We start from the raw sequence: 101,913 nt of genomic DNA on the forward strand, positions 1-101,913 counted from the left end.
TAGATTACATAAAGGTAACTGTTTTCTTCAACTCCAGGATTTCTCAGAGCCTTTCACATGCTGGTAGACCTTGTGAACTGTGACGTTCCCAGCATTATTTGACCACAGAATCCTCTTCCTGAGAAGAATCTCTCAGAGATAGTGTTCTGAGGAAGATGCTTTGAAAACATGAGCATCTGCAGGATGGTCTTAGCTGAAGAGCGCGACCGCAGGCACTGGCCGTGAGGCCCGTGCTTGCCGTTCGCTGATGGCGTCCGTCTCGCGTAGGGTTCCAGAGGTTTGGAAGGAGTTGTGCTCTGGTGACCGGGAAGCTGACTTTGGTGGTGCTCAGACATTTTCCGTCCCACACTAGATGGACGGACAGGAATCCTGGGAGGCACAATGGCTCTAGCTTTTTCCCCAGGTGCTCCCAGAGCCTGGAAGCAGTTACATCCAGTTAGCAGTTAGCACACCTAAAGCCCAGGTACTGATTCCGAAAAACAAATCTCCACTAAAAGGAACATGGCTCCTTGGGAAAATGGCCATTTCCAAGACTGGGGCAGGCAAAGTCCAAGAGGAGCCTAGAATATTTTGTGCCAGAAAGGAAAAAAGTGTTCAAAGGGTGATGGGTACATATCAAGTGGTTTCTGAATCCAGCATGAAGAGACCCTCCATTGTCAAATGGGGAGCATTTTGAGTGTCAAAATAAATGATCCTTATAAAAGATTATAATCCATTAAAGAAAACAGGAAATCTACTGAATCTGAAACTCTGAGAGTGGGGCCCAGCAATCTGTGTTTTTACTAGTCCTCCAACTTGATGTTCACTGATGTTGGGTAACCACCGTTTAGGGTAATTCTCCCAAAGGGAGTGAGTCAAGTTTGCAGTTGGCCAGCAAATGGCAGGAGATTACAGGGCTTCCTCATGTAACAGGACAAGATTTGTTAATGCTTATGGGAGATCTCATGGCTTTAAAGATCGCCACATAGTCAGATAAGTGTGCTAAAATTCCCAAGGAGCCTCTATTTTTGTCATCTGTGAAACTACCATTCTGTTGTATCTTGATTCATTTATTTAACCAGATTTTCAATGAGTTTATCCCCAGGAGCATCCAAACGTTCTAAAATCCCTTTCATTTCCCTACCATCTGGGCTGTGACCACCAACAGAGAGTTAAGTACACAGAAGCCTGCTTACCTTACCTCCCGTGTCATCTGTGACAAAGGCCAATCTCAACTCCCCCACCTGTTATACCTTAGAGATGAGTTTCCGAGTTTCTCCATTGGAAAACCTCCCAGCGGCATTTGCTACCCCTTAATTAGGGAAAACTCTGAGCTGCTGCTAATGGAGAAACCCTTGAATCACCTATTCGTGTATCTGTATAACCCTACCACCCTCTGTTTCTACCTGGTGGTCATTGGAGGGCAGGGAGAAAGTTATCAATTAAAAACCAAAGCAAAAAAAAAAAAAAAAAAAAAAAAAAAAAAAAAAGCTTTTCTGGGCCAAGAGAAATTCACCAGCTTACTCACCTTTCTTTGTTCTGCATGCCTTTGCTCTTCAGGTGGCTCCTATGCTCCCCAGAGCAAGATGTTCCAAATAAGATCTCAAGGACTGATTGCTTCATGTAGAGAGGTGACTCAATACTGGTAGAAGTTTGTTGCCTATAAACTAAAATATGCTGAACTCTGATGCTGAACCCTAGAAGATGAGCCCTCAAATTCTTTTATAGTTTTAAATTTACCTCTGCATCTTGCTCCTGAGAACCTCACCTCCTCTCTTCATCTCTTCTGACTTGTTGCTTTTAAATTTCCTTACCCATTTTTCTCCCCTTTTAATTTTTCTCTTTTATATCCCCCAAATCTGAGCAGATGGGCACAGGTATGTGGTCAAGATTGAAAGAGAGATAGGTTCAATGATGCTTAGGGTAGGAACCATACTGTGGGAAATAGTTTAATTTTCCTTCTAGAAACCCCAGTTTAAGGGAGAGACAAATCCAAAATTTATAGCAACTAGACAAGAGCTTCAGCCAAGAACCACCAGTCTCATGTAAACACCAGCCCTCCTGAAAATAGTAGTATGAAATCTTAAGCTTATCTGAGGCAAGATGAGTTGATATCGTCAATGTCCTGTATAAAATAGCACTATGATTTACACCTTCAGATACTATTCTAGATCCCAACTCTCTCCATTTAGTGTAATTGTTTTACAGAAATCATGGCACACTAGTGTTGCATAAGAGGCCACTCCAAAACTTAGCGATTTAAGACACAACCACCATTTATTTGCTCGTAATCAGGTAATTTGGGCAGGACTCAGCAGTGATGGCTTCACTTCACATGATCAATGAGCCAAGTCATCCGGAAACTTGACAGGAGCTTCAAGGATCCAGGATGGCCTTCTCACATATCTGGGATCTCAGCTAAGGTTGACTAGAAAGGCCAAGTTGGCTGGACTTCTCTCTCCCTCATGCTCTTTTCTCCATCAGGATCTCCTCCTTCTTGAAGATTTCCCCACAGAATAGCCTTCCCTTTGCATTCAGGCTGGGTTCCAAGACAGAAACAGGGTAAGTTTGCAAGACCTCTTAAAGTCTAAGATCATAATTTGCTCAGTGTCACATTTACCACATTCTATTGGTCAAATATTATCACAAGGTCCATCCAGTTTCAATGATGGATGGAACTATGAGAAGGATGGAATTCAAGGAGACCGAATTCACTGGGAGCTATGATGTGGAATTTTATGTGTCAACTAAGCTAGGCCATGGTACCAGTTATTGGTCAAACATTATTCTGGATGTTTCTGTGAAGGTTTTTTTTTTAGATAAGATTAATGTTTCAATCTGCAGACTTTGAGTAAAGTGATGACCCTCATCCAAGCAGTTGAGGGCCTTAATAGAAAAAGACTGACCTCCACTGAAGAGGAAATTCTGCCAGCAGACTGCTTTCATACTCAAACTGTGGTATTGACTCTTCCCAGCCTGCCTTCCCAGGCAGCCTAATTGTTAAAAGCTTAGTAGTCTATCTTGCAGATTTTGGACTTGCCAACTTCCACAATGAGTCAGTTCTTTAAAATCTATCATATATATTGACTCTGCTTCTGGGGAACCTTGGCTCATACAGGGGGTATTTTGCAACAAGCACCATGCATTTTCCAGATAAGACCCATAATCCCCAGAAAGCTTAATAGGAGTATATGATACTCGAGGAGTTTGTGACCTAGTTAGAGAGCAGGCACATAAAATGTTAGAGCACACCAAAGATAATGCAGGAGTCACTAGTTGATAGATGATTCACTCTCCAATGTCACTCTACCTGCCTGAGGAAGGCTGGACAAAAAGACCAGTGAAGGAAACACGCCAACCTGAGTGGAACCATAAAAGAGCATAAATGTATAACCAAGCCAAATTGTCAGCAGTTTTCTTAATAAGGATAACACATTTAATGGTCGGTAATAAACTTAGGAGCGATAATATTGTCCTCCCTGGCATTTGCCGTATAACCTCTGGCTTACTATTTTTCAGCTCAAATGCATGCCTTATTTTGAAGTCTAAAAGATTAAACTTTAAACTTAGGTTAGAGTAACAGATGTATTAGTTTTCCATGGTGGCTGTAAGAAAGTTCCTCAAACTGAATGACTTAACAGAAAGTTATTGTCTCACAGTGCTGGAGGCTTGGGAGCCCGAGATCAAGTTGTTAGCAGGGTCACGCTCCCTCCCTCTCAAGGTGCTAGGGAGGAGTCTGTTCCAGTCCTCTCTCCCAGCTTCTGGGGGTTCACCGGCATCTTTGGCTTTCCTTGACTTGTACACACATCACCCCAGTCTATGCCTTCCTGTTCACATGGCCTTCTCCCTACATTTATGTCTTTCTCCAAATTTCCTCCTTTTATAAGAACACCAGTCATATTGGAGTGGGGCCCACCCCACTCCAGTATGACCTCATCTCAACTAAAATAATTATACCTACAGCAACCTGATTCCAAATAAGGTCACATTCTGAGGTGCTGGAGGTGAAGGACTTTAACATATGAATTTGGGCAGACACAACCCAACCCGTAACAATGGATTAGAATACTAATAAATTAAAGTCTAAGATTAAAAAAATAATAACCCAAACTCTACCTCTAACAATGCTTGTGGTCTGACTAGTTATTTGCGTTAAGGAAACTTCTTTTAGGATGTGAAACTGGTACTTTGGCTTATGAGTTGTGTTTCCATGCTCTGCCACTAGAGGGTAGCAGCACTGCTGTTGTTTTTCCTGCTGTTAAGCCTATTTTGCTGCAGTATCTTCAGTACTCAGCCGTTCACCCACAATGTAAGCACATTGGATATGAGGTAAATTTCCACACATTTCTTGGGGGAAGGGGAATGGGGAAGGTATCCTACACTGGCAAGAATGGAGTGTCCCGGTCATCCCTGTCCTGGTGATTCCTCTTCTGGGTCTCTGCTCTGGACTGAATGTTTGTGTCCCCTCTAAATTCATGTGTTGAAGCTCTAATCTTTAGTGTGATGGTATTTGGAAGTGAGGCCTTTGGGAGGCAATCAGGTCATCAGGGCGGAGCCCTCGTGATGAGATTAATGCCCTTATAAAAAAGAAGCTGGAGGGAGACAACCTGTCCCTCCCACCAGGAAGTGGGCCTTTACCAGACACCAGAGCTGCTGGCACCTTAAGCTTGGACTTCCCAGACTCCAGAACTGTGAGAATAAGCATTTGTTGTTTAAGTCACCTATTATATCTATTATACCTGAATCTATCTATATATCATATCACAAATATATCTATTATTATATCTATCTAAAACGTCCATTGTGCTCTATTATAGTAGCCCAAACTGACTAAGATAGTTTCTGATCAGACTCAAATCACCAGAGATATTCCAACAGAAGCCAAAGTCTCTTCCTCTGAATGGGACTTCTGTGTGGGGAGCAGGGCTGGGGGACAGATGGTCTTAGGAATAAGGCGGGTGCCTCTAGGAAGGAACAGAGCCATTCACTGTGCAGTCATGTAGCCTCTGAAGTGGAAAGAGCCCTCTCTTCTGGCATCAGGAGATTTATATCCCATCATGGGCTTGGCCACTAACTGGCAGCATGATTGGACAAGTCACTAACTCTCTGGTCTCAGAAAGCTTACCTAGAGATAATCTTTTGGACCTATTTTTCTCTGAATAATATCTTCCCTTGATTTTTCTCTCTTATTTCTACTCCTATAGCTCCCCTTTCAATGCTAAAGATTGAGAAAGATTCCTTAGGTGCTATAATAGAGATAAAAGTAGTATGGTTGTCTTTCGGGGATTATAATATGGTAAGAAGGGAGAGTTTATGAGGAGACACAATTAGAGGACTGAACAGCATATGATCCAATGTTGCTCTGGGCTCCGTGCTATAAGAATTTATAGACAGATGAGAGTGGGTTGAGCACAGTGGGAAAAGAACACTTTGAACTGGGCCTTAAAGAATCTCCAGAAGTTAAGCTGCAAGGAGGAGGAGGAAAGGGAGGGTGATTAATAAGATGAAGCTATGGAAATTAAAAGAAACAAGTTTTAGGGAACAGAGAACAAGTCAGCCTGATTCGCACAAGAGCTGAATTGGATAATATGAGACACACTGAATTACACTCAGAGCGACTTTACTGTATTCAAGTATGATGCTAATCAATGTAAACTTTCATAGTGAGACCAAGTAAACCTGAGTCGGTTTCCGAGCAGACAAGACAGTTGCCCCATCCTCGGTCGCTAAGCCCTCTGATTACTTGGCCGAGCTTATTCCTGCGTTTTACAGCCTGTGTGTGTTTTGGCTTCAGACACAAATCTATTATATTGGGCACCATGCCCAGCTTCTAAAAAGCTTTAATCCTCCCTTTAGGACATTTGAAAACAGGCAGAACAGCTCAAGTTCATGAGAGGAACCAGATGAGAGGAACTTTCTCGCCTCCTTTTTAACATTTCACATTAGTCATAGTGATTCCTCCCACGGCCCGTACCAGCACTGAACGAGGATGTGCTGCCCCTGCTTCAAGGGGCTAAAGGCTGAGAGACACTGATAGCCAGTCTCAGAGCTACTGAATTAGCTTTAAAAGAGAGTGACCTAGAATGTAGTAGGATTATCACCTTGATATCTGTAAAAATTGGATAGTCTCACCAGATAGGAAATACATGGAGGGGGATAAGTGCAGGATTACATCAAGTTCAGAAGTCTGTACACTTAGAAGGAAATATATTCAGTATCTTCAGAGCTAAAGAATAATGAAATCCCATTAAATGACATGACAGCCTGGGTGGGGGTTGCAGATTTTCAGGAGTAGGCAGAAAAGACAGATAATTTTAAGTATGACTTCAGCTGGGAAAGGCACTTTCTCTGTGCTATGGAAGACTGAGAGTCAGCCTGTGTGGAGTGTCTGATGTAGTGACTATAACAGGATTCAGCAGGTGCCATGAGGTTCACTGTCAAGAATCCTGTCCCAAATTTTATTTACAAACCAGAAATAGACTCACAGACATAGAAAACAAACTGTGGCTACTGGTGGGTGGGGGGAGGGGTGGGAAGAGGGAAGGAGGGATAGATTGGGAGTTTGGGATTGACAGATACACATTACTGTACATAAAATAGATAAACAACAAGGACCTACTGTATAGCACAGGGAACTGTATTCAATTTCTTGTAATGAGCTGTAATGGAAAAGAAACTGAATATATATATATGTATGTATAACTGAATTGCTGTGCCACACACCTGAAACTAGCATTGTAAATCAACTACATTTCAATAAAAAAATAAGAATTAAAAAAAGAATCCTGTCCCATTCAATATCAGATTCCAATATTTCAACAAGCAAGCTGGATGTTCCCTGACATTGCCTGTCATAAATGAATCATTTCCTTAATTAACAGTAAGCCTATTTTACCATGGAAAGACTTTGAAGTTAAGAACAGAAATGTTTAAGAGCATCAAAATCATAACACACAAATCAAATTTGTGTGTTAAGGAATTGTGCATGTGTAGCATTTTAGGTATTTATAATTTTAAAAATAATTTATCTATGCAGATTAGTCTTATAAGTTCAATTTCTAAATGTGCAATAGCCTAACAAATTTACACTTGTGAGTTTAGGTTGAACTATAAGTTTACACAGTATTGGAACATTTAAGGAAACTTAAGTTTCACCACATTTGTAAGTTTAATAAATTCAATTTTGTTAATAATAACTTAATAAGTTGAGATGATTTCTCAGTTAATTCAAGTTCTTAAGAAGGATATAAAAATTCATAAATACAGTTTCAGATGTTTAAAGGGAAATCTAGATATCTAAGTGTAAAACTGTATGCAAACATTAAAGTCTCCTTAAAATTGAGTGCTAAAATTGGCCAGACTTAAAAATAGAGTGATAATTTCATACACTGAACTTACAAGTATAAAAATGGCTTACTTTTTTCATTTTTACTGGCTTAGATCAGAAACCCAGTCACTCTCTTCACTGCACATCTCTTGAAGCACTCCTCCAAGCTTAAGGCAAAAATCTTCCTTAATCGCCATTTATTTAGGGTCAATTCTTTTCTACTATTTCATGTATGCCCTGCAGGCTCTCAGTTTTCTCCATCCAGAGTTCACATTAGACAGCATATAGAATTTCCGGATCTCTTCCCCATGTGCACAAACTTCTCCTTCATACTTTTTTATCTATTGATTCCTTGTATTGGGGAGGATTCTCACTTCTCAGCTTTTCAAAATGTTCCTGTAGTCCCCAGGGACTCCTGCACCACCTTATTAATCCACATCCAAGATACAATCAATACAACTCTATAAATGACCCCTCACCCCACCCTGATGACTTAATGATGAGGAGGACACCAAGATGGTCATAACCTGATCTCCCCTTTCAACAGTGAGCTGGAAGTCAGTGCAATTAGAGGCTGCAGTTTCTCAAGCAAAGGGTTTGAGAGATTACAGAAATCACCGAGGAGCTAGAACCACAGCAACAGCCAATGTTTATATCACGCTGAGTTATTTAAAGAGTTTCTTTACTTTGGTATGAGAAATAAAGCATGGGATATCCATGAAGTGGTCTGGCAAAAGCTCAGGATTTGAGACCCTAGGTTGTTAGAAGAGTTGAGATAAAATACGAACGAAAGTAAGGGAGGGTGCCCTCCTCCTGCCCCTTCCTTGGTGAAGGCTACTATAAAGTTCTAATAATGGTGTTCAACATATTGCTTACTGCAGGGACTAGAGGCAGCCAGCCCCAAACTGTAGACTTGGACCTGAACCAAAGTTCCTCCTCTGAGAACTTACAAGGGTGCCTCTCACTTGTATTCTCTCTGTGGAGAGACTGGAGGAATGGATGTTTCTGCTCTGTCATAAAGGCTGCCAGAATATTTGCATTTACACAGTTTTCAAAATTCTGTCCTTAATCTGGTTCAAACTAATTATTCTTAGAGTTCCTGCTCAGGCCGAGATATCTGCAATGCCATTTTCATGTACCTGCCGCTGACAGCTCTCCCTTTTGAAATACAAACATGTCAAAATCACAGAAACTTGCTAGACTAGGAAAAAACCCTAAGACATAGCACACACATGAGCAGACTGCCATGATCACCTGGGGACCGTGGCATGTGAGCATCTCACAGTTCAGAAACACACTAAGAAAGACACTAAGGTCTACTGCATGGTTCAAGATTAACCTTTCTATCAGTTCTTTCCAATCCTGACACCAAAACAGGAATGGGCCCAGTTCTTTGGTCTAAAGAATCCACTCACCCTCCTTTTCAATGGCACGTGATAAGACCACACTCCTGGATTTGTCAGTGCTTCTGGAATGCCAGGGAGCTTCAGGTTTTAATTGCCCATGCATCACCTCCAGCTACCTACTACCCTCTAGACTGCCTCTTTTCCTCCATGTGCAAGTCAACCATCACAAGCTCCCACAGCCCTCCTTATCTCTTCCATCACAGCAAGGACTGGCCTTTCTGACTAACATCCTACTAAATTAGCTTCAGTTTCATCTCAGAGATTCTAGATTCCTAAAACGTAACAGCCAGAGAGGGCCCCATGATTCCTCCAACTCAATCCCCTAACTTCAGAAAGAGGGACAGGGTAAATGGTGAATCCCCAGAGGCTGGTTAATGAGAGAGCCAGAATTAGAAACAAGACTTGACTCTTCAACTGGGACTACTTAGTCCACAGCAGACGAGGTAAGGTAAAGGCTCTGAATTTTCACCCAGAAATTCCCTAAAGGGTGTTTCCTTATTTTAACCCTTCCATTATTTCAGCAGAGGGGATGGCATGGTGGCCATACTATGCTGTGTGATGACTTTTTACTCCATGGATAACATCCTTACTCTCCTTTCCCAAATTCTCAGGGCTCTGCCACCGTGTGTCCTTTTGCAGCCATGGATCAGCCCACACATCTCTGAATGAGTGCACGACTCAGGATGACAACCGGTTCACTTTTCCCAGGAGAGAAAGCAGTGCCACAGAAAGAGACGGCTCACAAACAGGGACTTCAGTATCACAAAGCTTCTTTCTGACGCAAAGGCAGAGCACAGTTGAATAACAAAATAGATATCTGAGGTGTTTGAACCAAGACCTGTACATTCATTAATTTCTCATTGCGGCAACAATACAGACGAGTGTAAATCCATTTTTAAGAGTTACAAATAGTAGCAAGCCCAGGAAACTTGAGCAGATACATCTATAAGGCAAATAAAACAAGTATTTTTCGTAATGAGGGCATCCAACTTGAGATGACCTGGGAAGAGCCACTGCACCAGGGCTGATGCACAAAGTGAATTTATCATCCAAAGTATTTTCAACCCTAAAAATAAAACATTTAAATTCAAATACTTCAACAACATTGGAAATACAAACAGTACACCAAGAATTATTTGTAATCAGTTGTCCTCCAAACAAAAGGTGAAATAACAAAAATCATGATTAAAAGTGATTGGAAAAAAGAAAAATTCCATCCAGAAAGACTAGACAACCATCAAAATCACATCTCTTCTTCTGACTCTTGTTCTTGTTCTGCATTTTTCAGGAGTCCAATTTCTGAGGGGCAGGACCTCTTAAGTCGAGATTTAACCAACCTGAGGAGAATGAAAGGCATCTCGTATTATGCTGTTGCAAAGACCCAAAACAATATGTATCTATAATACAACAAACTCTAAATTACCTGTGCAAATGGAAGAGACACCTCCCCAAAATAAAATCACTTTTATTTGGCTTTGGAGTTACCTGGAAATGTTTTGTGGATTACAGCAGTGTATAAGCAAAAAGATACAATATAGCTCTTACGTGTATAACATGACTGTCTACATCATATTCATAATGTATAACTTTAATCATTTCTAAAACAAATAAGAGAATCTCTGGGCTTCAGCAAGCCCAGAGGAAACCAAGCTCAGCTGTATATTACAAAAAGGAGCCCTCTCCTGTAAGGGATGTGCATGAAGGCATCTGTCCATGTAAGCCTGCTGTCCAGTCTGGGCTGGGCTGCAGCCCCCACTCCAGAGGGGTGCTTTTTGTGCTGGCCACAGGCTGCTCAGCTGTGTGCGATGGTCCATGATGAATTAAGAAGTTGAGAGAAATGACCTCCACTCTTGTGACTGTTTTCATAGATTAAGAGAATCTGTAGGTTTGGAGGCTGGGGGGAGGGTCTATCTCAGTGGTAGAGCACATGCTTAGCCTTCACAAGGTCCTGAGTTCAATCCCCAGTACGTCCATTATAAATAAATAAATAAACAAACCTAAAAAAAGAGAATTTGTAGGTTTGGGAGAAATGGCAATGATAATTTTCGACATTAGAAGATATGAAGCTTCTTAGCAGCCAAAACTTAGCAGGCTCTCCACATCTCTGATGTAATAAGAATTAGGCAAAGATTTCCTGTGCATGATTATTTGTAACGACATCGTGCTGTGACCATATTGATAAGACACAGTTGACTTCAAGAAATACATAGAAATATGCAAGCAAACGGATAAACCAAATCATCAAAAGCATTCTCGTTGTATGAAAAAATGTCACCAGCCAATCTGCATCTTTACACTTAGTTTCTGACTCTCTTCTTCCAGTGAAGGTCTGGCCTGCCCCTCTCAATATGCAAAGCTTTTACTTGTGCTTTGAATCCCACTAGGGTATAGGCTTCATGAGAGCAGAGACTTCATCCTACTGCCCTCACCATAGCCAGAATCTAGGACAATGTCTGGAACATAGTCATGGCTCACCACACATTTGATGAGTTAAGGGCCTAAGGCGTAATCGGCCAGGAGTTCAGATCACTCATCTATTCAGAGGTAATTCTTCAATCACTTCAAACTCAGCACTAATTCCTCCCACAGACAACAACAGCTAAGCAGGATCCATATCATCCATTGACTCATCAAGAGCCAAGAAAAGCCGCTCATTGGACCACTAATGTTGCTCTCAATGTCCTCAACTCTTCAAGGCACCATTCTCACCAAAGGCTAATAGTCCTAAATACACTGATAACTAGGACAGCATGTCATTTTTTAAATACACACAGTTAATTCCACATTGCACAGCCTGAATATGTGCTAAATGAAAGGGATTAACTAGTTAATTCATCCATTAGATTCATTCCTGATGACCTTGTGGAATATAACACAAAGGATTGGCTACTTAATCGCAAATTAATCACCAACACAGACCCTACTGGCTCCTCCTGTTTCCCACTCCCCCTTGCTGGGTTGTATCTGCTGTTGCTACGAGCCATGGAGCTACGGCATATGCAGGCTCTGTCCGCACCCTGAAGCCCTCGATATTGACACACGCAGAAATGGCAACTGGGGACAGACTGAGGGATGGAGTAATAAAGAGGAAGTGCAAACAATTGCTAGTTCCCAGAATGACGCAAGTCCAGGGAACTAAGGTCAGGATGTATCTGGTCTTTTGCTCCTAGGTGTTCTCTTCGATTAATATGAGAGCTGAGCTGAGAGGCTGGGTCTCCTTCCAGAGTCTATCTGGAAATCAAACTGTTTTGTTCTTCAGAACGGCTCACATGAATCATTGCTTGGAAAACCAACCTGAAAATGGGCACTATTTCTCTATCTATAGAGTGGGGCTTTTAGAACAGTTCTACACAACAGTGGTGTTTAAATATGAAATACACTAAGACACATAATAAGATTTCCAAACAGCTAGGTCTGTCCTATGAGCTGTCATAATGAGAACTGCAGGCATGGAACTAGATGAAGCAATCTTGGAACCATTATTCTGGAAAGCTGGGAGGCGTAGTTTCATTTGTCAGAGATTTCAGGGGCAGTAGTTCCATAACCCAGTTTTGTTGCCATAGTGATCTCTGTGCCCTGTCAAACAAGTTCTGATATAATGTCCTCAAAACCCATCACCTGTGACTGAGTTAGAAACCACTTCACATTCAAACCCTGGCAAACAGGGTTTCAGAGCTCTTCATGATTACAGGATTGAATTATCCTGCCTGTGACCTCACTGAAAGTCAGTACCAAATCTTCATTTTTTTAAGGTATTGCTTAAGTTTCTATCAAAATATATCACCAACATGAGCTCTTGCATCTTATATTTTGAAAGCAAAATGAGAGCAAGCCCGAAAAGCATACAAAACATGATTTCTAAACAAATAAAGCCTATATCTGAGTAGCTCTGTAACAGATCTATCAAAACAGCAAATAAATGTTTATTGGGTACCTAATATATGTTTGACAGTATGCCAAGGACCGTGAGGAATGTGAAAAAGGTCTTTTCCTCCAAGTGACACAATCTAGTTAGCAGATAAGCATAACCTGAGCTAACTGTAAACATCACAAGATAGATCACGACTGTTAAAATGTGTGGTGGAGACTGCAAAAACTCATGAAGGGAGCTAAGCAAAGGCTAGAATAATCACAGAAGTGTTCAGAGAAGAGATGATCACGTAATTCGGATACGTCAGGTACAGGCAACGACATGGTCAAAACGTTAAAGGTGCTGAGGAAGGATGGGGGTTTGGCAGAACTAAACATGGAGTGTCTGGTTTCTAGAAAACTGGAAGTGGGCAGGAGATTCATTAAGGGTCTGAAGGTTTTTGAAACAGGAAGAGACAGTAGTCTTCTTCTGGCTCTGGAAGGGAGCTGACAGGAGGTAGCGAGGTTCCTTGAATGCTGCCATTGTTCTTGGAGGCTGCCCAGCCCCTAAAGAGATGAGGCCCAGAAGTCAGCCTAGAACAAAAGAGGAAGAAGCCAAGTTTCACTCAATGGCAGAGCCAGCCCTGACAACCAGCTCACGCTCATGCTTCAGGGGAAGGGACTAATAGAAACCAGTGAGTGAGAAGGTAGAATTTCCCAGCACCTGTAGCACTTAGACCTCTAGAGGGAGGTAACTACAGATCAAAGTGGGCCGCCCCGAGGCCTACCAGAGACACTTGGGAGCTAGACGAGGAAATGGCTTCCTCACTCAGAGACATGGCACCAAAGCTACTTCAGCCGTGAAGCTCAAAGAAGCACAAAGCGGGAGAGGTGTCCTGGGGCAAACGTCTAGAGAGAGCAGTAGAAAGCAAATCTGGGCAGAGGCTGAGACCCCACTGAGCCTAGAAGGAGCTCCTGCAATTTAGAGATCTAGAGAAACTGCTAGATGTGTACTGTCCAATATGGTAGTCACTATGCATATATGGATATTAAAATTAACTAAAATTAATGTGCTCAGTAACCACACATAGCTCACGGACACCAACATGAAGACTGAAGATAGAGAACATTTCAATCAATGCCAAACCCTGAAGGATTAGGTGCTGGAGCCTGCATGACTAGTAGTTGGGACCAGCCAGGCTAACTGTACTTCGCCATTAACTACCATGCTGATGGAAATAATAAGGAACCATGCGCACTCTTTTCTATTCCTATTCATCCTTCAAGCTGCAGCTTAATTCTCAACTGTGAGGAGGTGGTCTGGGCTGTGACAGTGTTCTCTTCTTATAATATTTCCATTTAGCGTATTGTATTTAAATTGTCTCTCCACATAGGGTCTATACTTTATGCATTTTTTGATACAAAAGGAGGAGGAGAACAAGAAGAAGAAGAATAAAATGAACAAAGATGGGTGGGGGAGGTGGTTCAGACAGCAGCACAGGAAGATCCTGAATTCGCCTCCCCCCATGGACACAACAAATCTACAGCTACATATGGAACCATTCCCTATGAAAAAGACCTAAGAACTAGCTAAACAGCTCCTCCAAAACAAAGGACAAAAGGTCTACATCAAGATAGGTAAAAGAGGAAGAGACAGTCTTGCCAAAAACCCTACCCCTGGTGTGGAGCCCCACAATCAGAAGGGATCTTGTAGATGAAGAGCTTCTCCCAGAGGAGCAAGAATTTTGTGCCCTACATCTGGCACCCTGACCCTTGGGACCTGCACTGGTAAGCCCCCCCAAACATCTGGCTTTGAAAACCAACAGGGCTTACATCCAGATTCATAAAAATCCTATAAGAAAACATAGGTGGTAAGCTCCTTGACATGGCTCTTAGTGATATTTTTGGATCTGAGTCCAAAGGCAATGTCAACAAAAGGAAACAAATGGGACTACATCAAACTAGAAAGCTACTGCACAGTGAAGGAAACCATCAAAAAAATAAAAAGGAAACTTAGTGAATGGGAGAAGATATTCCTAACTCATATCTGATAAAAGATTAATATCCAAAACATATAAAGAACTCTTACAGCCCAACAACAACAACAACAAAAACATTCCAGTTTAAAAATAGGCAGAGAATTTGAATAGACATTTTTCCAAAGAAAATATACCAATAACTAAAAGGCACATAAAAAGATGCTTGATATCACTAATCATTAGGGAAATGCAAACCAAAACCCTAATAAGATATCACTTTACACCTACAGAATGGCTACTGTTGAAAGGACAAGAAATAACAAGTACTGGTGAGGATATGAAGAAAAGAGAACCCTCACGCACTGTTGTTGGAAATGTGAATTTCCAACACTATGGAAAACATCATGGAGGTTCCTCAAAAAATTAAAAATAGAACTATCAAAAATCCAGTAATTCCACTTCTGGGTATTTATCTGAAGAAAATGAACACACATTCAAAAAGATATAGACACCCCTAGGTTCATTGCAGCATGTTTATAATAACCAAGATATGGAAACAATCTAAATGTCTAACAATGGATAAATGAATAAAAGAGATGTTTTGCTTATATTTATATATATGTAATGGAATACTACTCAGCCATAAAAAACATTTGTGTTTAAATATATGTAATGGAATACTACTCGGCCATAAAAAATGAAATAGGTATTTGTCTTTCTCTGTCTAACATATCACTTTGCGTAATACCCTCAAGTATTATGCAAAGTGATATAAGTTAGACAGAGAAAGACAAATACCATATGATTTCACTCATATGCAGAATCTAAAAAACAAATGAACAGACAAAATGAAAACGAAATAAAACACATAGATACAGGGAAGAGACTGGTGGTCACCAGAGTCAGGGGAAGTAGGCAAAATGGGTGAAGAGGATCAAGAAGTTACACACTTCCAGTTATAAAATAAGTAAGTCATGGGGATGTTATATACAGCATGGTGACAATAATCAGTAATATTGTATTACAAATTTGTAAGTTGCTAAGAAAGTAAATCTTGAAAGTTCTCATTACAAGAAAAATTATTTGTTACTTTGTGTGGTAACTAGACTTACTATGGTGGTCATTTGGCAATGTATACAAAATTGAATCATTATGTTGTACACCTAAAATTAGTATAATGTTGTATGTCAGTTGTACTTCAAAAAGAAATCTATCACAGGAACCAAAAAGAAAAAGAAAAGAAAAGTACAAGAAGAAGAAGAATCTTCACTGAGCTCTTATTAAGTCCTAGGCAGTTTAAACATTAAGGTACTATTATTATCTCCATTTTGCTAACAACAAAACTGATACTTAATGTGGTTAAATAATTTGCCCAAAGTCATATAGCTGACAAGCAGCAGACCTAGGAATATGGGTTCTTATCAATCTGTTATATTGCTCCTCACCCAACGTGAAACACATGTATCATTCAACGGAATCTCACTTTTATAAATATTAGAGTAAATGCCAAATTAATCAGGTATTCAAATTTAATATGAGATATACATGTTGGTCAAAAATGACACCACACCTAGGAAGTGCTATACATGATGTACACAGGAGCAAACAGAGAGCTCGCTGCGGGTGTGGTGAAAACCATCTGGAAAAGAAAACAGCAAATGCAAAGACTTGGAGGCACAGAAGAGTGTGTTGAAGGGTGATACATAGGTTAGAAGCATAGTAGAGACACTGTTTAAATACTCTAACAATAAATCAGTATGTATTCTTTTTATTGGGAATGTTTGTGTTTGCAGATAATTTTCTGCCACATTACCCTGTTTTGTGGAATGCTAAGGAATGAAATACCCCTTTGAGTTTAAAGTTCAGTACTATCAAGTCTTGATGATTATATACTGAAAAATAGAACTTTCATGAACAAAAATCACTAACTTACCAGGTGACAAAGGCATAAATTGCTCCAATGATGATAATGGTGAATGCATAATGCCAACAGACGCATATGGTGAGAAACATAATATTGTCATGATCCACTAAATCCCATGCAGGACCTCCATTGAGGGGATAAAGGACAAAACCAATCTGTAATTTAAAACAAAAAGCACACATTAAAAAGTACCAGTCATATTCCTGAAGATGGTGCATTTCAAAATGCTTTGTTCCAAGATTAATGGTAACTAAGCTAACTCCCATTATCTGAGATGCTACAGATAAGATATCTGCTGCTTGTTTTAGAAATATAGACAGTATCTACCAGATTGCATTTTTGAAAAAAAATATTAAGGACGTTTAAAAATCAATTTCAAAATATGAATAGTAATCATCTCTGGGGATTGGTGAACTTTCAGAGAATGTGTTAGGTTTCTAAGTGGTATAGTTTCACTCAGTTATTTCAAATTAGAGTTTAAAAAAAGATTTTAAAATAAATAAATGTGAATGGGTAACATTATGTTCAATGATAAAAGACTGAATGTTTCTCTTAAGATCAGGAACAAGACAAGGGTGTCTTATTTTACCAATTCTATTCAACATTGTACTAGAAACTCTAGCCAGAGCAATTAGTCAAGAAATATATATATAAAATAGATAAACAACAAGTTCATACTGTATAGCACAGGAAACTATATTCAATATCTTGTAGTAACTTATGGTGAAAAAGAATATGAAAACAAATATATGTATGTTCATGCATGACTGAAGCATTATGCTGTATACCAGAAATTGATACAACATTGTAAACTGACTATACAATAATATATATATGTATATATACCAAAAATAAAAAAGAAAAATAAAGTTTATCCAGATTGCAAAGGAAGAAGTAAAACTATCTATATTCACAAATGACATGCTTATATGTATATATATATATACACACACATATATATACATATATACACATATATATACATATATACATATATATGTATATAAAATCCTAAAGAATCCACAAAAAACTGTTAGAGCTAATAAATGAATTTAGCATACTTGCAGAATACAAAAACAACACACAAAAGTCAGCTGTATTTCTATAAACATGTAATGAACAATCCAAAAACATTAAGTTAGCAAAACAATTCCACTTAAAATAGCATTTAAAAGAACAAAATACTTAGGAATAAATTTAATCAAGGAGGTTCAAGGCTTATACTTTGAAAACTACAGAACACCGTTGAAAGAGATTGAAGAAGATCTAAATAAACAGAAGTATATTTCATGTTCATGGATGGGAATATTTAATATTGTTAAGATGGCAATAACACATAAAACAATCTACAGATTCAATGTGATCCTTATCAAAATACCAATAACCGTTTTTGCAGAAATGGAAGGCTGATCCTAAAATTTATATGGAATTGCAAGATATCCAGAGTAGCCAAAACAATCTTGAAAAAGAAAAGTTGGAAGACTCACACTTACTGATTTCAAAACTCACTACAAAAAATTCAGTAATCAAAACATTTTAGTATTAACACAATGATAGAACTACAGATCAATGAAATTGAATTGAGATAAATACCCTCTAGTAAATTGGCTTTTGACAAGAATGCCAAGGCATTTGATGGGAGAAATCAGTCTCTTCAACAAATGGTGCTCGAACAACTGGAAATCCACATGAAAAACATGAATTTGGACCCTTACATTACACCACATATAAAAATTAGCTGAAAATGGATCAAAGGCCTAAACATGAGAACTAAAACCATAACTCTTAGAAGAAAATGTAAGGGAAAAGCTTCATGGCCTGGGATTGATGCTGATTTCTTTTACATGACACCAAAAGCACATCAAAATTAAAACCTTCTGTGCATTAAAGAACACTATCAAGAAAAGGGGAAAACCCACAGCATGGGAGGAAATCCTTGCAAATCATATATCTGATAAGGAATTGATATCTAGAATACATAAAGAACTCCTAAAACACAGCAAAAAGACAAAAAAAATTTTAATGGGCAAAGGACTAGAAGACTCATTTCCCAAAAGAAGGTAAACAAACAGTCGATAAGCTCAAGAAAAGATTATGAATATCATTAATTATTAGAGAAATGCAGATCAAAACCCTATGAAATACCACTTCATACCCACTAGGGTAATAATAATAATAATAAGTAACAAGTGTTGGTAAGGATATAGAGAAACTGGAACTCTTACACATTGCTTGTGGGGATGTAAGATGGTACAGCCATGTGGAAAACAATCTGATAGTTTTTCAAAAAGTTCAATGTAGAATTATCACATGACCTGACGATTTCATTATAGGTACTATATATACCCCAAATAACTGAAAACTGGTATTCAAACAAAAACTTGTACACAAATGTTCATAGCAGCATTATTCACAATAGCCAAAAGCTGAAAACAAATCCAAATGTCTGTCAACTGATGATGAGTAAGCAAAATGTGGTATATCCGTACAACAGAATATTACTCAGCCATAAAAAATGACATACAAATAAATAATGCAACACAGATGAATCTTGAAAACACTATGTTAGGAAAAGATGCCAGACATAAAAGGTAACATATTATATGATTCTGTTAACATGAAACATCTAGAATAGGTAAATCCATAGGGCCAGAAAGCAGATTAGTGGCTACCAGGGGCTGGGAAGAGAGGGAGAGGGAGGGACTGTTTAATGGGTCCAGGGTTTCCTTCTGGGGTGATGAAAATATCTTAGAACTAAGCAGAGGTAATAGTTGCACAATACTGTGAATGTACTAAATGCCTCTGAGCTATATACTTTTTATTTTATTTTTTATTGAATATAGTCAGTTTACAATATTGTGTCAATTTCTGGCATACAGGGTATTAGTTCAGTCATACATATACATATATATATATATTTGTTTTCATATTCTTTTTCATTATAGGTTACTATAAGATATTGAATATAGTTCCCTGTGCTATACAGAAGAAACCTGCTGTTTATCTATTTTATATATAGTATTTAGTATCTGCAAATTAATGTTACCAGAAAGGAAAGGGGTTGGGAGATCAGAGAGAGAGGTGAGGGAGATTAAGAGGTACAAACTTCCAGTTACAAAATAAATGAGTCTTTGGTATGAAATGTACAGAGTGGGGATTATAGTCAATAATTATGTAATATCTTTGTATGGTGAATGATGACAACTAGTTTATCATGAAGATGATTTTGAAATGTACAGAAATATCAAATCATTATGTTGTACACCAGGAACTAATATAGTGTCATAGGTCAGTTATAGTTCAAAAACAAACAAACAAGTAAACCCACATAAAAAGAGATCAGACTGGTAGTGACCAGAGGTGGGAGGTGGGAGGAGGAGGAACTGGATGAAGGCAGTCAAAAGGTACAAACTTCCAGTTGTAAGATAAATAAGTAATATAATGTGCAATACAATTGATAAAATTAACACTGCTGTATGTTATATATGAAAGTTGTTAAGAAAGTAAATCCTAAGAGTTTTTACCACAAGGAAAAAAATTTTTTTATTTCTTTAATTATGTTTCTACATGAGATGATGGATGTTCGTTAAACACTGCGTTGTATGTAAGTCGTGATGTATGTAAGTCAGATCATTATGCTGCACACCTTAAATCTATACAGTGCTGTATGTCAATTATTTCTCAATAAAACTGGAAGAAAAATAAATGGTTAATTCTATGTGAATTTTATTCTAATAAAAAATTAAGATAGATGGATGACAGACAGACAGACGGATGAACAGATGTCAGGTCTCGAGATCTAATGAAATACAAGACCGAGATAATTACATGGATAATTGTACAAATGTCTACCATACATTAGCAAACTACGTGCAGTTACAGTGCTTAGGAAGTTTCCTTACACTAGCCCTTCAATAATGTATTATTATCCCAATTTAATATATTATTATCCTTATTAACCAGATAAGAAAATTGGGTGGTTTAGTGATTTGCCCCTGATCATACATCTAACAAATGAAATCTTAACAGAAAAAAAAAGCGCTTAGTCTATACTATTGAGTGAAACCTTAATTCCATTCTGTTGGAAATTTCAAGTAATTTAAATAAATCAGGGAAAACTAAGATTTGTACCTTAATCACTTGTTCCCATTTCCCATTTTAAAGGATTCCCTTTAGTTGGAAGGAGAACTACCATTTGTACCAACTGGTAGATATACCACTGTATATCTTTAACCTCACTGACGAACATTAACTTCACAATAATTCTCATCCTCACAATAACCCCAAGGAGAAGATATCATTATCCTCATGTTACAGAGGGTAAAACTGGAACTCAGAGACCTCAGTAACTTCCCCAAAATTACAAAATGGATGAATGACAGACAGGGTTCCAAACTACAAGTGTCCAGCACTAAAACCTCTCTGTGTTCCTTCTTCTACCCCACACTCTCCTTCATCAGTTAGCCTTTCTCCGTGGGACAATATGAAGGACAGCAGCTTGGATAACAGGGTCAGCTTGAGCCATTTTGATACAATTTGAACAATCAGTAATGAGACGGAAGTTGGTCCCAGGAAAACACGGTACTGTTTTGCCCTTAAAACACAGATTACAGACTGGCGGCCCTTGAGCCACATCTAAATCACAGACATGCTTTGCTTGGCCTGTGCATTTTTTTAAGTAATTTAAATTTGTTTCCAACATTTAAAAAATTAGGGAACATCACACAAAAGTCTGCAGCCTCAGCTTTTTTGTAAAAATAGAAATATCCAGCAACACCAGACCTGTGTTCCTCAGTGGCAAATGTGACCAGGAACACGCACTCTCTATCGATTCATCATTCAGATTAGTCCTCGTCTGGCCAAGTGGAGCAAGCCAGACAGAGGTTCTTATTTTTGTGCTGGTGCTGTACATTTTATTTATCAACCAATGTCACATTCATAAATGTTTCCAAAATATCACATGAGTTGAAATTAGCAAGGTATTCCATAATAACTTCTTTCTGCCCTCGTCCACATCCCAGGAGACAGAGTACCTTTGTTGTCTCTGTTTTGGAAATAAGAAAACTATTAACGCACCAGCCTGCCTCTCCATTCTCAAACAATTGCAAAGATACCTGCATCATTGCTGCTGTACCTCACCTGCCAAGGGCTGGGTACTCCATATTAGGACACGGATATGTTCTAAAGGGCTGAGGCATTAACACCACTTGAAAACATACGTCACTCATCAAATTAGAGATCTGAGCCTACAATATTCATGTGGAAAATGTCACCCAGCCAGTTTGCTGGGTGTTTGGACATATCAGTGTTTTGCAATATCCCTTTATGTTCTGTGAGGAAAGCTCACTGTGGGGACCAGAGTGACTAGAGCCCAGGTCCCTGAAGGCCCTGGAAGAAAGCAAGAATTTTTAGATCCTCTGAGCTCATTGTTTGGAAATGACAAGAAGGAAACTCAAGGCATATGCTCAACTCTCAGTTTCAGCTGGGATGTCAGGACCACTCTCACAGCAACGCATGGAGGGTAAGAGAAATTCTGTGTAAAGAAAAAATCTTTCTGGGAGATGGAGTTTAATCAACTGTGGACTAGCTCCCCAGTTCCCACCTATGTCCCATGCTTGCTCCTTCAATGCCATCCACACAACCCGTCTACCCCTGCTTGGAGAGTGATTTCCTCCAGCTCCCAGAGGGAAGGGTCAGCAGTCGCTGCAGGCTAAATTGTGCCCTCCAAAAGGGCACATTGAAGTCCTAACCCCTGATACCTGTGAATGTGGCCTTAATGGGAATCAGGGTCTTTGCAAATGTCATCAAGTTAAGATGAGGTCAGACATCAGAACTGGCCCTAAATCCAAAGACTGGTGCCTTTATAAGAAGGCCATGTGATGACACAGATACAAAGAAACACACAGGTGTGACTATGGAGGCAGGAGATTGGGGTTATGCTGCCAACAAGGCAAGAAAGTCAACGATTGCTGGCAACCAGCTAGGAGAGCAGCACGGAACAAATTCTCCCTTTGGGGTCCCAAGAAAAAACCAACATGCTGACACCTTGACTTTTAAACTTCTAGCCTCCATAACAGTGAAAGCATAAATTTCCATTGTTTGAAGTCTTCTTGTTTGTGGGAATTTGTCGTCGCAGCCCTAGGACACTAACACAGGTATCACCTGTCCTAAAGCTCAAGCCTGGACACACTGGTGACTCTCAATCAGCTTTCAAATCCCAACTCAAGTCTACCTTCTCCTGGGAGCTTTCTTAACCCTCTTCCTATGGAATTAACAATATCTCCTTGGGGCATGATGTACTTTCAGGTTGTAATGTTTCATCCTAGCAACAATCTCATGAGACGTTATTTTTCAGTTGAGGAACCCTAAACGCACAGAATAGCTAGTCTAGGGGCACGTGATTAATATGGTAGAACTAGAATTCAGATCCGGGTCTGCCGGACCTGGAGGCTCAGAGGCTTTTCCCTCCATGCCATAGTCACAATGGTTTTTTGGAGCTTCTAAAATAAACATCTGTCCTAAGTCACCTCCATCAGTCATCAACAGTTCTACCAGTCCAAATGTTTACTGTCTTACTCCAGGAAAAGAGAAATTTGAGCACCCCTCCTTGTGCCCCTGCTAATCGCATTAAGACCCTCAGAACCTGGTATTTTATAAAAGCTAAAGATTTGACCAAAGGCCGCTGTGAAGCCTGTGAACAGAGTTAACGGATGTGCTTATACGGAAAGCCATAGAAACGTTCCAAAGTCATTTCAGGCTAAAACCAAGTAAATTAGGAAAGCTGAAAAATAAGGCCAGATAATGCCACCATCCATTAAATCCTCCTGTCAATATAAAAATCAGTCACTACTCTTTCATCTGCTATTCTAATTTGCTTCCTCATGTAAAATTCCAAGAAAAAATAAAAGGCCTGAAAAAGAACTTTTTTTGTTGTTGTATCTCATACGCCACTTCTGAACATCTGTTTTTGACTCGTTTAAGCTTCACTAGTATCCCATTTAAAATGTAAATAATTATCTTCTCTAACAGGTAACACGTCAGGGGCCCACTACAGGTTAGTCTGCATTTCCTAGTGTTTTATATCTTCCTCTCTCATCACTTATGTCAACACCATAAGCCTAAGCAAGTGTTTGATCTACCATATCAGACCTCAGACCACTGCTGCTTACTTGGGTCTTCAGACCACTGCTGCATAGTTGGGTCTTTTTGTCATTTTTGAATGAACGTTTATCTTTCTTAAAGGTAAGGCAAGGTTGAGTTTCAGTTCGGGCCCGGGGATCTGGGGGTTCTGGGAGCTGCTGGGGCAATGAGTGGAGCTGGGAGATGCTACAGAAGCAATTGCCCAAAATTATGAGATGCAGCAGCAAGGGAGTCTTCCTTGTTCTCTGACTGTGCCTTGCAGCTCTGACAACAAAGGGCAGGAACTTGGGAACGACAGAGTGCAAAGGTGAGCTTCAGAAATATTCTCCCATGCAAAGCCTCAGAGAAAACACGATTCATGGAATCAGTGGGCTTAAGGGATTTTTTTTTTCTTTTTTAAATTGCATGATGTGGTTAGGCTTTTGAGAAAACATATTTGGCTATAATGTGGTTCAGGAAAGAAATCACTGATACAGGTTGGGATGGGAATTAATTCCCTCTAGGTTTGTCTATTACCTAATCATTCATATATGAGTTGTAAAAAATGTGTCCAATGTGAGCATTTGCCTCATTTGGTTCACGTCTCCATACTTATGGTTCCAAGAATCTAACTACGCTCTTTCTCTAATCTGTTTATATACTGTTTATGCACTAGTATTAACAGTGTATGGAGAAATAGCAAGAGAAGAAATATGGTGAAAAGCAAATCACAATGTAATATTATTTGCCTAACATAGAGTTTTGGGCATAAACATTCAGACACTACACATAGCAAAAAAAAAACGTGGAAGCATAATAAATCCGCCTAAGTCCCCAGACATGGTTGTTTCAGAGGAATCGAAGGGGTCACGGGGAGAGGCACTATGGCTAAACCTTCATTTCCTGCCAGTGTGTGTGTTTGCATTGGTATTAAACGTTCATTTTTCTTTAAGTCTCCAAACGTTATTTATCCTGGTCACCAGATGGAAAAAAGATATTAGTCTAGACATACGGACAATTGGAAAATTTTTAAAATAATCTCACTGATGCCCAAGGACTTTAATCTCATAGCTCTCCCTTAGAAGAACTCTTGGGGAAATATGAAAACATTATTTCTCTGCCTAAAGGGACAACATCAAGCCAGCCTGTTCTTAGTTATGATAACCCACCGCTTCCTCCCTTGGATATTTAATTAATCACTAATTATTAATGGAACACTGATTCGCTATTCTGCTCTTATCTTTATTACCCCTTTCTTCAACTCTCTTCGGGTTTCCTCCCTTTTGTTCTTACTTTCTAATCTCTTCACTTGAATATTTAACTCTTTAACAAATTTGATTTGGTGGATATATACAGAGAATCCTGAACCCAACAAAGACAGAATACACTTTCTTTCCAAACACATGGAACATTTACTCTCACTGACATTGGGCTCCATTCCACAGAAAGTCTCAACACATTTCAAAGAGAACACATTCTCTGGCTACAAAGCAATGCAATTGAAAACAGACAATAAAAAGAAAAAGAATATTTTTGGAAACTTAAAAGCACAGTCCTAAATAACTCATAAATTAAAGAGGAAAGCACATGGAGAATGTAACATTCATAACTGCCCAAGAGTGAAACCTATAGCACATCAAGTCTCGTGGGAGGAATCTGCAGTAATGTGTGGAGGGAAATCTATAACCTTATGTGTACTTATTTAAACACAAGAAGATTGAGAAGAAAAAAATGAAACTTCAACTCAAAAACCTAGAAAAAGATAAGTAGAATACAGTCTCATAACATTAAAGCAAAAACCAAAAATAAGGAGAAACTGACAAATCCACAACAACAATATAAAATTTTAGCAGACTTCTAATAGAAAGTGAAAGATCAACTGGATGACAAGCAATTAGGAATCGAGGTTATATAAACAACATAATTAAAGAGTTCCAAGAGCCTGGCTTCATCCCCCACATCAAGAGGAACCTTTAATTTCCTTTTAGTTCTGGAGCCAAACACCCAATCATCACAGTCTGCTCTGGACCTGCAGCCCAGCTCTACCCTGGCTGTGCATTTCTACTCTGTATCTGGTCCTCAGCGTGGCTTGCCCTGTTTTTGTCTGTGTTGTTTAATTGCAGCTAGGTTTTTTTTTTTACTTTATTTTTTATTTACATTTCTCTTTTATTTCCTAGGTATTTTTGATGCTTTATCTGTCATTGTTATCTGTCTGGAGCAGAGAAGATATACTGAAGCATAAACTCACCGTGTCATCCTGACCAGAAGTTACCTCTTTTAAATTTTTAAAATTTTATTTTCATTTTTGAATAGGCAATACATACACATAGTAAAATATTCCAATCAGGACATATGGAATGCACAATTGTGTTTTACATCCCTTTCTACTTAGCTTCCCAAGCAGATGATAATCTCACAAAATAACTTCTGCGTACAAGCTGGTTAAATTTACTAGTGATCAATTTTATCACATTATAAGATACTCGTTATTTTTTTCTGTATCATTTTTCCTTCACAATAACTAAATCTAGCCACTCTTTACTAGCCTCTGCTGCAAAAGCCTTCCTCCTCCCCTACACGCTTGAATATGACATCTTTCCTATTCCGTTTTGACCATGACGTTTCTCTCCTGCACCTACCAATGCATTCTTACCACGCTTAACTAAAATCCCTGAAATAACCTCGTCACCCCAAACCCCTACTCTCTGGGGACTAAAATCTCCTCTAAGAAAACTCCCCTGATTAAACTACATTCACCTTTCATCCAGGACTTTCTTAATATATACATATGAATGTCGGATTATAATTTATCAGCCTATAAAATATATATTCACTGATTGAGATACAAGATTCTTTTCCATTATAAGTTACTATAAGATACTGAATACAGTTCCCTGTGTAATACAGTAGGTCTCATGGTTTATTTATTTCATATATAGTAGTATATGTCTGTTAATCCCAAATTCCAAATTTATCCTCTTCCTCCTTTCCCCTTTGGCAACCATAAGTTTGTTTTCTATATCTATGAGTCTATCTGTTTTGTAAATAAGTTCCTTTGTATCTTTTTTTTTTTTTTTTTAGATTCCACATATAAATGATATCACACAATATTTGTCTTTCTTTGCCTGACTTACTTCACTCAGTGTGATGATCTCTAGGTCCATCCATGTTGCTGCACCCATTAGGCTTTAAGCTGCTTGGGCATCAGGAACTGCTTCCAGCTAAAAGCACCAGCTCCGAGTTCCTACATAATGGATACTCGGGTGTGTGACGAAGACAGGCACACCTACCCCCCACCTTCCCTGCTGCTCTGTCAACGCTCCCACTGGGCTGCTGAGCCACTCAAAGAAACATCACCTCTCAAAGGCCCACATTCTCACTGTAATAAGCAGCACATCAAAAGGAAGTTTTTGGGGTCTAGAGAAAAATGCCCACCAATTAAAGAGAGAAGCTTACAGGTGGAATCACCAAGAACATTAACTGGAGCCCTCAAACTCACCTGAAAGAACCAGCTGCCCTGGAGGAGGATCAGACTAATCCGCAGAAGCTCTATGGTTATATTAGCATGTATGAAGAGCTCTATGAAGGCAACCAGGCCTGCCAAAAAGACGATCAAGACCAGAAGCTGGTGCACAAAGATGTCCAGAATTTCCCGGCCATGAGTGTGGTTGTACAAGACAAAAGCTGATAGAGGGAGAAAAAAAAAATGGCTTTTTCAGTGAAACCAAGGCATATCTACTGTTTCTCTCTCTTCCTCCCTCCATCTCTCTCTCCCTCTCTCTCTCTCTCCCTCTCTCTCTCTCCCTCTGTCTCTCTCTCTCTCTCCCTCTCTCTCTCTCCCTCTCTCTCTCTCCCTCTCTCTGCAGGCGCATGCACCACAGAACTTTACAGACACAAGTTTGTCCCGAATATCAGGTGCTCACTGCTTCCCACAATAATGGAAACCTCTTGCAATCACCATCTCTTTAGGTTGGAATCTGAAATCTCTTTTTCCCTTCCCCAACTTTTATTCTCTCCTCCAACACATTATGACATTCCCAACTAATCATATTTCAAGGCATCTTCTATGCAAGAGGATGAATTATTATTCATCATGATGGAGGCAGGGGAGTGAGAATTAGGGTCAATACACAGAAGAATGAGACCAAGTCTGGCCTCTGGAATTCAGTCCCCTGTAGGCAGTAAATAAATGCACAAATCATAAAAGTGGACTTTGATGGGTATGGTAAGTTACTCTGGAAGCTCCCAAGAAGTAGTAACTAACTACATTTTTTAATCCCATGGAGAGATTCCAGCTTCATCTCCACCCTTTCCATTTAGATGAGATGGGAAAGATGTTCATTCAAAATAGAGTAACACCCTGAGATAATGAGTCATGCTATTGGTTGTTGGTGCCCAATGTTTATCCAGCTCTTGTTCTCAAAGAGTGTTTCGCAAAAGCTCTTATCTTTAGATGTGAGAGGCAAGGTGAACATCAGGAAATAACTGCCTCCTGGCAATTTGGGGCTTTTTTAGTCCTAGCATCAATCTATTCCTTATATATGAAATACATAAAAACAAATCATTGAATACTTGTTTTCATGATTTCCCTATACAGTAACAGAGAGGCCAACTGAACAAAAAATGGTATGACCTCATTTTCATGTGACTGAATTTTTTGGACCCTACTTATCATGTCATGTTGGAGTTTTACTATATTAATATTAGTAAAGGATAGTTTGTAGGTGTGGAAGCTACTCTGCTGTGAGTGGTCTCCTCGTTTGAGGGTGTTCATGCTTCACTACTCTGAGCTCAGTTTTACTTGTTAAAAATGGAATAATGATAATCTCCAGGATAAACCAGAGATAAATAACCATGGTAGGTGGTTATTTAAGAAGGATATGAAATGTGAATAAAGCACACTGAATGATTGTGCTTGTCTAGTTGTACTAAATGAGTCAGTAGGGAGGGAAAATCTTTGGCATCCTGTCTAGGACATCTCAATAGCTCACTATGGTCCAAACAGATGGCCCTTTGGATCAAGGCTGCCCCAGGACACTAAGGGAATATTATTATAAAGGGCTAGACAAATGTCCAATAATAGTGAAAGGTGTATGAAAAATACTCACTCATACTTACCCTCCACAAGTAAGGCAATTGAAAGCATTAACTTGGTTAAGGAGACAGGAAGTGACCTGATGGTGGAACATAGGATCTTTGACACACCCATTAGCCCAAAGAAGAAGTACATGGTACAATGATGCCAGCCCATGAGTTGGACCCACTGGCCCTCTTTATAGTCATATAAGGTCAGATAGGGTCCTCCAGGAATAAACTGTTCTCCAAGCATGCCTGCAGAGGAACATATCACAGTGTTAGCAGCCTTCTCCATAACTTTACTGAGAAAACAGGGAGATGCAGAAGGACCAGCCTCCTGCTTAGTCCAATAGAGTGTCCTTTCATGACATTGAGTCTTCTTTCTGGGCTGCTCCCTAACAGCTGAGCACCGATTCTTTAGGCTTGTTCTGGAGCTTCAAATAATGGTTCGGATAATCACTTTTAGTCAAAGATAACCAATTTAGTCCAACAGCTATTTCAGATCTTCAAAGCTAATGAACTTAGTTCTACTTAGTTCCATGATCAGTTCCACTGATGATATTAGTTACTGTTTTAATCTAATCACTAGATAAATCCTGAATAATTTGGGATTCAGATTTGTGAGATTAGTCCTTTAGAGGCTGATTACTTCCCTCTTGCACACTACATCTTTGGGTTGAGAGTTGTGCACGATTCAGGATAAAAATGCTAGAGTTCAGCTTCTTCCCAATGAAGGATAACTGAGAAAGCACAGACAGATAAAGCATATAGTCTAGTCAGTTACACAAACAGTTAAGCTTTCTTAAAGATGCTTTATTTGTAAATCTGTAGAATTTGGCAAGGAAATTCCTCTCTTTGGAAATGGTTGGTCTGTAATTTGATGGTTGTGCGTGGCAAAGACCTATCACCGTGAACAAAGCATGAAGAAATCCAAAGGGAAATTAGGAAGTTTTGCCTTTCATAAAGGAGAGGCTGAAAAGGAACTCTAAAAACACAGAACATTTTTACAGAATCTTACAGCCAATGGAAAGGCCTTAGAAGTCATCTGGTCAAATCTCTCTAAGCTAGTACTCACACAAAAAGGATGAGTGCAGAAGATAAGGGTTCACTCTGAACCCTCTGTTCAGCCCATCAGCAATTTATCATTGCAACAATTTATTTTTGAAGCCCTCCCATAATCACTTGATTATTTTGGTGTCGTTTTAATAAATGGTTTCTGATACAGTTTACTCTTTCAGGCATCAGAATAATCGACAAAATTGTTTCAAAAGCTCCACCTAATTCTATAAAGAAAATTCACCTTGAGTGGGCAGGCAAGTTAGTTGCTGTGACTAATTCATTAAGGAATAGGCCTTTGTATAAATACGAAGCATTGCCTTCTAATAAATTACATTAGATAGAAATTATAATTAGAATATGTATTCAGAGATATTTTTGAATAAAAAATTCATTTTGGCAATTTCTGGTTTTGAGATTGAATCTTCTTTTTGCATGTGAAAATACCCAAGAAAGAAAACAGAACACAGAAATGGTTCACTTACCAGTTAGAGCCATTCCAACTATTATGATCCCCTCCAAAATTTCTATTCGATGGAATAATGCTTTGGAATCCAGGAAGGAAGTCCTCTTGTGCTTTTTGAAAGTGTATTTCAGAATGCATCGTACAGTCCACCAAATACCAATGAGACAGAAGAAGGTGCCAGGGACAGCATGGCCTTTGAAACTCCCCATGACTACCAAAACAAGAACACATAGAAGATAAAGACATTCCATTTCTAGCACTTTGCCAAAACATTGTTTATTCCTATAAAGCACGTTGTCTTCTGGTGATTATGGATACACCACTGATTCAGAGGACCCCATATCGACAGCAGGAGGTCCACTACAATATCAGCAGTGCCAACAAGAAGAAAAATTCACATCTGTCCAGCTCTGACTTTTGTCTAGGCATTGTGGCAAATGTTTTACATGCGATCTCTAACCTAATTTTCACAACATAGCCATGAATGAGAGGTTAAATCACACTTTCAATAGGGATATAGGTTTAGAGAAGGTAAATGACTTGCCTGAATCTCACAACTATTAAGAAAAAAAGTTTCATTCTTTTAACAGGGATCTCAAAAGATTTCTTAAAATCACAGTATGTACTCAACCAACAGTTACACTTTAAGCATGTTTGAAAGTACTAGAAAAGTTCTACCTTTATGTTTAAAACTTGAAATGATAGAAAATTGCCTACAATTTTTTAAAGTAGGTAATCTCTTAATAAAAAATGTTAAAAAAATTTTTTTAAATAAAAAAATAAAGTAAAGTAGGTAACCTCAAAGTATCAAGCATCATGTGTGTGGAAGAGACCATTAGTGCACATCAAATACCTGTGTATTCGTCCACACACTTTCCCCAGCCTCTTCTCCATTTGAATCAGAACCATGTTTCTAGTTCTGGCCAATGGACCATGGCATTTGTCACTTCCAGGCTAAGTCTGTTAAGAGCCTACATGATCCCCTTCACTCTCTTTTCCCTGCCTTAACAAACTTGGCACGGCATATCTGCAGCATAGAAGATAGTCAACCAGCCTGCATCTAATTTTTACAAAAAACAACCCTTTATTGTATTAAGTCACTGAAATGTTGAGGTTTAACAGCCTAACCCATCCTTTCCAGGTGGATACCAAGACAAATCAAATTATAAATTCTGTTTACACCATTGCTACATGATAGAGCAATAAGAAACAGAAATATCCTCCTTTTTTTGGTCAGTGCTATAGAAAACCAGTCTTGAATTATGTGAGCATCTCTTTGTTCAAACATATTACACCACCTACAGAATAACAAAGAGAGAGTTCAGAATCATCCCTATGTATCTAACAGTAGGCCAGATGCAGGAGAACTCATGCAAGGGGATTTCAGGATACACCCTGGCCCAGAAGAGTTCTTTATATCCTTGGGTGGGTACTGGACTTCTCAGTACCAGGCAGACCCCTTTGGATTAATTCCACATCCCTTTGTCACAACTGTGAAGTTTCAAGGAGGAACTATGAAGCTGACTCAGAGTGTCTTAAATCTGCAGTTGAGACTCCAAATGGACACTTCAGCACACACCTGAACCATCCAAACCATCCAAGAGACTCTGACTAACTTATTACATAGTGCTAAATGCAGCATCTACTCTGACACTAATTAGTGGTATGGTTTGAACCATGTCCCTTAACCTCTCTGAGCCTTGGCTCTTAATTAACAAAAGGGAGTGGCCTAGATGACACCTGGAGTTCTTTCCTGCTCCTAACAGCATCTGTAATTCACTACCCTGACCACCATCTTTATCATAGTGTTACTCAGTCCTCTTATTTGTCTTGGCTTAGGCAACCACTGGTTGAAAAATACTCCTACGTGGGATTGAAAAGCACATCTAGACTGTAAATTGTTTGAACTTTCCTGGAAAAGAATTTTTTCTGGGAAAAGATGTGTTCTTAAGGAGCCTGAAGGATTTTATATTCTTTGGTACAGGAAATCCACTTCCAAGAATTTATCCTAAAGATATAACCAGAAATACAGGTGCCAAATCAGAAACAATGTATATGTCTAAAATTAGGAGAATGATTAAATTTTGCAGCCACTAAAAATAAATCTTTCAAATAACTTAAATGATAGGGGATACATTTAGTAAAGAGAACAGGATTTTGAAAAAACTGAGGAAAGAGGACTTTGGATTCCAACTGATTAGATCAGAATCCCAACTTTACCATTAACCTGCTACATGACTTTGAGCAAGTTATTTAACCTCTCAGTGCCTCAGTTTCCGCCTCTGTAAAATAAGACAAATAAATTTTCTACCACATAAAATTAAGATGAGTTATTCCAAAGCAAATAACCCCCTGTACTAAGAAACAAACTCATGTTATCCTCAACCCATCTCAAACTATGAAAGTAAAACCAGATGAGCAATTCTACTTGGTTACCAACTGCAGAAAAGCAAGAAGCACTTACACAATTCACTTAACAATCATTCAAGGGCTGCCTGTAACATTTCTCCTCCACTCTTGTCTTGGAGGGTTACTAGAATCTTCTGTGGTTATTTAACTCCTTGACTACAATTAGAGAATAAGCTCCTTGAAAGCAGAGACCATGAATCTATTCTTCTATTCCCCCTGAACCTGGATAGTGCCTTATACACTGTGAAGCTCTAAGTTAACAAGAGTAACTAAGCCCTCCTTATACTACAGGATCACATATTTATACAACATCTCTACTCTGATGTTTCAAAGGCCACGCTTACTCAACATACCAGAAAATTGAATTAATCATCCTACCCCTCCCCGACCCGTTACCAGAAAACAGTTTCTCCCCTACTTACCTATCTTGGTAACCCACTCACCATTCACCCACTCGCCCAAACTCAAAATATGACAACCATCCTAGAGTCCACCTGTGTCCCTAAAAACTAATTGGTTATTAAGACCTACTGCTTCTGCTGCTTATGTCAACCTTCTCCTGCCCCAAACTTGGCTGACTTCCCCTAGCCTCTTCAGTTTTATCTGCCCGGGGAAATCCTCCCTCATGGCCCAGGCAGGAGATGGCCCATCTTATACCTTCTCAAGGTACCCAGTTCTCACTTTAATGAATTCTCTGTGTGATCTAGTCACTAGAAGTCTGCCTTCTCCTTTGGCCTCTATGTCCATTACTGTATTGTGAGAGCCTATGTCGCAGGCAGCTGGGGCCTCTCAGAGATTAGGGGCCTGGGCCATCGGGGTTTTGTTTTGTTTTGTTTTGTTTTGTTTTGTTTTTTGAGGCTCCTAATATATGAAAAAAGGATGAAAATTCCAAAACAGAGTTACAAAACTGTAGTTGCTATTAAATGTTTAGACTTTCCTAATAAATACTTTGAACACACATATAAAACATATTGCCTACATTGGAGATAACATGAAAATCTCTGAATGTGTATCTCTAGGTCAAATAATCCTCCTGACCCACATTAATGACCAGCTAACAGGTTCCTGCTACCCCAAGGGCAGAATGGAACAATATATTTCAGCACAGCCATTAGGATGTGATAGCAAGCAATGGGGAATAGTTGAAAGATTTTGAGATGATCAGAGTGGGGAAAGAAATGACTCCTTGTTCCTCCATCAGTTATAGAACTTCTGTATCTTTTGCCTTTTAATCTGCAGCAATCTGATGTTTCCAATCTTTCTCTGTTTAAAAGATGCAAAAAAAAAAAAAAAATGAAGTCAAAGCAGCTTTGCTATATTTGCCTGGCAGGACCCAATAGACCCAGTTGCTTCTGGCAATAAAAATGACATTCTCTTTATTTCACTTTCATTGGAAAGAAAAAAACAATCCCTCAGATTCTCAAAGGTCACTTCACTCTTAACTCCTAGAATACCATTTTCTATCCATCTTTTGTTCCCTGATTTACTATTTCCTGCAGGAGCAACTCACTGCTTGTAAACACCAAGTAGTCCAGAATTTAATTAGATCTCAATCCAAAAAGCAGGCACATTGCACTTGGAAGGAGAACACAGGGCTTTCCCCTACCACAGAGCAGAACATATCTGACAAACAGCCAGCAGGAACCCGAGGGAAAATCACCAGGATAGCGAACTGAAAGGTCCTCCTTCAACATCCCCTCCCTACTCAATCTCATCACTTTGGTAATCTCGTGGGGAAAGTGTTCAGGCAGACCTAAAATGATGGGCTTCAAGATTCAATCTACTGGCGTCCAGCTGCCATTCATCCTACAAATTTATACTCCTCCCCATCCAAAAAACCCCTCTGCTCCTAATGATGCCAAATATCACCACCCCCAGTGCTAAGACAAGAAACAACTTCTGACACCCTCATTGGCTCCTCTTTGCTGACCACCCCCTGCCATACACACATACTCACTCACCACCCAAAACATTTTAAACTCTAGCACTTAAGGATAATATTGGGCAAAGCTCAAGATCTAAATCAGGTGTTAGGTGTTAATTCCTATTAACCAAAGCCACTTAAACTACAGACCAGGTCTGTGCACAGAAAGAGGAGAGAACTCAAAATAGCCCAAAGAGATTCTATAATTTTCTTGGTGCAATCTCAACCAAACACTTCACTTCACTATAAAATGAATACCATGCAGAAAAATTTAAACTAAAAATTCATCTTGAGCCACCACCAAAATAAAATATTCCTAACTCTTAATTAGTGACTCATATTTCAAGTCATTTGTATATTCTAATCATTAAACCAATTTGAACTATTTCCTGGGCTTCACTTTACTATTTACCTTAATTCTCAAAGCAAAGTGTATACAAGCATATGTGGCTTTAAATTACTTTTGATTTTCCATCACTCCATACCAGTACTCTGCCAAATTTCAACTGTTTTGAAAGACATTTCTTAGTTAAATTATCCTTACCTTCACACTTTCCTCAATGTCAAGTCCAACTTCTCAATTCTTTTCTCCCAAGAATTTACAATGGTTCTGATCTAAAGAAGGAAAAGCAGATACTGATTGGTCGAAATTTAAAACTGCCCAGTCTTCCTTCTTAGAGACTAAATCAACATGTTCATGTCTTCCCAGCATGAAGGTGAGCAGATAAGCCTTCAGAATATGTCACAATGCCTGAATATTTGTAGATCTAAGGACCACACCCTTTGAACATCCTACTTACCTGTCCAAATGTTGTGCCATAGCATATTTCTCAATGAGATTCACCTTGACACCCAACCCACATCGCCACAGACATGTCCCATGTGCTGTGAGAACCAAAGACAATGGAGCATATCTGATCTTTGCTCTATCTCTTCCAGGCCATCAAGATGGACAGATGACAAAGGGAATTGGTTATGGCAGCAGTAACATCATAAAGTATGACCAATAAGTCCTATAAAGACAAACCATTTTCTAAAACAGTCCCTCAAGGAAGAGACTGCCACCGGTGCTAAGGTTGGAGTCATGGCCAAAATCAAAGTTATAGGAATAAGAAAAGATGATGGAACAAAACTGCTGTAGGTCAACAATGAAGCTCACATGTGCTCAAGGAATATACAATCTGATGGAGAGATGAGTGAATACAAAAGTTGGAATAAATCATTCGAAACCAAAGTGAGGCTTGCACAAAGTGAAATGCAAACAAGGAAAAAGCAACAGTCTGACTCTAATCTGGAGAGCCAGCAGCTGTTATCCTGTCTGTATACAAGTCTTATTTCCCCCTCTCAATGTAAATAAACTCTTAGTGAGCAAGGGCCATGTCCCCTATAAGGCTTCACACCTAGTTAGCACTCAGTAAATAGCTGATAAATGATGAGCTCCTGCCTGGGACCCCACCTCCCTGAAACACTGACCTGGATGGCAACCAGGATCAGAAATAGCTATAGTGGCTAATTAAATGCAGATTCCTGGGCTCCGCTTCAGATCTACAGAATCCATCAGCAGCAAGAGGTGCAGAAGTCTGCATTTTTAACTAGCACTCACCAGTTGATTTTTGTGTATTCTTGAGTATTGAGAACCAAAGGCTTAGAGTATGTGAAGACAAGCAAAGTGGCGCTAAGACACTAAGATTTAAAGATGGCCTCCCCATCACCATACCCCAGAGGCTATTTGTCTCCTATCAATGTCATAAGCCTGATGTGTTTGCTCACATCAGGCTTCATATTGAGCAAACATGGGTGGTCCAACAGCAGCTCTCAAGGCCAGAAGGATGATCTGGCTCTGTCAGGAAATAATAACCATCCCAGAGTGCTGCCATTCTATTTATTTTATTCTTTTGATCAGGTATTATTAAAATATTATTTTATTTTATTTTGATCTCTTCTATACCCCTGGCTCTTATTTCCATACTCCTCTCAATTTTTGATTAACAAAAGCCATCCATGTCACATGGGCTATTCTTAACCAATAACCCAGAATGACAAACAGAACTCTAAACCTGAAAATATGAGACAGGGTAAGGCAATCCAAAGTCCTATGTCTTGAAACACAAAACCAACAAATAGAAAGTAAGAACAAATGTCGTGTTGCATTACCTGCCTCCAGCCAACTCTTCAAAATAAACAGAAGGCTGTATTGTTTCTGTTACTGGTGTTGCACCTGAGATGGATAGGAAGCCAGCACTCACTGAACACCTACTATGTGCTAATAACTTCTCATGTATCTCCTTATTCATTCTGTAAGACAACTTGAGGGAGTATAATTTCCACCATAGGTATGAGGAAACTGAGACTCCAAGAGATTTACTAACCTACTCTAAAAGTCACAGTAAAGAACAAAGCTAGGATTCCAAGTTCCTTACATGTCTGATTCCAAATCCCATACTGATTTTCCCTGGGATAAGGTTGGTGAATAGCCTCATCAAACAGTCTTCATCAAGCACCGCTGAGCAGGTCAAACTGTCGGGAAAGGGCTTCTCTCTCTGGGACTCTGCCACTGAGCTGTCAGCTCACGTAAATGAGGTGAAGCTCTGCACGTAGCCTGAGTACTTATTTATCACTACTGTAGTCAATGTCAGAATGCACAGAGCTGCCAACAAAAAGAAAAGCCAGGCTGAGTAGTCTGCAAAGACTTAATGTGACAAAGGTCTAGATGCAATTGGGGCAGGGTATAGCTCAGTGGTAGAGTGCATGCCTCGCATGCATGAGGTCTTGGGTTCAATCCAGTACCTCCAATAAAAATAAATAAGCAAATAAAGCTAGTTACCTCCCCACCCCTGTGGTAAGAACCTAAAGAAGTCATTCTACAGTTCCAGGCTTCATGTTGCTTCACAATTCAGGTTGATGAACAAAGACTGAGGACTTCACATTTATCTAAGGATCTGCTTCAAATTATAGAGGACTCTGTGGTGAGCAAGTGTATCCATTTTCTATTGCTGCTTTAACTCAGCTGGTAAATGTTGCTCGATTTTAAGGACACACATGATTAGACTCGGACTGCCAGGACAATCTCTCCAACTCAAGGTTGTTGATTTAATCACCTAGGCAAAACCTTCTGCCATGTAAGGTAATCACAAGTTCCAGGAACTAGTACATGGGAGTGGAAACATTATTCTGTCAATCATAGCAACACATAGGGCTTACAGTGTGTCAGGCTAAAGAAGACAAACACCTATGATTGTAGCACCAGAGATGAGCTAAGACTTATAGTAAAGTCCGAGGTGTGCTGAGGCCTCTCCTTTAATTCAGGGGAGGAGAGAGGCATATGACAGGCTCCTGAAAGACTGTAAGGGCCACTTGAGCTAGACCATGAAGAATGAGTGGAATTTTGAAAGGTGGAGCTAAAAGGAAAGTGCACTTCAGAAATAAGGAAGACAGAATAAACTCACGGTGGTATAAGCATACAGGAGATGTTGAAGTCACTCCTACCATAGAAGTAAGAGATAACAGAAAATACAGCTGAACATAAGAGAAGTGGATAAGTGGCAGAAATGACAGTACAAGATACCAATCAGCAGGAAGGTTAATGGTTTTGCTTTTTTCTTTTCTGTTTTTTTTTTCCACAGATGAATCCCTAGTTACAGATAAAAATTAAACTAGGTCCCTACTTCACACAAGATTCAAAAATAAATTCCAGGTGGATTAAAGAGCTAATTGTGAAAAATCAATTTTTAAAACTTTTTAGAAGAAAATATTCCAAAATATGTTTTTGAGCCTAGGATAGGAGAGGACTTTTTAAAACAAGATACAAAAAAAAAAAAAAAAACCAACAAAAACAACAACAAAAAAAACCAAAATAATGAAAGGACAGATAAATGTGATGTCAAAAATTAAAACTTTCATGTATGATTAGTAAAGAAGCACAGGAAAAGCTGTTTAATATCATTAGCCATTTAGGAAATGCTAATTAAAGTAACAAATACCAATACACATCCACTAGAATGGCTAAATTTTAAAAGACTGACAATACCACATACTGGAAAGAATATGGACCAACTGGACCTCATACACTGCAGGTGGGAGCACAAAATGTGCAGCCCCATTGGAAAGCAGTGCACCACTTTTTAACTTTTTATAACACTAAACATGCACTTAGATGTGTATTACATCTAAGATAATTACACAAGTGTATACATTTGTCAAAACTCATCAAATTACACACTTAAAATTTTGGGATAAACTTTAGAGCATGTAAATTATACTTCAATGAAGCTAACTGAAAAGAACAAACACTTCTGCCCTTCCTTCTTTCCTGCAGCCTGAAACATGATTCTGATGGCTGGAGCTTTAGCAACTATTTTAGATTATGAGGATAAGGCCCATATTGAAGAGAAGGAGCAGTGAACCTGGAAGAGGATTATTCCTGACAACTTTGTGGATCTGCAATTCCATCCCTGAGTACTGTACTTTCATGACTATTTTATGTGACTTGGAAATGAAATTCTATTATGTATAAAAGCAAAAAAAAAAATTACATCTATTTTGTATAGCAACAAAAAACTTGAAACTTCTATATGTCAAAAGCACATTTATTGATTGCTTTCTGTTTACCAGTCTCCTTTCAAGTAAGTGCTTTGCATTTTAATTCATTTAATCTTCACAGGAACCCTCTGAAGTAGATACTATTGTCCCTCCAATTTTGCAGATGAAGAAATAGAGAGCAAGGTTAGAGAGGAACTAAGATGTCCATGGCCACACAGGTGATGAGTAATGGAACTAGGATTCGTATCTAGCCCAGGTTCTATAGTACCTCTACCACAAGGTACCATAAATAAAGGTAAAAGACACAAGACAGAGAAGATATTTGCAATAAATGTAACTGATGAAGGCTGAGTAGCCAGAATGTCATTTTTTAAAAGTTTTTTTGATTTTGGGGGGGGGTAATTAGGCTTATTTATTTATTTATTATTTATTTAATGAAGGTACTGGGGATCAAACCCATGACCTTGTGCATACTAAGCATGCACTCTACCACTGAGCTATATCTTCCCTTCCCAGAATGTCATTTTTAACTAGGAATCAATTAGGGAAAAAACCTGCTCCCCGACACCCCTCCTAACATGAGTGAAGAATAAGAACAGACAATTCAACACAAGGCAAAACCTTAATGTCCAGTAATCATATGAAAAAAAATGTTCAATTTCACTAGAAATCAAAGAAAACTAAATTTAAAGCAGAGGTATTTTTCATCTATTAGAGTGACAAAATTTTAAAGATCTATTATATCAAGAATTGGAGACTGAGGAAATAGGAACACTCGTATACTACTAGAAGCGTAAACTGAATTGCCAGTCACAATCCAGCAATCCCATTTGTTTTATGTACCCTGGAAAAACTCACAGACACGTTCTCTAGCATATGTCCAAAAAAAAAAACAAAATTTATGGCTGCACTGGTAGCAGTAACATAAAATTAGAAATAACCTGAATATCCATCAGTAGAGAAATAGAAAAATAACATCAAGTAACATATACATGACAGAATATGATATTACAGTTTAAAAAGACTTCTTTAAGATAAAAGCATTAGATCTATATTTAGCAACATGGATAGATTTTTAAAGCATTAGGTTGAGTGGAAAATGCAAGTTGCAAAACACTGTTATAGTTTGATGCAACTCATGTATTGTTTTTAAACACCTGAAAAATAATACAACTCATTGCTCATGCACATCTATGAATATAAAAATATAAAAGTGAGGATACGCACTAGTTATAGTAGTTTCCTTTGGGGAGGGGGAGGGGACTAGAACTGAGGGAAGCCAAGGAGGGCTTAACCTAAATATTTTATTTCTTTTATTTAAAAGAAAGAAAAACTTGAAGCAAATAATACAAAAACATCAGTTCTGCATAGTAGGAACACAAGTGTTTGCCATATTACTTTTTGTGCTTTTCATTATGTTTTTAAATTAATAGATCACTTTTTAGAGAAGTTTTAGGCTTACAGAAAATTGAGCAGGAATTCCAGAGTTCTGTGTGTTTTCTTTCTCCCACCCTCACAGTTTCCTAATTACTAACATCTCGCATTAGTGTGGTGCATTTGTTACAACTGATGAACCAATCATGACACATTGTTATTAACTAAAGTCCATAATTTACATTAGGGTTCACTTGTTGTGTTTTACAGTTCTGTGGGTTTTGACAAATGCATAATGTCATATATCCATCATTGCCACAGTGTCATACAGAATATGCCACAAAAATCTCCTTTGCTCCCACCTATTCATCCCTTCCTCCCTGCCCCGAGCCTCTGGCAACTACTGATCTTTCTACTATTTCTAGAGTTTTGCCTTTTCCAGAATGTCATATAACTGGAATTACACAGTATGTAGGCTTTTCAGATTGAATCCTTTCACTTAGCAATGTGCACTTAAATTTCCTCCATTTTTTTTTGTAGCTTGATAATTCATTTCTTTTTATTGCAGAATAATATTCCATTGTATGAATGTATCGTTTCATTTTGGTTTTTATTCATTCACCTATTGAAGGACATCTTGGTTGCTTCCATTTGGGGTGATTATATTACACAGTGTTATAAACAGTCATGTGCAGGTTTTTGTATAGACATCAGTTCCCAACTTTTTTGAATAAATAGCTACAGTACATTCCTAAGTCATAGGGTAAGAGTATAATTAGTTTTGTGAGAATCTGCCAAACTCTCTTCCAAAATGGCTGTCCCATATGGCACTCTCCTCCAGCAACAAATGAGACAGTGTTTTGGATCCTTATCCTCTCTAGCATTTGGTGTTGTCAGTATTCTGGATTTTGGCCATTCTAATAGGTATGTGATAGTACCTCATTGTTGTTTTAATCTGCGGACCCATGAAGACATAAGATAATTTATCTGCATATCTTCTTTGGTGAAGTGTCTGTTAAGATCTTTTGCTTACTTTTAAATTGGGTTTTTTGTTTTTTTATTGTTGACTTTTTTTTTCTTTTTTAATTTGCATTCTTTCTTATTGAAGTATAGTCAGTTTACAATGTTGTGTCAATTTCGGTGTACAGTATGTTTCCTATCATTGACTCCTGAGCGTTCTTTGTATATTTTGGATATCTGTCCTTTACCAGACATAGGAATTACAAATATTTTCTCCCAGTCTGTGGCTTATCTTTTCATTCTCTTCAAAGTGTCTTTCACAGATTGGAAATGTTTAATTATCATGTAGTCTAACACATTTTTTTCTTTCATGGCTCGTGTACTTGATGCTATATCTAAAAACTCATCACACCCAAGGTCACCTTGATTTTCTCTTATGTTATCTTCTAGAAGTTTTATAGTTTGTTTTTTACATATAAGTCCTTGATCCATTTTGAGTTAACTTTTGTGAAAAATAGAAGGACTGTGTCTAGATTCTTGTTTTGTTTTGTCTTTGCTTGTGGATATACAGTTGTTCTAGTGCCATTTATTCAAAAGATTGTCTTCTCTATATATAGAATTGCTTTTACCTCTTTGTCAAAGATCAGTTGACTACATGGGTGTGAGGCTATTTATGGGCTTTCCTTTCTGTTTCAGTGATCTATATCTTTTTTTTTTCCACCAATACTACACTGTCTTGATAACTGTAGCTTTACAGTAATTCCTGAAGTCAGGTAGTGTCAGTTCTCTGATTTTGTTCTTCAATATTCTATTGGCTATTCTGGGTCTTTTGCCTTTCCATGTAAACTTTAGAATCAGTTTGTCACTATCCACAAAAAATTGCTGGGATTTTTATTTGGATTTCATTGAATCTACAGATCAAGTGGGGAAGAACTGACAAGGTAACCACGTTGATTTGTCCAATCCATAAGCATGGAATATCTCCCCATTTATGTGGATCTTCTTTGATTTCTTTCATTAGAGGTTTGTAGTTTTCTTCATCTAAATCTTGTACATATTTTCTTAAACTTATATTTCTTTTCTTTTCTCTTTTTGGTGCTAATGCAAACAGTATTACGTTTTTAATTTCAAACTCCAATTGTTCATTGCTGATATATAGGAGAGCACTTGGCTTCCATATATTAACCTTATATCTTGCAACTATAATCACTTACTAATTCCAGGAGTTTTTTGGTTCATTCTTTGGGACTTTCTACATAGACAATCATAGCATCTGCTAACAAAGACAGTTTTATTTCTTCCTTCCCAATCTGTATGCTTTGTATTTCCTTTCCTTACATGGCTGCATTACCGAGAACTTCCAGTATGGTTTTGAATGGGAGTGGTGAAAAGGGACAACCTTGCCTTGTTCCCAATCTTGGAGAGAAAGCATTTAGTTCTTCACCATTAAGCACAATGTTAACTGCAGGTTTTGTGTAGATATTCTGTATCAAATTGAGGAAGTTCTCTCTCTATTCCTAGTTTGCTACTTTTCAGATTTTTTAAAAATATTGTCTTTTTCTTTTAATTTTTATTTATTTTGGGAGAAATAATTAATTTTATTTATTTATTTTAATGGGGGTACTGGGGATTGAACCCTGGAACTCACACATGCTAAGCGTGCACTCTACCACTGAGCTACACCCTCCCCTTAAAATTTTTTTTTCTTAAAAAAAAAAAAAAACTAGGAGAGTCTTTATAGCCAAATAATAAAGGACCTTAAATGCCAGGTTAAGAAGTTTAAACTTTATTCCATGAACAATAAGAAGTAACTGAATATTTTGAGGAGAAAGAGAGAAAGAAATAGAAAGAAAGAAAAAAGAAAGGAAAGAAAGAAAGAAAGAAAGAAAGAAAGAAAGAAAGAAAGAAAGAAAGAAAGAAAGAAAGAAAGAAAGAAAGAAAGAAAGAAAGGAAGGAAGGAAGGAAGGAAGGAAGGAAGGAAGGAAGGAAGGAAGAAAGAAAGAAAGAGAAAGAAAGAAAGAAAGGGAGAAAGAAAGGAAGGAAGGAAGGAAGGAAGGAAGGAAGGAAGGAAGGAAGAAAGAAAGAAGGAAAGAAGGAAAGAAAGAGAGAAAGAAAGAGAGAAAGAAAGAGAGAAAGAAAGAGAAAGAAAGAGAGAAAGAAAGAGAAAACAGAGATACGCATCAGAACCCTTAAACCCTTCCAGAATACAGGAATTTTTAAAGATGTCCAGAAAGGGAGACTCCTCCAAGTTCTTCAAAAACTCATTCTGGTGACATACAAATCTCACTCTGTTAACCCTGCCTCAGAGCCAACTTGAATCCCTTGGAGGGCCCAGGGAAGATGCAGAATTTTCATCAGTCTAGATAAACTGTTTCCACAAAAACGTGACTTCCAAACTCAGTATTCCATTCCCTACTCCCTGCCCAGAAGGGGAAGCTACGTCACTCTGGTTCAGAGCAGAGGTGCAGGCACCCAGTGGCCCAGACTCCTAAGCAACATAGAAAGTTCAGTGACCACCTGAAACTACAGTGTTGACACATTCATTTTCATCACACCTTCTAGAGGAGTTGCTATTGTCAAGAGCTCTAGTGACACCTAGATGCCTATCTACAGAGAACCCTCGGTAGCCCAGTTCTACTGTGGGGACATGAGGTGGAATCAGAATCCTCATTTTTGCCAGATCCCCAGGTGACTCACATGCACATTAAAAACTGGAAACACAGGTCCAGAGCAGAATTTCTCAACAGGGGCACTATTGACATTTTGGACCTGATAATTCATGTTATGTGAGGCTGACCTGAGCTTTCTAAAATGTTTAGCAACATCTCTGGCCTCTGCCTACTAGATTCTGCCAGCACTTTTCTCCTGTTGTGACAATCAAAGATATCTACAAATATTGATAAAGGTCCCCTGAGGGGCAAAATCATATCCCCTTCCCCAACTAAGAAGTCCTGGTTTAGAAGACCCTGGGTCAAATCCCTTTGACATAAAAAGAAGTCTTCCTTTTCTCTTTGGGAAAAGAGAAATGTTAACGAGTTTAGCTGTTAACTATTATATCAAAATAAGTCTAAACAAGATTAGGTGCACTTTTTCCAGAAAGATAAAGTACTTATTGTTGCAATTGACTTTGATTATCCTGCCTCCCTCTTATAAGGACCCTTACAATTACATTGGGTTGGCCCGGATAATCCAGTGTAATCTCCTCATCGCCAAATCCTTAACTTTAATCAAATCTTCAAATCTCTTTTACCATGTGAAAGAAAGCCAAATATGTCACTCCAACAGAAAAAATATTTTGAGCTGAAGGTGATTAAGAAGCAGCAAACTCAGGGGAAGCTCTCTCCATCCTCTCAGTTTCTGTCTCCTTCTACTGGAGACAGATTCTTATCAGCCCAGAGATGGCACCAGGGGAATCTGCCAACAAACCTTAGCCACTAGTTCCCTCCTACGTGTTCTCCCCACAGTATGCCACCCTCGGAAGCCTGAACTACCTCTCTTTGTCCTGTCATTTCCCTGTGAAGGAAAAGCTGGGCTGGTCTAACAAGATAACTCACAAGTCTAAGAATGTGAAAGAAAAGCTTGGCTGGGCTAACAAGATAACACACAAATCTAAGTATCGGAATACTGATCTGAGTTCTGCTGGACTAACTTGTAAATCTAAGTTAATTAGTGTTGGTTTGCTGTTCATGTTTTTTTGCTAGCCAGCTGGGTTTTCAAAGAGATATATCTGGCTTTGGAATGTTGGTTTGCTGCCTCCCCGACTCCACTTTTGTGATAATGATGCTGCTAAAGCTGTTCCATGCCTATTGGCTGAATACCCCAAGCTTGTACTTTACTGTATAAAACCTCACGTGCACATCTTGGAGGTGCTCAGAGCTTCAGAGCAGAAGCCCCTCTGAGCCCACCGGCATACTACATCTGAGTACTCCAACCCTCCGAGTGGTGCTTGTTTCTTGGCTGGCCTGTCGTTTCCGTAACATCTCTACACGTTTATTGTTCTTCATTTAAGATGCTCTATAAGCCGGCAGTTCTAAGCTGCTACTCTGAATTACTTTTCACTGAGGTTTCTCCCACATGATATGCAATATATGAGTTAACAAACTGTTTTTCTCTTGTTAATCTGTCTTTTGTCACAGAGTCCCAGCTGAAAACCTAATAGGAGTAAAGTTTTGCCTAGCCTCGTTTCTGGTGACACATATGGGGTCAGTTGGGATGCCCTGCTCTCTCTGGACCCTACACATGGCACCCTGGGACAAAAAGCCAGCGATGAAAAGAATTCTTATCAAAGTCAGCTCTCTCAGATTTCTCTGGAATGCCTGGATGAGAAGGTAAAAATTTCCCTATCCCTTTCCTTCCAAATGTTTTTCCAAAGAAATATCTGTAAACATTCATTCTTTGAATTGTGACTCTGTGGATTTGGTTTGGGGTACCCACAGCCTCTGAAGAATAGTCATTATTTTCCTGGTCTCTGTCTTTTGTGGTGTTTGTCATAAGGAAGCCATAAAAGGGCCTTCGTCATCTCTCCCTTACTTGTCCTATTTGTGCTGGGAAATTTTCAGTGTAACCCCTTGGGTAACACAGATTAAGGCAATTTCAGGCATCTCGCTCTGTGAGAACTCACAGCTTCTTCACTCTATCATAACAAAGGTCTTCACTTTCTTAGAGAATCTTTGGGAAGAAACTTTGGATCTCGAGAGGGAACTGCATCTTTTGTACCCTCTTTGGGGACACTTCTTGTGTCCATGGTTAAGCCATAGAAGATTTATTGGTTTTAAGCCCTTTAAAGGCTTATTCATTTAGTTACAGTCACATTACAATAGGTACACCTTTAAAGATTTGGACTTTTATATCTAAAAGGATATTTTAGAGAGCCTTCATTTTAAACAAGTGTCATATTGGAATCTAGAAACTGGTTTTAGCAAGGTCCCAAGAATATAAAACAAGGCTGTTTTATTGTTCTTTACTCTGTAACCAGGCCTTTGTTTCAGAATAATAAAGAAGAGCAAGAGAGAGAAAATAAAGGATAAAAACTAGATAGATGTAGGAAGTTTGGAATAGAAAGAGGGAGAAAGAAAATCCTGTGTAGTCAAGTTGGCTAAAATTGAATGAGTTTATTATAAGATTTAATATCAAAAGTCTGCTTAAGTAAAACTAAAATTTAATTTTCTTTCTCTGTTAAGAGGACAAAGTCTCTTTGGATTATTGGTCTGCCCTTAATAATAATTTCTTACCTTTTAGGAAATCTGCCTAGAAAAAATCTGTCTTATCAAAATATTTCCTGTGCTTCGTGCTGTCTTTATCAGGTTTTCAATCACTGAAGAAAAACTGAGTCTTCTCAATATTAAAAGACCTAAGGTTTTTGTTTTTGTTTTTGTTTTTGTTTTTGTTTTACAACATGTAACTTCCTGTATTTGCCTTTGAAATCTTTTCATTGTCACTTTGGTTGGATAGATAACTATTACTTCATAGTGATCTGTGATCTGATTAAATCAAGTGTTTGAAACCTTTTGACATTTTTTACAAGTTTCTCAAAATCAAATTCTAAATGAAGTCTATTTTATTTGGAAACAACTTTGGGATTTTCCAGAGGCACCTAGAAATTTTCAAAGGATTTGTTCTCTCTGCTTATACAAAGAGAAATGTTAAATTAATTATGCTTATTTGGTTTGTTAAATTACATGGGAATAAGAAGTAATGCTAAACCTTCTCTAAGTTATATTTGTACGGGTATATGTTACTGTTATAAATAGTCAGAAATCATATAAATTTGACATGCCCTAGTATGATGTTATCAGTCATAATTCCAGTTATCACCTTAAAATGTTGTATGTCACAGAAATAACCAAATTTCATTGTCAATTATTATATTATAACAAACTCTCATCAGATCTCAACTGATGAGAATGACTATAATTTTTATGACTTTTTCTTTGAAACATTGCTGGTTTGTTAAGGTTACATTTTTCCAGATTTAAGAAAGAATTTTTTCTATTTTCTATTGAGCCGTCTATAACTCACAGCAATTTGGTAAATTATAACTTTGTAAACAGAATTTTCTCCCTACCTGATCCCTTAAGAATGCAGAAGCTCTTACTGAGTATTATTTTCATGCAATCTAGTTATTTGCATAAATCCAGTGAGAATCTGTTTTCCTTATAACAGGACACAGTGGGAAATACTGGTTTTATTACCAAGATTGACTGGAATGTTACATTTGAGAATAATGTGCATGGACTCAGATATGACCCAACAGTTTTAAGGAACTAAGGTTGACTTTATGGAGCCAATAAAGCCTCCCTTCAAAAAGACAATCTGGTCTCTGGTTTATAGGGTTGCCAGCTTTACTGATGAGTGTGGAAGGTCACTTCCTGGCAGACCTAGAGTCTCATGATTTTGGAGATCTCAAGAAAAAGAGGAATTTACTCAATGTATAGGCATTACAAGTGAGTCTTAGGTGTGGCTTCCAGAATAATCTCACATTTTTTAATGAAAATTCTAGCAAAACAGATTTAAAAGAGCTTACATGATCAATCACCATTCTTGTTGCATTTATGTAAAAAAATCAGACCAAGTTTAATGAGACTAGGCTAATTTTGTAAACGAATTAGTCTCACTGTGATTATCTTTGTTTTGTTTCAATTAAATATTTGTTATTTATCTGTGAACTGGAGGGGATCCCGAATCCTTCCAGCTTCCTCCAGTATCTGACTACAACTCTCCAAACTAACATTTCCAATTTTTCTCCCACTCTTCTGACTTGGAATCACTGAGAAATAAAACTGCCCTTTTCCCCAAAGCCTTGTAAGCTGAAGCTGGACCCTGACATAAACAGGAAACCCACGACAGCTCACGTATGGACAACTCTTGTGCCTGTTGCTGTGAGGGCCACTCAGAACGTTCACTGGAACATCTGATAACATTGCCAGAGACTTTCGCACTGCTACAGATCCTTTGAGCCCAATATCTACAAATCTTCTTGGCTGAGTGCCATCTGAATTCAAAACCTGATTTAGAGTCTGCTCCAACCTATTAACTTTGTTTTTCTTCTGTTTCCATAGAAATGCCTCTTATCAAATCCTTGATTATAAGTACCACATAGTAGCTTAACGTAGGCGGAAACCCATCCACAACAACACCTGGAATGAGACCCAACTGTTGAACTAGCTTGACCTAGTCCCAGATTAAGAGGCTGATTCAATCAGATAGGGGACATGTACTTAAATTCATCCTTTTCTGCTTGTTCCAATTATGTTTTCCTCCCCTTTTGCTGAGCTCCTATCTCGCAGCTTCTAACTCAAATCTCTCCACAGCCACCAACTCAGCTTTTAATATGTGACACTTTCTAAAAATCACTTCCAACTGGGAACTAAAGGAAACCAGATTATGTCACTCCCAAAACATGCCTCTTTGACATAAAAATTATTTTGAGCTGCAGGCAATTAAAAAGCAGGAAATACAGGAAAAGCTCTCTGTACCTTCTCTGTTTCTATCTAAAGGCAGGATGTACATTCTTCTTTCACTGGAGACAGATTCTTATTAGCCCAGAGGTGGCACGAGGAATCTGCAAGCAACCTTTCCCCATTAGTTCCCTTCCATATGTTTAACCTCCGCGTTTGCTGCCCTTGGACGCTTACCCTGTTTTCTTTGTCCTTCCATTTCTCTTCAAATGTATCATTCTTTGATGAAGATGCTATATAAACCAGAATTCTAAGCTGCTGCTTTGACTTACTTTTCACTGAGGTTTCTTTGGCATAATATGCACTGCATGTGTTAAAAACAAAAACAAAAACACATTAATTTTTCCTCCTGTTAATCTTTCCTTTCATTTAAAAGTCCCAGTTGAAAACCTAAACTCTGTGAAGGTCAAGTTTTGCCTCTTCTACACCTGTAAGGTAACACATTCTCAGTTTCTGGAGGTTGGATCATGGCCATCTTTTGGGGACCATTCTTCATCTTACCAGACCCCCTTAGAAGTGCCAGTTGGAAGGAGGGCCTCTGACAATCATAAAAATAAAAACTTTGAAAATCACTGACAGTGGGAAGAAGAGAACAGGTATAGAAGGAGCCATCTTCAGACTCTCAGGCTCCAAGTCACTGAGGGAGACTCAAGGGCTTAGTGTCGTCCACTTCTCAGTCCTGGCTCCTCTGAAGAGCTCATAAAAAATAACTCATGCCTGGACCCCAATTCCAAGAGATTCTGCTCCAGTTAGTCTGGGTAAGCTGCCCAGGCATCAGCATTTTTTAATTCCACCTAGGTAATTAAGAACCCAGATTCTGCAATCAGACTGCTTGTCCCCAAAGTCCACCTCTACACTATGTGCTTAACCTGAGGCATGTTATTTAACTTTGCCTCAATTTCTTCTTCTACAAAATGGGAATGATGGTATTAATAGAACCACCTTATGAAGCTGAGGAGAAGCTGACAGAATATAAGTCAAGTTCTTGCCACACAGTGAATACCACATAAATGTTATAGGTTGTATTTGTTTAATGTGTATGTATATACACACATACATATATATATACACACACATACATATATATATACACTTTTTTATTGAAACATGGTCAGTTTACAATGTTATGTCAATTTCTGGTGAACAGCAGAATACTTTAGTCATACATGAACATGCATATATTCATTTTGATATTCTTTTTCACCATAAGTTACTACAAGAAGATGTATTTGTTTTAAATGCCTCAAATCTCTCCAGAGGGGTATCTCATTCCTCCTTGGGCAGGAACCCAAAACAACGTCTGTGTGTCTCGGGTATGAAAAGTGAGACTGGGAGGCTCTCTACCAGCATGGTCTGTGCTGCCCTGCCTGGCTGGAATGGGCTCCAGGAGTGCTCATCCTGATGTGCCCAGAAAGGGCAGCACTGGGAGCAGCGTCACAGGTCTCCTCATGCTGAGATGAGTGAGAAGAAACAATCAGAAAGGCTGGAGCTGGGGGTGGGAAAGTTGTGGTGGACTGTGCAAAGGGGAGGAATGCTAGAAGCCAAGGACAGTGATTGAGGTTTAGCTGCCCACCAGGGCAGTGGGTCTCAGTCTGGCTGCCCCTGCAAAACAACTGAGGAGCCATAAAAATCCTTACTGTTTCCGATCCTACCTTCCTTGTCCCTACCCAGACCAGTTAAATCAGAATCTTTGCAAGTGAGGCCTGGGAATTTATCTTTCTTTCTTCCTTCCTTCCTTTCTTTCTTTCTTTCTTTTCTTTTCTTTCTTTCTTTCTTTCTTTCTTTCTTTCTTTCTTTCTTTCTTTCTTTCTTTCTTTCTTTCTTTCTTTCTTTCTTTCTTTCTTTCTTTTTGTGAACAAAGAATAAGGAGGAGGAGGAGAGGGAGAAGAAAAGAATGTCACTCACCATCCAGTTATACAAGGGTTAAATCACAACCATGGCAGTCACCCACCAAAAGTGCACCCTGAGGGGAATTTGGACTGAAAAACAGGATGAGGCATTCCAGTGCTTTGGATAAATGAACCCTGAGATAGTTAAGATGATTATCTCAGGAAGAATTGCAATGATTTGAGATTCTTGCATCTTGCCACACATAGAAAAGCACTAAAAACATCAACCTGAGATTTCTGTTCTTTGTGACAAGCAGTAATCTTTTACCAAGATGAATGCTTGACTACATGTTTTTCCCAGCCAAAAAAAAAATTCATATATACTGGCTCCTCCCCTACCTCTTTGGAGGAGTTCCTCAGAGCTACTGAGAGGCTGTTTCCCTGGCTATTGTCCTCAGTAAGACCCTGAGCAACACTTAAACTCACAACTCTCATGTTGTGTGTTTTCCTTTAGGGGGACAGTTTGTAAGCTCCCCAGATGATTCTTGGTAGCTCGAGTTGAAAGCCCTCTCTTATGCCTGGTACCTAAGCTGAGTCGGCCTCACCCACTGCAACACTAATTGTTGTGACAGAACCAAGATTCAATGCCAAGCCTATGACCAAGGAAGACAAGAGAAAAAAAAAATGATATTTTTTGAGCACCCACCACTCTATAAGCTATGTAGAATCCTCTCAATTCCATGAGGTAGTATTTTCCCCCCATTTTACATTTGACAGGTCAGAGACTTGAAAGGCTAGCTAACTTGTCCAAGTCAAATAATTGGTAAATGGTAATTGGTAAATGGCAAAACTGGGATCTTGTTCAAGTCTACCCATTTCTAAACCCCTATCCTATAGCACATTATTTCTACCTTTCTCTATGCCTCCAAGGCCAACTGCAACAACTATAACAAGAATCATTAACATGTATTAAATGTTGGCCCTATAACAAACACTGTATTGATAGCTTTATATGTATTATCCAAGGAAAAATCAAGTAAAATTACTGTGACATAACAACAAAATAGTTTTCAATGGGCACACAGCATCATCTGGGGATGTTAGAAATGCAGCTTCTCAGGCCTCACCCCTACCTACTAAGTCAGAATCTGCACTTAAATTATCCACATTTAATTATCTTCAACAATTATTATTGTTATCTACATAACAATATCCTTAGATAACTCATCAGCACATTTAAGTTGAAGAAGGCTGCTTTAGATGGTTTTTGTTTTGCTGCTTATCTTTCCAAAGATTTGTTTTGGTAATGTGTAGGTCTGGTCTAAGGTTCTCCATTTACCAGACTTCACAAGGCACCAGTGAAAGATACACAAGGAGGCAGTGCCTCCATTTTGTGGTTTAAGATGATGTCAGGTAGGGTAGGAGGCCGTGAAACACCCTCTCCCCAATAAAGCTCTTTTTCCTTGAGAGTTTCAGGGCACTGGTATTTAGATACACACCATTAGACTCCAAATACCCTTAGCAGAAGGTCACTCCTTAACCAGACAAATTACACTGAAGGTGGGATTAGCTAATAGCCCTAGGAAAGCCAGAATGGGATAAAGCAGTGTTTCTCAAACTTGAGTAATGTGCAGACATTTTAAAAGGAAAAACAAATTTTTTAGAGCTAGTTTGTTGACTTCAATTGTTTTGATTGTAAACATTCTTAAATAGTAAAAATATATATTTGGACTACTATAAAAATAAAACCAATTTACAAATTAAATATAAGCAAAAAACTACAAAACCAACACAAATCAAATATAACAGACAATTATTCCTTTTAAAGTAACTCGCCTTGATTTTTTCCAGTCAAGATAGAGGAGTGGAAGGACCACAAGCTCGCCTCTCTTCGCGACTACAACAAAACCACAGCTGACTGCTAGACAACCAACAAATAAAGGGCTGGAACCTAGCAAAGAAGATTGTCTTCAAATGGAAACATAAAGAGGCAACTACAGCAGGATGGTAGGAGGAGCGTGCTTGTGATATAATTGGGTCCATACCCCCTGGGTGGGCGACCCACAAGTTGAAGAATAATTAAGTCGCAGAAGCCCTCCCACAGGAGTGAGAGCTCTAAGCCCCATGTCAGGCTCCCCTGCCTGGGGTTCTGGCATTGGGAGGAGGAGGACTCCCCAGGACATCTGGTTTTGAAGGCCACGGGGGCTTAGCTCCAGGAGCCCCACGGGACTGGGGGAAACAGAGACTTCATTCTCTTGGGAAGCATACATAGAATCTCAAGTGCACCAGGTCCAAAGGCAGAGGCAGTGATTTCATACGAACCTGGGCCAGGCCTGCCTGCTGGATTTGGAGGGTCTCCTGGGGACACAGGGATGGCTGCGGCTCACCCAGGTGACATAAAAGTTGGTGGCAGACATTCCCGACGTGTTCATCTACATGAGCTTTCCTGGAGGTTGACATCTTGATTGGATCATTAGCACCAAGACCTAGCCTCACCCAACAGCCTATAGAGAAGCTTCAGACCAAACAACATACAGGGTGGGAACACAATCCCACCCATCAGCAGACTCCTAAGCCACAAAGGCCTCTAGACATGGCCCTACCCACCAGAGGTTCAGGACCAAGCTTCACCCAGCAGCAGGCAAGCACCGGCTCCTTCCGCTAGGAACCCTGCATAAGCCTCTAGTCCAGCCTCATCCACCAGGGGCAGGTACTAGAAATAAGAAAACAACAATCCCAAAGCCTGTGGAAGGAATCCCTAAACACAGGCCAGACTCTACACTGGGACCAGCTGGACCCTAGCCCTTGGGTGACAAGAGAGGAGTGTACTGCTGGGACACACAGGATGTCTCCCACAAAGGGCCACCTCTCCAAGGTCGAGACACGTAACTAAGCTACCTAAAAATACAAAGAGAAAGGTAAACAATATGAGTGGCAGAGGAGTATCTCCAGGCCAAGGCAAAAGATAAAATCCCAGACAAAGAAATAAGTGATGAGGAGATAAGTAATTTATCTGAAAAAGAGTTTAAAGTAATGATGGCCAAGATGTTCAGACAAATCAAGAGGCGTATAGATGCACAGAGTGAAGTTTTTAGCAAAGAGTTGGGAAATATAAAAAATATCCAAATTGAGTTAAAGAATAAAATCACTGAAATAAATAACATACTAAAAGGAACCAAGAATAGACTAAATGAGGCAGAAGAACAGATCAATGAGCTAGAAGACAGATTAGTGGAAATCACTACCACAGAACAGAAAAAAAAAAAAAAAGAATGAAAAGAAATGAGAATAGAGAACCTGGGACAACATGAAAAGCACTAATATTCACATTATAAGGGTTCCAGAAAGAGAAGAGAGAAAGAATCTGAGAAACTTTTTAGAGATAATAACCACAAACTTCCCCAACTTGGGAAAGGAAACAGTGACTCAAGTCCCGGAAGCACAGAGAGTTCCACACAGAATCAGCCCAAAGAGGAACATATCAAGGCACATAGTCATCAAATTGACAAAAATTAAGGACAAGGAGAAAATATTAAAATTAGCAAGAGAAAAGCAACAAAAAACATACAAGGGAACTCCCATTTTTCAGCTGATAACCTTATGGCCAGAAGAGAGTGGCAAGATATATTTAAAGTGATGAAAGGGAAAAACCTACAACCAAGGATACTCTATCCAGCAAGGCTCTCATTCAGATTTGATGGAAAAATCAAAAGCTTCACAGATAAACAAAAGCTAAAAGAATTCAGCACCACCTAACCAGCTTTAAAACAAATGTTTAAGGAATTTCTCTAGTCATCAAACTGTAAGGAAAGAGAACAAAAAGAAGAAAGAGGAGAAAAAAAAAAAAGACCTAGAAAAGATTGCTTTGGCAGTTAAGGGTCTTTTATGGTTCCATATAAATTTTGGAATTGTTTGTTCCAGTTCTGTGAAAAACATTGTGAGTACTTTGACAGGGGTTGCACTGGATCTGTAGATTGCTTTGGGTAGTACAGCCATTTTGATCATGTTGATTCTTCCAATCCAAAAGTACAGCATACCTTTCCATTTCTTTGTATCATCTTCAATTTCCTTCATCAATGTTTTAGTTTTCAGAATATAGGTAACCTCCTTGGTTAAGTTTATCTCTAGGTATTTTGTTCTTCTTGATGCCGTGGAAATGTTTATGCCAGTTATAAAATTCCAGTTTTTGAAGTGGAAAAAGTGAATGAAAGGCTGCAAATAGCAAAATATCCTTCTTTCTTATGAGTGAGTTGTATGCCATTACATGTATATGCTGCATCTTCTTTATCCATTCATCTATTGATGTGCACTTAGGATGCTTCCATATCTTGGCAATTATAAATAATGTTGCTGTTAATAGCAAGGTGTATGTATCTTTTTGAATTAATTCTTATTTTGCAATTGGCTTTATTCCTTTGATAATTATGAAGTTTAAAAAGCTAAAGTTCTAAACATTCTTAGAAATAATTAACAGTACATACATATAAATTTCAAAAATATGTGCAGTATATTGTGTATATGGATTTACCTGAAATATATTGTATATGTGTAGTCAAACTGTAACAATTCTACCTAGTAAAACTGAAAAATGAGAAAAAAAGAAAGTTGAGAAGGATTAAAAAGAAATAGAGGAGCCACATCAAAAGAAATGAGAGACCCATTTTTTTTGTTGTGCTTTGTTTTGGTTTGGTCTGGTTTGGTCACAGGATCTTGGTGACAGTACAGCATATGGGAAATCAAGGCTATCCTGAGAAATCCGAGGTTCACAGGAAGAAGCTAAAGCCGAAAGGGCCTGGCCTTGGAGGTGACTCTTCCCTCGATCTTGAACTTCTTTGACTACACCCTCTCTGGCTTCACTGCACCTGCACATGCCTTTACCATAGCACTTTTCTTGTACATTTACTCCCAATCTCTTCTCACCACCCAGGACTTCCTTACTCATCCAAGCACAAAGCTTGCATTAAAAAATGTTTGATAAATGAATTAAAGTGATACCTACTCTTAAGCCAACTCACATGCTACTACTGTCTTCTGGCCTTATTTTCTTCTGTGAATTGTTAGAACCTACCACTAACTGCTTCATTTTTTAAGTTTCTTTATATCATCTGATCCCAAATATTCACCCCCAACAACCAAATATGTGAGGTCCCACTTTGAGGGTGAGGTAAAGGGCATTCACCCTCACAGAACACTGTAAAACGAACCTTCCAAGTTCCATTTCTGGGTAGGAAATGCAATCCCATCCAACAAGTAGCCTGATGTGCAGTGCCTTCTCTCCAACCTCCTAGAAAGCAAAATCTCTCTGATCTTTAGAATCTGTTGTGAAAAATCATCCTTTTACACAGGTCTACCCTTACATGACAGAATGTCAATGCAAACATTCATTCAAATGAGCTGTTTCTTTGGCTTCGTCATAGTATTTTGCATGCTCTTTGCAATAAATCCATTGATTTTACAAGTGGAGTGAAGAAAAATCCTCAGGTGCCCCATTTAAGAGATAAATTAATGAAAAAAATTAGTCCAATGCTAGCTTTTCTTTTGCATCTACCTTGTAGGGAGAAAGAGAAATTGTGTAAGGAGGAAAATGAGACAGAGGTAGGCATCTAAACTCCAGCCTCCCTTAAATTCAAATTCAGACAAGAAAAAGGGGAGAGTTTTCAGGCTCACTAGGCTCCATGGGAAATGCTCTGACTCCTGTACAAGAAAATGAGAGGTCTGATTGAATTGAGGTCTCCTTCCCTCCTGCCTCCTCCCTGTTCCTGATTTGGCCCTCAAATCCATTACTTTAGCCAAAACAACACAACACAAAACAAAACAAAACACCTCCACCTTTGCTTCTGCCCTTACCTCACAGATGATCAGATACACAAGTTCATGAAAAACCTCAAGGTAAATGAAAATGAATGAAGGGAATAAACAAGAATGAGCGATTGCTACCTGGGCTGCCAGGGTCTGAGTTTGATGAGTCTGCGAAGAAGAGCAAGGTGCCCTGAGGAAACCATATGTAGGTCTGCCTTTGACAGAAAGCTGAAAGGTTCCCAGAAAATCTGTCAGTCGCCAGTGCTGACAGCTGTGCAAGAAGGTCACCCAGGATTTCAGTCCCTGCCCTTCAGCACTTGGTACCACTTTGTGGCGGGACCAGGGTAGGAAGACTTGCCACTTTAAGCAACAACAACAACAAAGTACAGCCTACCAGTGAAATTTGAATTCCAGATGAACAAGTTCTCAGCATAAGTATGCATCATTTGAAATTCAAATTTCACTGGCTATCGTGTGTTTTCTCTGGCAACCATGAAGGCGCGTCCATGGGGTAAAGAACATTGCAGCAGCTCAGTGTGGAGATTTATCAAGCAATACCCATGAAGCTAGTGAAGAAATTGACACTGAAGTGCCCCATGAAAATAGGAGGAAAAAAACCCAAGTTTATTTCTGTCTTCCTAAGAATGCCATCCATTAGCCAAGAGTTACATGTTTCTCTGAGTAAGAGGTCTCAGGATGACTGGGTTGCAACTTCTGAATATTTCCAAATCTCTACTGAAACATCTTATGCTTTTCTGAATTACACCCTGGCTATTTCTTAATCCAAAGTGCCCTGGGCCTCATTCGTACAGTGAGAAATTTGATCTAAAATGTTGATAGTCTCATCAAGTAAGCTGAGGATTCCTGGGCCAAGCTTCCATTGTAAGAGGCCACCCAAATCGGTGGCTATGTCTTTTTTTTTGCAATCAGCAGATACTAAAAGAATAGCCCCCATCAAATTGTGGGATGCAGTGGGGAGGGATCCTAGAAATCCTCTGATGTCCAAAATGGGTCAACCTCACATTTAATAAGGTTGGAACCATTGGCCGAGTATGATCCCAGTGCTCCTTCCAACCTTTTCACGATTCCCAGGATTCCAACATCAGGGCCACTGAATCACTGGTTCTTCACAAAACTTGTTCTGAGTAAGTGGAATCAGAGAGGAAAGTCTTGGGGCTCACAGTGAGGGCTGTCTTAAAGGTGGTCAAGTGTGACAGGCACTACATTAAGCTTGTTGCTCTTTTTGATGGATTTAACAAACACAGACTGAGGACCTAATATACAAGATATCTTCTGAATTTCTGTTCATGTTTTGTGTCTTTTCCTGTGGTCAGATTCTACAGTAATTTAGACGGGGTAATTTATAGGCATTTTGATTGCCGTAAAGGAGTTGTTGAAAACTCACTTTTTTAATTAGATTTCATTTATTCTCACTTTACAAATATCTGTGGTGCACTACTTCTGGCTAGATATTATATTCTTCCCTTGTAATCTGCTACATACTACCTGTATCTACATTTACAGCTACACACATACATTTTCCAAAGAGAGAAAACAAAAGAAAAACGAAGTCTCTTGTTCAGTGATACCGCACATAGACAGTGCTCCAAAAAGCATATATATATATATATATATATATATATATATATATATATATATATATATATATATATGTATATATTTTTCAAATAAGTGTTTTGGATTTACTTGGACACACCAGAGGAACCTCAGGGGTCCTACACTGGATGGTCTCTTGAGGTTCCATCCAGCTCCCTGACACCACCATTCAGTGTCCCCAGTCAGTGTTTCCAGCCAGCATCACAGCTGCACAGAATTCAGACCACAGCCCATCACCCGGTATAAAGAGGCTGCTAACTAGCACTAGGGATACAGAAAGGAAGGCGACATCACGGTTAGTCAGCACATATATGACTTACTGTTCATTTAAGCAATGTGCATGGATGAAGGATGTTCTATGGACTAGGCACCTGTGAAATGTTTTTACAAACAGTGTCTGATCTTACCCATGGATCCCCAAGGAGTATAAATTATTGTTAGTCTCCTGGTATTAACAGGAAGAAACCAAAGCTTAGAAAAGAAAAATAGCTTTTTGACAGGGTTCTCACAGCTAGTTAAGTGGCAGAGGTGGGATGTGAACCTGGTCTGGCTGACTCTGGAACCCATGCTCTCACTAGTATGCTCCTGCCCTTCCCTGGGAGACAGTGCAACACAGCAGGTGAAGGACAAACAGAACTCCAGAGGGCGAGGCAGGGCAGGATGACAGGAAGATGTCTAGAGGTGAGGCTTCAAAACTTACTTGACACCATCTGAAGACACTGCCATTCCTGCTGGCCGCCCAATTCTCAGGGGAACTGTCATTATCCATGAAAGGAAAGAGAGAGAGAGTGTGTGCCCAACTCCTGGCACACTGCTCCTCTGCCAGTATCAGGAAGCCAGTAAAAGCTCTGAAGCAAGGCAGTTACATATCTAAATGGTATTTCAGTAGGATTAATTTGATGGCCATGCCCAGAAGATATTAAAGGGAGCAAGAGGCTGGAGGCAAGGAAACTGGTTAAGAGACTGTTGCAGACACTAGTTTCTGAGATGGTGAGTCTGAGTCAAAACAGGGCAGTGGGAACAGGGAAAAAGAGGCTAATGTGAGTGTTCCTCACCATGAAGGAAGAGCCCGTGACCTTGGGGACCTGCACAGCCAAGGCTGTGGTCCGTGGTGGACTGAGGCTGCGAGAGGAGAGGAGGAAAAACGCTCCCAGAGCTAGCAGTTGTCCCAACCCTGCACACTGAGGTACCTGCCTCTTCTGTCTTCTCCCCAGACCACAAGCTCCCAGCAGTCACGGAGCCTCCCTGGGGCTTTGGTAGACTCAATAAATATTGACTAGCAGTCTGCTTCGTCTGGCTGGAATGTTCTGTTCCCACCTTTGCCTGGAAATTCCATGTAGCAAGGCCTCCCTGGAGGCCCAGCATGAAGACCTCTCCCTCAGAGAGGCCCCCGTGACCAGTCAAGCTAAATTAGGTTTTTCTCCCCATAGAAATTTTTTTCACCGTATTTATTACAATTTGGCATTTTATATTTGTTGTTTTTTCATTTATTTTTGATTTCCTCTTGTTGTTTTTGTTGTGGTGGTGGTTTTCTACCTTTCCCCACTGGACTGTAAGTTCTGCAACATCAGTTTTTCTTTTCACCATTGGGTCCCCAACAGTCAACACAGTGTTGTCCCATAGAAATAAAATGTAGGTAATTTTAAATTTCCACGTAGGTAATTTTAAATTTCCAGTGGTCACATTTTTAAAAGTAAGAAGAAACTGGTGAAGTTAATTTTAAGAACTTTTGGGGGAGGGATTAGTTTATTTATTTATTCATTCATTTATAGAAGTAGATAGATATAGATTTTTTTTAACAGAGGTGCTGGGGATTGAACCCAGAACCTTGTGCATTCTAAGCATGCACTCTGCTGCTGAGCTTTACCCTCCTCAGTTAAGAATTTTTTTGTGGCAAATGACAATTATTAAATCTGGGTGGTAGACACATGCTACATGGGTGCTTGTTATATACTTCCTCTGAACTTTTCTGTGTGTGATAAACATTCTGTTTAATCAAATATATCCAAAATATTATAACTTAAACATGTGACCTATAGGAAAAATTACTAATGTGATAGCTCACTTTTTTTTTTTTCTGTACTAAGTCTTTAACTTCTGTAAATCACACTCACAGTACATCTCAACAGGGACTAGCCACATGTCAAGTGCGCCATGACCGCATGTGACTAGTGGCTACCATAGTGGACAATATAGATCCTTGCAGGCCTGACATGTATTACTTACTTAATAAAAAAGTCAATTCATGGAAAAGAGAGGGTAGGAAGGGCAGAAAGATGGGGGAAAGGGAAAGAGAAAAAGAAAGGAAAGAGAAACTAAACTTGTCAGATATTTACTATGTTAAGTTTTTTCACACATCAAAAATCATGTGATTTAATTCTCACATCAACCCTGGTGAAGTAGGCATTGTGAGAACCATCTTCATAAATGAGGACACTGGTTTGGAGATGGCATGTAACTTTCCCAAGATCACGTTCTCTTTTGAGTGAAAGAAGGAAGATTCAGAACACAGCATCCCTGACCCAGCTGTGCTGTCTCACTACCAGAAACCCTACCAAACAAGTCTAGTCGAGCCACACTGCCATCTAAATCTCTCTATCCTCCAGGTGAGACATCCCAGGGCTCATATAAAGTATTATTTTGAATCTCACAGACATTCTTTTTTCAAAAGCATAGTCTGACCATTGCAGGCTAGCATGGGAGTGTCCCCTTCCTCCTCCAGACATATTTTAATGGATCCTTATTTCATTTGCTGCTGTCCACTAGGACTCTGCTACAACCGAACAAAATGGTGGCTTATAGTTCCCAAAATATGCCAAACTTTCTAACATGCCTCCTCAGCTCTGTACACACCCAACCTCAGCCAGAGACATAGAGATCACTTGTATTCCATCTGTCTAACATTGCCAGTGTGGAGCTGAGCACATGCCAGAGAAATTTAAGCTTTTCTAAATCCCAAATTAAATGACACCCAGTGTCACTTGTATGTAGAATCCAAAAACAAAAACAGTTTATTTACAAACCAGAAATAGTAGACCCCCAGATAAAGAAAACAAATCGTGGTTACCAAAGGGGAAGGTGGTGGAGGAGGAGGGATAGATTAGGAGTTTGGGATTAATAGATACACATTACTGTATATAAAATAAATAAACAGCAAGGGCCTACTGTATAGCACAGGCAACTATATTGGGTTTCTTGTAATAACCTATAACAGAAAAAAATCTGAAAAAATATATATAGATTTATATGTATAACTGAATTACTTTGCTGTACACCTGAAACTAACATTGTAAATCAACTACACTTCAACACAAAATAAGGGGGGGGAAAAAAAGACATCAGGCCTTCACAGAGCTCCACTCTCTAAACTTTATCCCCAGCTTCTAAAGGGGTTCTTCAACATTGGGAAATGACTGGAAAGCAAATATCTTCCTTCCTGAAGGCTAATAAAATGTTCACCCACTCATCCCCCATGGGCCAAAGAAGAATTAGGAAGTCTCCTTGACGTGAATCCCACCCTGATACTGCAAAGGTTACCTCCAGATCCCAGCCCGGCAGTGCAACCATGAGGAACTCAACTTTTTACTTCCCCTTATCCCTCCTCCTCCTAGATCAAGAGAGAAAAAGTGAGAGATTTTTCTTAGTGATGAGATACTCTGCTCCCACTCTCTAAGAAACAGGAAATGATGAAGGCAGAGGTTGCTGTTACCTAAAAGGAAGAAAGCCAGGTTGGCAGACTGTGTCTGCTTGCTTCTCCAAGAGATGCAGGAAAAAGACTAGAACCAGAGGCCCCACAACAGCTCACATCAGACTGCAGAGAGTTGAAAGTTCCTTTGCTGTGTGTGTGTCTTGGGGGCAGGGTGAGAGAGGAATACAGGTGGCTATGTAAAAAGGCATTGCAGGTAAAACTACAAAAGATAGAAAAGGACAAAAAGACAAAAATAGGAATAGTGAACAAGGGCAATGAATAAAAAACAGTAACAAGTATGGTAGATATTAATCCAACTATATAAACAATCACTTTAAACACCAATGGTCAAAATGCATCAATTAAAGGACAATGATTGTCAAAGTGGATCAAAATTTTTAAAATACCCAACTATATGTTGTTTACAAGAAACTCACTTTAAATATAAAGATACATATAGATTAAAAGCAAAGAGATGGAGAAAGTTTTATTATGTTAACACTAATCAAAAGAGAGCAGGAGTAGCCATATGAATTTTGGATGAGCAGTCTTTAGGGCAAGGAAAATTATCAGGAATAAGAAGGAGCACTACATAATGATAAAAGTCAGTTCTCTAAGGAGACATAAAAATGTTTAATGTGTATGCACCTAACAACAGAACATCAAAATACATGAGGCAAAAACTGATAGAACTGCAAAAAGAAATAGATAAATCCATTGTTTTAATTGGAGACTTTAACATCCCTACCAGAAACAGCCAGATCCAGCAGGCAGAAAATAAATAAGGACATAGTTGAATGCAACAGCACCATCAATCAACTGGATATAATTGACATCAATAAACTACTTCATCCAAAAACAGCAGAATACCCATTCTGCTCAAGCTCAAATGGAACAGTCAAGACAGATCACATTCTGGGCCATAAAACAAACCTCAGTGAAGTTAAAAGAATTGAAATCATGCAACATATCCTCTCAGACCACAATAAAATTTAACTAGAAATCAGTAAGAGAAAGATAGCTGAAAATTCCCAAATACATGGAGATTAAACTACATTCTTCTAAATAACACATGGGACAAAGGAAAAGTCTCAAGAGTTTTTTTTTTTTAATATTTTGAGTTAAATGAAAATGAAAACACAATTTATCAAAATGTGTGAGATGCAGCAAAAGTAGTGTTAAGTGGAAAACTTATAACATTGAACACATATATTTAAAAAGAATAAAGATCTAAAATGAATAATCTAAGCTTCCACCTAAGAAACTAGAAAAAGAAGAGCAAATTAAATCTAAAGTAAACAGAAGAGGACAAAAACCACATGATCATCTCAATCGATGCAGAAAAAGCATTTGATAAAATTCAACACCCATTTATGATAAAAACTCTCACTAAAGTGGGTATAGAGGGAACATATCTCAACATAATAAAAGCTATATATGACAAACCTACAGCCAGCATAGTACTCAACGGTGGAAAACTCAAAAGCTTCCCACTAAAATCTGGGACAAGACAAGGATGCCCACTATCACCACTCCTATTCAACATAGTCCTGGAAGTCCTAGCCACAGCAGTCAGGCAAGAGAAAGAAATAAAAGGGATCCAAATTGGAAAGGAAGAGGTAAAAGTGTCATTATATGCTGATGACATGTTACTATATATAGAAAACCCTAAAAGGTCCACACAAAAGCTACTAGAGCTGATTGAAGAATTCAGCAAGGTAGCAGGTTACAAAATTAACGTTCAAAAATCAGTTGCATTTCTTTACACTAACGATAAATCAACAGAAGAAGAAAGTAAAGAAACAATCCCCTTTAAAATAGCACCCAAAGTAATAAAATATCTGGGAATAAATCTAACCAAGGAGGTGAAAGAATTATACACAGAAAACTATAAACCATTGATGAAGGAAATTAAAGAAGACTTTAAAAAATGGAAAGATATTCCATGCTCTTGGATTGGAAGAATCAATATTGTTAAAATGGTCACACTGCCCAAGGCAATCTACAGATTTAATGCAATCCCTATCCAATTACCCAGGACATATTTCACAGAACTAGAAAAAATCATAATAAAATTCATATGGAACCATCAAAGACCTAGAATTGCCAAAGCATTACTGAAGAGAAAGAAAGAGGCTGGAGGAATAACTCTCCCAGACTTCAGACAATACTATAGAGCTACAGTCATCAAGACAGCATGGTATTGGTACCAAAACAGACATATAGACCAAAGGAACAGAATAGAGAGCCCAGAAATGAACCCACAAACTTTTGGTCAACTCATCTTCGACAAAAGAGGCAAGAATATACAATGGAATAAAGACAGTCTCTTCAGCAAGTGGTGTTGGGAAAACTGGACAGCAGCATGTAAAACAATGAAGCTAGAACACTCCCTTACACCATATACAAAAATCAACTCAAAATGGATTAAAGACTTAAACATAAGACAAGATACAATAAACCTCCTAGAGGAAAACATAGGCAAAACATTATCTGACATACATTTAAAAAATTTTCTCCTAGAAGAAATAAAAGCAAGAATAAACAAATGGGACCTAATGAAACTTACAAGCTTCTGCACAGCAAAGGAAACCAGAAGTAAAACAAGAAGAAAACCTACGGAATGGGAGAAAATTTTTGCAAGTGAAACCGACAAAGGCTTGATCTCCAGAATATATAAGCAGCTCATACGACTCAATAAGAAAAAAATAAACAACCCAATCCAAAAATGGGCAGAAGACCTAAACAAGCAATTCTCCAAGGAAGACATACAAATGATCAAAAAGCACATGAAAAAATGCTCAATATCACTAATTATCAGAGAAATGCAAATCAAAACTACAATGAGTTATCGCCTCACACCAGTCAGAATGGCCATCATTCAAAAATCCACAAATGACAAATGCTGGAGAGGCTGTGGGGAAAGGGGAACCCTCCTACACTGCTGGTGGGAATGCAGTTTGGTGCAGCCACTATGGAAAACAGTGTGGAGATTCCTCAAAAGACTAGGAATAGACTTACCATATGACCCAGGAATCCCACTCCTGGGCTTGTATCCAGAAGGAAATCTACTTCAGGATGACACCTGCACCCCAATGTTCATAGCAGCACTATTTACAATAGCCAAAACATGGAAACAGCCTAAATGTCCATCAACAGGTGACTGGATAAAGAAGAAGTGGTATATTTATACAATGGAATACTACTCAGCCATAAAAACCGACAACATAATGCCATTTGCAGCAACATGGATGCTCCTGGAGAATGTCATTCTAAGTGAAGTAAGCCAGAAAGAGAAAGAAAAATACCATATGAGATCGCTCATATGTGGAATCTAAAAAACAAAAACAAAAACAAACAAACAAACAAAAACAAAGCGTAAATAAAGGACAGAAATAGACTCACAGACAGAATACAGACTTGTGGTTACCAGGGGGATGGAGGGTGGGAAGGGATAGACTGGGATTTCAAAATTGTAGAATAGATAAACAAGATTACACTGTATAGCACAGGGAAATATACACAAAATGTTATGATAACTCACAGAGAAAAAAACGTGCCAATGAGTGTGTATATGTCCATGAATGACTGAAAAATTGTGCTGAACACTGGAATTTGATACAACATTGTAAAATGATTATAAATCAATAAAAAATGTTTTAAAAAAACAAAAAAAAAGTAAACAGAAAAAAAGAAATAATAAGAATTAGGAGAAAAAATAATAAAATTAAAAACAGAAAACCAATAGAGAAAAATCAACAAGACCAAAAGCTGTTTGTTTTTTGTTTTTTTTTAAAAGATCAGTAAAATCAATAAGCCTCTAGCCAGGCTAACTAAGGAAAAAAGAGAGAAGACACAAATTATTAATATTAGATATGAGGGGAGAGGGGTGGGAGAGGATAAACTGGGAGTTCGAGATTTGCAAATACTGACTGGTATATATAAAATAGATAAACAAGTTTATACTGTATAGCACAGGGAAATATATTCAATATCTTGTAGTAGCTTATGGTGAAAAATAATATGAAAATGAATATATGCATATTCACATATGACTGAAGAATTGTGCTGTACACCAGAAGTCGACACAACATTGTAAACTGACTTTACCTCAGTAAAAAAAAAAAAAAAAAAAGATATGAAAGAAGGGACACCATTACAGATCTCATGAACTTGAAAAGGAAAGGAACAATACGAACAACTCTATACTTACAAATTCTAGGATACCTAAATGAAACAGACCAATTCCTTGGAAGACTCAGTCTACCAAACTCATATAAAAAGATACGGACAATCTGAATATCTCTAAATCTATTTTAAATGTTGAATAGAAAATTAATCACCTTCCAAAATAGAAAACATCAGGCCCAGATGGGTTCACTGATGAATTCTATGAAACATTTAAGGAAGAAATTATACCAATTATCAATAATCTCTTCAGACAGAAGCCAAGGGAATACTTCCTAAGTTATTTTTTAAGGCCGACATTATCTTAACACCAAAATGTGACAAAGACATCACAGAAAAGCAAAAATACAGATCAATATATCTTATAAACAGAGATACAAAACTTCTCAGCAAAATGTTAGCACATCAACTTCAACAATGTATAAAAATAATTGTACATCACAAGCAAGTAGGATTTATCGCAGGTGTGCAAAGCTAGTTCAACATTTGATAATCAATTACTGTAGTCCATCACAACAATAGGGTAAAGAAAAACTGCATGATCATATCAATAGATATGCAGAAATAGCATTTGACAAAATCCAACTCCCATTCATGATGATGATGATAATAATAATAATAATAATAATCTCTCAGCAACCTAGGAGTAGAAGGAAGTTTCCTCAACTTGATAAAGACTATCTACCAAAATCTATAGCTAACATCTTATTTGATAGTGAGAAACCAGAAACTTTCTTGCTAAGATCAGGAAAAGCAAAGATATTCCGTCTCCTTTTCAACACTGTACTTACTGGAAGTCTTGGTTAACGCAAGAAGACAAGACATGGGAATAAAAGGTATACATTGGGAAGGAAGAAATAAAACTGTCTTTGTTCTCAGATGTCATGATCCTCTATGCAGAAAACTTAAAAGAATCAACAAAAACTAGAACTAATTAGCAATTATAGCAAGATATTGAGATACAAGATTAATATATAAAAGTAAGTGGCACTACATCAAACTAAAAAATTTCTGTACAGCTATGAAATCATCAACAGAATAAAAAGGCAACCTATGGAATGGGAGAAAATATTTGCAAATCATACATCTGATAAGGAGTTAACATCCAAAATATATTAAAAACTTACACAATTCAATAACAAAAAATTAGCAGTCCAATTAAAAATGGGCAGAGGAACAGAACAGTTTTTTTTTTTCCCAAGGAAGACATAAAAAAGGCCAACAGGTATATGAAAAGGTACTCAACATCTCTAATCATCAGAGGACTGTAAATCAAAACTACAATGAGATAACACCTCACATCTGTTAGAATGGCTATTATCAAAAAGACAAGAAATAACAAGTGTTAGTAAAGATGTAAAGTACGGAAATCCTTGTGCACTGTTGAGAGGAATATAAATTGGTACAGCCACTGTAGGTAGGAAACAGTATGGAGGTTTCTTTAAAAATTAAAAATAAAACTACCATGTGATGCAGTCATTTCACTTCTGGGTATTTCTCCAAAGGAAACAAAAATCACTACCTCAAAAAGATATCTGCACCCACACGTACACTGCAGCATTATTTGCAACAGTGAAGACATGGAAACAACCGAAGTGTCCAATGATGGATAAGTGAATTTTAAAATGTGGTATACATATATATATAGCAGAATATTATTCAATCATAAAAAGAAGAAAATTCTGCCATATGCAACAACATGGGTGGACCTTGAGGGTATCATGCTAAGAGAAACAAGTCAGAGAAAGACAGACAAATACTATATGATCTTGATTATATGTTGAATTTTAAAAACCCCAAACTCATAGATACAGACAGCAGATCAGCAGTTGCCCTAGGCTGGTGTAAGAAGTGGGATAAAATGAGTAAAGGTGACCAAAAGGTACAAATTTCCGGTTATAAATAAGACCTGGGAATGTAATGTTCGGCGTGGTGACTATAGTTAATAATACTACATTGTGTATTTGAAAGTTGCTAAGAGAGTGGATCTTAAAAGCTCTCAGCATACATACAAAAAATGTGTGACTGTGTGGTGATTGATGTTAACTAAACTTACTGTGATAATCATTTCTCAGCACATACATTTATCAGATCATTATGTTGTACACCTAAAACTAATAAAATGTTATATGTCAATTTTATCTCAACAAAAAAGAAAGGAAAACAAAACAAAATAAACAACCAAATAAAAAAGTAGGTCAAAGACCTAAACAGACACCTCACCAAAGATGGTATACAGATGGCAAATAAGCATATGAAAAGAAGCCCAATGTCATGACATTAAGGAACTGTGAATTAAAGTAACAGTAAGGTACCACCACACACCTACTAGAATGGCTAATATCTGGAATGCTGACATACCAAGTGCTGGTCATGACGTAGGGCAACAGGAACTCCTATTCATTGCTGATAGGAAAGCAATATGGCATTGATACTCTGCAAAACCATCTGGCAGCTTCTTTAAAAACTAATCAGACTCTTACTATAAGATCCAGCAATCATGTCCCTTGGTATTTACCCAAAATGAGTTGAAAATTTGTCCACAAAAACACTTGCACATGGATGTTTATAATAGCTTTATTCATAATTGTCAAAACTTGGAAACAATCAAGATGTCCTGCAGTAGATGAATGGATAAAGTGTAACACATCCGTATAATGGAACATTATTCAGTGATAAAAAGAAATGTGCTATCAAGCCACAAAGAGACATGGAAGAAATTTAAATGCATATTACTAAGTGAAAGAAGTCAATCTGAAAATACTACATACTGTACGATTCCAATTATGTGACATATTAGAAAAGACAAAATCACAGAGACGGTGAAAAGATCAGTGGTTGCCAGGGCTTAGGAAAGTGGGCGGGCTGAATCAGCAGAGCACTGGAGATTTCTAGGGCAGTAAACTACTCATATGATTCTAAAATGGTAGACACATGTCATTATACAGTTGCCAAAATCCACAGAATGTACACCACCAGGAGTGATCTGTAACATAAACTATGAACTCTGAGTGATAATATGTCAGTGTAGATTTATCAAAACATACCTCTCTGCAGTGAGGGGTAGATAGCAGGGAAGGCCATACAAGTATGGAAAGAGAGCATGTATGGGAACTCTCTGTACTTTCTTCTCAATTTTGCTGTGAACCTAAAACTCCTCAAAAAAATAAAATCTGTTCTTTAAAGAGGCATTGCAGGGAGATGCTCAATGGATAAGACCAAACGACAGAGCAGGACAGAACCTACCTGGGAGAGCACCCCACCTGGCCTGCTTGTCAACCCATTCCAAGACAGAACAGCAGAGCAGGAAGAATCACTCTCCAGAACCCAGCAGGGACAGCAAAAAGGGGCACCACTAGTTAATCCTGTATCTGGCATCTGCTAGCATCTTAACACAGCCCTAAAGGAAAACTCCAAAATCATGTTCCCAAATGATTCGTTCCTGTTTTCATGAGCCAGAAATGGTGTGGCCTCAGTGAATCAACAGGAGGGAGGTGGAGGAGTTAGCAGATATTCCTGCTTACTGGGAATTGTGTCCAGCACCCTGAAGGGGAGCTCCCTTGGTGCCTCAACAAAAGCCAACTATTTCCAAAGCAGCTGAGTCATTTTCTGGCCCTGGCCCAGGAAAGAGCCTCCTTGAAACACCTGCTAAATTCCACAGTTACTTGTAAAATGCAGGTCAGCCTTTGCGGGCCTACAGGAATCTTCACAGCCCTGAAGGACAACTGCCTCAGCTGAGAGGCGTTCTCACACCACTTGATTTTTTTTTGTCCTTTCCCCAATCATGTTGCTCACTTTGTAGCTCTCCTCTGAAATCCCTCTAGTTTATCCCAAATTAAGAGTTCTATTTGCTCTTCTCAGCACCTTTAACAAGACATGTATGAAAACAGGTTTCTCCCAGGGCCTCACCAAGAGGCAATGAGAACAAGCTCCAACCTGCCGCGACGATCAAGCCCCGAGTGATCTAGACGCATCCTCCTGGAAGGCCCTGTGCCTCCCGTGTAAGGCAGTGTGCACAGCTTAGCCTGGACGCACCCCGACTCAGGACCAGGCATGCAGCCACATTTCTACCACCAGACATGAGGGGAAGTAATAACAAGCCCTGTACCCCAAAAGAGGCTGGAGACAAACCTATCCGGGAGAGCACCCCACCTCGCCTGCTTGCCAGCCCATTCCAAGAGAATTTCAGATTGTCTACAAAAATTAATAGAGTTGGCAACATAAAATAAAGACGAATAAGCAAATTGGGAAGTTGAGGGGCTTGGTTCTTCTGGATACAGAGTGGGGAAAGATTGGCAGCAATTTGATGGTCTCTAACTTCACCGTTGTCCGCCTCAATCTGTCCCTTCTTTACCAGTCCTACTTGATTCTAGTTCTCTTGTCAAGGTCACCAAAGATCCTCATGTTGCTAAATTCAGTAGCCAATTTTGTCCTCATCTTCCTTGAGTCACTAGCAGAATTTCACAGAGATGATCACTGCCACCTCCCTGGAAAATATTCTTCCCTTATTCTTCCTCTTCATTGGTCCTTCCTTCTTTTCTGCTTTCTCCTAATCTTGCAGATTCTTAAAATTAGAATGTCCAATGGCTCAGTTTTTAGAACTCTTTTCTTTTTGCTCTACCTTCAGTATGGGGAGGTCCCATCCTGTTTCACAGCAGTAAATAGTATACCACATGTCCACTCCTCCCAGATTTTCATCTTAGGCTAAACTTCCCCCTTGAACTCTAGGCTCCTTTATCCAACTTCCCGCTCAGCATCTCCACTCAGATGTCTAACACACATCCCAAATTCAAAGCTGTCCAAAACAGAACTGCCAACATCCCCAGCCAGATCTGTTCTGGTTTTCCCTGCTCAGTGACAACTTCATCTTCACTCACACCAAAAGATTCAAAGTCATCCTTGGCTCTTTCCTTTTTCTCACTTCCCACAGCCTATCCATTAGAAAAATCCTATTGGCTCTGCCTCCAAAATGTGCTCAGGACCTGTCCACTTCTCACCACCTCCCCTGTGACCACTCTGGTCCAGGCCTGGGTTATTACAATGGTCTCACTGGACTCTCTGCTTCCACTTTTACCCTTTTGGATTATTCTCAACACAGGAGCCAGTGTTATCCTGCTGAAATGTAGGTTGGGTCCAAGTCTTCACAAGAGACTCAGAGCCTGTGTGATTTAGCCCCCGTCACTTCTCCAGCCCCCTCTCCACATCCTCTCCACCAGCCACACTGGCCTCCCTTCTCTTCGCACACCAGGCCTGCCTCTGCCTTCCAACCTTGGCACTTGCTGCTCCTCCTGCTTGAAATGCTCTTCCCTCTTATCTCCTCTAAGCCTTTGCTCCAAAACTTTCTCAGTGAGGCCCTCCCTGATCAACCTATTGAAAACTGCAAGCTGTCTCAACACCCCATCCCCTTTTCTTGCTTTACTTTCCCCAGAATAAATCCCTTTCTAATATACTGCAAACTTCACCAACTTACTTTGTTTATTGCATCTCCCCTCACTAGCATAAAAGATCCATGAATGTGGATTTCTTTTTCTATTTTTCTTTACTGCTTTATCTCTGGCTCTAAGAACTGTGCTTGGCATATAGTGAGTGATTCAGTACATAAGCATTGGTTGGATGGCTGGATGCATAAATGGATGGATGGCTGGATGGAAAGAGTGGATGGCGGGACTTATGCTTTAGCTGCCAAATTCTTAAAAGATCCCAGAGCGGGGAAATGTTACAAATCAAGTAAAGTAGAATTCAGCATTTACGACATATATCTTACCCACATCTATTCTGCCTATCTAACTGCATAAAATGAAATGAAATGAAATGTCCACAGAATCATTAGAACTAGGCTAGCCTTAGCTTTGTCTCAATTAACCACAACCTACAATAAGCAGGCTGGGGAAACACTCATGATTAGGGGAGTCGAGAATGGCAGGCCATGACTCCAATGCTAGGAGAGGGTTCTAGAGAGAGAGTTGATAAACTAAATGTAACCAGCTTCTACTGAGCTTCTACCGGGAGGCAGATACTACACTAAACTCTTTGTTAACATTATTTCATTAAATCCTTTACCACCCTGGGAAGCAGGTGTTATTATCCCAATTTTACAAACAAGGAAACTGAAGTTCAGAAAGATTAAGATTTGCACAATGTCACAATTACACAGTAGAGTCAGACTAGGTCTATGCGAATGAAAACTTCTTGCACTTTCTATGCCAAAAGTTACTCTAGAAATGGTGAAGTAACCTCTCTCCTACTTCAAACCAATTCTCCCTCTCTAGTCATTCATCATTCTTGGTCTCAGTAGATCAAGCACCTTAAAATTGAAGCAAGAGTGTTAAGAAATAAGAAGGTTAAACGAAGCTTTCATTCCTTAGTTAATGTTGAAAATTTGCCAACAGAATAAAAAAAAAAAATCAATAGGCTGCAACCTAACACCTTTCCATCCATTTACACACATACCCACACCCACATGCACACAGAAAGCAACTAGTAGGAAAACACAATCTTAAAATTTAACACAATTTTACCTTTACCTACTCCATCAGGGTTCGTGAGTATCAAAGATATGCTGCTCAGCATCTGACAGTCCTGGCAGATGCTGCTTAGCACTCAAGAAAGAAGCATATTTAACCACCAGCAGCATTGCAACAACCTCAGAGAAATCTCTTTCCTCCCTCCCACTCACGTCTCTCCCTGGTTGAGACCAGTCACCTCCATTTCCACACAACTTGCAGAACCACTGTGCAATTAATGTCATCAGACATACAAGTCTGAGTGTCAACCTGCGGGGCATGATTGCAGCTTACCAGAGGACACTGTCTTTTGCAATCAAAGATGCACTATAGAGCCACTGTCAGCAGGTGTGTCTCCAAGGAGGACTTAACATTCTTTTATTCCCACTTTCACAGAGTCTGTCTCCTAATTAATCATTTCTATGAAATTGTTCAACCAGATGGCTTCGAGGTCCAGTGTGTAAGTGAAAGCAGGAGGCTCCCACAGAGAAGAGGCTCACCTGCTTCTCCCCAGCCAACCAACTCAGACGCCCAGTGCCACCCAACTGGAGTAGGTAAACGCTACTGTGTGCACCCCTCACCTGTGCACAGCTGTGCTTATGAAGATTAAGAAAACCCAAGGACCTACTGTATAGCACAGAGAACTATATTCAGTTTCTTGTAATGAGCTGTAATGGAAAGGAATCTGAAATATATATATATATCTATATATATCTATCTATAGGTATGACTGAATCACTTTGCTGTGCACATGAAACTAACATTGTAAATCAACTACACATCAATAAATAAGAATTATTTTTAAAAAAGGAAACTCAGGAATGAATAATCACAATCCTTGCTGCTGGTTTCAGAATTTGGACCCACCACCTATAGGAATATCTCTTAGTTCTTGCTTAAAAAATAAGGCATACTGGACAGTGCATAAAAAGCACCCATGAAATTGAGGTGGTGCTATCTGGGTACCATAAAACAATAGCAGCCAAGGAGATTTAGAAAATGCTTCTTTTCAAAGGACAGAAGTACCACATTTGCCAAGACCTGAACCACTCTTTTAACTCAGGGTTCTAAATCAGTATGGAAATTGTTCTAAAAGGGGGAAAGAGGCCTCTGAGAACCTCCTATTAAAGGAGGTTAAACACTAAATCAATTAAAATCAAAGCATGGGCGGCAGTTTCATGAGGTGCTCATCTGGAGACATAAACTCAGAGGAAGGTGATAAAACAGGCCCTTGATTTTATTTCCTCGCTCTTGTTACACCTGAGTGGCCCTGACAGCACAGAGGCAGGACCAGCTACATGATTCATATTGCTCAGGGCAAAATGAAAGTGTGGGGTTCCTTGTTTGTAAGTTGTTGGGAAGTTCACAACAGCGACAGTAGAATGTTAAACCAAGGGGGGCCTTCCCTTCTAAAACTGGGCCTTGTGTAACCACAGAGGTTGCACAACCATGAAGCTGACCCTGCAGATAAAGCATTTGTCTTCTGGTGGTTGAGAGACCTGGAGGGAAACCATGCTGGAATTAGATGCTCTTTGGCATCATTCATCCTGGGCCCTTGGAAAGCTCAGTGAGACTATAAAGGGTCACTCCATGCTGGTATAACTTGGAGAGGAGAAGAGTAATCTTCGCCATCTGATATCATCCTGACCTGGATTTCCACAAGCATGTCTGTTCCCCTGGGAGATTCAAAAGCTTTCTGCCCCTGTAATTGGTATTTACTTATTTAGGATTGACTTGGCCCCAATTCACCTAACCAACAGGATTGATCTGGAAAGATCAAACTTACAGGGGTGGTCCCAGGAGGAAATCTGAGTACTTGGTGGCAGAAGATTTTCTATAGTGTTGGTTAGAGAAGAGATCTCTCTGCCCTATCAAGATGGAAGAGACTTCTTGGGTCACCAACTTGGAAATGGTTGGATGTTAGAAGAACTAGTTACAAAAAAATAGGACCCAATCCCATGGCTAAGGGGAGTAAGTTAGTCTTCAAGCAGATTTCCAACAAAAGTTTTGAGAAGACTGGCTCAGTTCCTTCTTTTTTCTCTTTCTGCTTTTTAACTGGCCTTCCTTTTCATGTCGCTCAGGCCCGCAGTGGAATAATCAGCAGGCCCTTCCCATTCCATCCTCCACCACCCCCAATCAAAATCCACTCATCCTGTGAATCAAACTGTCCCTCTAATAAATTAATTTTAGAAACATAGTTAATTATGAGGTGGACTAGAGGTGGAGGTGAGCCCAAAGGAAGGCCGGGGAGAAGTTCATTTAAACCAGAGTCTTTCTGCAGAAGATGCCGTGTAAGCCACTCCTTTCTCCAATCACTAGTCTCATGGCCCTTTCTGTAAGAGGAAGATGCTCAGCTGATGGAAGCTAACTTGCTCATCATTTCTCCAATGGACTTAAAACACAAGAAAAAAATTTCATTCATCTTTATTCTTGCTCTTTTATTCAACATGGGTTCAGAAATGCCCTGAATGAATTGCTTCTCAAATTGCACCGATAAGAAAAAGACAAAAGGATGAATTCTGGTTTGGGGATGGTAAAGGAGAAGCTATTTCTAAATACCATTTGGAGAAGTAAAGTGGTGATGTGCCAAACAATGAAAGAGAGGTGATAACCCTTTGAGCCTGCAGCTGCTCCTGAAAATTCACTTTTCAGGCCTTATGAAGTCCCTCATGCACAAGACTCCATCCCCAAATCTGGCCACGTTCTTCATGACTCAGCACCATCAGTGACTGATAATGCACCAAAAGGAAAATTCAAAGCCTTCACTATGCTCAGTGTGAGTGACAACACTGTTTTCTACAAAACATGGGACCATGCTGTCTGAGGGTAGGAGTGGGTGCTTTTCGATGAGAGCCCCAATCTTTCGTTTTCACAAAAACTAATTTCATGCCAGTGTCAAGATACCTCAAAATCTAAACCTCCCCTCAGTGGACCTCTTTCCCTTCCTAACTTTTATAAACTCCTTTCAAGACAGGAAATTTAGGTCACTCCCATGCCTTTTATATAGGTGGAATCTTAAAAACGACACAAATGAATGTATTTACAAAACAGAAACAGACTCACAGAGATAGAAAATAAAACTATGGCTACCAAAGGGGGGAGGAGGAGAGGGGATAAATTGGGAGTTTGGGATTTGCAGATTTGAACTACTATATATAAAATAGATAAACAACAAGGACCTACTGTATAGCATAGGGAACTATATTCAGTATCTTGTAATAGACTATAATGGAAAATAATCTGAAAAGGAATATATATATATATATGTATCTGTATAACTGAATCCCTTTGCTATATACCTGAAACTAACACAACACTGTAAATCGACTATACGTCAATTTAAAATATATATCTATGTGTGTGTATACATATATATATATAGAGAGAGAGAGAGAAATAGGGGAAAAAATTGGGTTCTCTTCATTTCAGGAAAATCTTGAAGAAGGACCTCAAGAGTGGCATATAAATTCTATTCGCAATCCAAAAAATAAGATCCACAGAAAAGAGAAGAGAAAATATCTCACCATAGCCTCTTCTGAATCCTGTGCAATGTCTTCTGAACTCTGTGAAATCTGGAGAAAACTGCTGACAGAACAGCAATCATGGGTTTGAAAAGTGGAATGAGAGCCAAGGACAGAGGCAAAAGCAGGGAGATGAAAGCGAGACTGAGACTGATACTGAGGCAAAGTAGAAAGTTCCTGCCCCGTTCAAGGGTTTCACGCTGTCAAGCTGATGCTCCTCTTATGGAAAAATCAACTCCCATCTGAAAGCCCATCAGAATGTAACTGCTTGCTCTTCAGGGCTGAGAAGTCTTTCATCCACTCACCCTATCCTCTTTTACTAATTACTATCATCAACAATAAATAATTTAAAATTATGCCAAAAGCAAAACCAACCTTGCTTACCACAATTAACAACAGTTCAATTCTATCAAGTTTTTCTGTGCATTTCTCTCCAGAAATCATAATCTTTGTCTTTCATTGCATCTTCCTAGTAGTGTGACGACCCCAGACACATGCGGGAGTACAAAATGTGGTCCTGAGTCCATCAGATACAGGCAGAAAGCCTCACGCATGCTTTCTTAATTTCGTCCATATGTATCTCTCTCATTGGAAAACACCAGAGAGGAACAGAATCTCCTCCAATCAATACTGATTTGAAGGAAATTAAAGTGATAAACTTATTCCATCTACCATCTAGAGCTGCTGCTGCTGTTATTGTTGTTGTTGTTGTTGTTGTTTTGTTATTATATACTGCAAGAGAATTGCTTTTGCCATGAGAACCATCATGTTATCCATGAGAATACTGACCAGTATGCATCCCTGCGTCCCACCTGTAGTTACCGAATCCATAGTACAGTCAACATTGGGAATAAAAGTAAAGTTTTTGAAGACCTCTGATCAAAAGGCTCCTTTCTAGGTGAAAAAGTGACTCTCAGACCCCTCCTTTAAAAGACAAACTGACTTCCAATTTTTTCAAAGACTGATCCTTTAGTCCCAATCCTTCAAAGAAAGTAAAATTTCTGTCAAATGATATTAGTGATATCTTACCATCATCTTCACATACAAGCTTTTCTAAGGCATGATCTAGGATACGTTTTAAGAAACATATAGTTTTCTAGCATCCAAGAGATTTGTAAGCTGTCTGAAGAAAAGCCACATATCTGCCACAGGCAGAATGGGAAAGGAGGTCAAGATGCTTAGCATCAGTCAAACTGAAGAAAACAGGTTTGTACAAGCAGTAAAGTATCTAAGCAGAGAAAGCCAGAAGACAGGGTGTTGGACTGAACTTCAGGTCAGTAGTGAATCAGAGAAACACACCCGGTGATCAAAGTGAAAACTGCCTAACGCTCAGAGGAGAATAGATAGCCCAGGCTTAAAGCCTGGAGCTCAGTTATAGACCTCCAGAGCATTAAGCTCATGCAGGACCCTAGAGCAACCTCTCTGACCCAACCTCAAACCTGGAGCAGTGAAGTCAACTCCAACTCTTCAGCCTTGGCTGGAACCAGCACGACCTTGGTGACTTCACTTCCTGTACAATCCTGTTGAGTTTTAAAGGCTTCTGGTTCTAGACCCTGGCCTAGCCCACCCCTTAGACCTGTCAGCAGATCTTAATTACTAAGACTGGCCCTTACTCTTTCTAAGGCATTTGATTTTGAGTCATCCATCAGCCTCAGAAAATCAGCCTCAACTCACCCCCCACCTATTACTCCTACTCCCAGCTCCAACTCTTAGGATGCATGATGCACTTGAAATACTACTCTCAGCTGAGTTTGCCTTTCCGTAATTCAAAGGGCAGGCTGGCATTATCAAACACAGGAAAAGTGTTCAAAAAAACAATAACAGACATCAAAAAGGAGCTGCTAGCTTAGAAGCCAAGGTAAATACCAACACAGACCATGGTCTGGCAGACTCTGGCTTGTTATGTACAAAATGTTACACTGAAAGCCTTGACTGTTTGACTTTTTAATGGTACAAAAATGTGTATGGAAGTCCCCCACCAGGACAGTCAGGGATTTATTTCCACTTTAAATACAACTATGTTACAATTTTGGGGTGCTAGACATTGAGAATTTTACCTTGTTGGGTGTTGGATATTTTTTATATCTATAAATATTCTTGCTCTCTCTTGCAGGATGAGTAAGTGACTTGGAAGCAGCTTGATCCTTTCAGGTGCTGCTTTTTTATGATTTGTAGGTACGTCTGGAGTCACACTCAGTGCAGGGCTAATTATTCCCCACTACTGAGGCAAGACCTTCCCAACTGTGCTACCCAATATTCCGTGAATTATGAGTTTTCCAGACTGGCTGGCAGAAACAGGCAATATCCCCTGACCTCTGTGGGTGCAGAGACTGTTCTCCACCACTTCCTGTTCCACTCCGCCATCCCTGCCCCCTCCCTGCAGACTCCTACAGTTCCTCACTCTCTCTCTTTCTCTCTCTCTTTCTCTCTCTCTCCCTCCCTGCCCCCCACCTCTATTTCTGGAGCTCTGTCCTATGAACTCTAGTTACCTTGGTTTCCCGGGGCTCTTAGCACCACCTCTTTAACTCAGGGAGTGCGAGTTACACCTGGGTCACTCCCTGCGTCAGCCTGGAAATTCTCTTAGGCAGCCAGCTGGAGCGCGCCTAGTGCTCACTTCTTTTGTCTCCTACAGATCATGGCCCTCCATTTTCCGATGGCCAGTGTTTCAAAAACCATATATTGTTTCATATATTTTTGGTTATTTCAGGCAAAAGAATAAATCTGGCCCTGTTACTCTGAAATAGGAGGGAAAGGGGCAGGGCAAAACCATTGAAGGAATGACACAGACATTGAGAACAGGACAAACTGGTTAGAACCAAGGTGGCAGAAGACATGACTCCCAGTAGACCTTGAGCCTCATGGCACATTCACAGGCACCATGACAGTTCCTAGGCTGACCCTAAAAGGCCAGAAAGTGGGCGAGGAAGGCATTTCCTGGAAATCCCTGCCCCTTCCCCAAAGTAGTTGGAATAATCCTCCTACTCATTAGTATAAGAAATCACCAAGCCCAGAAAACCTAACAACTCCACACCTCGTGGTGGCTCTCTCTCTTGCCTTCTGAGAGAGCCCGCACTCTGTCTACGGAGTGTGTATCTATTTTTACTTTAAACTAAACACCCCACACCTCTTGGCTTCTCTCCCTCTCACCTTTCTGAGATGGCCCACATTCTGCCTATGGAGTATGTGTCTCCTAAGCCGCTTTCCCTTTGGAGTGAGACAGACTGCCTCTGTCTATGGAGTGTATATCTCTCTAAGTAAACTTACTTTCACTTCACTATGCCTTGCTCTTGAATTCTTTCCTGCACTAGCCAAGAACCTATTTTCCCACAACATTTATCTTGGGCAAAAACAGAACATCTTTAAAATTCAGTAAACTTAGCACTCAGTACCAATATTATTACACAGAAAAGATACTACTTTAACCAGTGTTTTTCAAAATAAGGTTCTTGAACCATGTACCTCAGAGTCTCCCAGGATGCTTGATAAAAAGCCCATTCCTACATCACATCCCCAAATCTACTGAATATAAATTGCTTGCCACTAAAATTTGAGAATTGTTTTCATTACCAGGACAATTCATTAACAAAAGACCATAAAATCCTCTTCTGAAAGTTGGGAAATCATTAGATTAGGCAGTGGGTTACAAAGTTAAGGAGACTGTTAGTGGGGAGGGTATAGCTCAATGATAGAGTGCATGCTTAGCATGCATGAGGGCCTGGGTTCAATCCCCAGTACTGCCATTTAAAAAAAAAAAAAAAAAGTCAAGGAGAATATTGAAAGTTCAGCCTGAAATGATGTTGACATCAGATATCACCCTCCAACACATCTTCCAGCTGTACAAGCATGCTTTTTATAAACCATGACTCTCTGTGGCTACATGAACAATTTTGGAGCTGCTTCCTTCTCATTCATTGCAACGGAAGTGCTCCATTCAAAGGCTGGAAAGCAATGGCGAGATGGGGAGAGAATCTTGGCTGCCTCCCAACAGAGGCCTTTTGGATGGCATGTGCCCAAGGCCAAAGCCAATTCAGCCTGGAAACTGTTTTGCCAGGATGTTTGGTTTTCCTCAGCTCATTAAATAATTAAGTCATGCTCCCCACCAATGAATTTTCACCAACAGTAATAACAATCACATGATCAGTCTTCCATTCTCCAATTTCAAGAGAAATTGGAATGACCCCTGTACCATCTTGACTCACAACCATACTATTTTCTGGGGAAGGAAACAAACAGCCTAAAAAGCAGGTATCAGGTGTGAACAGAATTTGGACATTTTGAGGCTGAGTCTATCAGAGGAACAGTAGGTTACACTATACAAGCAGAGATGCTCACAAGCCTTCTCTGGGACTTGGCCACCTTACTCATTTTGAAACTAGGGGCAAAGTCCTTGCTCCTGAAGAAAAGTGATGGAAGCACTAGTCCATGTCTGAGCTTGTAGATGAAAGAATAAAACAAAGTGTATTCCCCATTCCCAATCATTACGTGTCCTCTACCTGAACCTACTTTATTATCCAAAGTCTGACTACATTTCACAAGCAAGAGAAAGAGTGGGCAAGGTGGAGATGGAGGCGATGGATGTAGGCAGAACCAGCCTACCCTTAGGCCATGGTGAATATGGGCCTTATTTTAAATGCAATGGGAAGCCACTGGAGGGTTTGAGCAGGGGAATGATGGGACTTCATGTGTATTTTAAAGAATCACCCTAGTTGCTTTGTGGTACATGGCTTACAGGAGGCAACAGTGAAAGCAAAGAGAAACCTAGGACAATGCTATGAAGCCACGGTATGGGGACCAGTGCTAGTCAGAGAACTGTTCACCATCTGCAACAAGTTAGCATAGAAATTGACAGTAAATGTTTAGAAACTTGAAAACATTTTAAAGTAATTTGACATTGCAGTAACATCCAAGCAGGAGTTTTTACACTTTTACAAAACTTATCAGGCTGCGTTGGACTGAAGGGGAAAAGTAAAACCAAAAGCAAACTGGTTCTTTATCACAGACAGTCTGACACACCGTGGCAGGGATTCAGGTCAGTGGTGAGAAATGCTGGAACGAGGGCAGATCAGGCACAGAGGACACAAAGTGTTTCACCCTCCTGGGATTAAAGGATAATAAGAGGAATCTGGCAGGTCAGGATAAGGAGTATGGTACACACAGCAAGACCTCTGCCTCTGCTGACCTGCACTAGACTCGACTACTTGCCAACCCTCTGAAAAGTGGCAACTAACAGTTGCTTCACTCCTGAGGGCAGTATTACACGTGGTATAAATGTGGAATGAGGTTATCCTGGGCTTAAATCCTGATTTCACCACTGTGTGACCTTGGAAGAGTGACTTAACCTCTCTGGGCCTCAGTTACCTCATCTACAAAATGAGAATAATAATAGCCTCTACCCAATAAAGTGTCCATGAAGATAAAATGAGAAGAACCCTGAGAAGAAGCTGAAACCTAATAAACAGTCACTTACTTAGCCATTAGTTGTTTCTGTATCTTTCTATGGAGAAAGAGCTTTAAAGCATGGTCATAGTTATATAACGCCTCACCTCTGTGGAGCACATCACACTTGACAAAGCCCCATCACATACATTACTTCATGAATCCACTCTTAGAAAAAGGGCAAGGCAGACTTGATTTTCTGATAAGAAAAATGAGACTTAGTGTCCAAATGGAGGTTCCCAACTCGCCCCCTGGGCATGAGGTGTTGATTCATCCCTCTGCTCCCACAAGTGGAAACAGCTTGTCTGAGAAGTCACAAGCAGCAAAAACAAGGTCACCCTGCTCTTCCACAGCCTGTTTTCATGACTTAAGTGCACACAAACCAAGGGCAGAGCAGAAAGCGGAGAAATAGCACCAGAGATGGAGAAGCTAGGGCATCGGTTCTCCTTTATGCCAGCTTAAAGGTAAGGTGCTGCGAGGTCTCTAACCCCAATTCCCCTAGTTCTTCCTCAACACACCTTCTTTCCCCCTCCCCATCGTTATTCTCTGTTCCTCAAGTCTTCATCCCCACGGTTCAGCCATGACATGATTTTGGTGTGTGTACTTTTCATGATTTTTCCCTTCTTCACTAACATCTTTTTTTTTTTAATTGAAGTATAGTCAATTTACAATGTGGTGTCAATTTCTGGTGTACAGCACAATGTTTCCGTCATACATGAATATACATATATTTGTTTTCATATTCTTTTTCACCAAGATACAAGATATCGAATATATTTCCCTGTGCTATACAGTATAAACTTGTTTATCTATTTCATATATACCAGTCAGTATCTGCAAATCTTGAACTCCCAGTTTATCCCGTCCCACCCCGCATCCTCTCTGTTCACTAACATCTTTAATGTTACTAAATTTTCATTATTTTTTAAATATACAAAGACTCTAAAATTGTCCTAAGTGTGCTCCTTACTACAATATCTGACTCTCTTTTGGCTTTTCCTCTCTTCTTTTAACAGTTTTCCATAATCATCAGTCTGAATTATGCCTTGCTGGGAGAGAGAAGGGAGGCAAGAACCAAATAGTTGGAGAAAAACTCTCTGAGCTAAAGAAAGACTTGGGCCCTAATTGAAAGAACACATCAGGAAAAAACAAGAGGGTAAAAAAAAATTTTTTAAATCCATACCTATACATATCAAAGTGAAATTCAGAACTTTATGCTTTTTTAAATTTAAAGTGTAGGGGTAGTGATCCGGAGGGAATTCTAATTTGAGAAGATACATGCACCCCAATGTTCATAGCAGCACTATATACAATAGCCAAGACATGGAAGCAAGCTAAATGTCCATCAACAAATGACTGGATAAGGAAGTTGTGGTATATTTATACAGTGGAATACTACTCAGTCATAAAATAGTATAAAATAATGCCATTTACAGCAACATGGATGGACCTAGAGATCATTATTCTAAGTCAAGTAAGTCATAAAAAGAAAGAAAAATACCATATGATATCACTCATATGTGGAATCTAAAAAAAACAAGGGGGAGACTCTGAACTCACCTACAAAACAGAAACAGACTTGCAGACATAGTAAATAATCTTATGGTTACCAGAGGGGGAAGGAGGTGGAAAGGGATAAATTTGAGATTTGAGATTTGTAAATGTTAGCCCCTATATAAAAAAATAGATTTTTAAAAAAACAAGTTCCTTCTGTATAGCACAGGGAACTATATTCAATATCTTGTAATAACCTTTAATGAAAGAGAATATAAAAAAAGAATATATGTATGTATATGCATGACTAGGACATTATGCTGTACACCAGAAATTGACACATTGTAACTATTTCAATCAAAAATAAAAATAAATTAAAATAAAATAAAATGTGAGGGTAGTGATTTAAAATAGGGCTACTTGGATATGAGGTATGTCTTTTGAATTCTATGAGAATAGTCATTAATCCCAATATTTTTATATTTTAATCAATTATTTTAACTTTAGAGGAATATTTTAGGAACTAATATATCTTTTTTTGAAGAAATATTTACCCAAAGTTTAGAAATTCCTTATATTTCACTTTGGTTTCCTTTTTCTGCTTTTAAAAATATGACAAATAAAATATAATGCTTTTGGCTGAAAATGTAATTCGTGGTAGACCATGAGCCAGAGATAGACACAGCTTCTCTACATAAGGGTCTATTTGGCCGCCTCGTTGTTGACTCAAGTCAGAAAATGGACTAATTATACTTTCAGGTCATTAGGAGGGAACTCAAATGACTCTTAAACACCTAAGTTACTACCAAGAAATAACTACAGCCCTGAGGGGACTCTGGCTCTGAGAAAAGTGAAGTTAATGGGAGCTCTACATAATTTGGTAAGAAGGAGTTCACCTTTCAGCTTAAAGAAGTGAGTTTGCATGGAAATGTGGCCACAAGATAAAAAGGGAACCACTGTAAACATCCCATCCAGTTAATTTGTTGTTGTTGTTTTATTGAGATACAGTTGACGTAGAACATCATATTAGATTCAGGTGCACAACATAATGATTTTCAGTATACGTCTATATTGCGAAATGATTACCACAAGGCTAGTTAACACCCACCACCACACATGCTTTTTTAATTATGACCTTATAACGAGCTTTCCTCCGACTGTACTTGCTTGGGCCAGTTCAGAGCACTGGGAAAGAACATCAGCCCACCTGGGTATTTACCCTACCTGAGTAAGGGTTATTATCTCTGGCTGGAAAAACTCCTTCTACCTGGTTCTCGACCTGGACCAAGCATCAGATTTCTACGTGGAACTTTTCACAGATGCCTGGCCTCATTCTGCACCTGTTGAAAAAGAATCCCCAGGGGCAGGACAAGGAGGGGGTCGTGTAGTTTTTAATAGCTCCACAGTGATTTGGTTGCACAGCTGGAATTATGTACCAGTTCTAGACTGGGCAGTGCGCTGTCTTTTGGAGGCAGCAGAGACGTTTAATGAAAAGGGCAGTAAAATCGGATGAAGTTTCATATTCCTCACTTACTAGATAAACAGCAAAATTTACCTTTCTGAACATCAATTTCCTTAGGTATATAATATTACTTTACAAAAAAATCAACTTTCTCATCTATTAAAGGGAATTCAATAAAATAATGTATATATTTTTAGAAGCCATAGAATTTCAGGCACCCTAGAGGAAAGTGCTGACATACCACTCACTTCCTTGCCGTGGAAAATGCTAGTCACTTTTTTATAAGAGAGATAACCAAGCCACAAAGGACGTAACTTCGCACTCGGCAGCAAAGAAAAGAGACATTTGCCTCCGTACCTTTTTCCTGTTTAGGAGAGTTGATAGCACCAGAAGGGCCCAGGCTACTGGGAGGGGTGGCAGGTGCATGGGAGAAAAACTCATTCTCTTCCAAGGTTTCACTGAGGCAGCTGAGTGTCAGAGTTCTTCACAGGAGCTCTGAAAGCCAGAGAAGACTGGAAACAGTCAGATGGTTCACAGGGAGAAGCCAACAGTCCAGAGAGAGGAACAGTGCAAACAGCCTGGTTTGACAAGCTTAGTCCAATGCCACTGTTACATTAAGTGTTTTAGTCTTTTTCTTCAAAAAAAGAACTTCCTTCCATTTGAATTTCACCTACTGTTCTCCATGACAAAATATGCTACAAAAATCTTCATGTCTTAAATGACAAGTTGAGATGTGTGTATTATTCATGTATATGTGTATGTATATCTGTGTGTGTATATGGCTGAGTTTAAAAAAAAAAGGCAGAACAATAAAGAAACAAGCAAGCAAGCAAGCAAACAAAGGATAGCTCTCAACAACCAATGCCTTTTAACCACAGGAATAATCTTTCCTCCTTGGAAACATTAAAAGTTATAGAAAGTATAAATCTTTCTATGAGAAAAAATTAGCACTTTAGACATAATTTAAAGAATAAGTCAAGAATGAATCAATATTTTGATACTACAGCTATCGCTATGTTAATGATGTTTACATGGAGATAAGCATTATGATGATTGATAAGAGAATAGCTTAGATATCCACATGCAAAAGAAGAAAGTCAGACCCTTACCTCCATCAAATACAAAAATTAATACAAAATGTATCAAAGACCTAAACATCAAAACTAAAACTATAAAGCTCTTAGAAGAAAACAAATGAAAACCATCACATTTGATTTGGCAATACTTTCTTGGATATGACACCAAAACCACAGGCAACAAAAGGAAAAATATACTAATTGAACTATATCAAAAGACAACAACAGAGAGAAAAGGCAGCCTAGGGAATGGGAGAAAATATCTACAAATCATACACTTGATGAATAGTTAACATCATGAATATATAAAGAATGCCCACAACTCAACAGCGAAACAAAACCTGACTTAAAAATGAACAAAGAACTTAACTAGACAAAAAAAAAAAAGATATACAAATGGCCAATAAGCACATGAAAAGATGCTCAATGTCACTAATCATTAGAGAAATGCAACTCAAAACCACAATAAAATAATACTTCATATCCATGAAGATGACTGTTACTAAAAAACAATAATTAAAAGAACAGAATAACAAATGGAGAAATCAGGAACCTTTGTGTATTGCTGATGGGACTGTAAAATGGTGCAGCTGCTGTGGAAAACAGTATGGCGGTTCCTCAAATAATGAAATATTGAATTACTGTGTGATCCTGCAAATTCACTTCCAGATTTACACCCAAAAGAAATGAAAGCAGGAACCCCAACAGACATTTCTACACTAATGTTCATCACAGCATTATTCTCATTAACCAAAAGATAACATATTAGTTGGGGTTCTCCTGAGAAACAGACCCAAGAGGATATAGATATATATGTAAGTTGATAGATATAAAGAAAGTGAGAGATATTTATTGCAGTAATTGGCTCGTGCGATTGTGGAAGCTGGCAAGTCCAAAATCTTCAGTATAAGCCAACAGGCTGGAAACCCAGGGAAGGGCTGATGCTGCAGTTCATGTCTTAATGCAGCCTGCCGGCAGAATTCCCTCCTCTTCAAGGGAGATCAGTCTTCTATTAAGGCCTTCAAATGATTGGATGAGACCCACCTACATTATGATAATCTGCTTTACTCAAAGTCTACTAATTTCAGTGTTAATTTCATTTTAAAAATACCTTCACAGAAATATAGAATAATGTTTGACCAAATATCTGCATACCATGGCCTAGATAAATTGACACAAAAAATTAACCATCACAGACTCTCTGGAGGACAGAAGGACGGACAGATGGCATTGCTCTCCTCCCAGCCCCGAGGACCACAGGCCTTGGCGCGCAGGGCGCTTCCTAGGGTCACCGTCATGCCCGCGGAGGCGGCGCGCCCGAGCTGCCGCGCCTGAGCTCCAGGGAGGGGCTCCGGACCCCGCAGGTTTTACAACACAGCGCGTCTAGGTGTGGACATTTCATCATCTATCATGGAGTTACTGTGTTCCTGTCCCTAAGGTGGTTCCAGCCTGACTGACAACATAATCATCATTGGCTTTTGATTGATATCACCTCTGATGTGGCCTCTGTTTCATGTCACATCTGAAACTTCTCTGTGCCTCAGACTAGAACAGTATTTGCAGAGGAATCAGAGGAGTTAATCTTGTTTGAAGCCTCAGACTTCTGAGAGGACTCCCTGACGCCTCAGAGCTGACGTTTCCTGGTCCCGAGAAGCAGGTTGTCCCCGTTAGCCCATTGACATGCATCAGGCAGACACCACAAATGAGCAAACCGAACCTCAGGACATAGCTAACAATGGACAGCCGGATGATCCAGGACATGCCCCAGCTCTAGTGATGCAGATTGCCTTTTGGCTCCCGGAACCTCATCAGTGCCTCGGACTTTCTCCTCTCAGCCTGAGACTGCACGGAAGTTGGGCTGTGGGAAGCAGCAAGCAAAGCTAGTGGTAACTGAGAGACCCGTGTCTGGGTAGAACCAGGTCCAGGACCATAACGCTGCCTCCTCTGTGGTCTGGATTTCAGCTGCTGTGGCTCTGCTGATGTGCTCAGCACCATCCTTCTATTTGTACTTAAACGGCACAGTTTTTGGTCAGCGCATCCGAAAAGGAAGGTGTGAGAGACAAAGCCCATGGCCACGTACCCCTCCAATTATCTGGCAAGACATTCCTCACCCTGAAGAAATTCACTATCCACAATTATTCCCACTCCAGGGAGTGACCCTACAAGTGCTTGCAGCCAGACTCTGGCAAAACCTTCATTTCCAGATACAAATTAATGAGGCTACCCACTCATCCCAGAAGTCCCACCAGTGTGCTCACTGTGAGAAGACTTTTAAGCGGAAAGACCACCTGAAAAACCACCCCCAAACACATGACTCCAACAAAATGGCCTTTGGGTGTGAGGAGTGTGGGAAGAAGTACAACACTATGCTGGGCTACAAGAGCCACCTGGCCCTCCCTGCAGCCAGCAGCGGTGACCTCACCTGCAGGGTTTGTGCCCTGGAGCTGGGGAGCACAGAGGTGCTGCTGGACCACCTCAAAGCCCACGCAGAGGAGACGCCCCCTAGTGGAACCAAGGAAAAGAAGCACCAGTGCGACCACTGTGAAAGATGCTTCTACACCCTGAAAGACGTGTGGTGCCACCTGGTGATCCACACAGGCTGTAAGGACTTCCCGTGTCAGTTTTGTGCCCAGAGATTTGAGCGCAAAAACCACCAAAAATGACATACCAAGAAGACACACTCAGGAGCTGATGAAAGGGAGTTTGCAGTCTGCAGACCTTCTGAGCACCTTCCACTCCATCTCTCCCCAGTTTCGACTGAGGGTGGCCCCGCTGTCTCCTTTCCCTTTAGGAGCTCCTGCACAGAACGGGCTTGCAAGTAGCTTGCCAGCTGAGGTACACAGCCACACCCACAATCCCCCGGAGCCAACCTCCCAGCCTGTCCCGGGGCTGCCAGAGCTCCTGGCACCCCTGCGCACCCACCCTCCCCGCAGTAGCTTCTCCCAAGCTCTCCTCCACCACCCCACCAGAATCACAAGTACAACACCAGTTCTACCTCATACTCCCCACTTCAAGCCTGCCCCTCAAAGCAGTTACTAAAGGATTCAGCAATACCAATTTGCTTGAGGACTGGCCTCTGCAAGAGCCTCAGTCACCTCACAAGCAAGCTCAACCCAGATTTTGATCTGGCTAAGAGAGGTGCTGGTAAAGTCAACCTGCCCAGGGAGCTGCCTGCAGACGCTGTGAACCTAACAATAGCTGCCTCTTTGGACCTTTCCCCCTTGTTGGGCTTCTGGCAGCTGCCCCCTCCTGCTACCCAAAATGCCTTTGGGAATAACACTCCCACCCTGGGGCCTAGGGAATCTCTGCCCCATAGGCTAAGCTGTCTGGGACAGCAGCAACAAGATCCCTCACTAGCCACGAGCACTATGAGCCTGGGCCAGCTCCCCCTCCCTCCCATCCCCCCCATGTTCCCAGCTGGCACTGGTTCAGCTATCCTGCCTCATTTCCACCATGCATTCTGATGACTGGTTTTGAAAGCCTACCTTTCTCATTCTGGAAGATGTTTTAAGAAGCATTTTAAACATCAGTTATGATACAAAGAAGGATTTGGAAAGCAGGACTGGACTATGATGACTGGCTTGAGCGAAGAGAGTTCTCGAACTGCATGTGTTGTGCCAATCTGTCCTGAATGTTCATGCTTTGTACCAAATTTAATAAGCAAGTATTCTTTGATGGAACTGCAATTATCGTCATAACCGACATCCATGCGAGGGCTGCTATATATAGGTATTTGTCAAATTGAATTTAATCGTAAGCCATGATCATAATAATGTTAACTAAATAACTTTATGTGGCACTGCCTAATAAGGGAACTATGGAAAGTTTAGGATTTCTCCAAAATGGGAAGATTTTTAAAATAAGAAAATAACCTTTATATTGCATATTATAACTAGGCTGTGTTTTTCTTTTTTTAACATTTTTTATTGATTTATAATCATTTTACAATGTTGTGTCAAATTCCAGTGTAGAGTACAATTTTCCAGTTATACATGAACATATAGATATTCATTGTCACATTTTTTTCTCTGTGAGCTACCATAAGATCTTGTGTATATTTCCCTGTGCTATACAGTATAATCTTGTTTATCTATTCTACAGTTTTAAAATCCTGTCTATCCCTTCCCACCCTCCACCCCCTTGGCAACCACAAGTTTGTATTCTATGTCTATAAGTCTATTTCTGTTTAGTATTTATGCTTTGTTTTTTTGTTTTTGTTTTTTAGATTCCACATATGAGCGATCTCATATGGTATTTTTCTTTCTCTTTCTGGCTTACTTCACTTAGAATGACATTCTCTAGGAGCATCCATGTTGCTGCAAATGGCATTATGTTGTTGGTTTTTATGGTTGAATAGTATTCCATTGTATAAATATACCACTTCTTCTTTATCCAGTCATCCGTTGATGGACATTTAGGCTGTTTCCATGTCTTGGCTATTGTAAATAGTGCTGCTATGAACATTGGGGTGCAGGTGTCATCCTGAAGTAGGGTTCCTTCTGGATATAAGCCCAGGAGCAGGATTCCTGGGTCATATGGTAAGTCTATTCCTAGTCTTTTGAGGAATCTCCATACTGTTTTCCACAGTGGCTGCACCAAACTGCATTCCCACCAGCAGTGTAGGAGGGTTCCCCTTTCTCCACAGCCTCTCCAGCATTTGTCATTCGTGGATTTTTGAATGATGGCCATTCTGACTGGTGTGAGGTGATACCTCATTGTAGTTTTGATTTGCATTTCTCTGATAATTAGTGATATTGAGCATTTTTTCATGTGCTTATTGATCATTTGTATGTCTTCCTTGGAGAATTGCTTGTTCAGGTCTTTTACCCATCTTTGGATTGGGTTGTTTGGTGTGTTTTTCTTTTCAGAGATTTTTCTGAATGTAGTTTAGTTACTATTGCCATAGCCAACCTATAGTTTTACAGAAACAATTTCTTCTGGAATAATGATGAGACATCTCCATTTTTAAAAAGCATTTTAAATGTAGTTTGAATATTTTCCACAGGATGCTACAATGTGAGTTATCATCTACTTCATTTATCTTAAAGACTAAACTGATTGTCAGTTACATCTGACAGAAAAAAAAAAGTCACTGTGTAACCAGGTTAAGTGGTAAAATAATCCAGGCATCAGTCAAAACAAGTATTTTACTAACTTTAATATTGATTACATTTTAACAGAAATTTAAGAATATTACTGGAATTAAAATGCATATATTAAAGAAGAATTCCCTTTACTCTGTCTGGCTTAAAATACTACTTTGCTTAAGTATTTTTAATCACCAATAAGTAATTGCATTTTAAAATTCATCATTTAAGTCAATATTAGTTTTATTCAAAAAAGATAATATTTTACAATGTAACTATAAACTCTGCCTTGAATTTGGTATCTAATGAGTTTTTAAAATATAAAACCTAGCCTTTTTTTTTTAAAGCTCCTTTGTCTTTTGTGTTTAGAGGCTTTCTATATGAAGATGTATCTTACATATAATAAACTACAAATTCTGCAAAAAAAAAAATTACCATCACAGATAGAAATAACCCAAATGTCCACCAACAGATAAACAAAATGTGATATACACATACAATGGAACAGTATTCAGCCTTAAAAAGGAGTGAAATTATGACACATACTACAATATGTTTGAACCTTGAAGTAGAATGCTAAGTGAAATAAGCCAGTCATAAAAGAATATTGTATATCTCCACTTATATGAGATACCTAGAGTAGTCAGATTCATGGAGACAGAAAGTAGAATGGTAGTTGCCAGAAGGAAATAGAGAGTTATTGTTGAATGAGTACACAGTTTCAGTTTGATAAAAAAAAGTTCAGGAGATAGATAGCTGTGAAGGTTGCACAGCAATGTGAATGTACTTGATGTCACTGAGCAATGGTTATAATGCCAAATTTTATGTTATGTTTATTTTACTACAGTAAAAAATAATGAATTACTTACAAGTGTAGACTTTGCTATGATGCAGACACTATGTTAAAGGTTTACATTGATTTTCTCACTTAATGCCTATTGATATCCCCATGTTTAGATAATAATCTAATAAATGAGTGAAATGTTTCCTGTCTACACCTGTGGCACATCCCATAAATGAGACTCATGTTGGCCTCTCCCAGGAAATGTTACTGACTCCACTCCTCCAAACCTTCCCTCCCCCTCCAGTGATCCTCCTTCCATGGACTTCTTGGCTACCACTACCACAAACCAGAGGAGCAGCCCCGCTGTACTACCTCTAAGGCAGTGCAGACTAGTGGTTGAGGCTTGGGCTCTGGAGTGTCACTGTCCGGGTCTTCATCTGCCATCTGTACACTGACCTTGGGCAAGTTTCTTAATCTGCCTGTGCTTCAGTCTCCACAGCTAAAAGGTACCAAACTTCACAGGGTCGCTCAGAGGCTTACATGAGCTAAGGCACGTACAGCAACCAGAACAATGTCTGCCATGTATTAAGTGGTCAGAAAACGTTAGCCACTGATGTATCGCATAGCCATCTGGAAGCAACAGCCTGTCCCGGGGATGCAGCAGGAAGAATAAAGATCACTCAAGAGAGAAGGGACCTTAGAGATCATTTTACAGATGATGGCACAGAGAAGGCCATAATGGCTCAATGTCTTGCCCGAGGTCACACAGGTGGTCAGGGGCAGCGCCAGAGCCAGACTCAGGTTCTCTCTGACACAACACAATGCCCTCGAGGAAAAGAAAGCAAGACATATTCAAACTGACTTTCCACTTAGGTGCATATTACAGAACTTATCTATCTCAATAATTGTACATAATGAAGTTACAAGTATTAACATGTGAATAGATGATTCTCTCAGCCAAATGAAGAAGAGCTATTGGCACACACTGTGTGAACACGGTTGGGGAGGGGCACAATAATCACATGTCAGAGACTTCAGGGTATGGCCTGTTTCTGAAAAGAAGCCTGGGTAATAGTCCAGAATGCGAGACCACCTCAGCAGAGCTCTGAGACAGCCCTTACAGAGTGAGTCTTATAAAGCAGGGCCCAGACTCACTGGTCAGTCCTGCCCACCCAGCCTACAGGTCCTGACTGGTGATGGGAAGCAGTGGAGCAGGTGGGGAGGGAATGCTGGGAGAGGAGTAGAGACGGACTCCAGAGATGGATTGTTCCAGAAACAACTCCACTCTAAAACTGCTGCCAGTTCGGCTCACTGTCCCCCACCAATCTTACCTCCCAAGCTTCTCCTTCCCCAACAGGCTCTCCATGCCACCCCCTCCTACCTCTCCCCTCTTTCCAACTTTTCCACCCACTAACCTCTGACACATTATCCTGCATCACAACCCTGAGGATAGATTTACACTTTCCAGCCTCAGTGTTTTGCCCACACTTTCCTTTCCTCCTAGAATGCCTGCCACCTTCAGTTCTATAATCCATTTTCCCTCGACCAAAACTGTCTGGTAAACTCCCTTCCCAGAAATGCCAACCTTTCCATGAAGCCACCCACAATCAGAAGTCTGCTTTCCATCCTCTGTGCCCTCAGAATCTTCTAGATCTTTCTAAGGTACTTGATAAATTCTCCCTCACTCCCTTCTCAAGACTCTCGCTCCTTTACAGCCTTATACAGTGCCTTGCTAACAAGTGGTCTGCACTCAGTGAACACTAGTTGCTAAGTGTAGAGATCAGAATGGCAGCTGGGGAAATCAATGTGCAGCAAGGGAAGCTGAGAAGGAAGGCAATGAAGAGTGGGTCCAACAGCAAATACTAACTCTGTGCCAGAACTACTCTAATGTTTAACTTAGTTTTCAAGGCAATCCCATGAGATAGGTGCTATTATCTCCACATACGGAGCGGGAAACTGCAGTACGTATGGGCCCAGTAACTTGCTCCAGGTCAAACAGCAGGGTTTTGAATGGAAGCAGGCCAGCTAGCTCTTTATATGGTTTCTCTACAATGCTGTTCTCTCTAACTCTGCAACCCTGAAAGCCACTTCAACTCTTCCACTCACAGTATGCGCTGCCTTTCTGAATCAAAAACATTCTCTGCAACCTGCAATTAGAGCACCTACTGCTTTCCAAGCCAGAAATTAAAGATCAGTTCTGGTCATATCACCATGACAGTAAATAACATACGATAAAGTCTCCAATCCAAAACACTGCTTAAACAGAGACCTCTACACATGTTTGTAATGGAATGGGCCTCAGGCCACTCACCCAGCTCAATATCTGCCATCATCTCCATTTCTAAATCCTGAAATATATGCCAGATTTATGTGCATAAACACCTAACAATAACTCAGAATATTACTTGGAGAGAATTATGGGGTTAATATACACACAATTACTTGGGGAGAATTATGAGGTTACTGATGTACACACCAGCAGTCTGTCACATGTTTAATGTGATTTTTAACAATCATAAAGGAACTGTGGGCCACCACTATGGATAGGAGGATATAGAAAATACATTGAGCTACCTTCACATGTAAATGAAACAATAATTACCTATATCAATTCAGGATTTAAATAATTTAATATTAAACATCCCATTAAAGGAAGCAAAAGTTTTGTTAATTCTAAATAAGCCAGATAACTTTCTCTATCTTCTGTCAAAACAGTTAGGAAGTGGGGGATGGATAAAGATTCCGGCTTTACAAATGAATGCTCTGTTCTCACAGAAAGAAAACAGAAAAATAAATTGGTCAGTAGATTCCACTTTGAAGTTAGGAGAAGCTTATAACAGGATAACAGTTAAATTTATGTTCCCAGGAAATTTTAAAATAGCATACAGATGACCAAATTAAATAAAAATAAAAGGTTAGCAAAGCAAAAGAAAAAGAAACGAGGGTCTGTGCAGTTTGTGGCAGCAAGAGATATTTTTCTCTCCCTGATGAAGAGAAGGCAGCGAGAACAGCAAAAAGGGTAGAGCTCACAGCGGGAGAAATAGGATATCCAGCACGTATCCAAAACTTACCCAACTCGGTCTTATTCACACTTTTTTCCCCACTTTGCCAGTTTTAAATCAGACAGCGGCTGGGCTTTTGTTGTTGATGTTTCTGTCCTTTTGATCCCAGAGCCCCATAAAATTAAACTGTGTGTTGGATGGGATCTGGCCCCTTGTCTCATTAGAGGGGGAGAGTTTTAAACTTGGATCCCTGGTGGCTTCTTTGGGTAAATGAATAAATAATAAGCGGCTGAAAGGAGAGGACGTGGGGGACGTGCTCAGCTGACGTCGGGCCCGAGAAGGGGCCGCACAGCTCCTCAGCGCAGCTGTCCAGATGTGCCTCATCTGGTTCCCCCGAGGGGCACGAGCCTCGGCGGCCGCGGCTAGCAGAAGCTCCAGCTGATTGGTCTCCGGGGCTCTTTGCTTGCCGCCTATTGGCCGGCCGGCCCGCCACTCCCGTGGCCACGGGCCCGCCCCCGCCCGCCGGGCCCGCTCGCTGCATCCTCAAGAGGAACCTGGAAGTGCAGTGCGGGCGCTGATGTGGCACTCGGCGGCCGCCGCGGCCCGGGAGGGGCCCAGGGCCGAGAGGGGGATCCTTCGCACCCAGGGCCTGCCGGTGCTCTGGCCCCTGTTATGCCCGTTCTTTTAGGCAGTCGGGCTTGTTTGTTTAAACCAGATGACTTCAGTCTGTTCTTGGGATGAAATTAAGGCGCGCCCCGCGCAGGCTTAAATCCCCAGCATTGCCGAGTGAAAGGGACTGAGGCTCCGGGATGCCCACGCCCCAAAAGGGCGTTCAGGCCACGCCTCAGAACTTCACTCTCTCCTCTTTAGCCAGGGAGCGAATAATGAAATTCAAGAGCCTGTTCCTTTTGTTAGAGGAAAAACCTTAATGAATCTTTCACTGAAGTCCTTATTAACCAGAAAGATGGTTCTTTCTGTAGAGAAGCCCAAGTTGGTTACAGGAGTGATTTGGAAGACTTGGTTGGTTTGGGGTTTTTATTGGGTGGTGGTAGTTCTAGGAAAACGAGAAATGTTCCTTTGTTCTGTGAGAATTTAGACAGGGCAGCACCAAACGATGCTTTGAAAGCTTGATTAGTTGGGGGGTTGTCTACAAATCAATCATCATTGTAATTTGAGGATGCTGACAGAAATGTGCCTCACTGACACATTAAGATGGCAAGAGCTACACTCATTGGGCCACACACCATGAACTGTGCCAGGATCTATGCTAAACTGCTTTACCTGCATTATCATATTTAATTCTTACAATCACCTTATGAAGTAGATTTTAAAATCATCTCCATTTTCAGATGAGGTAACAGAGACACAGAGAAGCCTATCCCAGACCCCGAGGTCTCCAGTATATATGTTTGAATCATGAGTATATAAACTTACCTGTCATTTTCCAGGAGTGAATGGGTCAGAATTTATTTCTGAGTGCCTCTACCTTCTGAAGTCCAAAGATTTCACTTCATGGATGATGTCCTCTTGGTTGGTATATGTATTACTATTGCTATATAACAGATTACCACAAATTTAGTAGCTTGAAACACCACATGTTTATTACTGTTCCAGTTCTAAGAAGTGCAGGCATAGCCTAAATGGATCCTCTGCTCAGGGTCTCACAAGGCTGCAACCATTGTGTCTGTCAGGCTGCATCCTCATCTGGAGGCTCAGGTAGGGAGCACCTGCTTCCATGCTCCCTCAGGTTGTTGTCAGGATTCATTTCTTTGCAGCTGTAGGGCTGCATCCCAGTTTCTTTCTGGCTGTCAGCTAGCAGCTGCCCCTACCTCCGATAGTCTAGTCTCAGGCTCCTGCAATTCCTAAAAGCCAGGACGTGCTGATCATGGGGAGCCACCTTACAGTCTGTCTGCCACAGTGGACTAGTCAGACACCTCAGTCTCTGCAACCCTGACTGCAGTGTCATATCACCTCCACGAGCCCTTCAAAAATTGAATCCCACTCACCAAGTTAAAAAAAAAAAAGAAGTGAATGGATTCACAGCCCTCAATCCTCTGGCAGTCAAGGAAATCCATAAAGGAGGGTTGGCCCTTGAAATTAATCATGAGTTTGGCTTTCTGGAACATTTATAATCTGATGACAGTACACATTTTATCCAAAAAGTCACTTAACAATAGGCTGATAGTCAAGGTCAACCTTCTCAAGGTCAACTCATTCTCATTAACAAGTGTCCGATATTATTAACCATTGGAATAGCTTCCTCAAACATCTACTAAAAATAAATGATTTCTGGGGACCTCTTTCAAGAAGATGGAGTAGACATCATTTTCCCTATTTCTTCTGCTAGTACAACCACAAATCCTAACCTTATATATAAACAAATATGAGAAGACTTTGAAAGGCTGAAAGAAGAAAGCAAACGGTCTAGGAATCTAGGGACCCAAGGAAGGACATGATACTGAATTCTCTGGGTTTTCTTCTTGTCTCTTTGACCCAGACTTGGAGCCCAGCAAAAGCCTGTTGACTTTTGTTGTTAGCCAAAGAGCCAGGAAGGAGTAGCCTAGGAAGACAAATAAAAGTTTAGACAATAATGGCTATACTCCAGTCAAACACCCCAGAAAAAACTGTGGCTTCCCCTACACCTATGTCAGCGAAGGCCAAATTGAATCCTAAATTTCCACCTGTACCAGGCTATAATAAGGTGAAAACAAAGGGCTAGTTCTTTGAAAAGATCAGTATACTGAGCAAACTGCTGGCATGACTGACAAAGAAAATAAAGAGAGAAGACACAAATTACCACTGTCAGGAAGAAAACAGAAGCTCTCACTATAGACCTTGCAGGCATCAAAAACAAAATAAGGGAATACTCCAAACAACTCGACACACATAAATTTGACTTAAAAGAAATGGACCAATTCCTTGAAAAACACAAATTACCACAACTCGCCCAATATGAACTAAATAATGTGAGTAGCCCTGTAACTATTAAGGAAATGGAATTCATAATTCAAATACTCCCAAAAAAGAAATTTCCAGGCCCAGATGCTTTCACTAGAGAACTCTAGCAAATGCTTATAGAACAATTAACACCAATCCTTCATAATCTCTTCCAGAATATAGGAAAGAACACTTTCCAACTGACTTTATGAAGAGAGTGTTACTCTGATGGAAAACCAAAGAAATAACAGCACAAAGAAGAAAACTACAAATCAATATCCCTCATGAACATAGATACAAAAATTCTTAACAAAATATTAACAAATTCAGCAATATATAAAAATTATTATACATCATGACCAAGTAGGATTTTTCCCCCAGGGATGCAAGGTTTGTTTAACACTTAAAAATCAATCAGTGTAATCGATGACATTAACAGACTAAAGAAAAAATACACAAACATATTAATCAATGTAGAACAAGCATTTGACAAAGTTCAGCATCATGAAAACACTCCAAAAAGTAGAAATAGAGGAGAGAACTTTCACAAGACCACCTACAAAAAGCCACAGCTAACATTATACTTACTGTGAAAAACTAAATATTTTTCTTATGTACTTTGTGATTCTATTTATGTAACATACTTGAAATGACAAAATCATGGGAAAGGAAAACAGATTAATGATTGCCAGGGGTTAAGGACGTGGTAGGGTGGAAGGCAAATGAGTGGAGCTATGAAAGAGCAACACTCCTTGTGGTGTGGGAAGTGTTCCCCATAGTTTGACTGAAGCAGTGGGATATTGCTGCAATATTGTACTAAAATCTTGCAAAATGTTACAATTGGGGAAAACTGGTTAAAGAGTACATGAGGTCTCTCTGTATTATTTCTTACAGCTGTATGTGCATATATAATTATCTCAAAATAAAAATTTTAATTAAAAAAAGAAAGATTTTTGGCTATCTCCCTCACCTCCTCCTGGTCCACAAAACTTATTAAGCAGTTTGGTCACTGAATACAGCTCTGTCCAGAAAGAGAGAATCTCCTTTCAGCTGCTTTCTGGATAATGTTCTGGATGAAAGAAGTGAAGGGTTATGCAGAAGTAGGTGTAAAATTTGGAATTCTACATTGACCATTCTTGGGCCTGGTGTTTCAGTCTTTCTCTTCATGGCAGCACTAGGCCAGCTGGGTTGGTACATCCTCCAGGTCACAACCTGGCCCAAAGGGGACCTAGAGGATTCAAAACTAAGTCTGGTTCAGCCACCTACATTCTCTTGTTGGATGACGTGGTCCTAGATCATAAGGATAATGGATACGTGGTTGAGTACTCTGCTCACTGAGTTGTCCTACAGTAGCCCGTGTAGGTCCAAGTGGGGAACATGAGGAATCTCTGTAAGATTTAGAAAAATGAACTTGTCCATCTTGCACTTGACTCACTGGACAAAAGGTGTGGGTGCAAATAGGGGTGACTAGGGCAGAAGTGAGGTGATTGCTACTGGAGTGGACACACTGACTTTATAGAGGCAAAAGGAGAGCAACAACCCTGGTGCCCAAGGGGTGAACACTGTAAACCCTGGGACAGCAGAGGAGGGGGAACATTAATCATCCTTCATCTTTCAGAACTGTCCCTGGAGACTTTTCCCTAAGGGAAGTGTCTAGGTGCAACTTTCCCAAACTGTTACAAGAATCTCATATGACACTGCCATCCCCTGCCAGACAGCTCTGACTGCAATTTGATAGCCATTCCCCTTAACCTTAACAAAAAGTCTACTGGAAACAGCATGAGTTGTCTCCAGCTCTTATACTTCTCCCACAGAACACCAGTCAATACCTCTGAATTCTCCCATGGGATGAAAAAATGCCACTCAGCTAGTGGCGTGGACAAACAGGACAGGGTGGACGGACAACCTTCAGGTAGTCTTTCCAAACAATAATTAGCCTCAATTATTCTAACTTAACTGGGAACTCCAAGCTTACCAACCAGTCAGGAGGCCACATTGGTCTATTAGCCATCACCACAGATCCCTATCAGTCAAGGCACAATGGTTGCTCTCACCTTATTTCTCATTGTAGTCATTAAATCCACCTTGTTTCTGAGGCTAGTGTCTCATCTGCACTCTCATCTTCTGAAATCTTATCATTGCTTTTAGGGAACCCAGCACTGTGGCAGTATCTCCTACCATCGACCCTGGCCTATAGTGGATGGTCACCACTTCTCAAGGGTACCAACAGTCACACCCCCACAACTGACTAGTGCATTTCTTATTACATTAATGAATGGAGTATCCTCTGGGCCCACCAGGATAAGATGATCAAAGAATGTGTTCTTGGGTCTCATATAATAAATCCACCTTAATATTCCCAAGTTTCTGAGCCCTCAGATTCCTTCCTCAATACTCTGCCAAGACAGTTCTGAAATTACCACCTTGTTTGTTATAAATCTTTATCATGCCCAAGCTTCATGGAATCATTCCAGCAGGCTACTAAGACAGAATCCAAGTGTTCTTGCCAGGTCATTAAATTCTAAATCATAGGAGAGTGCTACCATGTCAATAAACTTTCCCTATCTGGTCTTACACATCACCCCGTGTACTCTGAAGTACAGATTCTTCTGGTTCCTGCTGGATAATATTAGCTGGGTCCCATAATTCTTTTGGGAAGCAAGATAGTTCATCTTGGTGATGGAACTGTATTTCTCACCTAGTCTATCAGTGTACAGGCAGTGAGGTATAGTGGTGCAAATCTTGAGAAGGCTGGACATCACCCTGTGAAGCAGCCACCTCAGGAAGTCTTTCATGGTTACCAGGCAAAAAGAGATGATTTTCCCATTACAAAGAAAGGGCAACTGCTTCTTCCAACCTCAAGGGTTTAGGGAAATCTGGGAGTTCAAGATTCTCAGGCATATTCACCCAAATCTCTCCATAGCAGGTCTCAGAGTCCCTTTCTTGGTCAGGGCTCTGCCTTTAGCATCGGAGACATTTCAAGGCTACTTATTCAGTCTCCTGTGCAGCTCCGCTATGTTTTCAATTAAATGTTGGGCTTGGTTTTCATCACCATCTCCTAATCCCTACAAACGGTGACGATTCCTTTAAACACTGCCTTTGAGGCCCCCTGTCTTTCACAGCTTGAATAGAGTTTATAGCTGGTTGAACTGAGCCTATCATTCTCTTCGTCAAGGCTTTTGAGGCAATTAACAAAAGCCCGTCAACCCTATAGTTCCTATAACCTCGTCTCCTGATACGGTTCAAATGCTGGCCCTACTGCATAATCCAGTGTTTCCAGTTCCACTTACACCTCATCCCAGTGCATAAAAGGAGATAATCATGATGTGAGAGCATGCCAGAGATTATCCCTGCCCCTTTTCCACAGTAGTAGAATCCTTGTTGTCATCTCACCAGTAGGTGGTCTGAGTCTAGAGGCTCATCCTAGTCATCAGTTTTCCACCACTATTTCCAATAACACGTCTTAGTTTGTGTCCCTCTCCACCCCACCAAAAGAGAAAAAAAAAAGGAGCCTAGGGTAAGAACTTGAATGCAGGTAGTTCACTTGCCAGTCTATCCCAGGAAGTGGGAGTGAGGGGGCAGAGAGAACAGGACAAGGAAGGAGTAAGAGCCATTAAGAGGGTGTGTTACCAACGTCCCCACTGCGGCTAACAGGCACTAGCATACAAAGGAACCACCTGAGAATCCTACAGCTTGCTTCCCACAGGAGGCTGGAGCATTTACTCACCAGCACCTGGCTTCTGTTGGTCGAGAGGTGCCCTGAGGGCATTAACTCCCTTGCTCTTCCAGACTGTACTTGCTCTCTTTTGGCATCAGAAAAGTCTCCAGGGTACACCAGAAATTGACACAACATTGTAAACTGACCATACTTTAATTAAAAAAAAAACAACAGAGAAGTCCCTTGGGCCAAAAATGAAAATTTTTTTAATGTTTCATTTTATTTATTTATTATTGTGTTATTTAATTATTTTATTTTGGCAGGAGTGGGTAATCAGGTTTATTTATTTTTAGCGGAGGTACTGGGAATTGAACCCAGGACCTCATGCATGCTAAGCATGCACTCTACCATTGAGATATACCCTCCCCGCCCGGGGCCAAAAATTAAAAGGTCCACATCGAGCGCTTGAGGTGAGATGTGTTCACCTTAGGTAAGAGTGCATCCACAAGGAGTTGTTAACCGCAGTTGCGGCAGAAATCTGAAGTAGACTGAGGGGATGTGACACAAGGCACCAGAGGCATCGGGTGCAACTAGCAGGCTAATAGAAGCGGGAAATGGAGTAGTAGAAATACTAAATTTAAAAGAAGTCAATAAAAGAGAGAAAAGGAGACTTGGAAGATGTGGGACAAATAGAAAGCTCATAGCAATGTGGTAGATTTTAAACAGCAAAAATATCAACAATTACATTAAGTGTAAATAAACCAAATACACCAAATAAAAGACAGATTGTCAGAGTGGCAAAACATATACCCACAAATGCATATACAACTATATGCTGTTCACAAAAAAGCATCTAAAACAAATATCATACGATGAACACTAAAGCAAAAGAAAGCCAGTGTAGTTACATTCTCTCTTACTGAGGTATAATTGGCATATAACATATTAGTTTCGGGTGTACAACATAACGATTTAATATTTGTATATA

At 39.7% G+C, this 101,913-nt stretch overlaps 1 protein-coding gene and 1 pseudogene across 3 annotated transcripts; one reads left to right on the top strand and one right to left on the bottom strand.

Annotated features, from left to right (window-relative positions):
* Positions 1-7,328: 7,328 nt before the first annotated feature.
* Positions 7,329-94,713, bottom strand: TMEM45A (transmembrane protein 45A). 3 transcript variants are annotated; one of them, XM_010978462.3, is made up of 7 exons: positions 94,400-94,713; positions 35,059-35,129; positions 30,201-30,392; positions 28,702-28,914; positions 27,083-27,267; positions 16,474-16,619; positions 7,329-10,049 (listed from the first exon to the last, which is right to left on the bottom strand). In XM_010978462.3, the coding sequence occupies exons 3-7, from the start codon at positions 30,388-30,390 to the stop codon at positions 9,956-9,958; spliced, it is 828 nt and encodes a 275-aa protein (XP_010976764.1). In that variant the 5' UTR covers positions 30,391-30,392; positions 35,059-35,129; positions 94,400-94,713; the 3' UTR covers positions 7,329-9,955. The 3 variants fall into 3 exon arrangements, with proteins under 3 accessions (XP_010976764.1, XP_064352075.1, XP_064352082.1); XM_064496005.1 differs by lacking the exon at positions 94,400-94,713 and adding an exon at positions 72,484-72,520; XM_064496012.1 differs by lacking the exon at positions 35,059-35,129.
* Positions 87,138-88,921, top strand: LOC105087788 (zinc finger protein PLAGL1-like; annotated as a pseudogene).
* Positions 94,714-101,913: the final 7,200 nt, after the last annotated feature.

This window comes from Camelus dromedarius, chromosome 2 (genome assembly GCF_036321535.1).
Source record: "Camelus dromedarius isolate mCamDro1 chromosome 2, mCamDro1.pat, whole genome shotgun sequence".
Lineage (NCBI taxonomy): Eukaryota > Metazoa > Chordata > Mammalia > Artiodactyla > Camelidae > Camelus > Camelus dromedarius.

Coding starts and splice junctions, on each gene's coding strand:
- TMEM45A (XM_064496012.1), bottom strand. CDS start 30,390: ATGGGGAGTTTCAAAGGCCATGCTGTCCCTGGCACCTTCTTCTGTCTC. Junction 27,268..28,701: donor AATTGCCTTACTTGTGGAGG/GTAAGTATGAGT, acceptor TCCCTCTATCAG/CTTTTGTCTTGTACAACCAC. Junction 10,050..16,473: donor ATTTATGCCTTTGTCACCTG/GTAAGTTAGTGA, acceptor CATTCTCCTCAG/GTTGGTTAAATCTCGACTTA.